Here is a 135,435-nt window from a genome sequence, read left to right as displayed (position 1 = left end):
AATGGTTAGGTTATCAATTTTTATGTATTATATAGTTATGAATTTTAAGAAGAAAAATTTGATTTTATTGGTTTTTTAATATATGTGATTATCAATTTTAATGTTTTATATTATTAAATGCAATAAAAAATAAAAAAATTGTGTGTTAGGGGTCATTTGTTTGTCATTGAAATTTTTTAATGTTTTGTTAAGATGGATAAAGATCTGCTATAGTCCACTACACGACATCACATTTGCTACGATAAATGTCTCGCACCCACGATAGTCGAACATATACCCTTTGACATTGTATTGTCTCAACTCTTTCTTCATCTGCACTAACTGCAAGCAATTCAACTAACAGCAATACAGAAAAGTCTTGAAGCTATGGAAGGCTCCTATGATGGGCAAATGAAGCAACGATGCCACATCATCGAGGGTGATAGTCACCTCCCCTATAGGATGATGGAAATTATTAGTTTCCTTATATCACCTCTCCGCAAAAGCTGATATAAGTCTCTGATCGCTAATGTCCAAGGAACATGCAATCAGAGGACTTAATCATGTGGCAATGACTAAGTCTTCAATCTCTGGAGCAAGTCTGTCAAATTTCTCAACCTTCCTTCCATGGGAGGATAACTTCAACTCAAGATGTTCTTGGAAAAAAAAATTAAATCATTTCAACGATAATAACAAATACTTCTTCTTCCAAACAATTGCAAGATGATGAACATAGTAAATCAAAACTAATGTGTCGTGGGACCCGCCTGAAAAATCCTCGACATCAGGAACTACATCATCAACAGTTACTTCTTCAGGTTATTCATGGACCTCGTCAGTTGCATGATCCACGTGCTGAACATCACTAGCAATAGGTGCAGCTTTCCGTTACCCACGTGCAAATGGTGTGGGTCTTTGTCGTTGAGAAGTTTCATCCGAATCAAAATTTACTTCTCTTTTCAGGGCTCTTCCAATAACTCTGTCTAAAGTCCAACTCAAACATCTAGTTCTAACCATAACCTGCACATTTAAACAATCATAACAACTAAAGTCATCATTCAAGCAATATTACAATCAATTACTATTTTGTAATCCTTAAATTAAAAAATATATTTTTAGAATTACTTTTTTATTACTTTTATAAATTCTAAATGTATATGGAATTTTTTTTTCAAATATATAAACTTCACAACAATAATGAAGTAAATTTAAATTAATGACCAAAATGTAAGTACAATTTTGGTTTTCATTTCTAACAAATGATTATTTCATTTTTTAACAAATTAATAACACAACAACTTTTAATTGGGGTGAGTTTTTATTTCACACCTGAATCTAGTTTAAGATAATACTTGTTTATAATGTAATGATTATTTCATTTTTTAACAAATTAATAATGAGTATCGTTTCTCAACGTCCTCTAGCACGAGGTTCTTTAAAGTCATTTACCTAGTCATCTGCTCCCATGAACATAAGGTTTGAGATCATCACAGTATTCAAACACAAATAACACAGGGAGTGAGTTATCACATTTTTAAAAAAAGTACAAATAAACAAAGACATGATCAAAATAAATTATAAAAGAATTTATAACTTAATACAATCTATGTCATTTCACCACTTTATCATTTAAAATTTATTTTTCAATCACCAATCACATTACACATGAATCACACACTCGGGTCAAGACATAATAATACTTATCAATTTCATAATAAACAATTTACAGACATTATGTAACAATTATACTAAGACTCAAACCTATATGCACTGTGATACCATGTTAGTGAAAAATCACACTGGAACGCTTAGGAGTACATAACAAGACATACCACACAATATGTATGTCAGGTCACTCTCACTAAATAAATCATAAGGTGAATCATATATGATCAATATAGACTTAAATAAGCACTCAAACCCCTTAAATAATTTCACATAATCATATAAGAATAATTTCAATACAATAAACAACCCAAAATAAATCACAATTTAATTCTCTAAGAATTTTTAGACGTATTCATTCTAACTGATTGCAATCACTCTTGATATCCCTTGTGGACTAGAGTGAAGTGCTAGTGCCATATTAATTAAGAAATATACTCAAGAAGTTAAATTATGTGAAATGACAATATGAAGTAGTTGGGATATTAACCGGAAATTTTTTAATGCTGAAGTCAGATTCATTATTAAAGTCTGATTGGTGAAGACTGAAATCAAAGCTGCTGAGCTCTGACACCCCAATCCATCAAATTTTTTATTGTGGACTCCACCAAGCATTCTGCATTATAGCATTTTTTATTTTTTAATATTTTCTTCTCTTATAGAAAAATTGTTGGGTGACATCTTATTTTATTCGATTGCAGCACAAGAACAATAAGGTTAATTTTGAGTTAGGGACTAAAGCTCAAGCATATGGAGATATTCAATTAATGCCTTTTGTAGATTATTATAGTTTGATTTCTTTGAAGACAACTGCAATTTGCATTATGGGGGTAAGTTGATTAAGATGTTATGCAAAGAATATATTATTGAGTTAACTGCTTACTGCCTTTAGATGGAATGGTATTATAAAGTTCTATTAGTCTTTTTCAGTAACCAATATTTTATAATATATCAGTACAAAGAAATAAAGAAAATGTAGTAGAACGTGGAAATAATATACAAGGGAGAAGATGCACTAATAGATGCGGTGGGTGAAGATAAAGGGAGTGTCGGAAGGAGAACATTAATGAAAATAAGCATGGAAATAATGTGGAGCTCTAAATTTTAGGGAACTTGGTAGCATACTAGTAATGGAGAATGGTACTGTGGTATTTCTCTTTTATACCATGTTAAAATTATAGGGTTTAAGTATAAAGGAGGAATAGGAATACTCAAAATAATAAACTTATATTCAAATTGTTGTGAAGGATGTGACACCAAAAAAACAAAACACTAATTCCTGTAACATACTCAATGTATTCTAATTTATAAAGACCCAATAACGATATTCTGAGCTATTCTCTAGTATTCTAACAACCTTTTTTTTCTGTGATAGTGTCATTTTTATCTGTTGATCAAATCACGAAGTTGGCTGTAACTATTTTCAAGGCCATAATGATACAACAATTTTTATTATCTATTCAAATATATCATTTAAAAATTGTGGTGGCACTGGGTTCTCTCCTTTTTGTCTTTACTTTCTATGAGTTACTTAATAAGCTCTTATTTATCAAAATTGCAGACAAAAATCATCCCTTCTAAATACATCATGAAAACAGATGATGATGCCTTTGTAATTAAAATAACACAATAATCACAACAACTTTTTAACAAATTAATAACACAATAACATCATGTAATTAAAATAAAAACTCACCCCAGACTTATGTCAAGTGGAACTTAAATAGGCATAATAAACAAGTATTATCTTAAACTAGATTCAGGTGTATTTGTAAAAGAACTTAATTTCTATCATTGCATTATTTCTATCATATGTTTAGCCTGTTATATATGTCCCTATTGAATAAAAAAAAGAATTGTTTTATTATTTTTTTTTCGATCTCTTTTAATGTAAGATCACCTTTATTTGATTTATTTTTTAATATTATTCTTAGCTCTTTAAATTAGAAGATGTTGCAATGGGCATATGGATCGAACAGTTCAAGAATGGTGGTAAAGATGTGCATTATGAAAATGATGAGAGGTTTTACAATGCTCGATGTGGATCAAATTATGTACTTGCCCATTATCAAAGTCCGAGGATGGTGCTATGCCTTTGGGAGAAATTGCAGAAAGAACACCAGCCAGTATGTTGTGAGTAAGACATTTATGTTTTTGAGTTGTAACTGTTGATTCTGAGGTTTGAGCATTTTTAAATGTTTAGGTTATATGTTAGTTACTACTAATCATCTTACACGTATTTTGTATCCTATTGTTCATTGATTTATTCATTCGTTAATATAATCATTTCAGTAGAAAGAATTAGCTAAACGCTTGAAAATACCTGAAATATATTTTCCGCTAACTAGTGGCATTCTAGTGCTGAACAACAGTAAGATGAAAACATTGTGTTGTACTAACTATTAGGCTAATTGATGCTTTTATCTCAAATTATTACGAATGTTTCATTTAGTCTCCCATTTTTAAAAAGCTGTAATTTAGTTTTTGTATTTTTTTTCATTTCCCATGCAGTCCCTTTGTCTGTTAGTTTTGTCCCACAAGTGTTGTTTTTGTTTACTTTATGGTCCCTCTACCACTACTTTTCCATTTGCCATTAAGTCCTTCTAAATGACACAAGTTTGTCAATTGGTACCGTATTTTTTTAGAGCTGCATAAGTACTTAACGTACAAAACAAATGGAAGCCTGGCCTAACACTATAGGGACTACTTTGGAAACAAAAAAAAAGGATTAAATAATTTCTAAAAATGGAGGACCAAATAAGAAAATCATAATATTTTAAGGAACCAAAAACATGATTTAGCCTAACTTTTATAGCCCAAAGCACCAATCTATCCTAGTCAGAATACCAGCAGCAACAAACTGTTCATTTGTATACTTAAACAATAGCCAAATGCTGAGCTGGAGTTTCTCAATTCCTACGAGATAATCTATTAGTATTTGATGTGCCATCCCAGTTATTCACAACTACACATATATTTATGCTTCTGCCATCTATGAGGATTTTTTTTCGGTTAGTTATTTGGTTAGTATACACAATTGTACTTGTAAGTTATAATATATACTACTGTGGCATGTATAAATACTACTATATTATGCACCAAAACCTTGAGGCAGTAATATTTAGTGTAAGTATACTAGAATACGCCACCCTTTACATTGTATCAGATTGAATTTTACAAGTGAGGCTTAGTTAGCAAGTTGAGCTGTGTAAGCAGACTAGACTTTATACGCAAGGTGGAAGTTCAATTATTGTTGTTGTACGTTTTACGTGTATCAAGCATTTAAAAAGTGTAGGTATTAAGTATTCACTGAGGTTCTTGTTTTCACTCTGGACCTGATTATCTTTTCCTTCACCTTAAATAATTTGTATTTTTTTTTATATATAAGAAAAATAGGGATCTCAAAAGAACACAAGAGGATGCTTAGAAAGTAACTCCACATTAACTGTTGCCTCTTATTAAAGAAAGTGTAAATGATTATAAAAATGAAAAGTTGGGACAGGTTTTGGCTTTTAACAGTTGGTAACTAGTGGGTACAGTCAGTAGCAAAATGGAACTACTCGTACGCAACCAGATTATGACTAAGCGTACCACTAACGGAAAGATATTTTATGAATAATATTCGAGTAGGATTGAAATTGAAGCTATACATAGATAATAGTAATCAAAGTCAAAAGAAGACTTAGTTTTTGAGCAACCATGCATTGAATTTGAACATAGTGTGGGAAAACGGGGAGCAATTCCTTGTTCTTGGTAGCCAATACGTTAATACCTTATTTCGTATATTTGGAAGACAAGCTATGATTGATAAGTCCAACATATTTGCCCTTTCCCCCCACCATTAATTTGTGGTATTACTCAATGAGTACTCATGGCTAATAATTGAATTTACCTTCACAAATGAGAAAACTATAATGGCTATTAAAAATTTTACATTGTCAATTAATTAGAAATTATTTTTAATATAACTTTAAAAATAATTATTATATAAACTAACAAATTTATTAAAAATATTGATTTATAATTGGATATAAAGTGTATGTATCATTATTTATTCAAATTATAAAACTTGAATTTACTATTGAAAGGTTTGGCAAGATCCAGCAACTCAATGATAAGCTATAAATATTTGTGTGTACATGTGATGAGCCTTTCTTTGCGTTAATTGCACAAAACTGTCAAATTTGACGTTTACAGTTCGGCTTTAAATTTTAAGGATCATAAATAGAATTTACATTTGGATAGGGGATAGATGATAAAGATATGATGAAAGATGTGTCGAAGATCTAACACCAGCTGCGATGCAAGTTTGATTCAATAAACTTTTATACAGAAATGTTTAACGTACCCCCTTAACACCTCTAAAAATTAAAATGTATTTTCCTCCAAAGATTATTAAAGCATGAAACTTGGTTCCTTCTTTTATTTCGAATGCATCTATACAAGTCACTCATCACTATTTTTATATTACTTTAGTCTTCACTAAATGATAAAATTATGGTATATATCAAACATTAGTACACATGCAAGTTGGAATTCCAACAATGCTCAACCATTATTACGTCACTTCGAATTCTATAGTTAGTTTATTTAGGCATGTATTGTTAATATAAAAGTTTTTACATTAGTAATTAATTAAAAATTATTATGATATAATTTTTAAGATATTTATTATAAAAATAAATCAATTAGTTATATATGATAATTTGTGATTGAATAATATTAACACATATATTATTTATTCTTCTAAGAAATCATAAGAACCATTCAAGTATAATGTACAAGAGATTGTTTTATTAAGTGACGATGCATTAATAATTTTCCTTTCACTTGTTCTGGCATGAATTTTAATTTAATTAATAAGTAATCAGGAAATAACTAATAATGGCATAAAAATTGAATGAATTTGACAAAGAAAAGCATTATATGAAAATATAATAAGTGTTAGTATATATTTTAAATACTTAATACATTTGTTATTATTAGATGAAGCTCATATTGAATAATGAAATGATGTAAATATACATCATGCATCTTATTCAATGGCTCTTATGTTCTATTTAAAGCACATCACATAAATTTTAGTATCATACAATAATAAGAACACGTTACAAAGATTATAATCACAACTTCTTTCGTGTTAATAATCATTGGAATATTTTACATGCATCCATAATAGCCACTACTTTTGGTTTTTGTTCTCTTGAGGTGGTTGTTAGTTATTCCCTACTCACTTATCAGTCAACGCAAAGGAACAATTACTTATACGCAACCTCGACCTTGAACAGTACATGGACTGGCACAAGCATAGCCGCAAAGTTAAAACTTAACAAATTGCATCAATTAATCAAAAATCACGAACCGGAACTACGTGGAAGAGGCGTGACGCTCTTTTTCTCGCGTCACAAATATACCCTTTCATTCGAAGTGTCGAAAGAGAGAAAATAAACACGATATGACACAGCCTTTAAGGGGCATTGTTGGGTTTTCAACCCACGCGCACCAACGTGCTTATAAGAGCGTCGGGATTTAGCACCCTTTAAGTATGTGCACAGAATTAACACAGAGAGAGAAATAAAAGAGAAACCCTAATTTTGTTACTGTTATTCTTCTTCAAAGAAAACCCCAAATTTGAACGCTTCAAATTCAATTCAGGAAACCCTAGTGACTAATCTCGTTGCGAAACGGCGATTGAAGATGATCGTGAGCCAGAAGGTGGTAGCGGAAGCGGAAATTATCTGTCAGCAGAACATTCCGATGTTGGACGTGAAGTATCATATTTGCGTGGCGCAAGAACACAACGTGAAGGTTGAGGTTTCTCCCAAATCATCTTCACCTTCTCTTCCGATCTTTGGCCAAGTATGTTTTTCCTCTTAACTAATCTTTACTGTAACGTCTCGCTTTGATTCCATGTGTTTTTGTTCTTTTTTTCCTTTTGGGTTTGCTTTCAATTGGGGTTATTAGTGGTTTGATTTGGTTGAAGGAATTAGTTTTTAATCCTTTTAGGTTAGTTTATTGTCAAATCTGAATCGGGTCTGTAAATTTGGTTTTGTTTCTTCGATTGATAAATGTGAGGAAGATCCAATACTCCTCTAGTGTTTGCTGAGTTTATGAATCTGAATTTCGGAAGTACAATTTGGAATTGAGTGTTTATTTATTTATTGCCTTTAACCTAGGTTGCTCATGTATTGTATATTATCACCTCTCCTGTACAAAGAGGAGGGTGGAATTTTGATGAAATTTATTCGCTAGATGAAATTAGTTAAAATAGCTTGCTATGATCTTTAGTAATTTCGTGCTGGTAGGCCTTATGAGTTTGATGATGATCAGGTTCATGTTTTTTCTGTTTGTTTTTTCTTTAACACTTTTGAGTTGATCAATTTATTTTTGATGTGCTGACTTTTGTGTTTCATGTGTGTTAGGCAGTGAGTTGCTCCGAGATCATTAAAGATTCCATTTTGGAGGCCCCTGCGATGAATCTTGTCCCAAATGTGCGTTCTGGTAGCTATGCTGAGATGGGACCGCGGGTTTCTATGGATGACGAACACATCTGTATTGATGACCTAGGTGCTCAACTTGGATTTGTGTTCAAGTGCCCGATACCGAGTGCATTTTATGCAGTTTTTGATGGTCATGGAGGGCCTGATGCAGCTGCTTTTGTTAAGAGGAATGCTATGCGATTGTTTTTTGAAGATGCAGACATGCTGCAGTCATATGATGCTGATGCGTTTTTTCTACAGAAGTTGGAGGATTCCCATCGGAGAGCTTTTCTACGGGCAGATCTTGCCTTGGCTGATGAACAAACTGTTAGTAGTTCTTGTGGGACTACTGCATTGACTGCCCTTGTGCTTGGAAGACATTTGCTTGTTGCTAATGCTGGTGACTGTCGAGCAGTTCTTTGCCGGAGAGGTGTGGCTGTTGAGATGTCTAACGATCACAGGCCAAGTTATCTACCTGAGCAGAGGAGGGTGGAAGAGTTAGGTGGGTTCATTGATGATGGATATCTCAATGGCTATCTTTCAGTAACTCGAGCCCTTGGGGATTGGGACTTGAAATTTCCACTTGGTGCTGCATCCCCTCTTACTGCGGAGCCGGATGTACGGCTGGTTACATTGACTGAGGATGACGAGTTCTTGATCATTGGATGTGATGGGATTTGGGATGTAATGTCTAGCCAAGTTGCAGTTAGTCTTGTTCGTCGAGGATTAAGAAGGCATGATGACCCACAGCAATGTGCCAGAGAGCTAGTCAAGGAAGCATTGCGCCTAAATACATCAGATAATCTCACTGTGATTGTCGTATACTTGTCGCCCATTGAAAGCATTGTTGAATCATGTCCACCCCAAAGGCGAAGATTCAAAACTTGCAGTCTGTCTGAAGAAGCCCGTAATAGGTTGAAGAGCTTAATTGAGGGAAATTGATTGTAAATGCAATTCTTGTGTTTGATAAATGTTCCTTTCATAAAAAAATTAATCTGTTTTTTGGCTGTTTCAGAGAGCTAAAAAGCAGCCAGCAGTTTTGTAGTGATAGAAAAGGGATATTTGGTGAGGGGGTAGAGGGTCTTTAGACCTATTTAATTGGGAGGTATTTTCTGGGTTACGTACTTACGTTGGTATATGTAGAGACAATTGTTAGCTAATTTTGGCGGATTAGATTCGGTCCCCACCACGGCCGTTCCCATTTTACATTGTTGATGCCTCTGTAAATAAGTTTGGGCTTCCTCACCCATTCTCCGGGGTGCATGCCACCAAAATTTAATTGTCATTTCCTATGTTTACTTCAATGAGGGGGTTGTCTGAGGCATACGATGGCCGAATGCATGGTTGAGTTTCTTGTTTGTTGTTCTCGGATCCTCCATGTTTTATGGATAGATATGCTTGGCCCATCTTATCACTGGTAGGGCCCATGTCATGGGACAACATCATCCTTTGGCATCATACAAGCTAAATCGCGTATCTTATGTGATGAATTTTTCCCCTTTGATAAAAAGGAGTGTGATTAGAAATATTATTTTTGGTTAGTGTCAGTTGTTTTGTCAGTTGCCCTTGGGCAACCAAATGCTCAGACTTTGGTAAGGTGTGTAAGGCCGTTATTTCGTTATCTAAATCTTTCAAACGTATGAATAGGGAAATTTGCTATTGTGGCATCCATGATCCCAGAAGTAAGAAGCTTCCAATCTACAACTCCATGGATCAAATGCCTTGTCTTTCAGATCCTAAATATATGGCAGAAATTTGTAACAATATGTAGATTTCCACTGTTGCTAAGCATTTTTCCCCCTCGCTGACTGTAACCATTAAACATCAATTACAAAACAGACTGTTAGTATTTCTTGAGTTCACTAAATAAAATAACTTGGTAAGCCTTGAGTTTAACGCGGTAGAATATTTACATTTCTATTGATATTGAATTTTACTTATAATTAAAGAAAGAGTCATGTAACTTATAACTGATTAATGAATATAGACTGAAGCAATGCTCCGCCAATAATGGTATTACTCTTACTATATCTATTTGATTAAGTATATGGTCCTCCAATGAGTTCGTCAACAAAACCTAAAGATACAACTACAAACAACTCCTTAAACACGTTTACAGTTTGATTCTTGATTTATGTATAGAGAAGATTTTGTCCGAGGAAAATAAAGTCTTTTCCACTCATTCCAATGTACTATTTGTTTAAATGGTAAACTCAAGTGATTGGTATTTAGTAAGATAATAGGTTTAATTGGTCAATCTCCAAATCCAACTTACCATGATATTTTTTTGTCTGAATTTTCCGTAATTTGAATTTTAATTGGAAAAGGAGAGGTGAACATACATCATTTACAATTTTGAAAATTAGTCTTGTCCAATAATTTTAAAATATAATTTTTTAAAGTATTTTTTTTATATTATGATAAAAATATTAAAAAATTCTAAATAATTACTATACAAAGTTTTAAATAATTTTTTAATTTAAAAAAACAAAAGAGTATTAATTAAAGTAAAGAAATACAAATTAATAGAATAATAATACCTCACTTGCTTTTCTCGTAACATTAAAAAATCTCCATGCCTAATTTGAGTCCAACTTGTTCATCCAAAAAGTAAAATTATTATGTCAATGACATCTAACTCAATAGGTTAAATATGTGTGTGAATTATTGTAAACTCTCTAATACATCTTGGATCTATTGAAAAAAAAATTCAAGGTTATCACAATCAAGATCAACGGTCCAAAGTAAAGGTTGAATTTGCATGTGAGAAACCAAAAACTAAAGAATAATTTGCCCCCCAAAAAAATAAAAATGGAGGGCTAGAATTGCATCAGCAATGATCTAAGGGCTGAGATGGAATGGAGATATAATAAGAGAAAACACTAATTATTAATTATTACCATGATGATATGACTGATGGTTATATAATAAAAAAAAAAACAGCATGCTGTGTGTTAGGTGGTGAGAAGAACGAATCGAAAAAAGAAAGATCATGGCGATGGCAAACTTGGCTCGACGGAAGGGTTACGCCGTCGTTTTGTCGTCGAGGTCGTCGCTTTGTCTGACAAGGTGGAGGGGGTTCGCGTCCGGATCTGACGAAAACGACGTCGTGGTCATCGGCGGCGGTCCCGGCGGCTACGTGGCGGCCATTAAAGCGGCGCAGCTGGGTCTGAAAACCACTTGCATCGAAAAACGTGGCACTCTCGGCGGTACCTGCCTCAACGTCGGATGCATCCCTTCCAAGGTTCATTTTCTTCAAACCGCTTTTCCTTTTCCCCTTTTTTTGTTTCTGCGTGTCTGGGATTCGAAATTCATTTTCTAGTTCGTTTAAATCTTGTGTTGTTTTATTTTTTTGGAGTTGTTTTGTTATGATAAGGCGGTGGTAGGAGAAAGTGATTGAGATATAGTTAAGTTGGTGAAGTATGAGCATGGCTTATCATTTGGATATTGTGTTTTATCAGCACTCTTGTATGTAGGAATTGAGTGCAAGTATTGGCTGATTTTATGTTTCTCCTGCACTATTTTTTTGGTGTGAATTAACAACATCAAAAATAAGGTCTCAAATGGAATATTATTGGCCGGAAGAGCGACATTATTGTTTAGCTTGCCTCTGCCTGTTAATATTTTGTACACTAAGGCACTGTTTGGATTAAATTCTCGGCGGGTACTTATAGGAAAAGAAAATAAAACGGTAAAATGAATTAAGTTTTTCCTTAAGTTAAAATACACTAAATTTTTACAGAAGCTCTCACATCTAACTTCTCCAAAAGCTGGGATGAATAAGTTGATTTTAACTTATAGAATAACTCAATTCATTTGAGTCTGTTTGCATAAGTAATTTGTTGAAGCTTTTTCATATTAGCTTCTCCAAAAGCTTATTTCTAGCTTATCGGGAAGCTTATTTAATTTTCTTTTCCTATAAGTGCTTATGGAGAAGTTTATCCAAACAGGGCATCAATTGCATTTCGTTCATTTTGTTTATTTAATTTTCCCTACTAAGTCTATTCATGTCTTGCTGCAAATTTTATTCCAATTTCTTGTCTTAAAATTTTCTGCATTAACTGCCATGATCTCCTTCATTTTGTATTTTAAAACAAATATGCTCTCATACGTAAAGTAAATGTTCTCTTCGAATAGTTTATGTTTGACTTAATTCAATGGCATTTGATCTATATGGCGTGGATCTCACGTAGTGGGAAAAGGTTATGGTTTTGTTGATGTTGTAATTCCATATATAATTTAAAAAAGAATAATGGATATAATATTCTAGAGACCCATGCACTCATTTACGGTACCTTCATATTTTGGTACAGGCACTTTTGCATTCTTCCCACATGTATCATGAGGCTAAACATGCATTTGCCAACCATGGGGTCAAGTTTTCATCTGTCGAGGTTGATTTGCCAGCCATGATGGCCCAAAAAGATAAAGCAGTTTCTAATCTTACCAAGGGTATTGAAGGTCTATTCAAGAAAAACAAGGTAAACTATGTCAAAGGTTATGGCAAATTAGTTTCACCATCTGAGGTCTCTGTGGACACCACTGAAGGTGGAAATACTGTTGTGAAAGGCAAGCATATTATAATTGCCACTGGCTCGGATGTGAAATCTCTGCCTGGGATCACTATTGATGAAAAGAAAGTTGTTTCATCAACGGGAGCTCTTGCTTTGACTGAAATCCCCAAGAGACTCATAGTCATTGGGGCAGGCTACATTGGGCTGGAAATGGGCTCAGTATGGGGCCGACTTGGCTCCGAGATAACAGTTGTTGAGTTTGCATCGGAGATTGTTCCAACCATGGATGCGGAGGTCCGGAAGCAGTTTCAGCGTTCTCTTGAGAAGCAAGGCATGAAATTCAAGCTGAAGACTAAGGTGGTTGGAGTTGATACTTCTGGGGATGGTGTGAAGCTAACTCTTGAACCAGCAGCTGGTGGTGATCAGACTACACTTGAAGCAGATGTTGTCCTGGTATCTGCTGGTAGGACCCCATTCACTGCCGAACTTGGGTTGGACAAGATAGGAGTTGAAACTGACAAGATTGGACGGATTTTGGTAAATGAAAGATTTGCCACAAATGTCTCTGGTGTTTATGCAATTGGAGATGTAATTCCAGGCCCAATGTTGGCACACAAGGCGGAAGAAGATGGTGTTGCTTGTGTTGAGTACATAGCTGGTAAGGTTGGTCATGTGGATTATGACAAAGTCCCTGGCGTTGTCTATACAATGCCCGAGGTTGCATCTGTTGGGAAGACAGAGGAGCAGGTGAAGGAACTTGGAGTTGAATACCGTGTTGGCAAGTTCCCATTCCTGGCTAATAGCAGAGCTAAGGCAATTGACAATGCTGAAGGACTGGTGAAGATATTGGCTGAAAAGGAGACAGACAAGATATTGGGAGTGCACATTATGGCGCCCAATGCAGGAGAGCTTATTCATGAAGCTGCAATAGCACTACAGTATGATGCATCAAGTGAGGACATTGCACGTGTGTGCCATGCACATCCAACAATGAGCGAGGCTGTGAAAGAAGCCGCAATGGCCACTTATGACAAGCCCATTCACATCTAAAGAGACGGTTGCTACTTTCTTCTTGTTATCATTTTTGTCCAAGAATTTTACAATGACTTGGAGATGATACCACCTCTGTTAAATTTAGATTCAGATTTTTAAATGCAAATTAGCCCCTTGTTTACTTGTTTGCATAATAAGAGGAATGGTTGTGTTGTTCTTATCCTTGTTGAATAATATATATATCTCCCCTTCTCTCTGGGACAATATTGTAATTCTGACAGGGTGAAGACAACTTAATGGAAGTGTGGGACGGTTTTGATTAAACACATTGTTGGGTATTTATAAATTATTTATCAATTAATTTCTTCTCATGAGCAGGAATTCTTGCATGAGCAGGACATTTACTGGCACAAACAAGATCGAGGACTCTTGGAGTAACTTTAAAAGAGTTCATTTTCATCATTCGTTTTTTCAAAATTTAATGGTTGTAAAGAGTTACCATTTCGATCAATAGATTTTAAAAAAATAAATGATGAGGATAAAGAGTTATTCTTGGATCATTAGATTTTAAAAAAGTAAATGATGAGGATAAAGAGTTATTCTTCTAGTTACTTTTGGAGTAATTTAATCACTAAGTAATAAAAAGGTGATGAAGCATGTTATCTTGAGTTCATGATTAGTTTTATGCATGAAGTATTTTACTCGTCTCCAAGTAATACACGGAAATTGAAATGTTTCACCGGAGTAAATTTCAATGCAACGAAAGCCATCATCATTGGATAAGATAAATAGAGTGATTGAATTGCTTTAAATAATCTGCAATAGCATTAGTAGAGGATTGGTATGTTATTACGATATCTTGTGGTTGAAACTAGATCAAAATTATGCTCCGGTATAACTTAAAGAGGAAAAATAAAATTCCGTGTAGATGCGCTACAAACCTCGTCCAGAGCCCAACTTAAATGCCCGTTAAATTTTAAAATAAGGACACGAGTACAAAAATTTGAATGCATTAAACTTGAGAAATTTCTTCTACACCTAACAATTAAAGTGAATTGGTCAAATTATGATCCTTTACTTAAAATTAAAATAAATCCATCCCTTCCCTTCCTTGTGTTTCAGCATTCGTTCTCCCTGTTGTGCTCCTGCAAGTCTCTCTCCCCCATTCATCCCTCCATTCATCTTTATCATTCTATGGATCATCTTTTGGTAGTGTTGTCTCTCATTGTTGTCGTCGTTGTGAGTATTCTTATTTCCCAACCGTGTTTATTTAATTTTTACTGCGTTAAACCCATGTAAATTGTCAATCCGTGTGATCCATCCAGATTGGTAATCCATACGGATTATACAGATTCTCAATTTGTATTTTTGTTTATTTTATATAAAAAAATATTAAAATAATTTTTCATAAAATAATTAAATATTTATTTATGAATTATTAAATAGTAATTTATAAAATATTTTAAACTAAATTGTAGTTTGATTTTGATGATATATTTTAGTTTGCTAGATTAATCATTTAATGTTAGTTTAATGTTTTTATTACCTTTGTTAAAATATACTATATACAGTAGGATTTTAGAAGATTTTTCAGTGAATTTGTTAGTTAGTTTTTGAGTAATAGAATGAAAAAAAAATTGTTATGAAATATGAAATTCAACTATTATTTGAATGATGACATTAATTGTTATTATTGTTTAAATTTGTAGATTATGATTAGAACCAAAGGATTGTGTTGGGCTTTAGACAGAGTTTTAGAAAAAGTCTTAGGTAAACAGGTTAGTGGTAATGAGGAAGAAGTCCCTCAACGTCGAAGGTCGACAACATCAACACGTAGAGAATGGACACTTGTAGCTGTTGCAGAGGATGTTGAGAATGTGGATGATGCTGCTGACGAGATTCACGATTCAGTTACGGATCATGTAGGTATTGATATAAAGGGTTTTTTAGGCGGGTCCTAAGATACATTAGTGTTGACGGATTTTGCTTATCATGTGGTAGTCAAAGTTTGGACAGGAGAGATAGTTATTTGTTTAATTATATCATATTTGAATAACTATTTATCATTTTAATTTACCTAATTAATTTTAATTATTTGCAGGAACATACTGAGTCGAAGTTGGCTTTTCATGGAAAGAAAGTAGAGAAATTTAGAAGACCTACACTTGAGATTGAAGGCATAATGGTTGTTACAGGATTAAGTTCTCTCATTACATGTTCGTTGGAGACAGGTGACAAAAGACTTTTATCTGCTTTTGCGAAGAGGTGACACAAGAAAATTTGTAGTTTCCCTTTACCGATAGGAGAGCTGACTATAACCCTCGATGATATAGCATCCTTATTACATCTGTCGATTACAGGTGCCTTCCCTACCTTTGATGCTATTGATGTAGAGGAAGTTGTTGACTTGTTAGTTGAGTTGCTTGAAGCCAGTACACAAGAAGCAAAAGATGAGACTGAGCAATGCAAAATGACATATGTTCGCCTAGCCTGGCTGGGAGACATTTATCATAACAAATTGTTTTGTAAGTACTATCTATGAGAAATACCAAATTACAAGCATGGGTTAATTTCACTGCATCTGGATGACTCCAAAATATATCACATACAACATCTTCATCTTTCAATCTATGCCAATAAATATAATGATCGCGTTCAAGAAGTTTCATTAGTTGTTGCATTTCACTATTAGTGTCTCTTGTAGAAGAACAATATGCATATATTGTATTGTATACTTACTTTATTGTTGTACAAGTGTTGCATTGTGCTCCTTCAAAGTGAGAAGAATATTCTTTGGTTTGACCATTAACTTTTTCATATCACCAATAATAATTTTCTCATCCTTAGTCAGCCGACCAACATATAGATGTCCAACAAATGACTTAGTCAATGCATTATTATGACTCTCATATATTAACTTCATCATCCACCCTTCACTTTCCAACACTGATTTCGCTCGCAACTTAAAAGGACACCCATATTTTCTATTGTCAGCCACTGTTCATATTAAATCTTTCTTGTATGTCCTATATTTCTCAATCCTCTCACAACCAATTAAAACATATGAGGTCCTTCCTCTATATTCCGTATCTGTGTCTGACCTCATTATCACCGTCACAACGAATGAGGAGATCATCCAAAATGGAGAATGATGTATGAAGAAAAAAAAAAAACGAACCAAAGAAGAAGAAATAAACACAAAAAATTTTCATGTATGTTGGGTGTAGGAAAATTTCTGTTGGATAAAGAAATTCTCCATGCGTGGGGGCTGATGACTGCCCAATGCCGAAAAGGTTAAGTTAGTAGGTGGCATCGTTCGACTGAATAATATTTGTAGTTTAGTAGTGTCCTTAGACATAGGTAGGTAGACCATTGTAATTTCTTAAACAAAAAAATATTAAGTGGAATTAATTATATCATGCTGCAGTTACCTGTTGTTTCAGAGCAAAGTGGTTAGTAGCTGCTGAGCAATGAAGCTTTAGGCGCGATAGTTATAAGTACTAATATGTGTTTTTCCTTGAAGCTTAAATCTCAAATAAACCAAATATATATATAAACATTTTTAAGCATATTGCAGAAGATACAAAACTTTTCTACATCGGTGATTGTCAAGGTACAGAATTAAAAAAATATCTTATATTTTTATTATGATTACAAAACCTATTAAACAAGCCGCACAAATATACAAAAGATCGAAGTTTAAGCTCTGCAGAAAATTTTAAAACATGACAATTTCTAAAGAATTATGTTCACAATCAGACCTTTGAAAATACCATCATCGAAGACAATAAAATAAAATAACTATTTAGCGACCGAGACTAAAAACATCACATAAAACTTAGATATTAATAATAACACCATACTATATTAGGTTTCGCATATGCACACGATTTGTTATGTCTTGAAACTAAGTTCGAATTGCTTTGCAAGATAATCGTGTCCCGATATTTACTTTAGAGGAGAATTCAATCAGCCAAATAATGGACAGACACAAAATGAGTTCTTTGCAACTACCTTCAGCGAGTAGTGAATGTCTTCTGAGGCTCTCAAGGAACGGGAATGAACTAATGTCAGTCTAAAATTTATACTTGTTTCTCTCTAGCACCCTATTTTTACCCCCCACATATAGTACCATGTCATTGAAAAGCATTTCAAATCTCAAACCTCAAAATCCATCAATACCCCATTTAATGTGATCAAAGGTCTTTTACCTCTTTTGAGAGACCAAGACCTTCCCAGGAACTATAACTCACTACAAAACCATACATAATTCTCCAAAGGTAGTAACTCCAGTCTTCAACTACCTTCAGTCATCCTCTTGCATATTATCTGGTCGCTTCCTGGATTGCAAAGCCAGTCGCGCATCTCTCTCACGCTCAAACTCACGGTAATCTGCTCGCTGTAAGAAAGAAACCTTGTCCAAATACTGGTTAGAACTCTTCTTATAAGCATCAAGCTCTTCTTCCAGTCTCTTTTCTTCCTTAAATTCACCCCAGTCCTTTTTGGTCTTATCCAGTACACTGAGCTTCTGTTTCTTCTTGATTTGTTCAAGGACAGTATCCACTGCAGAAGGTGGAGGAGCTTTGGCTCTTTCCATTGCCTCCTTTGAGTCAGAATCTACAAGCTTTTTAACTTCAATTTCTTGACCAGCAAAGTCCCGAACCTCAGTAATCTGATAAAGGAATGATTGGTTATCAACCAAGTTAAAATGCAAAGCAATTTAAATTTTCAAGTGGAAAATTTTGTGTATGTTATACTCAAATTGTGTTTGGCTTAACAATAGGCCCCCCTAGTACATTAAATTTTGAAACAGCGAGATACAAGCTAGAGCTAGTCTGGGTGTCTACATATTGAATTTGAAAATAATAAATAAAATAAAAATTCATAGCACAAATTCTTTATATATATATATATAATTTTTTCCTCTTTCATTTGGCTAATAGCTCAAAATTTTCCCATTTAAGCCAGATTAGCACACAACCCAAAAACAGGTGCAATGGATAGCAATATGCTTACCACAAGTTTCCCCCTGCTTGAGGCAGCCATGGCAGCATCATCTTTCACTGCTGCAAGAGCAGCAGCAGCAAGCTTCTTGGCTTCATCACTTGTACTGCTCTGCAGAATGCCAGGTCCATTCTTGGAAGCACCTTGCCCAAGGGATTCAGTTGCCTTCGGTGCCAAGGCCAAATAAGACATCCAGTTCTATGTTCATAGTTATCAGGTTGACAGAAATTAAACTCCATAACAGTTAAAAGAGTTTTTATTTTACTTTTTTTTACAAAATGGCTTGAAGAAGAGAGCAACAGCAAGATCTTACAGATGATGTCTTCTTTGCAGTTTTTTTTGGAGCAGAATTAGGCTTGCTTGTAAATCTGTTGAGGGTCTTATTAGATACTCCTTTATTCATTTGTTCCCACATGGCATCAACTTGAGATTTTATTTCTAGCAAGACATGGATCATGTGATGTGAGCAAGTTTATTCCCAACAAAAAAAATTAATCTCTACAACAGACACAATCATTACCAACGACAAACAAAAGTTTCAACATGCATATTGAAGCCAAAACCTCACCAGTATCATCCTGTTTTGCTTCCAGACTTGACCCTATGACAGGTTCTTTGACAGACTCAGCAGAACTCGCATTGACGGTATCTGAAACATAAAACCTGAATTGTGATTCAAAGCAGCAACTCCATTTTATATCCACAAAAGAAAGAATTGGACAGTATATAATGATAAAAAAAACCACTTCAAAAACATATGACCACTGGCAATATTTGCTGGACTCCATATCTAGGATTAAAAAATAAAATAAAGTGTACTCAACCATGAAGACCCATGACGAAAAAATGAAGCTTTATTTACCATTACCTTTCCTCCATGTGTAAGTGTAGCATGCAAACTAGCTTGGACCTAAATCCAGATTACCTTATACAAAATGAAAGGGGAGTCTCCAACAATAGGCAATGCAAAAAACTAAAAAGAAGAAGAAAAAACACAGAAAGAAGAAAAAAAAAAAGAGCAACTACCAGGATATCAAACGTTAAAATAAATCAAGAAAGGGGAAAATATAGTGAATTAGGGTTTGCACAGTAACCACGAGCATAAAAATCTAGTAAAAGAGTGAGAGTGTGTGGAAACAAGAATATAATTTTTTAAGACATGCATAATGAAGTGCGTAAATGAGATTTGAGGCAAATCGAATTATAGCTGGGCATTGAGATTGAAAGGTGAAAAAGAGAATGAAGAATGAAAGGAATCTAAAAGAAAACAAAAGATTTTACCGGCGGAACTCATCTCTAACGCTGGCGGAGGAACACAACACAACGAAATCCCCTTTGGCTTTGCCCTCCCTTCCCTCTATACTCTTTGTAATCCTTCCATCTTATTTTCCAGAATCGCCCTCTCAATTCCTCTATCCTTTTCGTCTTTTTAATTCTTATAAAAAAAATTATTCTTACTTTTTTTTTTCCAGCATGACAATGGTGCCAAAGTATCTTATCACTGATTTTTATCTCAAAAAATTTGATTGTTGATCTTTAAGAAAATATATATCAATTTTGTTTTAAGAAATTGAACTCAGTACCTCTCATATTGAATAATTGATTTTTACTTCTTTTCAAGTTTTTTATTTATTTAATATATTTTATGTGAATATATTTTGTATAATACTATTATTATTACATTTTTACAATTTAATGATTATGTATTAACATATTAAAATAATTTCACATTTCATTCGATCATAAATTGATATAATTTTTAAAATAAATATTATAGAATAAATAACTTATTATATTTGATGAATCAATGATTAAATAATATAAAATTATTTTACATTATTATAATATATAAGTTATTTTTTAATATTTGTATCTTATTTTTTATTTTATGACAATATTACACTTTTAAAATAAATTGTATTTAAATAGTCATAAAATCACGATTGTGTCTAAGACTAAATGTGATCATTTTTTTTAGAAAATAAATACAAGGGTGAAAACATCAATTTGAAAATACAAAAACTAAATCAACTATTGACAATATATATATATATACATGAACTAATAACATTTTTTTTTCTTTTTCTTGCCTGATGCATAATTTGAGAGTACAAAAACTAAATCAACTGTTGATAAAAAATATACATGACTTAATAACACTTTTTTTTCTTGTGTGATACATAATTGTGGTTAAATATATAATTTTTTATATCATAAGTGATCGTAATAAATTCTTATATCACTATATCAATCATCAAAATTAAAAACACCTCTCATAAATTGTTTTATAAAGATATTGAAATTTCTAATAATATTACTATATTAGTACATTATTTTTTTGATGATAATTAGTAGTACTTTTTTAGCCTGACGCTAATAATTTTTAAAGAATAGCATGGTTTTAAAAAAAACAGTTATCCTTTTTGCAAAGTGAAAGGGGTGAGTGGGATCATTGCCATTGCCATGGCATCTCTGCCTCTGCAATTTAGCGGGCTCAAATGCTCCCCACTCTCATCTTCTTCTCTTTTCTCCAAACCTTCCTTTTGGACCCAACAATCCCAAAAGCGCGTTTCAATTACCATAGTGAACTCAATAGCAATAGCCAATGCACAGAACAAAGAGAGAACGAGGCTTAAGAAACTCTTCCAAGAAGCCTACGAGAGATGCCGCACTGCTCCCATGGAAGGTGTTTCCTTCACCCTCGATGCTTCACTGCAGCTCTTGCCAAGTACGACTTCGATTCTGAAGTTGGCGGCAAGGTCATTCTTCCTTCTTTTGCAATCAATTCTTCATTCAACTAAGATACACTTCTCTTTAAACACTTATAACAGAACAAAATAAAAAAATATCAATAGAATTAAGCTTCTCTAGTACGGTGATCATGAGTGAAGTATAAAACAAATCTTGAGTAAGGTTTTTTATTTTAAATGAGAGAATTATATAGATTTTTTTTTACTAACATATAGCTATTTTATTTTATAAAATCTTATAGTAAATAATATTTTTGTTGGTAGCCAATGGTAGGTGATCTAAAGCTTGTAGCCTTATCCTTGAGCCAGTCCTAATTCTGACTGACTTTCCTATTTTTTATTATCAAAATTGAAAATTTATTCTAATAAGTAATAACAACAAGTGACTTTTAATGTTTAATTTACTCTTATTCGAATTTTAATTAAAAAATAATATTAAAATCACTTAAGTTAAGATACTAATACAAGTTCTGCTTATCATAGAAAAAAGTGTACTCAGTAGGAGTAGGAGTGACATAAAGTCATAAATTAGGGGGAAAATGAATTAAATTTAAAATTACTGTAGATGCGTCATGCTTAAAGACGTTGGTATAATTTATAGTACTCCTATGGGTAACTCGTCCTCTCTTTTGGTGGACATAGATGTGTTCAATTTTTTCTTTCTCTTGGTGGGGTTTTGAGTTGATGTTTCTACCTTAATAAAGTAACATGCATGCATGATCCGTGCCACCATTTCTGCGAATTTGTGGACTGCCTAATCACTACCGAGGACGACCAACATGAACAGTTACCATGAAAAATTCACCACCCCTATTCAGCCAAATGATTAAAATTCACATGCAAAACGCAACGTATTAAACTTTAACCTATTCTGAATTTTATACTCCTTAAAGTAATGGATTTGCTCCTTGGATCTTTGCATGATTACCTCTCATGAACTATTTCTTGACTGTGTGGTTAAGAAGATCACACATTCACACTCACTCCTTTATCAAGGGTCCCATCCAACAACAAAATATTTCATACGATATGTACACTTTTATTTTTAATTACAATTGCTGGTTAGTTGTTTCTGAGCATAATTCATATATTTACGCGTGTTTTAATAATAAGGGGGAATATTAATTTATTTTTGCTTATAAGTTTCTATGTTAACTATTATATTTTATTTTATTTTCCGAGGAAACATTAACATTTTTATGATTACAATAAACATATTAATTTGATCTACTCCCTCTAATTCTATTTATAAGACAAATTAAAAGTGATGCAAGTGATACTTAATATTTTTATAACATCATATATATCCATTATGTCCCTTGCATGAATTAATATGTTGCAACCGTCTATCTCCGGGATGAGAAGAGTATCATGCAGTCTAACATATGGAATTAACATGTTTTGCATGTGTAGGGTATTACTTGTATCCTACCAGAGCCTTATTGTTTTATATTATATTTGATAAAATTAATTGAAAAATTAAGTGAAAGTGAAAAAATTAGTTAAAAGTTAAAAAGTTAATGGTAAAGCTAAAAAATCATCTTATTAATTATAAGTATTTGGTAAAATTACCTATTAAAATAGTTAAAAAATATAAAATGACGCAAATAAACAAATTCATGGAATATTTTTATTTAAAATTTAATTTGATTTTCTTGGTAAAAATATATTTGTAGTATTTATAATTTTAGTATTAAATTAATTTTAAACACTTACACTTTTTTATTTAAAAAATATATAAAAAAAACTACATGCATAAACTTATTACTATATATTACTATCAATATCATATATAATAGAAAAGGTAAAAATGAGAAGCCCTATTATATGTAAAAAAGGTAATAATAATAAAATTTTACCTTAAATCTATAAAAGATTAAAAAGGAAATCAAATAAATATTCAAGGACAAAAAAAATATAAAAAGCTAAAAACTAGTAACTAGCATTTAAAAAAATATTACCTCAAGTAGTATTCATAAAATGTTAGAACTTACTAATAAAAGTTCATTTATCAAATAATTAAATAAGTTTTTTAACTAGTAAAAAAATTTAAAAACTAACTGAAATATCTTTACAAATATATGTTTATTATACATAAATTTTGTGTAAAAAAAACTAAAATACCCCTAATTAAAAGAGAAGTTATAATAATAAACAATTAGAAGGAGAAGACATAAATATTAATCATAATAACGTCAGTTTTAAAAGATTGTGTTTTAAAAATATCTATTGCTATAAATTAAATAAATTATTTTTTAATCTTAATAAATTAAATAATTGAATCTTATAAATATATAAATAAAACCAAGATTAACACTGCAAATGTTGATCAAAGTCAACGTACACTCAAATGTAAGATTCTTAAGATGTATATTGTGATTTTGTCCTAGAATAATGATACGTAAGGCAACAGCCAGCATACCTTGAGGGTGGGATAGGCACTATAGGAATTTTGTTAGAGTAATTCATGCACATGGGAGACAATCTAACAAACTTGATCTAGAATATTCCAAAGGGGTAGCAATTCTGTTAATTGAATTAGTATAAATAAGTGTAATACGATATACAAAGGCATGAATGAAAAACAACAAAGTTTCCTTCCCTTAGCTCTCTTCTTCTTCTTCTTCAGGAGGCTGCTTGGTCCTTGAACTCCAAGTCCCTAACATTGGTGCTTTCATTGAGAGCCCATGGCCGCCTTTCATGGCTTCCATACCCATCTCCACACACTTTCGTTGCCGCACACCCTTCATCCCTTTGTACATCTAGCTCAATCCCTTGGGATTGATTTTGAGAGTACCCGCAAACGTTTGTTGAGTTTGTTCGATCCTGAGAGAACCCTTCCTTCATTTCAGCAACCACCATACGAAGCTTCCATGGCTGCCGTCCATGGCTGTCACTCGCCATACGGAGCTCCCATGACCACCTTCCATGGCTGCCACTCACCATATGAAGCTTCCATGGCTGCCTACCACCACCCACACTACTCGTCGTTAGCCACCGAGGACCGCCTTGAGGCGGCCTTGGCCAAACTTGATGTCGTTACACGCTGCCTCGACGCCCAACTGGATGCCCTTCTCCTCCGACTGCCTCGACGACCCAGACCTCTGCCATGGACTCCGCTGCCACCTCCGCCATTTCCGACACCACAGCCGTTAACTCCATCGCCCCCTCCGCCACTCAAGCCAACTCTATCTCCAATGCTCACCGCATTCACGACCGTACCACCTCCGCCCGCCACGACACCTCCGCCGCCACCTCCACCAGCCATGACACCTCCGCCGCCACCTTCTGCACTCATACAGCTCCAGCCTATAACCTCGCCGCGACCCACAATTTTGTCGGCTCCTCACGCCAAGCAAGAAGAACATCGAGCCATCGCGTTGTTTGAGCTGGGACCTGGATTCTTTGGGTCTATCATGGTCTCACGCAAGTGCAGACCGACTGTCTTGGCACTACGGGCAGGTGCTGAGCTGAGTGAGTTTTGCCGTCACAGACCTTGGGACCCTGGTATTACCTTGATAGTCATGGTTGAGCGTATCACCTTGAGGGCAAGGTGAATTTCCAAGGGTCGTGGAATGATACGTAAGGCAACAGCCAGTATACCTTGAGGGTGGGATAGACACTAATGTTTGTTCATGAAAACTAAAGATCAGAAAAAATGCTCTGACATATAGTATTCAGACTCAAAATATATATGATACATATAATCAACACTCAAAGTATAATGAGGAAATATAATTTTGATATATAATAGTGATAATAACAACAACACTCAAAGACTTGGAACTTTTATCTGTTGTTGACAATGAGTTAATCAATCAACAAATGCAAAGAGTCACAAATAATATTGGAGATGAAGTCACAACTATCCAAGCAATTGAGGAATGGACAAGATTTCGTGATACTTTAGCAATGAATATGTTTGCCACCTATCAGATAAGAAGAAACTTTGATTAGGGATATGTTTTTAGTGGATTTGGATTTTGTTTCTTAAGTGTAATTGACTCTATACTCATGTATGTGTGATACTTTGGATTTTTGTATTTCATAATACTTTGAATTTTGTTTTCTTTTTATGTGTAATTAATTTTATAATTTCATAGAATGCTAATTTGACATGTCTAACCTTTATATATATGTAATTATATATGTGAGATTTTTTTTTTGTCTAGAGAAATGGAATCAAGCAATGTGAAGAACAAGTCAAGTGGAAAAAGAAAGATGTCTAGTGAGGACACAAGAAGTTACTTCACATGGAACTTGGAAATGGAGTGTGTGCTAGCTGATGTGCTTAGAGATCAAATAAATTTGGGCAATAAAGGTGATGGAAATTGGAAAGCAATAGCATACAGTACTGTAGCTCAAATTTTGTCCAAGCGTTTTGGAGTTCACCTCATGGCAGATAATGTTAAGAACCGTTTTAAGCTTTGGAGAACATGGTATGGAATTGTGAGTGACATTCTTAGTCAAAGTGAATTTGACTGGGATAGCACAAAGTACATGATTACCGTTGAAAATCAAATTGCATGGAATGAATATGTAAAGGTAGTCAATCATCTTTTAATTTTATTCAATTGTAGGTGTTGTTATTAACGTGTTTCTATTTTTATTTTCAAGTCACATGAAGAGGCCAAACGATTTCGATTCAAAGTCATTCCTAATTGGGATGATATTGTTGACCTATGTGCAAAGGATAGAGCTACTGGACTCGGAGTAGAAAATGCATTAGATGTAGATGATATCATGAGCAAAGAAACAAATGAAGAGGAAGCAATTCATAGTGTGAGTTTTGACTTAGAGGGATCAAGTTCTGCCATAAGAAAATACATTCGCCCAAGTAAGAGTGGAGAGAAAGAAGGGATGATTTCCTTAATGAAATAAGTAGCCAAGTCATTGAAAGAATTTGTTGAAGTGACTAAGAAGAAGATGGAGAACAAAAAAAGATGGAGATAAAATAAGCTCAAGAAGTGGTACATGAAGTGGTGAGTGAACTAGATAATATACCTAATTTTAGTGGTGCACTTTGACATAGAGCAATCGATTGGTTAACAGAAAATCCCCTTAAGTTTGCGATTATAAAAGCTCTTCCATTGGATGAGACAAATTACAGGTACATTTGATATCATGATAAATATGTTGATGTTGTATAATTATGTTTTGCATTTATATCTCTCATTTTACATAGCAAATTATGTTTTAACAAATATGATTTGTTCAGTAGCACTTAACATTATGTTTTATTATGTAGAAAAGATGTGAAGGAATTCCTGTGCTAAAGCAAATGCAATTAGAAAATTTAGAATTATTTTGGAAGTTGGACTTATTTTGTGACTAGATTTTGCTTCAGGCCAAGTTTTTTTTTGGGTGTTATTGCGTTATTGGCCAATGACTTCTACAGAAAATAAGTTTTATCTATAGACTTCTAAATAACATTCCAAGATGAAATGATATTAAATATTTTTTATGTTGTGAGTTTTGTAGTGGGCCGTAAATGGAATAATGATTTAAATAGTTAAATTAATATATTTTTAATTGAAATAGATTAAAATAGTACATATTTATTGGAATACCACACTTGACAAATAGTACATAAAATTTATTAATGAAAAAAATAATTCTTTTATTAAAAAATTGTTTTTATTCAAATATAAATTTTTTTTAAAAATGCATTTGATTATTTTATCAAAATAAGAAATTTTAAAAATGAAGAAATTTAAATTGAAGCATTTGAAATTCTCAGAATTTAAAATTCTTTAGAATTTTAAAATTTTCCATCCAAACATACTCTTATGGTATTTGCATAAGACTTGTTGGTATTGTACATTGGGTGAGAGAGGAAGGGAGACATAAGAAGAGGAAGATGGAGAGAAGAAGAGGTTCAGCGAGGGGAGAAGGATAAGATGGGGATATTAAAAAATTTTGGGTGCAGGACAAAAATAATGAGGTACAAGAAGCGATGATGTGAGGGAAGTTTATATATATATATATATATATATATAAGCTTGTTGTGTTGTTTTGTTTGTGACTCTAATACCTTGCTCATATGTTCTCAGGTCACTCTGCTGGATTTCTCTACCAAAATGAAGCATTGGCGTCTATTTTTAGTTGGGGGCATGTGCACTTAGCAGTTTTGCACCACATTTAAATCACTGTTCATTCTTTTTTAATTTCTTTCATTTTGTTATATTTTTGTTGATTCAAACTTTTGAAATACTAATGGATAGTTTATGTCCCCACTTTATTCACAGGGAATCATAGTTTCCACATGGTAAGGCTTTGTAATTATTCAAAGACATTAATCCTTGTATTATATCTAAAATGAATTGCATGGTTTTTTAATTGCAAATTTGAAGGGACTGATGAAAATAGGCATGTAAGATTATGGAGTGCAAGAAAAAAAAAATTGAGGAAAATCTTATAACCAGAATTGTTGTTATGTATCTCATTAAAATTGGTCAATTACTTGTGAGAAAGTCTGGCTGGCATAGTATGCTTTTGGTAAATTATTGTAAAAATTGGCATCCAATTCTTAACGAAATGAAGTGATAATAACATATTTGAATAAGTGAGAATTAGTCATAATTTCTCACAATAAAAAGAGTTCTCATTTGATATGCCTCCTTACATTTACACATGATTCATTGGACTGATGCAATATGTCGCTCACGTTTCAACAATACATTAGCCCCCGGAAGTCAAATATTTCTGAAATCTATGTTTTGTGCATATATATTGTCTTCAGCATGTAATGACTAATGTGATACATTCATTTGGCTGTCATAGAATCAATAGAACTAAAGGAGACCAAAGCTTCAATAATGTAATAAAGGATACACATGGCACTCAGCATATGGAAGCTTCAGGTCTGTTTCTATTGAATATTGTCTCATGTTTGTATATAGTTTACATGCCACAGCTCACAGATCCCTAGTATGTTTAGTACAATTAATGACCCCATGTCCATGGTTTGAAAATTGATATCAAGGCTTAAAGCAATTCATGTAATTCAGAACCATCTTTCTCCTCTGCAAGATCATAAACAACATTAAAGTTAGATTTCTGCACTCATTCTATACTCTGTCTCTCTCTTACTCACTTTCTCTCCTTTCTAAATCTGAGATCAGTAAAACATCATCACTTTAGTTTAAAAAATCAGCACGCTCATGAATTTGGTCCTAAATTATAAAAAAATTAAATTAGTTACTAATTTTGACAATTGATAGTCAATTTGGTATTTAAAATTGACATCATCATTCAATTTAGTTTCAAACATGCATTTTGAAAAATAAATTACTTAATTACATTTTTTATCTCGTATTTTCTTTTCTCAAATATTTCTCTATATATTTTTAGTGAATTTGGTTTTTATTATTTTAATTATGCAATTTTACTCCATCTATTAATTTTAATCAAATATTTAATGCTATTATTGGTGTGGCATTCTACTGTGCCACCACATCAACACTTGTTATGCTAAGCCAACATTTTTATTAAATATTATATATATCCAATTAACATATAGACTAAAATTATACAATTAAAATAATAAAAGATTCAAATTTATAAAAAATGAGCTAGCCCTTAAATAAGAAGACTAAAAGTACAATTGAGCCAAACAAATTTCATTAATTTGAAATTTGTCCGTCAATTTATTCATTGAAATTGACGTTATGATTCCTTAAGAAATAAAATAGTCTTATTTTGATTAGTAAACAGGTTAATACACAATAAGAGCAACTTCATTGTAATTTTGTATATTGGTTTTTAATATTAAGCAACATGAAAATATTATGGGAGTAAATTAGTTCCTATGTAAGTTGCTAATATAAGCTTCTAGAGCTAAGATTATTTAATTATTAAAAACCAAGTTTTTAAGTTAAATTGAGGGTTCTTGCGTGAGTAGAGGAACAAAATAAGACCATTAAAAATAAATTAAGGACTCAAGTTGAGTTCTAGTATTAGAGTGAAAAATTAATAAATGTTCTTACATCCTATATGAAAAAAATAAACTCTAAGAAAAATTAAGATACTAAATTGAATGTTCTAATCCATCAAATCAAATTGACTGATATCGATATACAATAATATGTAAGAGACTAAATTGATTAGTTCACACCAACTTATTAATGAATTGACTTACACTTCTTAATGCATTAAATACTTTATTTGTGTCCACGACCAGATTTTGGAGGCCCCAAAGCTGGAGGCTTGAGAGACCTTAGCAAAATCTAGCATTTGCTGTACCTAGAATGACAAAGAAGGGAGGATTACCCTTATTTATTGGATGTGATTGGGTCAAATGTCGAAAGTCCATCACCTTGTGGTGGAGAATGTCCTTAGGCCCAATGTTAATGTCCTAATTGTCTTATTATGGATATGTCTCTCACTATGCTCACTTGATTTAGTAAGATGATCCACAGTCTTTCAAGTGGTAAGCTTGAAAGGCATAAATATTTGTCATGCTCAATTAGCCTACCCGATCGAATAATTTAATTTGTAACAAAAGTAATCAAGTTAACAAATAGTGTCAACTTTAAGATCAAATCAACTTTTTATAATATCCACAATAAAACTAATTGATGGTATCCATTTTAAGAACCAATTTATATTTCACCCCCTACTAATTTATTAGAAATGTCAACCGTGAGTGTAGCCCAAAGCTAGCAACTGTTCACAAAAGATCTACATCCCACTTAGGAAAAAAATTCATCTGAAATAGGATAAAAAAAGACAGAAAAAATGAAAAGTTATCTTGCATTGTTGCCTTTGACAACACCGCATCTACTTTTGATCCACATGCATTGATTAAGGGGGTATGGATCAAAACTAGGTGTAGTAGTTACTCAAAGATTCTTGTTAATTAGAAAGTCAAATTCCCTAGACGAAAAAATTACAAAGTAATAATAAATTAAACATAAATAATTATGGAACTTTAGTAGTAACTAAGATTAAGGTCTCACCATAACGGGAGGATCTTCATGATCAAGCCCATGCCCATGTCCATGTCCATGTCCATGCCCATGCCCATGCCCATGCCCATGTCCTTGACCATGCCCACGACGATGATTGGGTTTTAGGGCATCCCTTTCATTCCCAAGACTTAGACGTTTGACTTCAGTCAAATCATTCATTTGAGTCTTCTTTTTTTCACGAGCTTGGTTGAACACCATAGAGTAGTCAGTAGGCACTCCCGCGGGCTTGTGTTCCCACCCTCCAAATTGAGGCACGGACATCTTAACAGGCTTTTTCTGCACAAATTGAAATAATGAAACATAGGATAATCTTAGTAACTTTGTTGCTCATTTTTTAAAATGCAAATATATAGAGAATAGATAGTGTTGAGGGAGAATTAAGTCGAGCCCCTTTAAATTGTATTGGTTAATACCCCCTTGCATCAACGCATATTAACCAATACAAAATCAAGGTTTCAATTAAGCTCCAACTTATACATAGACATGGGAATGTAAGAGTGTTCATCCAAATATCTTGGCATTGTATTGGTTAACACCCCCTTAATCAAGACACATCAACCAATACAAGCTCAAGGTAACAATACAAAAGGTATATGGAAAGAAGATATATAAAATCCTATTCTTAATTAATTAATGCAGGAAGTTTGTGTAATTTTGTTAAGTGAAAAAACACTACAATGGGATTCATTTGCCACTTTTAAAATTCATCACAAGTTTAAATGGGGAAGGTTCCATTATGCATCAATCGAATGTTTAGGTTAGTATATTGTCTATAACAATTGCAACACCATGATAAGATCAGATTGAAGAGGAACCCTGTTGCATCAAAACAATGTGTGGTTAGACATTCAATAAAAATAAAGGCTTAAAATATATTTTTATTTTCAATAAATATTCAATTTTATATTTATTTCTTAATAAACTTTTTTTTAACAATGAGTTTCTAATAAAATAATAATTTTAATTTTTTGTCATTGACACTTATTTTTAACCCCTAATAAATTAATAAATTTTGTATTTATTTCATGATAAATATTTTCCATTTGTTATTAATACAGACTAAAGTAAATTTTTTTAATTTATTAAGAAATAAATACAAATTTTTTTAATTTATCAAGGACTAAAACGAAATATCAAAGATAAAAAATAAAAATATTATTTTATCAGGAACTTAACACAAAATAAAAATTTATTATAAAATAAACACAAAAATTAAGTATTTATTAAGAATAAAAATATATTTAAGCCAAAAATAAATATCATTAATCTACAGTATTAGTAATATAATGCATTATATAATTAACAATTGATATAACAGTATATGTCAATTTTCTATATCAACAAAATTGTTTATTAGTATGATTTATCATGTTGTTAGTACAAATTCGCAATTTTATCTTGAAAAATTTGAATTTTAGTCAATCAATAATACCAACCTAGTTAAATCAATATCAAATCGTCAATATATTTTTGTCGTGAAATTAATACTACCACTTGAGTTATATTTACGAACTATATCACATGTTTTTCTTAATGGTTGTCCAAAGATAGGGCTGTGGCAAAATACAAATGCAGTCAAGTATGAAATGACCAGGAATTGGCGTATGAAAAATGTAGAAAAATTTTATCTGAATTTTATTCAGCATATCTTTATGTGATAAATATATGTTTCAGCAATTGAAGCAAGCACTTTATTTTCAATATAAAATCAAAATTTTAACAAGTCTAAAAGATAACAGCACGAAATATGCAATCCTAAAAGGGTCTTATCATTTCTTTGTTCTATGAACCACTTCTAACTTTTTTTTTTGAAACGACATCAATTAATTTCTTCCAAAAAATGAGTGTGCAAATTATTTTTAAATAAAAATTTCTAGCTTCCCCACCCGCTCACACAATGCATACATAAACTTACCCCCTTGCGTTCCATGACGATTCAACAATTGAGACTGACCCTAGCTAGGAATGGGAAGCTTCAACAAATTAAGATGTTTGCAAATTGCTAATAGCACACCTCTTCATGATGTATATGCCTTATTGAAGAGGGTGGGAATTTTCATGACATGGGGTGTATTTGAACTAGGGGAAACTAGGATAATACTTTTTTTTCCGACCAGTATTATGAATATCCCAGCTTGAAAGAGGGTTCAATGGAATTGAGTTATTTGAAGGTAGATGTGCATGTCTTGATTAACTCTAATAAGAGCAAAAGTAGGGCAAAAATTATGGTTGGCCACTTGACAGCTTTCCTTTTGTTAATTATTAGTAGTTCCAGTTTAAAGCATTACCCAAATTTAGGGTAGATAACCCTCTCAAATTTAGCTGGAAATATATAGCTACACATCATTTTTATCTTTTTATACCACGCTTTATTGTCAAAAGTTTACCATATGTAGCATATCTTACATGGAAATCACACATAAACACATCATTTTTTTTTTTCATAACACGCTTTATATCAAATTTCTAGGAGCAACTGTACAAAAAAAAAAAGTAATTATGAAACATAAATCACCCACACGCGTGCAGTTTCGTTGTCTAAATACTTTGTAACATTCACCATTTTTGTTGTTTTTTAACATTCTCAATTATATATACCCAAAAAATCCGCAATTGTAAAGAAAGTAAATTACATTCCACTATCTTGAAGTTTAGGAAATATAATGTCTAGTACTCCAAACTTATTTAAATATTACATTACACTATCTTTAACTTGATTTATCTATGACATTAAACTCGAAAAACTTTTAAAATTACGCTCCACTCCATTTGTATAAAGTTAATGTAAAGTTTTAAGTTAAAAGATAAAATGTATGCATATTGAGAATTAAATTTTTATTATTAAGGTTTAAGTGGCTTAAATATGCAAAGTAGAATATTACATTTTACTAGATAAAGTTTATTTGAATGGATGTATTGGAAGTTATTTTTGTTTCAACTTCCAAGAGAACTTATTTATTATAGTTGGTGACAATTTTCACTATAAATAGAACAGATAATTAGTGGAAAAACAACACATGAAAAGAGAGTGTGTGAGAAAAGAGATTGTGGAACAAAGTTACTTTGTTGAGAGAAAAGTGTCTTTGTATGAGAGTATTATAATTTCCTGTAACCATTGAGTGGGGTACTCGGGTTTATAGAGTGATAGGGTTACACTCTTGTAATCATTTTTTGTGATAGGAAAATATTTTGAGACGATTCTGTGAACGTAGACAAGAGGTGTCAAATTACGTTAAATTCATGTGTTTGTTATTTTTTCTACGGTGTAATCTTTGTTGTGTTCTCATGATACTTTGTGGGTGTGGGTAATTTTATTTAAGGGAGTGCTGACTACCCAACAGTGGTATTAAAGCCATGACTGAGAGCACACAAAGGTTTGAGATACCCATTTTTTTATGGAAAAATAAATTTTATGATTTGGCAGAGTACTATTCAAGACCTTTTGGTGCAACAAGGTCTTGATAAGGCGTTAGAAGATGAAGACCCGACTTCTATAAATGAAACCAAGTGGACTAAGATCCAAAGGAGCGTTGTGAGCATGATTTGGTTAGTCCTTACTCCCAAGATAAAACACAATGTGTTGAAGGAGACAACACCGAAGGCCTTGTGGGAGAAGCTCAAGAATATCTATGAGTCAAAGTTGGTAACCTATCCCCCTTGCATGAAGATGAAGTTGTATCAACTTAAAATGGAAATGAGAGGAGATCTCCATGACCACATAAACAAGTTTAATTAGCTAGTAAGTCAATTATTGAATGCAAATGATAAACTCTCTGATGAGGAGAAATCATTGTTGTTGTTGGCCTCACTACCAAGGTCCTTCAAAGCTTTGGTTCAAATGTTGCTTGTGGGTAGATGAACTTTGAATTTGGATGAGGTGACTGTCGCTCTTAGAGAAAATAAGAGAATGATGAGAACTAAAAATATTGATGATGAACACCATGCAATAGTTGTGGTGGAGTCTGAGCGAGCGAGGAATCATTCAAGGAGACATGATGGCCCAAGAGGAAGATCAAAATCGCAATCACGTCCACAACGAGATATAAGTAACATATAATGTTACTATTGTGGTGAGAATGGTCATGTACAAGTGAAGATCAAACAAATGAAGGAGAACTTGAAGAAATTAAGAGATATGAAGATGATGTGTTTTTGGAAACAAACGATGAGGTTGCTAAAACAAAATGGGTGATAAATTCTGCTGCCTCAAAGCATATTTGTAGAAATCAAGAGATATTTAAAACTTTGAAAACCGATGGAGAATTCAACTATTTCAAGTTAGAGAATGGTGGAAAAATGAAGGTTGAAGGCATAGGGAGCGTCAGGATGAAGCTCCATGATGGAGTTATTCGAACTTTCTCAAATGTGAAGTTTGTACCTTCTGTTGTTGTCAATATGATTTCTATGAGGGAGATGACATCACAAGGGTACAAGTATGTTGGTTCAAAGTGGGGATGCAAGGTGTACAAGATGAGAAATTTAGTATTGTGAGGACTGAAAAATAAAGGTAAGCTTTCAAGTGAAGAAGAAAGTGAAGTTTTCTAATGTTTTAGAAGTGTTGGGAGATACTTCTGTTGGAGGGAGAGTTTGTTTACTTTCAAATTGATCAAAGGATATTTCTTTTTTGGCTTGAGAGGGAGAATTGTAGAGTTTCAAGCCAAAAGATAATATCCATGCATATTAGGAATTGAATTTTTATCATTAAGGTTTAGGTGGCTTAAATGCAAAGTGAAAGATTGCATTTTACTAGATAAAGTTTATTTGAATGGATACATTGGAAGTTGTTTTTGTTTCAACTTCCAAGAAAACTTATTTATTGTAGTTGGTGACTATCTTCACTATAAATATAGAAGACAATTAATGGAGAAACAACACATGAAGAGAGAGTGTGTGAGAAGAGAGGTTGTGAAACAAAGTCACTTTGTTGAGAGAAAAGTGTCTTTGTGTGAGAGTGTTATCATTTCTTGTAATCATTCAGTGGGGTACTCGGGTTTGTAGAGTGATACACTATTTGGGGTGGGTTACACTCTTGTAGTCATTTATGTGATAGGGAAATATTTTGAGACGGTTCTGTGGACGTAGGCAAGAGGTGCTGAACCATGCTAAATTCTTGTGTTTCTTATTTTTCCTATGATGTAATCTTTGTTATGTTCTCATTATCCTCTATGGGTATGGATAATTTTATTTGAGGGAGTGTTGATTACACAACACTTAATAACAAAATTTCTAACATATATATGCTAACCAAATAATCTATATAACCAAGGTTATGAATAAATTAATTTGTATAAAAAGATGTCAAATATTGTACACCATTTTCTCGTTTTTACCTGATTAAAATTTTCCAACGAAATTAAGAGTGCTTCTAAATTTTTTGAACGAAGGTTATTGCATGTAGCATTGTGCAACAAATTCAATCTCTGGAAATTAAAAGCTTATGAGTCTCTATATCTTTTTCATCTTTCTGTCTCTTTTTTGTTTGACGATATTATGTGTTAGAGATTTGATTTACAGCTTTGGCTGGGATTCCAAAAGATACATCTTCATCATCCTCCAATCTCATTATAAGGGGAATAAACGGTGTTGAAAACTCATTTTGATTAAAACTCATTACTAAAAATTTGATGAAAATAAGAGTCACGATGTAAATGTCCATTGTTAGTTGTAGAAACTGTGTGGAAAATATTATTTGATTATAGGACGAAAGAGGAAAATAAGGTATTTTATTATTAATTCAGCATTTACTTTTTTACAACATACATGCACTTATTTATTTATTTGTGTAAGTTTGCAGAAAATGTGCAAAAGAAATATTGAAAATAGATCTATGCTCACAATGAATCATATTGATGGATATAAAAAAAATCAAAAGAAAAATGGCAAAAAGATCATAAGTAGTTACAAATATGTAAACTTTAGTGAATTTTTTTTTGTTAAATTGATAAGAAACATTTTTTATGTTTTTTTTTTATATTTTTCATTTCTTTCTAGTGTGGTAGCACTAGAAAGAGTAATCTTAATTGTTAATTAAGTAGCATATTTATGTTTGGTCTAAATCTTATTCCTTTGAGTTTGAAACCTCACCCCACGACATCTTTTGTTATGCATAATTGGGTTTTCTACCATTGTGAAAAACTATTCCAGACATAGAAATTTATATTGTGCTCCTCTCTTAAATCCAAAACTCTTTGCAACATTTTCTTGTTTCATGAAAACTCAAAAATCATCAAGAATGAGTGGATAGTCAAAGGATTTTTTGGATGGAAAAAGAAGCTTTGGTGGAAAAAAAAAAGTTGTAACTTTCCATCATGTCAAAGACATTAAGTTGTTTTATTAAGGGACTTATTTGTGTGGGATGCCAATCATGATTTTGTGGTTTGTGTTGAATTGTTTTTCTTTTTACAAAGAGGTATGCCTTGTAGCATCTCATTATTACAAACAGGTTTAATAACCATGGGCTAGAAGACTACCTTGATGTTGCTCACAATAGGCTAGAAGACTTGTTGTCTCAATGTTGAAATGTTACTAAATAAGTCCCTCAATAAACAACTTAATATTATTAACATTATTGAAAATTATAACTTATTATTAAACAGATCCTTTTTCGAAATACAAATAACTCCCATTTTAAAAACATCAAACAACATAAAAGAGTAAAACAATTAATATAATAATTAAGAGACAAGATTCAATGAAAAAAAAATATAAAGATAACTATAAAAAGTTTTTTATAACATTAAAAAAATATCAAAATAATTCATCTATATTTCTATAATAAATTAATCTTGTTAACTCCATATTTTGACAATCTTTTGAAATGACAAATTAATCATCACATATCACATTAATCCTAACTTTAGAGTTCACAAATGAACCTAACGATTTTATACTTTTAGGAAAAACAATATTTTCGTATTTTCAGGACTCAAATGTTACCCTTAATTATCAAATTGGATATTTACCGTATTGGAGTATTTTGTTCTATTTTATTCCACCTTTCATTTTAAGAATCCTACAGCACACCACCACCAACCTTGGTTTTACAAAACCAAACAGCTAACCGCGTTGCGTCACGCACACAACGTTTCCGTTTTATACTGCTTCTCTCTGTTTCGCTTTTCACCTTCGCACCAACGTGACTAATGTGACTCACACAGTCCCCTCCACTCCCGTTCTCTCTACTCTTTCTTTCTCTACACTTCCAATTCTCAAATTGCGTCACGCAACCATGACGTCACTCTGCCGGCGCATCCCCATCGCCGGAACCGGCCAACTCTGCCTCCGTTGCGCTCCGAGGACCGCTGCGATTGGCGCGGTCCGCTACGGCTACTTGCCTAAGTGGCCGACAATCGCGCTGCGACTGCCTCCGCCGGCTAAATGCGGCGGCGCGTGGGAGAGATCAGGCGAGAAGAAGGTGGTGGCGCCTCGCCCGCGCTCGGTGGGGAGATTCGCGGCGGAGAGTGGCCGGGAAAGCGGGAATCGGTTGGCGGAGGTGATGCTCGCCGCCGCTGTGACGGTGGTGATGGGCGCCGGAAACAGAGTACTGTACAAGCTCGCGTTGGTTCCGCTGAGGAACTATCCGTTCTTCCTTGCTCAGCTTGCGACTTTCGGGTACTTCATTTTTTTTTTTGTTCAAATGTTTTTGCCTCTTTTTTTGTTCTGGTTGAATTGATGAATCCGGTGCTTAACTCTTGTTTTAATTAGGCGTGCGGTGTTGAATATCTTTATTTTTTGACGAGTGTGTTGAATATTTATTTGGTGTGTGTGTTTTTTTTTCCTCCAAGAATATATTTGATGTCAATTTAATGTAACTCAAATTTATAATTGTGAAACAACTCATTCAATGTTTGTCTATTGAGTGACACTAGTACAATTTTATTATTAATTTAATGTTACTTTTAAATTTTAACTGTGAAACAAACAGCTTCAATCTTGTTTTTGTTTATTGAGTAAAACAATATTATTATTATTAGGTTAAATTGGTTTTTTATTATTCTAATTTATTTTTGGATTCAATTTGATATTTTAGTTTTTTTTATTTAATTCCTTAATTTTTTAAATTGATTTAATTTGATCCTTCCGTCTAAATGTGAAAAATTACAATTTGTGACGATTTAAAATTGTTATTAATTAATTTTAAATCGCTACAAAATATATATATATTTAAAAAATGAATTAATTTTAAAAATTAGAAAATCAAATTGAATAAAAAATAATTAAATGATCAAATTAAATTAATTTTAAAAATTATATGACTAAATTAAACAAAAATAAATTAGAAAACTAAATTAAACTTAAATAATAAATTAAAAAATTAATTTAACCTTATTATTATTGTTGGAGAATTATTATTATTGTTATTTCTAGTTTCTAGTGGAAAGATGAGTAAAACATTATTATTATTATTATTATTATTATTATTATTATTATTTTCTAGTGGAAAGACTTAGTTCATTTTTTTGGGGTAATATCACAAGTGAGAATTAAAAATTTAGGAAGAGAGAAATGTTGAGTGCATGTTTGATTTATTCAAAGGTATTATTCTAAAGTGAAAAAGAGCTAGCTCCAAGCTTTGGACGGAGTAGGACCTGCTTCTTAGGGCAGCTGGTGCTTACGCTCTTTAGACTAGAGATAGGGGGGCCAAAGGACACGGATGAGTATTTTATTTATTTTATTGATTAGTGTACTTGTTATATTTGTTTCTCCATAAGGTTGGTCAAATATAAAAATGTTGTATTTTTCAGTATGATAAAAAACGAAATGATCTCTCCCCAGAATTCTTTCATATGGTGGGGCACTTTAAAAAAAGAATGGATAAGTTGTTAAAAAAGAAAATTATAACACATTATAAGGAGGTTCAAACTTCTTTTATTGTAAAATTCTTATATTTTATACTGGTACATTGTAAAACTAAAAAAAAGAAATAAAATAATAAGAAAAATAAATAGAATAAAATCAAAAAATGAAATATAAAAATTTGAAATATTCATATTTCAAATTAAATATTAAATACTAAAAATCTGGTGAGTAAACAATTCTCTCTTTAGTGTCTCCACGCAGAGTCTTACCCGTAGATACTCTTATTCGAGATATGGAATTGGGATTCTGTTTCGAGACATCGTCACTGAGAGATGCTAACTCCATTATTTAGAGGATTATGGAGACGCTTGTTATTTTGAGTTCATATTTAATATTCAGAGTTTGTATAGATAAAAGTAATTTTGTGAAAGGTTTAGGACACTTACTTTACTTTTATTTCGTTGGATTTATAATGAAACACAAACATAATATTTCTAACTTCAATTTAAACATGGACACATGTACATACAAAAGATAAAATAGGAAAAAATTGTACAAACCAAAATGGGTAAATTTTTACAGATTGTAAATATAAATTATAAATTCTTATTATATAAAGGAGATATTAACTTTTAATGTACATATTTTTTTACCTATCTGCTACTGATTTTGGAGTAGTGTTAAACTAATTGTTCTCATTTTTCTATTTTATTAAGAAATAATAAAAATGTGAAAAGACACGACGTTACGTGTTTTTTCTATTACTACTACTTATTATTATTATTATTATTATTTTGTTTTTGGGGTTGTGGTTTATGCATTGTTTCGCAAATATCAATTTGATGGGTCCTCCCCAAATCTTTTCGTGTGGGTCCAACCATTATCTGACGATGTTTATGGTTCACCAGTCACCACCTCTGTCATTATTTTCTATTTTGGGTGAATCTTCTTAATTTTGAGGAGTCAGTTTTAGTTTCGAGTGCCGAATATTTGCTAGAATAGGGAATTTGATGGTGTAATCGGTCGGGTAAGAATTCGGAGTAATTCTGTAATTTCATTTGTTTGATAGTAGAAGTGTAACGAGCAACAACTTTGTGATAACATTCTTTTTGTGATATTGAAATTTGAAGTGTAGTAACCAAGATGAGTGTCCATGGAAAATCGACTTTTTGAGAATTTATTATAATTGATGGAAGGATTTTCCTGTAAGAAAGTGGCCACTTAATTTTCTTAAACTGCTTTTTTTATACATTTTAAAACTGCCTATGATACACATGCATATGGTGCCTTGCACGGATATTTAATTTATATTTTGCAATCTATAATTTTTTATTTTATTTTATTATGACTTATATTTATATATATAAATATTTAAAAATAGATAAAAGAATTTTAAATATAAATAGCATAATAATTTGTACCTTGTAAGTGTGATAAGGTCCTAATTAATAAATTTTATATATTTTATTATATTTCTAAATTATTTTTTTAATTTAAAAAAATATATATTAGTATATATATATATATATATATATATATATATATATAATATTTAAATATGTATATATGCATTCAAGTAAATATATATTCACACTGGCTTATATCTAGGGGTGAGTATGACCCACTTTAGTTCGCAATCTCGACCCATATGAAATTGATTTGGATGGTAGATCCCTTGTATTTTTTAAATAGGTTTGTGTTACATTTAAGGTTGTTCCGACCCAGTTTTTATCTAATATACTCTTAAAAAATATAATTTTTTTAAATAATTGTGCATTAATAATTTTTTGTTTAATATTTAATATTTTGTATATCATGATATTATATTCATAATAAAAATTTTTATTTTAATATATATATATATATATATATATATATATTATAAAATATACCTTAATTTAAGTTTTGTACTTTTTTATATAATGTTAAAACTAGTATTTGCATCTAAAAATTGGGTGGATCTGATGATGTCCCACATATTAAGTCTTAATATGAAATTTTGCAAAAAACATTCAATTTAATAATGAATTTAAAAAAAATATTATTCAGTTAAAAATTATGATAGTATAATTTGATTCCTCATCATATATAATGTATAACATATATAAGAATAGATTACTCTTTAGTAAGATGTGTAAATATTATTAATTTTATTTTTACTATAATTTATTTTGCTACAGAAATTTATTATAATTATTTTTATAAATTGTTAATTTTTTTTAATAATGATCCCGGTCACTACTAATGATGTGACATCTGGATCTACCCATGTCACATGTGACATGTCATGTTAGATACATGTACCTAGAGTTTGATTTTGTTCTGATTTGTGTTTTTTTCCATTTCCTCCACCTACAGACAAAAAAAAAGAGTTTGGACTTTGGAGATACCAGGATTAAAAATTATTTTATCCTAATATTTATATTTCTGCAACTTCTTTTTTTTATTTAATTTATTTTGCAATAACCTGAAACCAACCAATCCTATATGTTTGAGAAGAAGTTGCTTTCATTTTTTACTCTGATGAATGGCATAAAACGCAGTCTGTCTGCAAGAGTTTTGTCCTCTCCCATTTGGAGGTTGTAATGTTTAAAAGAGTTAATTCAACTAACTCTAGGGATATTTTCTTTCTTTCAGATACGTAATTGTATACTTCTCTATTCTGTATATACGGTATCGTGCGGGCATTGTCACTGATGAGATGTTATCAGTGCCAAAAACTCCATTTCTAGTTGTTGGTCTCTTGGAGGCTCTGGGTGCTGCCACAGGAATGGCTGCAGGAGGTAATGTTTGTCCTAAATTTATTTATTTTGTTTGTTTCATGTCAAATACTTCTGGCTTCTCCATATAATCAAAATGCCCCTATGCTACATTTTCTGGTTGTTTTGTAATCAATCTTCTGTCAATTACATCAAATTTCATATATAAAGTAGAAGAATTATTAAGACCAAGAAAAAGAAGAGAAAAGAAAAACAACTGTAGAAATATTGATAATTACCATTTATTTTATAGAGTGAATGAAAGTATACTACAACTCCAGTTAGTAGGATATATTAAATATTATGATCTTTAACAACAGAATTTTTCACAGTAATGACAATGCATAGCTTAAAATACATAAATATACCTCCACTAAATTTGTTTAAAATGCAAATGCTTTATGGGGTTTAGTTTTACCAATATTAATTAGCTTTTCTGGACGAATTGAGCATATTTGTTAATATTAGATGTGATATATTTTTATGATTCTTGTTTTCATTTTTATCCTCATTTTATGTTTTAACCTTCCATATCTTGGAAATATTGTTGGAGATAGGAAGATAATAATATCATTGGGTTGTACAATTTTGGTTGGTTTGTAAAAATGTTCATGTCTGAATTTCATTTAATTGTTTGTTCCCTCTGTTAATATCAGCAATGCTATCCGGAGCATCAATTCCAATTTTGTCTCAGGTAAAAACCATCAGCAGTCAATGCTCTTTGCCATTTGCTAAATTCTGTTACTTTAGCATTCACATTGTAGTGCTATAATGAAATATATAAATTTCAGAATTATTCAGACTTTCAATGTGATCGAAAAAGAATTGAAAAGGTAAATGTAAGTATTCCTTAGTAAATTTTTCTATATCATATGTTCATAGAAGTTGACCATCAAGTACTTGGCACCTAAAGAAGCATGACCCATTCCCTTGGATATGTCCTGCTTGATGGCTGTGTTGGAAATAATCCAAGTCTCACATCGACTAACAATACAATCATATTAGACTTTATAATATGAGAGGCCTAACTCAACTCCAAAAGCTAGCTCAAGGGGTGAGGGTTGTCCCTCACTTATAAAGTCTAATATGGTTGTATTGTTAGCCAATGTGGGACTTGGACCGGACATCAATTGCAGAACCAACCTACTGGCATGAGGAAGCAGTCAAAATGATGTCACCTACAAGACGGGATTTATGCCTCTCAAAAGAACCATCAGATTTTTCTTTATGAGCAAAAATCCATAATGATCGAATTACATTAGCATCAGGTGGACGGGGCACCAACTCCCACGTCTTATTTTTAATAAGAGCATCAAATTCATCATCCATAGCCTTTTTCCAATTCGAGGCTGGAGCGTGAAGAAGGGGTTGGACTAGGAGGAAGGGAAGCAGTCGCTGGACAATTCGTACAATTAACAATATTCTTCTTTGGCTCAATGGTTGGGCCGGTTGCAATATTAGGGGAGTTGGGCCCGAATGGAACTAGACCAGGAGTTTGAGCATTAGGAGTAGTGTATTGAGACACAAAATGGTGGACCACGTATGGGTTTGGGCCATCATCTAAGAAATCATAAGTCTGAATATGAGGAGTATGTAATTTAGCAAATGGAAATTGTGTCTCATCGAAAATGACATGACGACTTATAATTATTTTCCCAGAAGATAAGTCATAGCATTTATAACCATGGTGATTCGAAGGATATCCCAAAAAACCACATGGAGTAGAGCGGGGTTGAAGTTTATTTATGGTAGTGGAAGGAAATAGAGGATAACATAAACACCCAAAAACCCGAAGATGAGAATAAGTCGGATCCTTATGATAAAGAACCCTAAGAGGAGATTTATAGTTTAATAACTTATGAGGAAGAATATTGAGAAGGTAAGTTGTCATTTGCAAGGCATGATGCCAAAAGGAAGGAGGTAATGACGCATGGGCAAGTGAAGTACGAACAATATTGTTAATTGTACGAATTGTCCTTTCGGCTTTCCCATTTTGAGGAGAAGTATGAGGACAAGACAATCGGAAAAAAATACCATTCACTTTACAAAAATCCCAAAAAGGCTTATTATCAAACTCTTTACCATTATCACATTGTATATTCTTTACTTCCCGTTCGAATTGAGTTCGGATGAAAGTTCTAAAATTTATGAATGTGGAATAAGCATCTGATTTGTTTGACAAAGGAAAAGTCCACAAAAATTTAGAATAATCATCTAACAACAAGATATAATATCGGTGCCCTGAGGAACTCAAAACAGGTGATGTCCAAAGATCAATGTGAACAATATCAAATGGCATAAGAGTATGAGAATGTGACAAAACAAAAGGTAACTTAATATGTTTTCCAAGAGAACATGAATGACAAATACGAGAATCTCTAATTTGATTACATTCAATAAATTTATTCTTCCTAAGAGAATGCAAGATAGATACTCTCGGGTGTCCCAACCGCTCATGCCAAAGAGAAGGAGCTAAGGCAGTTCAGAACTAGCTCTGATACTATCTCAGAGTGTATAATATGAGAGGCCTAACTCAACCCTAAAAGCTAGCTCAAGGGGTGAGGGTTGTCCCTCACTTGTAAAGTCTAATATGGTTGTATTGTTAGCCGATGTGGGACTTGGATTATTTCCAACAGGCTGGTCAGATGTCCTGAGTGTAAAACAATTCCCTTGAAAACATGGTAACAGAATGTAACCATCCTGATCTGACCTGTCGAAATTGGTTAAAATTAAAAATTTGTTGTATGTACCTCATTTACTATACATCTATTAGCTCATCTATTTGCAACTTGCATTGTTTTATGGTAAAAAGCAAACTAAAGGTGGATAGTCAACTTAACCTAATTCTCTTGCAGGCTTTTCTGGTGTGGCAAATTCTCCTCTCATATTTTTTTCTTGGGAGGCGATATAAAGTCAACCAACTAGTTGGATGCTCTCTTGTGGCAATTGGTGTAATTCTTACTGTAGTAAGGTCAGCCTATGTTAATTTTTGTAGATGCTAGGTTATGTTGGCTCATATTTTGAGTGTTAACACGAACACTGCACTCTTGAACCATATACCTGTAGGCAAAATAACATGGTCTACAATGATATTGACCAGGAATCGACAAATAAATCTGAATGGTCATAAACATTTTGACACAATTATTAGTTGCTTATGTTTTTGTTTGGTGAAATTGATTCACATGTTTTCATCACTTATATGACTGTTCAGCATTACATGTTAATTCTTCCTCTCTCTCTGCCTTGATTTAACATGTGAGTTTAAGGGGATGCAGATTAGAAAAGTAAAAACCTACTTAATGATTTCAAATTTTATTGACAGATTTCTTGCTGAACATCAAAGTCAAACTTTTGGTATAAATGTTAAATCCTTAAGTGATTCCATAAGTTCATTCACTCATATAGTTTTTAAAACAAAGTCTGCAAAGAATTTTTTTTAGTATTGTAATTTATAGTTATAGAATATCCCGCTTATGCTTAGTGTAAAATTTTTTAATAAATTTTGTTCTTTTGAAATTAGAACATTGACATAACAGCTTATAACATCACAAGCATATGTTGCAATTTTGTAATGTAGGTATGGCATGTACAAACTATGTAAACTGTGTTTATGCTTGGGCTTTCTGATTTTACACCTTGTTTACTTAATGTAGTGGATCTGGTGCTGGGCATTCATTGAAGGAAGCTGGTATATTTTGGAGTCTTTTAATGATAGTTTCATTTTTATTCCAAGCAGCTGATACTGTTCTGAAGGTGGTTTATTTTAAAGATTGCTGCATATTCCGAGATTTTAAATTATTTCTCTATTGTGACTCATGGCCTTTTAATACTTTGTAGGAAGTAATCTTTTTGGACGCAACTCAAAAACTGAAGGTGTGTACAGTGATGAATTCTTTTAATTCATTTCATATATCATGTAAATTATGACTTTGGAAATGGAAGCTCATAGCATAGGGACATTTGAGACTAATGAAGTGACTGCACTTCTGGTGCTCTTGGTAACATAACACAATGTCACTAAATTGAAGTAGACTTTAGAACCTTCACAAAAATATTGCAAATTATTGGCTGCATTTTTTAAAGCTTCATACAAGTCAGAAGCCACCTTCTATACTCATGTATGATAGACTAATATTTATTGTCAAGTTAAATTAAATGTTTTTTATCATTCAAGGTTCTAAAGTGAAAAAACATCCTTTATTGTATGGTTGTTGCTAATTATTGTAGTTTTCACTTTCTTGTATGGCAATATACTAATCAATATTCAATGTTTTCTGAAACAGGGAGGTTCTTTGGATATGTTTGTTGTCAATTCCTTCGGATCTGCATTCCAGGTACACTGCAATTGTCATGAAATTTGCATCTTTTGAATTACAAGGTAAATAAAATGGATGCCTAATTGCATGACAGTATGCTTACTGCAGGCACTATTCATTTGCCTTCTCCTCCCCTTCTTATCAAAATTATGGGGCATCCCCTTTGGACAACTACCAAACTATCTTAAAGATGGTGCTGCCTGCTTTCTGAATGTTGGTACTCTGTCAAGAGGTAAGCAGCTGTATTTTCTTTCCCATATTGTCGTTTCTGACAGAAGGCGATATCTAAAAATTGTCTTTTGTTATCAAATGTGTTATAGCTTAGAGTTAAATTGATCAATGATATTTATGACCTAGATCTACCTCAAGGCAAGATTATTTTACATTTAAAATGGCTGAATGAGAACCATATCCTGTTTCATGAGCAAACCCCAAATAGGAAAATAAAATAAAAATAGAAATCTTACTGAGCCAAAAAGTTAGTTTTCATTCATATATTTTAGTATTTTGGTTTTCATCATTTTTGCAGCTGTTATTAAATGTGAAATTCTAAAGATGGAATACACTATACAAAATCTAGAGTTGTGGTAGCATGCATGCACTTTGCAGATGTTGTGGTCCTTGTGGGAGAATGGTGAGAGAGAATAAATGGTAAATTAGAGTGGTGGAGAGAATCTATGAACTTACATGGTTTCTATTTAAGTAGATGTAAGACAAAGTTCATGGAATGTAAGTTCAGCGTGCTGACATTGGGTTGGAGTTGTAAATGGAGAATTGGAGATTATACAATACCACAAGTTGCACAATTTAGGTATTCTGGATCCATCTTACAAAGTAACATGGAGGAGTGGTTCAAGTGTAATTTGTGATCAAAATGTGTTGCTCAATCTTCAAAGGAAAATTTTATTGCACAGTTGTAAGATCAACAATGCTTTATTGTACAAAAAGTTGGGCTGTAAAATGATAACAAGCAAAAGATGAGTGTTGCGAAAATGAGAATGTTGCAATGGATGAGTAGACAAACAAGAACAAGATCGGGAATGAATGTATTACACGAAAAGTAGGAGTAGCACATATTAAGGAAAGATGGTTGGATTGCACCTAAGATGGCATGGCCGTGTGAGAAGAAGGCATAGAAAAGCCCAAATAATTTAAAAGATTAAAAGAATTATATCTAAATGGATTTTCCAAAGATTGCTTTTGATAGAACATAATGGCATCATTTGATCCATGTAGCAAAATCCACCTGGAGGGAAAAAGGCTTCTGTTGTTCTTGGAAGATCTACATAAACACTATTTCAAATTCTTTTTTTCCCCTTTGCTTTTTGTTTCAATTTTTCTTTTTCCAAAAGTTCCACTACTTTTCAACCTAATTCATAGAAAGTCTGGCAGCTTTGGAATGTAATTTATGTGAACTGGTTGGGTTAATTCCAATTCTGACTACTAACACAAGAAAAGATTTGGCATGTATGACAGGGTTTCATCATTATCAAAACTTGAATGCTGACAGTGGTAGTTAATTAAATAAAATGTTAACTCTATTCATATAATTTATGGACATTGTAAACTGCTCTTGGGCAGGTTGGTTTTAAATTCAAATTTTCTTTTTTTGCAATTCTTGTTATAAATTGTTTGTTGCAGAAAGTAATTTTGCATTGGATTTGGTTTGCAGCATGTGATGGAGCTCCCCTGCTGCCCTTGTTGTTTGTTATTGTCAACATGGGCTTCAATATCTCATTGCTTCATCTTCTCAAGATCTCTTCGGCCGTTGTCTCATGTCTAGCCTCCACATTTTCAGGTATTTGATTTGCTTCTTTCAGAGTATAAAGTGAATAATAGTAATGTCTCAGCGGAGGAAAGTGAACAACTGCGATCCATTACAATTAGGAAATCATGGGGAAACATATTGTAATTTTGGAAAATGAACAACTGTAACCCATTGCAATTTTGCAAGAAGGAATGGTTAATAGTTACCCAAAGCCTAGCTCAATTAACCATTCCTGTACGTGTCAGTAAACAAGTTCTAAAACAGAAACTTTAGCCTCTTTAGGTGGCTTCTAAACTCAGTTCACTTTTGTGCATGCAAACTTAATATTGAAACTATTCTCATAGTTGCATTTTTCTTCATCCCTGATAGTAAGAATAGATCTAGTTAGTAAAAAATAATAATAGGTTGGTTCAGGGCTATCATTTTCCATCAGCTCTTTTGTCTACCATTTCACACAAGGTGTAGTCTGACTGGCCTAGTAAAACTAACCTAATTCATATCAGAAGTTAGAATATCTAATCTTTATTGCATCATCACTTATCAGTGTTATTTAAAATCCCGTGTTTAATTAATGGTATAATTTTAGGTCTTAGTTTATTAATTACACTATTCAGTGGTGTCATTACCAGAGTTAATCACAAGTTTTAGCTAGGATGCATTTGGCCAAACAACATAGTTTAGTGTCATTTCAGTAATTTTTTTCACATGAGGACTTAATGCTATAAATTTGACCTTAAAACTTACTGGAATACCGAGTAAGCTAAAAAGAGCTTATGGAAGTCAATTTTTTTCATAGCTCAAATAAGTTCCCCGTGATAGACTTATCAAAGACTTCACTATATTGGCTTGAGTGAGGCTGAAAGTTAAGCTAAACGGTCCGTGAGCTGATAGCCATTTTTCTTGTTTTTCTGTCTTACAGATTTTTTTTAAATGTTGCAGAAAATCTTGACGCCTCGCTATTGAATGAAAATTTGTGCTAAATATGAAAGTGTTTTTTTTTTCTTTCTTTCCATTTTTTGCAATTTTACAATCTATTATAAATTCTTGCTAATTGAAAATTCTGAGCTAAATCCAATTGATTCCATTCGGCTTGTGGCAGTCCCAATAGCAATCTATGTGTTCACGCTGCCATTGCCATACCTCGGTGTTGCCTCTTCTCTTCCAACAGGCTTTGTTGCAGGTGCCATCATTCTCATCATAGGATTACTCATATATGCATGGACCCCTTCAAATGGTTCCTCCACTGCATCCATCACCTAGAGAAGCTTGGAGCATTTGAATCTCAATATCTGCACCATTGTAAGTCCAAAAGGATAGGTTGCACCAACCCTCATTACAGCAAATGGTACAACCAATGAATAACTCAGGTCCACTCTTTCGTGATTGATGATGATCACAAGATGGAGAAATGAAAATGATATGTACTCTTTCTTTTAATAAAGTGCTAGTCCAATGAGAAAAAGAAACGGAAAGTGAAATTCTCCTAGGCTTGCTCGAGTAAATATGAAAGCATATAGGTCTTTTTTGATCGATCGTATATGGATAGGTCTAGTTCAAATTTTGTGTAAATAATAATAATAATAATAATAATAATAATAATAATAATAATAATAATAATGGTTAATTAAAATTTTGATTATATTTTGTTCAATATGTAATTTTGGTCCCTTCATTTTAAATTGAAAACATTTGATCTCTTATTTTAAAAAATTCGTAATTCGGTTCAATCCTCAATTTTGGAGTTTTTATTTTTTTTTATTTTGGTCCAATTGAACTTTAGATTTAACATAATCATTGAAGGTACTAACAAGAAATTATTTAATTAATTAAACGTAAGAAATAAAATAAAATAAATATAGGCAAAATTGAGTATTAGATCAAATGTATATTAAAAAAAAACAGAGAATCAAATGTTTGTTTTAAAATAGGAAAATAAAATTTTGGATTTTACTAAAGGTGGTTTGTTGGATTTCTTCGTGGAGATTAGTTATCAACAAAAATTAGTAGATATTTCGTATTAATGTCATGAATACTTAAAAAAATAGGAAAACAAAATACTCAGGACAATGCCTCTTGTTTTGGTTGTCACACTTTTTTATATCGATTGCATCTACAACCAAACTAAAAAAAATATTATTCTACATTCTTGTAAAAAAGTATTTTTTTTTTCTTACATCAATTGTATATATAACCAATGTAAAAAAGTACAACAACCAAAACAAGAAGTGTCGTCCTGAATGGTGCTTCCTACCCTAGGACAAAAATTAAGTACAAAGTGTTACTCAGGGTGGCACCTCTTACATTTTAGGTGACAAGAAATAATTCATGTCATGTAACTAGTTTTGAAATTACTCTATTTGCATAAATATTTTTTTTAAATACCACTTTTGTAAAAAGAAATCCTTGAGACAATGCTAGAAGTTATCTAGCATGTATGAGTATGAATGGTTTAACATCGAGATTTTTTATTTATTGTTAAGTTAAATGGAATGGAATGAAATTATTATTATTTAAATATTTTGATCGTAAAAGGAAAAAAAAAAAAGAAAACAAAAGAAACAACTAAGGTTGATCTAGTAGTGAAAAATAGTTTGTATGAGATATTAGTTTTAAACCTAATTATTAAAAAAATTATCATTGTATACAAATACTCAATGGAAATTGCTCTCTCTATTTCAAAATGGTTGTTGTTTAATTTTTTTCACACAGATTAAGAATAACAATAAATAAGTTGCTTGTTAAAACAATTTTATTGAAATATCTTTATTTTTCATAAATGCATTATTTTTTATTAATGGTATTGGTTGAAAAATTGATAGGCACAACAGTAAAAAATTGTTAATCGCAATCATCTTCATTTTGGTAACTAACCATGTGACACCATTTTGGTTAAGTAATATTTATGTTTTGGATATAGGAATTGTGATAGAAGGGGCTTTCTATTGGCCCCTACCAAATATGTGAAATTTCTCTTTTGCTCACTCACCAAATCCCTACACCTCCTTGACTTTCCATTACCCTTAAACTAAGTCCTCTCCAAGCCTCACGCCCCATTGACCACTCGCCCTCTTAGAGATCTGCGTCGTGCCACCCTTCACCATCCATATTCAAGCAGTGTTGCGCCACCACACATCATAGAGAACCAGTTGCATTGCATCTTGTCATGCCACACCTCCCTTGTCAAGATCTAAGCAACACTATGCACACCACCCCCATTGAGATCCAATCACTCCTTATGCCTAAATTACCACCACACCACCACGAGCCTCCCTTTTACTAGATTCACTCACCCATACCACTATTGTGTCACCACCAACCTCCCTTTCACCAGATCTACTCGCTCAAATCACCACCGTGCCACCACTAACCTCCCTTTCACAAGATTCGCTTGCCCAAACAACCACCACGCCACCACCTACCTCCCTTTCACCAAATCCACTCTTCTCTGTTGTTGTTCTTCGTCTGAGTTTCTTGGAAATAAAAATATGTAACAAAGATATGATTCCATTGTCTATTAAATAAAACATAATTGTCTTCGTTGCATTTTTTTGTGTAAAAAAAATTGTTCAATGGAAGTATGATTTTGTTGTACATTGTATAGCAGAATTGTAGTTTAGTTGCAATGTTGGGGGTGCAAAAAGAAATTATACTTTCATTGCAATGTATAGCGGAATCATACTTTCGTTGTACAATTTTTTTCTGCACCCCCAAAATTGCAATAAAGGTATGATTCTATTGTACATACTTCCATGGGAAAGTGTATTTTGGGAAAATCTAAAAAGGCCACCCACGTGGTAGGGGCCAATAACAAGCCCCGTGGTAGAAATGTGAACAACAATTTTAGCTCATACAAGCCCTTAAATCTTTTAGAGAGATTAGACCTTTCTCTAAAAAATGCCAATGACAAATAGTTATTGGGATTTTAACACCTTCAATGTAGTAGGAAGAAATTTTTTAATATACTTTTTGTTGAGAGAACACACTTAAGGTATTTCATTCATAACTAAAGCATGAATACAAGTGGGAATATCATCAAACACTTGGTTTCAAGCACAAAAACTTGAAGCTCTAGCTAGCTTATGAGTTTGTGATATTTTGAATCTTAGCTCTATAATTTGATAAAATGAAACTGAGAGAGACACTACTAAAAATAAAGCCTTTTATGACGCGCATTTTACATCGGTCGTAATAAACCCGCCGTAGTAGGGTGGCTGGTGGCATTGTCGTAAATATTTTACACTTTTAAGAGTCATGTGCACGAGCAACCCATTTAAGCTAGACAACACTGTGACAATGCAAATTGATTTCATTTGCAAGACAGGACTAGATTAAGAAAAATGAAGTTAGAGAGAGATGTCGTGCACATGACTCTTAAAAGTGTAAAATATTTACGACAATGCCACCGATCACCCTACTACAGCAGGTTTATTACGACTGATGTAAAATGCGCGTCGTAAAAGGATTTTTTTTAGTAGTGAGCCATTCCTTATGCCATATTTTCTCATCCCTCTGATTCTAAATGCACCATAAAATCATAACAATTCAAGCTTTTTGTTCAAGCTGAGGTTACTGCAATAATTCAAAGACAAGCTCATTGGTGCCATTCGTCAAGAGAGATTTTGCATAAATGAGCTCCCACAATCTTGCTAGCTGCCATATTTCTTGGGCTTTTGAATAGGTCACAAATAAGTACCAAGCATTCTCCATTTCCGATAAACAGTAAGCACAAGGTCAGAGCAATTTATACCTTTTTGAGATAAATGAGCTCGAGTTGGGATGCAATCTCTTTGAATTCTCCAGGTGAAGTGCTTTATTTTAGGTGAGATTTTGAGATTCCAAATTGAAGACCAATTCCCAACAACCTTTAAATGAGAAGTATCCAGAATTGACACCATGATGCCATGATAAGCACTTTGAATATTATATTTTCCATCTCGATTATAATTCCAAATCAGCTCATCATTTGATTGATAGCTCAAGAATGTTTGCTTTTGAATATTTATTGCATCCTCAACATTGAAGATTTGTTCAATTAGCTCTTTGTTATATTCTTGCGAATCATGGTTGATGAGGTTCCTTACCACTAAATTTTCGAGACTTGCAATTAGGGGAGATAATATATAGGGGCTATCAGAATATTTTAACCATGGTTGGGTCCACACATTTATAAAGCTTCTATTTCCAATCCTCTATCTCATGCCTTGTCTTACCACTACCAGCGAAGCATGGATACTACACCAAACAAAACTTGAATTATGTCCTAGAGGAGCATCCAGAAAACTCCCTGAAGGAAATCATTTAGCTTTGAACACCTTTGAAGCAATAGTATAATAGTCGGTTAACCATCTCCAACCTTATTTCCCTAGCATAGCAAGAATAAAAGCATGCAAATGTTTGAAACTTAAACCTCCAAATTTTTCCTTCATTGTAAGTTTCTCCCAGTTGAGACAATTAATTCCTTTTTAGGAGCTATTGTTAGTGTAACACCCAGATTCTAGATCTAAACATTGCTTGGAAAACTCTCGTTAATTCTTTTTATTATTGAAATACATGTCAATAAATTAATTACTTCTTCAAAACTTGAGTAATATATATATATATATATATATATAATAAAACATATATGGATAAACTTCATTTTAAAACATATAAAATCACATTAACATCATTTCTTGAAAGTTAGTACAATTAAAAAAATTTCGTAACAGGTTTACAATAATTGTGACTTTCTGAAAGATATGAACCTTGCAACAGAATCATTAAATACAAGGTTGAAATAACAAAGTCTTCATACATAATAATGAAAAGTAATATAGTACCATGTCCCAGGAAAATAAAATGTAATTACAACCCATAAATGTTTGGAAGTAAGTGTAACATGTAAATACCACACTTGACATCATTGATAATCACACTAGACATAGTTGACTGTCACACTTGACACATAACAGGGTCAAACAATGCCACCAAGCTCCCAACTCCAAAAAGTATAGTCTTAGAGCCTTTCAAGAGTAGTAAAGTGTGATGCTTGCGAGTTCCTTGCACTAAATGAGTGCACCAAATGTGGGATAGTCACCACTAGCTAATTCCCCTAGGTTCTTCAAACCTCTTCACCCACTATACCCCAATATACCCTATAAATAATTTATTTTTCAACATAAACCTTACCATCTCATAGATGGAACATAATCACATACCTCACCATCTCATAGATGGAACATAACCACATACATCACCGTCTCATAGATGGGCCATAATCATATACCTCACTATCTTATAGATGAATCTAACCATAACCACACCATCTCACATATGAATCCAAATAATAAAACACGCCATCTCACATATGGGATATAATTAATAATTCATTACTCTTCCTTCAATCTTCTTGTATTTTTCTGTTGCATTGCGTGCGTAGCCCTCATGTTGCATACAACACGTAAAACAAACATTCATACACACACACATAGAGATGAGGCTCAAGCCTATGTACTACTCTCAGGGAACCATTCTAGGCCCCTCAAGTGATAGAATCACTTTCCATCCAAATTTAACAAAAATTTGATAGCATAACAACTATATTTACAACATTCCAAATTTTATAACAAGCAATTTGTCGAGGGTCGGAAACCCCCAGACTCATACCAAAGATCATACAGGTGAATATCAATATATTGCTGAAATATAAATCACACGCCATAGATACTAGTATTGGAGTTCAAACTCTCTTGGTCTTAGGCAATCATAAGATAATAAAATTTTGTCGTTCATTCATATCTTAGCAATCACACTAGCATGTAATATATATACTTAAAGCGTAACAATAGTCATCGGACATGCATACAATCAATCTCAACATTGAACATGACATTCACCTTATATGTCAACAATCACATTAACGATATCCATAACATTTTGAGGCATAATAGTATCCATCAGAGAAAAAATGCAATTAATTTCAGCATTAATCATACAATCCACAAATATTACATACAACATCAACTTACAAATTAAAGAATTAATACAAGATGGTCCTCATGGATTTAGTGATTTTGTTTGTCTTAACTTACATGTTCACAATGGATCCTAGTGCGGTTCTTTGGGACCCCTGACACTTTTCCTAGGGTTTTCTCCATTCTAAATCCATTTCTAGTTGTAGAATTACCAAATTAAGTCATCTAGTGTCCAACATCAAGCGGCTACCTTGTTTCACAAAGTTTCACTCTTAAACTTGTCTTCAAATTTCTGTGTTTTGAAAATTGGTTTTTCATAAATTTTACATGATACCCTATCCTTTCATACCTAACAAACTCATTTTTGAAGTTAAATATTTAAGAAAAATAGTCCATACAGCCATAACCACCATTTTAATTTTGTGACTGATTTAATCCTACAAAATATCCTTAAACTGGTTTTGTTCATACTTTTGCTAGAAAACTCTAATTTAAGTGAAATTTAAGGCTAACCCTAAGTTTTAGCGCTCAAAGGACTCATTTTTAACCTTAAAACTTCCAGAAAAACAACGTATCATCTAGTTCCTGTCATGGCAGCAGATACAAAATTTAAACATCACACACACACACACAAACATATAATAAGCACAAAAATCAATAATTAAAAACACATAACCACTGCAATTAAATACACACATGCACAAAGACACAACACAAAGTTTTCTTTGTTAGCCTGAGTTGTAATTTTTTAGGGTGTTACAACTTTAACTTATTTTAATTATTTTACATCATATAATTAGACACTTTAATTAGTCACCAACTAATTAAACTAAAATTCTATTTTTAAATTAGTTGTATAGTCATTTATGAAAATGTGCTTCACTTTAAACTCTTATGACTTAATTACCCCTTTTATAATTCTATGAAATCTAAATCACCATTAATCAACCTTAATTATCCTCACTTAATTTCTAACCTTACATCAATTACTAGTTTTCTTCTTTCAAGCTTCTAATTTCTATTTCTAGACCAAAATCCAATTATTAACGTCTAGGCCATTAATGAGTTCACCAAACAATTTTAGAGAAAGAAATGAATGAGTGAAGACAAGCCTGAATTATGAGTTCGCATGTACTCGTTTTCCCCTAATTCCAATTATAACTAGGAACCCTAAATTAATAATTAACCGTCGATTGCCTCTTAAGATAATTGTTAGCCTATGGTCAATGTAACACCCTATTTTTCATAAAATAAATTAAAAATGATTTTATTTAAAAATAAATAGAATTTTAGAAAATAATGAGGTTTTTATAATTAAATAAATAAGGAGAAATAATTTTATTTATTAAAATAATAGTTTTAAGGTAAATAAAATAAATATATGTCCTTAAAAAAATGTTTTATTTATTCATTTGATATGGAGTAAAATAGAATTTCTTTTTATAAAATGATAAAATAAAGAAATATAGAGTAAATAATAAGCCCTAAGTATCCTAATTATAAATAGAGACATATTAGGTCAGGCAGTTTTTAGATTGACAAGAGGACAAGAGGACAAGTAACATATAATATGATCTTATAATATTAGTTTGATCTTGATAACAATATATAATAGCTTATTATTATTATTATTATCATCATCATCTTGATCTTCATATGATTTGATATTTATGTGCTTTATTGAACTTCCCCATACTTTCTCTCATGGTCATCCAACAACTTTTGTATTTAGCCGTAAAAATTAATAAGAGTTTCCATAATAACTTGATGATAATACCCAACAAAATAATTTATAGAAAAGAATGATTAAGTAATATTTATAATTTGATCATGACAATGATTTTAATTTTAGAGTATTGACTATGGATTGAACATACTTTGTTAGTTAGATTTTTTAATTATATTTATATTTTTTAATTTTTTAAATATATATCGGATCAATAAGTGACTTACCACTGATTCATTAATTTAGTGTCTTGATCGGGTAGATGACCAGGTCGGTTTCACAATACTGCTTGCCTATGTAATTTTTTATTAGTCATTTAAAAAAAATAATTAAGTAATAACTATTGGTATGTATTGATTGAGAATGTGGGGTTGATGTTAAATTCTTAATGATTTTTTTTATAAAAAAAAACAATATATATAGTCACTGATGGAAAAAATTATCCTTAAATTTTGAGTAGTGTAATTAAATATAACTAATGCTTAAACTATTTAATAGTACTATTTTTTAGGGTAAACTTCAAGTTTTTAATATATTATTATCTACAATTAATCGAATTTACTCTTTTCATTAGTCTTGATTAATTAATTATTTGTTTCTTATGTGAAAGACCAAAGATAATATATTATATGAGAGTCTAAATTTTTGAACACCTACAAATTGCAAACACCTCATTAATACCTCTCATTCTTCCTTATATCTTTCTTCTTGTCATATATCATCAAGAATAATGATACTTGGACACGAGTTTGGTTTAGACATCTAATTAATATTTCTCATTTTTTCTCTATGTCTTTCTTCCTATCAAATCATATCATCTATCATATACATATATTTCATCCATTCGAGATTATATAACATATTAAGATTTTGACACAACTATTTAAGAATGTAATTAATTTGTTAAATTTCAAATAAAAAATTATGTAACTTTCTAATATATCCTTTATTTATTTAATTAATGACTCAATTATTCCTCCTAGGCACTACTCCTATTAAGTATTAATTAAGGATAGTCTTGAAAAAAAAAAGTATTTAATGCACCATTAATTTTGTGAAATGACATATATTTTAAAACAATTTTTTTTCTCTCTTAAACGACATATAATTTAAAATAAAAGAAATATATATATTTTTTCTCCATCTAGGTATTAAATAGCATTTGAGGTGTTTACATATATTTTTCTTATCATCAACGACATCAATTATTTTTTTTCTTCCTAACTCTCTCTAGGTAGAGACACCAAGTATTATTTTTTCTATTACAATAGATAAATAGATAATAATTAAATACATTACTTTAATTAACTCCCTTATACGTAATGTCAATAGTTTCCTTTCCCTCCCTCAATTTTAGTGTCAGTTTTAGACTTATTAACAATAGTTTTAACTGTTTCTATAATTAAAAAAATATCTATGGAAAGAATTTAGCTGTTGTGTCGAGCCAATTGTGCAAGAAGGTGGATGAGTTAGTTAAAAATCACAGCCCCCAAAACAAGTTTTGAATACATGGTTTTGTGTTTTGATCTTTGCCTGAAAGCACCCCTGCATATAAGAAAAATCAGAACTCAATTTTGTTACTTTTGTAAGTTATAGTAACAATATCTCGTCTAACAGACAACGTTAATAGCTCACCAATTATTAATTAAACCTTTTTAACATATAAATGCATGCCCGTTTTATTTCCCCTCCGAAGAGTTCTCTGCACCCTTGTCTCAATAAACCCTACCCTTACACGTAATAGACACGCCAAAGACTCCTTCAAAATGCACCCTCCAACGTACCTTCCTACATTCTCTCATTATCAATACTTTCCTCTAATTTCATCAACTTTTCAATACCCATTTTGACACCCTTGAACTTTCCTTCTTCTTTTTTTTTTTTTCATTTTCACTCTCTTTTTTAATTTCCTTCCATGTAATTTTCTTTTAGTCATTCCTCTCTCTTAACAATCTATTTTTCAACCCCAAAAACACACTAATTAATCACCACCCTTCCCATTCCCCCCCACCCCCCGTTATATATCTCTCTCACACAAACTCTTTCTCTTTCCTTCATACCATTTTGAGGCTCTTTTGTGGTTTTCCTCCCTCCCTTCCTCAATGGGCAACTGTTGCTCTCAAGGCAACGGTGCCGATGGCCCGTCCGATGACGCTGCCGCCAATGACAAGGGAGAAACTAACCAACAAAGTAGTAATCATGCAAACAATAATGATAATTCTGCAAACCCTACCACCGCCCCGCCACCGACGTCAACGCCACCACCCACGGTCACGCCACCTACTTCAAAACCCTCAAAACCGGCCGCCATGGGCCCGGTCCTCGGCCGGCCGATGGAGGACGTGAGAGCCACATACACCATAGGGAAGGAGCTAGGGAGGGGCCAATTTGGTGTAACGCATTTGTGCACAAACAAAACCACGGGGCAACAATTTGCATGCAAAACCATTGCCAAGAGGAAGCTTGTGAACAAGGAAGACATAGAGGATGTGAGAAGAGAGGTGCAAATCATGAACCATCTCTCGGGTCAATCTAACATCGTGGAACTTAAGGGTGCCTATGAGGATAAACAATCGGTGCATTTGGTCATGGAACTTTGTGCGGGTGGTGAACTTTTTGATCGTATCATTGCTAAGGGACATTACACTGAACGCGCCGCGGCTTCATTGCTGAGAACCATAATGCAAATTATTCACACTTTCCATTCCATGGGTGTCATTCATAGAGATCTTAAGCCTGAGAATTTCCTCATGTTGAATAAGGATGAAAATTCACCCGTCAAGGTCACAGATTTTGGTCTATCCGTCTTTTTCAAAGAAGGTTTCCCTTAATTCTATTTCATATATTCTCTATTATTTTTTCTCTTTTCCACATCTTTTTTTTTTTCAATAATTTTTCCAACGAGTGAGCTCATTTTCCACCCAAGAGCAAACACTTTAATTAGTGGTGCAGTTAGTACCCGTTAATTTGTTTCAGTTTTTTAAAATGATTTTAAAACTACACAAAAACATAATTTATTTGAGACTTTTTCGTAAATTTCGTACTTATTATTGTTATATATAGCTCCATATAATTTTTTTGAATTCTAAATTTTATAGAATAATTTGTCAAAACATGTGTAAAAGTAATTTTTAGAGACAAAATAGATTTTTCTGTATTCTATTTCCTCTCTCTCTTTTTTTACCTTTTTTTAATCACTATTTTCAACATTAATTCTAATAAAAGAGTTCACTTTTGCAAAGTACCTTTTTATGTTGTGCTGCAAAATTATTTAGTACCCATTTGTTTTTTTAAAATTTTTTTTAATAAAAATGATTTTAAAATTACACAAAAATATAATTTTATTTGATATTTTTTTATAAATTGATCATTATTATAGCTCCTAAAAATAATTTAATATCTACTTTTTAATTTTAATTTGAAAAACAATTATTGAAACATGATAGCATATTTCAAAAGTACTTTAATTTATTTTAGAGAAAAATATATTTTTTTAGGAAAAAGGATTATTAACCAAAACGCACTCTTAATTAGCATGGGACTTGTTTTCAAATTTTCATTTAAAGAGATTTATCTTAAAACATTAGAATCTTGGTGATCAAAAAGTACCTACGTTTAACCTTTTGTGATGGAAAAAAATATTAATATATATGCTTGCAAAAGGAAAATGTTAGGAATTAATGTAAAGAATCTTGATTCTTCATATGCAACATGAAGCGGGTTTTAATAACATATTTATGCTTTAACAGGGGAGACATTCAAAGACATTGTTGGAAGTGCATATTACATTGCTCCTGAGGTCTTGAAGAGGAAATATGGGCCAGAAGTTGACATATGGAGTGTTGGTGTCATGCTATACATTCTTCTAAGTGGTGTCCCTCCGTTTTGGGCAGGTCTATATATATATATATATTTTATATTCTCATTTTATCAAAGAAAATAACCACTTTGTGCTGAAATTTGTTTTATAACGAACAACGGAACAAGGAAATATTATTATTGTTTTAAATTGCTGTTGCAATCAAGTCAAGTCACAATTGTTATTGAATTATAAATTGAAAATTTGTGAAAATTACCTATCACCGTCGATGTGATTGCAGGAAACATAAAAATTGCAATCTTGAAGCAACAATCGTAATTGCAAACCGCAATTTGAAACCATAATAGATCTTAACATAAAGAGTTATAAAGACCCAAATTGATCTCTAAAAAAAATAAAAAATTAGACATATCCGACCTTAACAGTATAAAATTTTCAATTAGTCCTTGAAAGTCACGAATAGGTTCATTCCATTTGTGGACTAATATGACCTGTATTTGTGATTTTTAGGTACCAATGTGAGCTTTTAAAATTATTTGGGACTAATGTGTCCCATGCTAATTTTTCAGGGACTGATTTGAATTAACTCTAATATAAATAACACTTCTAAAATTTATGGTGTGCTTGAAAGTTGAAACTGAAAAAAGTGAATTGGTTTTGTCAGAATCCGAACATGGTATATTCAATGCCATCTTAAGAGGTCACATTGATTTTACAAGCGATCCATGGCCTTCAATATCCAATGCAGCAAAGGATCTTGTAAGGAAAATGTTGACTACAGACCCCAAACAAAGACTGACATCACAAGAAGTTCTAAGTAAGCATATATCCTCCACTGTTTTTGTTTCACCTTCAATCAATTATTTTTTTTACAAACCGCTTGAATTCACTTACAATTTCATGATTTACTAACGAAATTGATTATAATAATCGGCGAACGTGTTATGTTAAAAACAGATCATCCATGGATCAAGGAGGATGGCGAAGCACCAGATAAACCACTTGACAATGCTGTACTGAATAGGCTGAAACAATTCAGAGCAATGAACCAATTCAAGAAAGTAGCTCTAAGGGTACTAGTGATTATTTGTTTTATTCTTATGAAGAAGTTCTCTTGGAATTTGGCTTGTCTAAAGTACACAAAGTTAAGGCAAGTAATTTCAGTCATTTGATGAGAAAATCAACTGCTGATATTTTAACACATGCAAGATTTATTGTGCACGTGTATGCAATATCAACAATTGATTTTTTTTCATTAGCGGTTGAGATTACCTACTTTACTCTTTATAGTGAATTGCTCACTTCAGAGGATTCGGATCCTTCTTTTTGTACCTTTAGATGAAATTGTTTTTACAATTCTAGCTTGAAATAGCATAATGATTCACACTAAAAAAAATTGTTAGTCAGAACATTTCTCTTGCTCCACCTTACAAGTTTGAAAGTGTATGATCAAAGCAACATAACATTAAAACATTACAAATGAATAGGTCATTGCTGGATGTCTATCAGAAGAAGAAATCATGGGATTGAAGGAAATGTTCAAGGGGATGGACACTGACAACAGTGGAACCATTACAATTGAGGAGCTCAAGCAAGGGCTTGCAAAGCAGGGAACAAAGCTTACAGAGCAAGAAGTTAAGCAATTATTGGAAGCTGTAAGTTATTCTTCACCAAAAAACCATAGCACCAATTTCAGTAGTACTTCTAGATCACTGTTATTTACAGACATGGATTTTCTCATTCTTCTACAAATTACAGGCTGATGCTGATGGCAATGGAACCATTGATTACGACGAGTTCATCACCGCAACAATGCAAATGAACAGAATGAACAGAGAAGAACATCTTTATACTGCCTTCCAATACTTTGATAAAGATAACAGTGGGTAAGAGATTCTACTAGATTGAATATATATGCTTGCCAACCCTTTGTAAACTACTTGGTCTGTCATAGAATCAAGGTTCTAATATTATTTTTATGCCACAAAAATCAGGTTTATTACCACTGAAGAACTAGAACAAGCCCTCCGTGAGTATAACATGCATGATGGCAGGGACATCAAGGAAATCCTTCAAGAAGTTGATGGAGATAATGTAAGTGATGCACATAAATAATTCTTCTATACAATACCTCCTGTCCAAAACTATTGATGTTAGGTTAATGCGTATGGCAAAACTATTATGTATAGTCCAAAATACTCTAATTTAATACTAGTTGTACGGTAGGACATTAATGAGACTTGAAATTTATAAAACATCAATAGGTTTGGAACAAAAAAGAAAAGCTAAAACCTCAATAGTTTTAGATAGTAGTAGTTTCCTGTTATGTACATGACATGTTATGTATAAAATCTGTCTAATGTTTATTATGAGAGAGGTAGACACAAAATTTAAACATGACCTTGTTATGTTAAAATTTAACACGAGAGGATTCATTTCCTTTATCATTGCATTTTAACATGGTTAGTAATTACGAGTAAATTGTCATGCTGTATAGGATGGACGCATTAACTATGATGAGTTTGCGGCAATGATGAGAAAAGGAAATCCAGAAGTTATGACAAAAAAAAGGCGTGATTCATTGCCATTGCCATAGAGGGGGGACTCTAAAGGAAGGAACAAAAGGGCTCATCAGTTATAGTGGTTTTCTTCGGTGGAGAAGCTGATGGGTGAATGAAAGAATGATCATGGATTGCACTGCATCGTAGCTTTGCTGGTTGGGAGGGGATACAGATGAGGAATGGGACAAGGGTGGAATCAAAAACCAAGAAAAGAGGGAAAGTGGGAGGGGGGAAGGAAGAACATAAACAAATCTTTGAGAAATGTTAAGATACACTAGGTGGTTTGGTTGATTAACATTTTTTTTCTTTTGCTTTTTTCTTACCTGTGAAAACCTTGTAACATGTCATGTATTGATATTGTGGCTCACATAACTAGGAATTAAACAAGGGTGTTTGTTTATGTATCATTTCCCTTACAATACTAGGTATATACATAGTTTGTGCTAGGTTTCATATATTTTACTGACTTATATATATATGATGACCATGGTCACTAGAAACTTAACATTGATTTCTTTGACTTTTGTTTGGTCTTCGTTGAGTACTAAGATATTATAATGGATTCTTAACCAATTCTGAATTCAGCATCTAACCATAACTTAATGGCAGCTCTTCACCCGAGTCAATTTCTTTGACTAGATGACATATAAAGGAATTTAAACTGGTTAGCACCACAATATTATTTAGCAAAATTTTGCAAAATGCTTTGTTCTTTCAATACTATTCTGAGTCATTAAATTTTTTCTTTTACTGCAAAAGAAAAAAAATAGAAAAATGCGGTTCTAAAGCCAGAAGAAAATATTTTATGCATATTCATCTCATACAAAACCAAATGCATCTATATACCAAAGGTATGTGGCAGATTCAGCTATTCCTAATATCTATTAAGAAACTTCATTATCTTTTAAAGGGTTATACCTGCATCATAATAGTATTCAACATATGATATATGTTATTGCTCTGGAACCACTAACTAGAAGCCTTAAACTTTTATCTACCAGTGAATGTCCCCAGCGCCTTCAAAAACACAGTTGACATTTCAAATTTGCTATGGTAATACAGCTGCAAAGAAACAGTTACATTGCATAATAATGTCAGCAAATTGCTCAAAGTCTTATGCAATGTAAGAGTTAATAATGTCACATATATTAACAATGAAACTAATCAATATTCAATGGTTATCTACATTGGTGAAGAAATCATAATAAATATAACTTCTCAAAACATTAATGATAATTGACAAATTATTCAATCTAAATATTCAAGGATTTTGATTTTATTACAAAGGAATAAAGACTAAATGATTACCTTCATCCCTGTGACCTAGTCTAGGTATTGGAATTGGACAAGATTCTTCATTTTCCAATAGTCAAACATAGGTCCAGAGAACCATTCTGCATCCTCATAAATCAGGAGTCTCCTCCTCGCCCAAGTTATGACAACATACTGTTGCTCATGTTCAGAGCACAAAACATTGTGTTTGGAATCTCGATCCAAACATCGCCAAAAGTTAGCATGGGTTCTTGATTCCACCATATGTTGTTCCTTCATATAATCATATTTTACCACCCATCTCATTTGCAGAGGTGAAGAGGCAAAAAACTTATACAGCAATACATCCTAAAATTACCAAAAAGAAACCATAGAAAAATTATTTTTACAATAAAAAAAGAGTAACATTAATCAAGCCCTTGTGACAACAACCTGAAATTCAAGACCCATGAACTCTAAAATGGTTAAAACAAGAACTTGTTTTCCTGCAACAGAGCAAGTAGCCAAATTATCTCTTACCAAAACTACTTGCTCTGTTCCAAATCTCCCTAAATTCTCATCGTTGTTTCTACTTTTTCCAAAAGCTGTTAGAATTGAATTTGCATCATTTCTAGATCTAATCACAACTGGGGCTTCCCCATCTATCAAACTAGTCTCTACTTTCAACATGTCAGTAGAATGAGGAAAGAAATGATAAAGAAGTTCAATGATACTTTGTGACAACTTCAGAACCTCAGCATTAGTGCAAAAATTCTGTCCCAATACAAAATATCAGAGATGTGTCCTTTCTCCTTTCTTTTGTCATGATTACAACTCTTAGATTCTAACACAAACTTCTTGTCGAAGATGGATCTTACATCTTAGAATCTGAAATCAATACTGTTGGGATTCAATCAATCAACTTAATTTGATTTTGACAGACAATCATGAATCCTAACCACATGTTTTTAACCATATAGAGAGAAATTACTGCATAAAGATGAATAGAACCCCGTTGTGTTCTCATACTCAAAATTATGATAAAAAACTAAATGGGAAAGCTTACTTGTATTAGTGATAAAAGTTTGATGAGAAGATTGGTTGTATGATCTTCCAAATGTAGAGAGCCTTAATTTTCTTCTCTATACAAATGGAGATCATAACCTTTTTATACTAGTGACCGCCACAGTCCCATCAAATTTGATAATTATACTTTGACCCCTCATTAAATTATAATATCACTAATGGTATCTCCATAATTTTATTTTGATTAGACCACTTTAATATTTTGGCTAATAATATAATGGGCATAACTCATTCAATAGTACCTACAAAACATGAAGATTCAAGTGAAGTGTACATTGCAGAAAGGATGAGACCATGAGTTGAGTAGAAACTCACCATTGCGAGTACACCTTTCGCCACAACAAGAGTGGATCAGAAGCATGAAGATTCAAGTGTTTACTACATAAAGGATGAAGATTCATTGTAGCAAGAAGTGTCCACACTACAACCAAAGCCTTACATGGCAAAACAAAATATATTTCAGCTTTCATTAAAAGAGCTTGTTTATTTAGGATTAAGCACCCAAGGAATTAACATTAATCAATTGAGTTGAATCTTTGTTTTACTAAATGGAGAAAATATTAGAAATGGAGTTACATATGTTGAGGTCTATGGATTTTATGTCAATAATGTTTTCTCTTTTTGATTTTCATTTTTGCTCCAAAATTTTGTTCAAAAATCATAAACAATTGTTTTCTCACTATAGCTCGAATCTTGCTACAACAAATTTCTCTTTTTGAAAACTAAAACATTGATCCATTCACAACAACAAATTCACAACTTGCTGCAACAAATGTTTATATTTCTTTCATTATTTTAGATAACATTCTTTGTTTAATTCCTAAATATTACACTAAGTGTTTATGGATATAATACTCTTACTTATCATTTCTTTATTACTAGATTAGGTACACTTGCCTAGATCATGAGTCAAATAGACACCATTATAAAAAAAACACATTCTATTTTCTATTATGAAATGAGCAATTTCATATTTATATCCTATATTATAAAAGAGAAGCATAGGAAAATTACTATTGTGCCCGTACTCTAGCTGATGACACCTGTTCATTTTATTGGTTTTTTGGTCATTTTATACCCCTCCAGCTTTGCCTTGGTTTTGTGCCACGTTTTATGCCACGTTGAGTGTTTAGCTTTGGCTATTCTGTTGGTGAGTGGCTTCTTCTCCAGCGTTTCCGATCATTTCCCTACCAACTTCAAACCTACTTCCTTCATTTGTGTCATTTCCCCACCAATTTGCTTCCTCTGTTTCCATTCTTTCTTCTTCATTTTGGTGTCTTCTTCAGTTCTACTTTTTTCTTTTGTTTTTGGTTGAGTTTTAGAGCTGTTGAGGGCTTCCATCTTCATTCTATTTTTTGCGATTTTGGTTTGGGTTCTTTTTCTTTGATTGGTTTGATTTTTTATGGTTTTATTTTTGGAACAGGCTACAATAACAACGGCGACTTTGACAAAGAAGTTGTCGGAGAAGTTAAGAAGAAGATAGAGGTTCTTCTATTTTGATTTTATTAAAACTGTGTTTATGTTTTTTTTGTCTGATTTTTTGTGGTTTTTTTGGATGCTTCGTTGTTATTTTTTCCTTAAAAGCCTGTTGCAGATTATTTTGGTATCACACGGAATGATCCCAAAGTAATAATTTCTCCTCTCTTTTTATTTTATTTTTGTGGTTGAGTCACGAGATATTTTCTTGATTGTATTCTCGAAATTTCTTAGATTTGGTTCTATCTAATTACCCTAGACCCCATTGATTGCAGAAAAAGATTCATAGGGGGTTTAGCGAGAGAAACAATGATTGGTGAGTGTTTTCTATTTATATTGCGTCTTTTTATTTTATTTTTGTGGTTGAGTCACGAGATATTTTCTTGATTGTATTCTCGAAATTTCTTAGATTTAGTTCTATCTAATTACCTGGACCCATTGATTGCAGAAAAATATTCATGGGGGGTTTAGCGAGAGAAACAATGATTGGTGAGTGTTTTCTATTTATATTGCGTTGGTTTGTTTTTTTTTCCGGGTTTATCAATAAGCATTCGTGTAATTAACTATTTTTTTAAAATAACTTTGTGTAGCACAATTCATCAAGCACTTTGATAGATACAGTGATTGACACGCGTTTGAATTTTGAATCTTTTTTAGTATTGATTGTTAAAGACTTAATGGATGGAATAGAATGAAAGGGAAATGAAAGTTGATGCATTGAATGGTTTTGTTTGTAGGTGGAGATTAAGCCGGCGATACCGAGGGGGGCTGCTGCTGGAACTCAATTGTTTTTGCGTTTTACTTTTTTTAATTTTACGCTTCATTATTTTTTCTCCTAAACCCTAAAGTTCCAGATGCAAAGATGTTGTGCGTCTTTCTTAACTTAATTGTTTTTGTTGTCACAATATGCCACAACATATATAAAAAATATGTTCCACGTCAATTCTCTGTATTTGATTATAAATACTTTGTTGTGCAGTGATTGGTTTTGAAGTTTGAGAGGTCTGAGTGTATATGCTTTCTTCTCTACATCACGGGTCTCCTCTTTTTGTTTGTTTTATAAATACTTCTATGGAATATTGTGAACAGCAAGGAACACTCCAATTATGTATAGTAGGATGGTGGCATAATAGCAAATGAATTAGTTAAATATATTATATATTATTTCTTACATTGCATGGTGATAGCCTGGATATATATATGACACCACAAATCAAGGTTGCAACATTTTACGGAATCTGTAGATAGATTAATGAAGTTTATTTTCATGATTTTTTTACAAAACAAAATTAGGTTGGCAAATTCTTGTGTTATGGCTGAAATTTTAGTTATTGCCTTTTGTTCTCTATTGCACAGACTGAAAGGATATGATTTGAACTATTCCAAGTGATGGTTTCTCTCATTTTTAACCTCAATCATTTTTTTTATCTGCCAGGTCAATTATGGGAACCTCATGTATGGGCTGATGAAGGAGTATATCCAACATAACTGAAAGGTCCTGTTTGAGTGAGTTATCCATGCATGAACACTATAGCTTTAAGTCTTTGACAGATATATCATGAAATGCATTTCCAGGAAACAAAAATGTGGTGATTCCTCCTACTTTAGCAAACTTTAGTGGTAGTTTATGTTAGAATCGTTAATCTATCTTTTAGGATTTCGAGTGTACTACACTGTATTACAATCAATTTTGTAAGCTTGCAATTCACAAACTCATTGTGTACTTTTTAACTGCATGATTTTCCTCCTTCATTACCATTTCAATTACTCTGGTGTCAGAATTATGGTACAATCCAATAAACCTTGATTCCAAGTACTGGTCGATTTTATGGATCATTTGCTGCGATTAGCCTCTGTAATATATGATTTGATATGATTGAATGTAAATAGGGAAATTAGGTATATTATTAATCTTCTTTATAAAGAAAATCTTGAATAATTCATTATTTATATTATTACAATAATTAATATTTTTTATATTCTTTGGTTTATCAAAGGAGTAGTGGATACGGTTTAGGATCATTGTTATAATAGGTAAAATTGATGGTGATTGTACATAGTGGCTAGGAAGGGATATAATGGCTACTGCTGCAGTTATTGGACTCAGGGGAGGAAAGAGACTCTTGAATTCATCATACCATTACTTTGATATTATAGAAAAGCTTTCTTATGGCAGTGATTTTGGATCCATACACTACCAAATTGTTCCTACAAAATTTTTAATACTTGCCAAGAAGTCATCCAACTATACTCCAACTTTTCCAGCATTGAACCAGCAGAATCAGACCATTAAGGCTCTTAAGGAGCATGTTGATGATGCCCCTACCATTGCGGATCCATGGTTTCAGAATTACAACTCTAATGACTTAGAGGTGGAAAGCTCTGAAATGGGTTATTCTGTGGAGGCTCTTCTTTTGCTGCAGAAGTCAATGCTGGAAAAGCAATGGAACCTTTCCTTTGAAAGGGAAGTGCTTACCGAAAAGCTTAGTGCAGGTGTAAACTATGAAGGAGTAAACTACTACAACAACCTCATCAATGAGCTCATGGCTAATGGTCATAATTCATTAATATTTATTTCTATAACTCTTTACATTGGATTAGTATCTTATCCATATGGTTATTAATCATATATAAGCAATGGAATCTTTTTTTTGTTTCTTCGGTGAAAATTAGAATTACTATTACATTAAGGGATTAATGATGTGCATGTGAAAGAACTAATAAAATGGAGGAACACAAATTAGGATGTATCTAGACTTGAAATATGTCCATGTGCATTTGTCACTTTCTTTCCCAGAGATTATAAGGGGCTGTTTGGATTGTGAAAATGTTTTCTGTTGTATTTTTTTTTTACCAAAAATAACTTAAGTGTCACCTGGCCATGTTTGGATAAAATTTCTCAATAAGCACTTATAGGAGAAGAAAACAAGGAGGTAAAATGAATTAAGTTTTCATATAATGCAGAAGTTAAAGTCATCTTTTTTTAGAAGCTAAATGAGATAGTTTCTATAAATTAGCTTAGGCATAAGTTAATTTTAACTTTTGAGAGAAGCTTGATTTATTTTACTTTTGTATTTTCTTCTCTTATAAGTGTTTATTGAGAAACCAATGAGTGTGATTGTAGTAGAAGAGATTCGGTGATTTCTCATGTTTCGGGAGTAGGGTTGACTTTTTGCGTATTTTGTTGTTTCAATTCCATGATGTAGGTATTAGGCAATGCCAAAAGAGTCTTTAGCCTGGCATTATAGAGAGCTAATTATGCATGTACTTTGTATTTAAGAAAACAAATTATGATTTTTGTTGATTTATTTGAGCTTTAAACTCAGATTAGTACCTATGATTAGTTAGTGTGACTCTTTGAATTGTCTTTTTAGGCCCTTTTTGCCAAAGGGTGCTGCTGACACTGGAGGAAAAACATCTACCTTATGACCCCAAGTTGGTGGATTTGACCAACAAGTCAGAATGGTGACCTTCTGCTCCATTTTTTTCCTTTTTCCCCCTTTTAGAGCTGCTATCTTCGTAAAATTGAATCAGCTACAGACCACAAGCCCGATCCTCATACTACTTTATTTGTTTTCTTCCTTATATTTTGTTTTGTTGGTCTAGGTTCCTTAAAGTCAACCCTGATGTTAACATCTGTGCATTATGTATTTGATTTGTAGTTGGCAATGACAAAGTAGCTTTGGAGTTCTCGATTTCTCTGTTTAGCTGTTTAGAATTTTTATCTGTTATTTGAATTTAGGACTAAGAATGATCTATTTTGTCTATGGAATCACATGCAATTGCAAATACTAGGTGATGGAAGTAGCTTCCTGGACTATGGCTTGAGTGAAGCTGATCCTGAGGTTCGTGCAATTATTGACAAGGAAAAGGACCGGCAATTTAAAAGTCTTGAGCTTATTGCTTCTGAGAATTTTACATCTAGAGCAGTGATGGAAGCAGTTGGTTCTTGCCTCACAAAAACAAGTACTCAAAAGGATTGTCGGGTAAAAGGTAAAGGTCTCTTTGATTTAAGAAAATGTTTTTCATTTTCATTTTTACAAGATTTTGAAAACATGTTTTTTTTTTTTATCCAGTTTTTGTTCTTGGAAAATGAGAATATTAAAAATGTTTTTGATTTATTCATTTTCAAAGAATTAAAATTTCATAAAATTGCATTGTACATGTAAGGTACTATGGTGGCAATGAGTACATTGATGAGCTTGAAACCCTATGTCAACAAAGGGCTTTGGCTAAATTTCATGTAGATGGAAATAAGTGGGGTGTTAACATTCAAACTTTATCTGGTTCCCCAGCTAATTTTGCAGTATTCACTGCAGTTCTTAAACCACATGACTGAATAATGGTAAATTATTTTCCCCGCACTGGATTTTGACTATTCCAATTGGCAGCCCATTATTGTAACTGTTCTAATGTACAATGGCATGTTACCAGGATTTGGACTTGCCTCACGGAGGACATTTGTTTCATGGATTCATGACACCTAAAAAACGTGTATCGGCCACATCAATTTATTTTGAATCTATGCCTTATTGACTTGATGAATCAAAACAGGTGTTTTTTGTTTTCTTTTTAAAATTATTACAAATATATTGGCTCCTTTGTGAGAAAAGTATGTTTTGTACTTATGCATTTTCTGGAATTATAAATTGCTTATGATGGATATGGCTCAGATATATATTGTTATTATTCCAAGAATCAAGCAGGTTATTAGATATGAAGGATGCACCAAAACACATTACGTCAGATTATCAAGAGGTTTTAAAGAATACCTGGATCCATAAAGTTTGATTAACACGCAGCGGAATCTGACAGTGGTCACGAACAATTGGTTTAATGACCTTCCTCAACCAAATCGCCTTCTTCCTTATGGGACTTTCGTTTTCTCTTCAGATAGAGAGAAGAGAAACGGTTTGTTGATTTGGTGTATTGTAGACCATAACCATGTCTTATGTTTTAAACCTATTAGGGTTCTCATTATTCCCTAATGGGCCAAACTGGTTTTCGCTCATTAAGCCCATATCAATTTTCTGGCAGTCTGATGGGCTCACTTAAATAGATCACTTTATATTGAACTCATTTAAATGTAAATAACTAACATAAATGTTATAATATAATATGTAACCCATATTAATTAATTAGGAATTATAAAATTCCTAACAAACTCAACTTTAAGAAAACTTATAAGGTGAAGTTTACAAAACTAAACATATGTTAGTTGTTTGATAAAGGTCTAATAACAAGTGTGAAAATAAATCCAACAAGATTAATTAGGATAGATTTTGATATCATCATAAAATTTTATTTGAAACTATCTTAACCTCAAAATTATCATAATGGGTATCTTCTTTTAAAATAAGAAAATAGGTAAATCATACTTTCATTTACAATAAAATTATATATCAAAACACGATTTCACTTTTTATTTTATTAAAATATATTTTTTAAAAATTTAAAATCATATTTTAACCTATGATTTAATTTTTTATTATTAAATGTTGAAATGGTATATCAATATACGATTTCAATTTTTTTAAAATAACTAAAAAAATGTTGAAATCATATGTGGGTATATGATTTCAAATTTAAAAAATTGAAATTATGTCTTAATATACAATTTTAATGTAAAAAATATTCAGTAACATCGTGCTTTAAAGTATGATTTTTTAAAGTTCTTATAGTATATGATTTTTTAATGTCATTCTTATAAATATTATGAATATATATCTATTTAATCTTCAACCTTACTTAAATTTAAATGCATGTTAAATATTAAAATTGCACTAATCAAACGACCCGTGCGTACGCACGGATTGCAGACTAGTTGTTAGTAAAGGAAAACAATTGTAGCTCAAACCAAAAAAGAAATTCAACAACTCAAGACAATATTGAACACTCCTTAAGACACCAAAGAAGATAAGGAATTACAAAATATTACTTAAAAAAGAACAATCTATCTAAAACCAAAAAAGATAGTCCACAACTCAAGATTAAACCAAATACTACTTAAGACACCAATATAAAAACACAATTGTATTTTCTTTCATGAAATAATCAATTATCGCTAAAACCAAATACACCATCTTCTAAGATAAGCAAATTCATACAATCGGTCAAGGAATACAATTATAGCTCAAATAATTTTTTGATAAGACATAGCTAAAGAGATCATAAAAAATTGATCAAGAACACAAATTTAATCTAAAGACAAATTGAAAACTAAAAAAGGCATCAGTATAAAAAATAGAGGAAATGTAAGGGATTTTACAAAACCAAACTTGATATAGCTTATTCCATGTTTAAAAAATATTGGAAAAAAGGAGGATAGTTACATGTACCAGAGTAATGTGAGTTCTAAAACAAAGCGAAATAGAACATCCAAATGAAGATGGGTTCGAGGGTGGAAAACTTACTCAAGTTTCCAAGGTGGGAAAGTCACTCTCCATTAGATGAAATCAATTTTAAATAAAAATTATTATTTTTTCTTTTCTTTCTTTTTCTCTTTCCCATTTACCCCTTTATTCTCTTTCTTTGGTGGCCCCTTTTTCTCATCTTCCCCATCATGTTTCTCTTCTTTTTCCCATGGCGATGATCACTGGTTTTGATGCTCATGGAAATGGTTGTGTTCGTTGTCATTGCACAATCTCCAATGTTGTCTCCTAATGCCGTTGTTGCTCCCCCAAAAATTTCCTCTTCAAAAAGCTTTGTCACCTTCGTCGACATTGCCACCCACAGTTGCTCTATCATCTTCCTCTGTGATGAGCTCTCTACCGTCTCCTCCTACTTCAGTTCCGACGTCTTCTTTGTCGCTTACCATTTTGTGCATACATCCCTCTTTTAAAAAAAGTATTCATATATGCAAAAAAAAAAAAAAAAAAACTGCAGACCCTAGCCATGACAACTTGGTTAAACTTATGAATGGAGTGGGGTTGCAGGTAGTAAGTGGGCAGCAACATGAAGAGAGGCCTAAGAGGAAAACGAAAGCTCCAACGTACATGGAAGATTACGTGCGAATCGGGTAGAGCTATGCATGGAGTGGGAAGCATATAACTACTTCTGTTAGAGATTGTAGAATATTCTAGAATTAGTTAGAATATGCTTGTACACAACTGATTCTGTTATATCTCAATCTCAGGAGATATAAAAGCTTGTAAAGAATCATACATGGAATAATAAGCAAATACAATTTCCTCTCTTTTTCTCTCCTTCTTCTCTCTCTTACAGAGGCTTTTTGGTCCTCGAAGTCCAAGTCACAACATTGGTGCTTTCATTGAGCATCAATGGCGGAGGCAACACGTTCTAGGGTTTCCGCAAATCGATTGGAAGATGCAATTGCAAAGCTCTCGGCGTCTCAGCTAGCAATGAACACGAAGATAGATGATCTCTTGCAAAGGATGACACAGCTTGAAGCAAACCGATAACCATTGCAGACACCACCGTCTTCTTCGGCAGGACAAACGCCAATGGCGACCAGTTCAGCACACCGTCTGAAACTAGACGTCATGGCTCGGATCCTACGGGTTGGACCTTCAAAATAACCTAGTTTTTTTAGTATCACTCCACGCTTGATCATGAGAGATTGACGATTGCATCATTCTACATGGAAGGGCCTGTGTTGGCGTGGTTCCAGTGGATGCATCGTAACGCTTAGTTATCATCGTGGTCAACATTCTTACACGCGTTACACTCTCATTTTGCTTCATCCACCTACGAGGATCCTACAGGATTATTATGCAAACTTCAGCAGCGATCATCGGTGAATGCTTATTTGACGGAGTTCGAGTCATTAGCAAACCGTATAGTTGGAATACCAGCTCAATTCGTGTTAAGCTGCTTTATCTCAGGATTAACGCCGGCCATCCGCCGAGAGGTACAGGTTCTGCAACCAATCTCTTTGGTTCAAGCAGTCGCGTATGCAAGATTACAAGAAGAAAAACTACTAGACGCACGCAGATCATCAACGCAGCGTTTCCAAGCATCCACGATAGCAACACGTTCACCATCAACCAATTCCACACCGACATTATTACCTACACCACAGAGAACGTCAAGTCCTTCTATTCCGTTCAAACGTCTTTCCCTGGAGGAGCTAGCACGACGCCGCGAGAAGGGACTATGTTTCCACTGCGATGAGAAATTCTTGCGTGGTCACAAATGTTCCCCATCCCTATTTCTATTTATAGCAGACGATGAAGAACTTGTACCAGACACAGGGAATAGCCTGGAGTTGCCCCCAGAACCACCAGAGTTGCTCTCAGAATCTCCTCCGACGCAGCTGAGCTTACATGCCTTGTCAGGACACTCAGCTCCCGAGACACTACGCATGAAGGGAACCATTAATGACCTCTATGTTAGCATCTTGATTGATGGAGGAAGTACGCATAATTTCCTCCATCATCGGGTAGTAACGGCATTAAAGCTCCCCATGCAAGAGATAGTACCACTATGAGTCACGGTGGGTAACGGTGAAGAAATTAGATGCCAACAACGTTGTAGTAGTGTCACGGTGCAGATTCAACGACACTCATTCACGATAGATTTCCATATTCTACCACTGTGTGGTGCTGATGTGGTATTAGGAGTACAATGGCTGAAGACCCTAGGCCCAGTACTCACTGATTACACTTCATTAAACATGAAGTTCATCATGGGAGGCAAGTTAATCGAACTGAAGGGGGATCGCGAGAAGGACCTAGAACAGGTAACACCTTCCCAACTTTGTCGTTTACTTCACACGAACCCAGCAAGCACGTTCTTTCACATTCGTGTGGAAAATCACACTCCATCTTAACCTATAACACACATGCTCCCAGAAATTGCATCATTGGTCACCAAGTACTCCTCATTATTACAACCTCCAGCAACCCTACCACCGTCGTGACCCACGGACCATTCTATAACTCTACTACCAAATACAACCCCTGTGAATGTAAAACCCTACAGATACCCCTATTATCAGAAGCATGAGATAGAGGACCATGTGAACGCCATGTTTGAAAAAGGGTTCATTCAACCAAGCTCCAGTCCGTTTTCGTCACCAGTTCTACTGGTAAAGAAAAAGGATGGAGGGTGGCGATTCTGTGTAGATTATAGAGCCCTTAACGCAGTTACTGTAAGAGACCGCTTTCCAATCCCCACGGTGGATGAGCTTTTAGACAAACTCGAAGGAGCTCGGTGGTTCTCTAAGCTTGATTTGATGCAAGGATATCATCAAATCCTAATGCGAGAGGTTGATATTAGCAAAACGGCATTTCAAACGCATCAAGGGCATTACGAGTTTCGAGTAATGCCCTTTGGCCTTTGTAATGCGCCTTCTTCTTTCCAATCCACAATGAATCAACTGTTCTAGCCATGTCTGCGAAAATATATCATCGTTTTTTTCGATGATATCTTAATCTATAGCAAAACTATAACAGATCACCTCTTTCACTTGGAGAACACCTTTCAGATTCTAGTAGCAGGTTAGTTTTCATTGAAACTCTCCAAAAGCATGTTTGCTCAAAAACAATTGGAGTATCTGGGTCACGTGGTGGTGGGTGACGGAGTACGACCAGTACCGGAGAAGGTTCAGGCCATTCAGGGATGGCCAACACCGCGGTCGCCAAGAGCATTGTGGGGGTTCTTGGGTCTCGCCGGGTTCTATAGGCGATTTATAAAGGGGTATGCAACTCTTGCAGCACCCCTTACTAAGCTTCTATGCCACGCGTAGTTCCAATGGTCCACGGCAGCCAGTGAGGCCTTTCAGAAACTTAAGGAGGCGATCATGGCAGCTCTTGTTTTGGCCTTACCCAACTTCAAGATTCCATTTGTTGTCGAAACGGACGCATCGATGTCAGGCATGGGAGCAGTCCTTACACAAGAATGTCACCCCATCTCCTTCTTCAGTAAGCAATTCTGCCCGAAACTGATGAATGCGTCAACATATGTCTGTGAGCTTGCAGTTATAACCTCCGCAGTCAAGAAGTGGAGGCAGTACCTGCTAGGTCACCGGATCATTATCGTAACCGACCATTGGAGTCTGAGGGAACTCATGAACCAAACGGTTTAGACGCTTGAGAAGCACTGTTACTTAGCACGGTTGTTAGGTTACGACTTCACGATTCAATATCGCGCGGGACAAGCCAACGTAGTGGCGAATGCTTTGTCACGAATCAAGGAAGAGTCACCTGCATAATTATCCTTACTCTCCATGCCTCAATTTGATTTCTTAGAGGACCTTCGCAAGGAGATGGCGTCCCACCCAGCTTTTATGGAGCTGTATAACAAGATTAAAACGGAGCCTGAAGCACACCCATAATATACACTAACCTCTGGTCTGATTCTACATAGAGGCCGTATTTGGATTCCCTCGGATTCCTCCTTCACCAAACTATTGCTCGAAGAATTCCATCAATCACCTACAGGTGGTCATATGGGAATTCAAAAAACGCTGCATCATTTATAAGAAAGCTTTACATGGGATTCTATTCGAGCAGATACCCGTGCCTTCATCATAAGTTTCTTAACTTGCCAATGTACCAAATACGACAATAGAAAGCCAGTAGGGCTGTTGTGTCCTCTCCCGGTACCGGTGCAACCATGGGAAGATTTATCCATGGACTTTATCGTGGGGTTACCCACCTACAAGGGAAATACTTGCATTTTCGTAATCGTAGATAGATTCTTGAAGGGGTTGCGCCTGGGTATGCTACCCACTCATCATAATGCACGCACCGTGGCCAGCTTATTCATGGATATAGAGGGACATCTGCATGGTATGCCGAGAAGCATTGTCTCAGACCGCGATCCATTATTCGTGAGTAACTTCTGGAGGGAACTCTTCTCTCTCAGTGGGACGAAGCTTCGCCTCAGTTCAGCATACCACCCACAATCAGATGGGCAAACTGAGGTTGCGAACCGCATCATAGAACAGTACCTGAGAGCATTCGTTCACCGAAAACCATCGTTGTGGGGTCGTTATTTGTTGTGGGCCGAATGGTCCTATAATACTTCGTGCCACTCAACTACCAGCGTCAGTCCGTTTGAAGTAACTTTCGACAAAAAACCTCCTAATTTTCCTCACTACATCACAGGGACCACCAAGGTTGATGCGGTTGACGATATGCTCAGTCAAAGAGAAGCAATGTTCGCGTTGCTACGTCAGAAGCTAACCAAAGCTCAAACGCGAATGAAGGAAATGGAAGATAAGCATCGCCGGGAGCAGGAATTCGAAATAGGGGACTGGGTCTTAGTTAAACGGAGACCACAACAACAAACTTCAGTCGCGGATACCTCCTACTCTAAGATGACCAAGAGGTACTACGGGCCTTTTCGAATCACAGCACGGATGGGGAAGGTAGCTTACCAGTTGCAACTACCAGATCAATCACGCATCCACAATGTTTTTCATATATCTCTCCTCAAACCCTACGTGGCTACTGACCAACCACAGGACTCTGCTGATCTTCCTCCGATAGTTATGGATAATGAACCAGTCGTCACTCCCTTAGCCATCATCGCGTCCAAGCTGATTCCTTCAGAGATGGGACCTAAGCGCATGGTGTTAGTTCAATGGAATGACCTACCACTCGAAGAAGCTTCGTGGGAAGAATGGTCCGGCTTTAAAAAGCTTCATCACCTTGAGGACAATGTGTTATTTGAAGGGCAGGGGAGTGTTACAAGTAATGGAGAGGGGTTGCAGGTAGTAAGTGGGCAGCAATGTGAAGAGAGGCCCAAGAGGAAAACGAAAGCTCCAACGTACATGGAAGATTACGTGCGAATCGGGTAGAGCTATGCATGGAGTGGGAAGCAGATAACTACTTTTGTTAGAGATTGTAGAATATTCTAGAATCAGTTAGAATATGCTTGTACACAACTGATTCCGTTAGATCTCAATCTCAGGAGATATAAAAGCTTGTAAAGGATCATACATGGAATAATAAGCAAATACAATTTCCTCTCTTCTTCTCTCCTTCTTCTCTCTCTTACGGAGGCTTCTTGGTCCTCGAAGTCCAAGTCACAACAGAAACCCTGGTGAATCAGTGCTTGATATAACATCACTTGAGTTCATCTTCCCCTAACACCTTGTCGCACCTAGACCCTTCACCGCTACACCCATAAGCCCCCAACGCCACGATAATGAGAGCACTGTTTTAGGAAACCTTGCTCGTGGTCATGAGTGGCGACGTCGGCTCATCAACGACTGTGACGTGATCATCTGTAGCAACAAAGGTTTGATTGGTAAAGAAAGGGTAAATGTGGAAATAAAAGGTACAAAAAAGTAAAAACAAAAATAAGAAAAAAGAATTTTTTTAGCCATTGATCTAAAATTAAAAAGATCCAATAGTGGGAAGTTACTTTCCCGGGGTGGGAAACTTGAGTAGCTTTCCTATCCTAAAATCCATCCAAAATGAAAGGAAAACCACAAGCACAATAATATTCATGACGTTGAGATGAAAACTCTCCATACCTCCAGCTTTGAGCACCAAACTTCCAAGTAAGTCAAGAAATAGACACTTTTGTGCTGTCTAAAAAGTTTCCTAGTACTCTTTGAACAAACCCTCAGGAACAAGGTTTAGCTAGTGGGAAGAAACAATTTTTTTCTCCGCCCTCTCACTCGATCATGAACTCAAGTAGATTGAAGCAGTGTTTTAAAAATCAGACCGAATCGAACGATTGGACCAAGACCCGAAGACCTAGCTAGTTTGAGCCAACTATTGGATTGGATATGTAATCAACCCGGTGAAACACAATGCAAACCATGCAACTTAGTCATGAACTGGTCAAAACTGCCCAATTGACTCGTTCGGTTATGCATTTGAATTTATCCTCGCATTGCGCATACATTTTGTCATCTGCTATTGCTTTTGTTCCAATGTGTCATGTTAGTTTTGATTCCAACACTTCACGAGATCCAAGCTTCCTGAGTTGCAAACAGCTATGCTATGCACGCGATGAAATTGAATATTAAAATTTCAAAAAATAATGTGATTGTTCATCTGCTGGACTTGACCCCAAGTTCCCTCAAGCCCAAATTGTTAAAAAGTGTCATTCCACTAAACCAATGCGTCTCATTAGTAATACATTGAAAATTTTTGTTTCTATCGAAATATGAATAAATAAATAATTTATAGCAACAAAAGGTATTTTGTATGTACCAAATACTAGGGGTGGGAAGCGAGCTGGCCCGCTCTGTGTAAGGCCCGCCCGCATAAGCCCGCATTGGCAGTGGACCGGGCCAGTCCGCCCCGCTTCTTACACGGACCAAATAAATTGGTTCGCCCCCGTCCCGCGGACCCCACGGGTCAAACAGGCTAGTCCGCGGACCTAGCTTTAAAAGAGTTTCAATTTTAATAAAAATACAATACAATCAAATTAAGTTCAATGCATATGTAAATAAAATCTTAATAATTATTCAATTACATCAATAAAATAAATAATGTCTTAATAAAAGAAAATCCAAGCAATAAATCTAAAATATGAAATTTAAACATCTCCAACAATAAATGATTTCATATTTGAAGTAGCTTGAGTCTTCTCCATCTTCACATTTAAGAGTACAACAACAATGAATCAGCCCCAACAAAAATAGGATAAAAATAAATTCTAGAGAAAGAAGAGATGTACTTTGCGTGATGGCATGATGGTGGGCCGAGGCTGTGCCACTATGGTGTGTCGCGTAACTGCGTGAGTGTAAGTCGCGTTTTATTTTCCTTGTAAGGGAAAGAGTTGTATGATAACTGTGAGGAGTAAAAGTGTTCTTAGCCTGCTACAATGATAATTGTTGAATATGTAGTGAACTATCTTTTATAATAAAAATATATTAAAATATCTTTAAAAATATTTATTTAACAATTATTTTTAGCTTAAATGATAAGAATTTATATTTTTATTATTTATGGCTTAAAGATATGAAAAGTATAGATTAAAAGAAGAAAAGATTAAGAAAATATCAAAAATGAAGATTTTTAACATGTTATCACTTATCTTTTTTATCTTAATCTTTTATTTCTGTTATCTTTTATTTTTCTTATCTTATCCTTTTTTATCTTTATCATCTTTTAATTTAAATCTTTTATTTTTATCTTTAAATCTTTATCTTATCGAATATATTTCTTTATCTGATATTTTAAAAGAAAAGTTTAAAGTGAAAAAGAGAAAATCAAACCTAATATAATTGGGTCAGTGTCCCACAAATTAAACCTAATGTGGGCTGCGGGTAACCCACAGACCCCGCGGGCTAAACCCGCATAGTCCGCGGGTTAAGTGGGGCAGACCCAAAAATATAACATAACCATGGACCGTTTAAAATAATTGGTCTATAACCCACACGGACCGTGGATCTCATGGGCCAGTCCATGGACCTGGGTCCGTTTACCCACCCCTACCAAATACCAAGTGTCCAACAACTCTTGCATAAAAAAAAATATATTATTTTAATTGTCTCTTAAATTAATAAGAATATAGGACATATAAAATCATCAGTTTGACATTAAATATATAATAGAGATTAGTGGACAAAACTAGCATTTTGGGAGTAATTCTATTAAATATTTAAAATTTAATATATCATAATAAACATACTTATAACATAAAAAACTATATATATATATATATATATATATATATATATATATAATTAAATTAGATAAATATAAATAATAAATAAAATAATATTAATAAGAATAAGCTTCTGGAATTATATTAATTTTTAATGTGATTTTTAAGGTAGGGTATAAATTTTTTTAATACATACTAAGTCATGCAAGTTAATTAATGATTTACTGGTTCGATAATTGACCAAATATGATTTGAGTGAATTCATCACTGGTTTGATTTTTAAAATTATGAATTGAAACATTAAAGTTAAATTAAATTTTGGACAAGTTGGCTTTGTTCAGAGGGCCAAGTATGGGCCTTTTTATGCTAGATTGACATTTGAAAATAATGCCTATAATTGGCTAAAGTAAGCTTAAGCATACATGAAAAATTTTCTTTTAGCAAATGAAGTAAATGTACAGCGTCTAATCTTGTACAATGTATAAACCATGTTCTAATGAAAATCAAATTTCTACTTAACTTATCACATAAAATGGCATGTCTATAATTGATATTTTAACTAATTACTTGAAATAAATTTTCATTGTAATTAATTTCAACTTAAATTATATTTTCACAAATCACATCAACACAAAAATTTATAGAATCTAAGTTGTAAATTTAAGAGTGTTACACTTATACAACTGAGCTCTCAACAACAATCTAAGGCACATTATTAAATTTTTTAAAAAATTTCTAAAAAATCAGAGAAAATTATCATAGACATATTTAATTATGTAGAACATGATTCTAAGTTAAAATAATTTCAGTTCAATATTCTAAGACTTTTCCTCATATATGACACAATTGTAGACAATTTAAATGCAATCATTATTTTAACAATTACTTGATCGAAACTAGGACTTCGACTGAAAATAATTATTAAAAATCACTATTAAGTAACTCTCAATTCTAATCTCAATGAGATATATGAGAATTTTGAAATTTCCTCTATATTTTCCACAATATATTCTAGAATGTTGGGGCATTATGATTGTAACATGTTGACATGGATGGGAACATGTTGATATATAAGTAAATTACAATAATAAAAAAAAATGTGACAGGTTTATTGCAGGTTTATCCAAGTTTGATAAAATCTACCTAAGATAAGGATATGTATTTAAAAAATATAAATTCATCTTTTTTAAACTTTAATCTATTCTTTCTTGTTAAGGGGTTGGGACGTAGATAGTCAAACAAGTCTTCAGTATGTCCCATTATCATGTGTATCTTATATATAAATATTTATGTTATGTAAATTTTTAGAAATAACTTGAAATAATAAATATTAGCATAAGAGTAAATTTGATAAAAAAATATAATATGTTTTTTTTGAGATTTATTAAAGTTATTTTCATTAATTTAATATAATAAAATATATGATATAATTTTTAATGATATTATGTGTTTTTTTATAATATATATTTACATTTTTAAATACTTAAATATAAAAGTGGCTTATTTATTGTTTGCATCGGGTCTGACTTGGTGAGTTTTGGTTTTGAACTAGAGTCCCGGCGAGTCATGGGGCCCCGGATGGGTCAAGCATTGTTTGTTTGTTTGGGGTGTTGTTAGGTGCACCCAGCATCGTTAACAAATGCCAAAACTACCCCTGCGTTATTTGCCTTTGCGGATCAACTTGATCCTTAAAAGACTGTATTTTTTCAAAATTTAAGCTTTATTTAAACAAATTTTCATTAAATTAATTAATTAGTAATAAACAATGTAGATATGTTTTATTTTTTAAATGAAATTTCTAATTTACTAAGGCAATAATAATATAACATTTCTAATTTAGTTAATTCCGTTCATAATATTTCGATGAATTTCGAATGAATTTTGAATCAAGTAATTTAAACATAAATAACATGTAAACGTTAACACTAATATTATAAACTAATATTATTAACCAAAATAACTTAAAATATACAAAATGTTCAGTCAAATACATCGTCCAAAACTAATAATATCAAAGGTGTGAATAAACTATGGTTGATCTGTGTGCCGCCTACGATGAGACCTCAAATACACATTGACGTCTTTTGTGACACCCCTGACAATCCTGAAGCATTTTTGGATGACCTCATGTGTCGATGTGTCTGGCATGACTTCATTTAGGCTGAGATGATGCTTCAATGTCTCCGCGATGACATGGCAAGTCTCCTGTTAAATTGAAAACAAACGAATTATACAAATTAGTATTAAAATAATTCAAGTAAATGACATACATGTAACCAAATAGTAACACTTACCACTACATGTCTGGGCTCGTCCGCATCAGAATGCACATGTGTTGATGCTGGTGTTGGCTCCTAAGGGAAACGTGACTCTGGCACTTGAATGGATGCGATATCACGAAGAACCAGTCAATGTAGTCGGGCGCACATTGACCTGGCACAACACATATGTCACCTACTGGCGCTAGATGGTCTGAGTAGTGCGCCACCTATCATCTACGTCATCCAATGATACCCATGAATCGACAGGGTGTGCAAGAATGCACTGGATGTATCCGAACTGGCGCATAACCCTCTCTGGTTTGTATCTGACAACAGCAGGCCCCCAACGGAGTTGTCCTAAGAAACATGAAATCAGATGAAAGTCTTGGACCAGTCGGTGCTCCCCATATGGCATCCAGTAGACATCTGGAATCCTGAGACGATCCAGGCATTGCCTGTACGTCGCTGTAGATATCTTCTTGACAGTCTTCTTTGTGGCAATCCACCGACATGCACGTGGTGACACCTCGTTGTACTCCAGATCAACATTGCACTCCACAACTGACGGAAAGTGCTCATATATCCAACACTACAAAGGTTACATGAAAATCATACAAATTTCAAATGAACGTCTGAAATAAAATACCCTCATTAAAACAATTTTGTAATTAAATTATGAAAAACATGTTAATTACCTGTAACAACGTGATGTAACCAACAACTTGTCGGCTGGTGTTGATACTTGCATCATTAAGCTAATCGTACACATGGACGAGGCCAGCAGCTCCCCATGCATACCTCCTAGTCTGAGTGAGGTCACGCAGGACGTCTAAGAACACAACATGAACATGGGTTGCACTCTTATTATAAAAAAGAGTGCAACCTAGAAGATGCAGAAGATAAGCACGAGCTGCAGCTGTCCAGTGCTGGGTTTGACATTTGAGCTGATAAATGTCTCATAGCCAAGACAGGCGTATGTATGGTGCAGTACAATGTCCTGTCTCGGCCATGGCTACCTCTGGTGAAACCATCAGTAACTCAACCAACATCAGCACCGCCTCGTCAATCTGCAGAGGTTGGAAGGCGTGGAAGTCATCAACGATCGATAGATGAAGAAGAGACGCGACATCGTCCAGCGTGATGGATACCTCCCCCATTGGAAGATGGAAAGTACTTGTCTCCCGGTGCCACCTCTCGACAAACGAGGATATAAGTCCCTGATCACCGGTGTCTACTGAACACGTGATCAGAGGACTTAATCCTGTCCCAGCAACCATCTCCTCAATTGCAGGAACAGGCCTGCCTAATTTATACACCTTCCTTCCATGGGAAGATAACTTCAACTCAGGGCGTTCCTGAATTGAAGTATAAAGGAACAGATAATTTATTAAAATAATATTTTAAAGTAACCAAAAACTCAATAAAAAATAATACTTAACAGACAACTTAAATTGAATATTATAAATATCTCCCTGGACCATATGCTGGCTACAACATGCTCAGCATACTCCGTAAGCACAGATGGGTCCCTGGGTCCACCAGGAAATCCCTCAACCTCATCTGCAACATCCTCTGCACCGGTATCCTGTACGCCAGTCTCTGCATCGGTATCCTGTGCGTCAGCATCTACCATGGGCTTATCGCTAGCTACATCAGGCTCAGCCTCTGGTACCGCAGGCGAGTCCACAGGTACCATAGGGAGTCCGCAGGTACCGCAGGCACATCATCGGCAACAGTGACAGGTACCCGTCGCCTGCGTGCCGATGCGGTCGGCCTTCGGTGCTGGGGAGCGCTGTCAGAATCATCACCATCCCCTCTCCCCAAACCTCTGCCAACAACCCTACCTAAGGCACGACCTAATCCTCTAGTCTTAACCATGATCTGCAAATGTTGTGCTATTAGATGCAAGCAAATTTGTGTTCTTATCTCAGTAGCCAAAGCAATCTTTCTTTATCTCATTTTCTTAAAGAGATCACATAATCTTCCAGTGTAGGTTATGATTTTGAATGTGTCTAAAAGTTATGTTAATAAGCATTAACTGTTGAATGCACTATTCTTGTTTTAGGATAAACTATAAAGTGCACTTACAATTAGTGATTAGAAAATTAATAATTGAGAATTGTGATAAAATCAAATACATGCATAACAATATCTGTAATTAACTACAATCTCAATCATTGATTTTCTATTCAACAGTTGTTACTTAGAGTGCTTTATTTTTAGAAGTACAAACCCTTCACATTAGAGGACCCAAATCCTTCATTATATTGAACCCATGTAATTGCACTAACACATGTCTCATCCATTCAAAATAAGGAGTTGAGCAAGGCTAGTCAAGAGTTTAAATTCGTAGCATTTGATGTATGGGATGCAGTTTCTTATGCCATGCTTTTTTGTGTATCACATTATAGTGGTCTCCAGTCTGCATCTTGAAGCTGTATGGTCATGGACAATTCAAAACTCATGCAATGACTTATGAATTTGATAGCTGGTTGATTGGTTATGGTGTTAAAAGTGTTCTGCAATTATTTTTCCTTCCTAAAATCATTTTTAGATATTTAGGAGAAGAAAATAAGAAGAAATTTTCTTGTGCACAAGTTAAAAATAGGAAAAAGTCAAAAGAAAAAATAAAATAAGGTCTCCTCTCCATAAGTTAAAATTAACTTATGCATATGTTAAAAATCAATTTTTAGAGAAGCTAATATGAGAGAGCTTCTACAAAAATAGTTCATCTTTGTACAAATAGTTGAATTGGGACATTTAGTAGATGTGATTTCAGTTGCTCAATGACAAATAATAGTGGATTTGGTGTTTTTTAGTGACTGGTGATTTGTTGTTGGTTTACTTCTAGTTTTTAATCTAATAACTTAACTTTTCCTGTAGGCACTTGAGAAATCCAAGTTTGAGCAATCGCTCGAGTCAATGAGGGAGAAAGAATTAGAGCTACATTGCAGACACATTGCACTCTATGGCCCACGTTGACACAATGATACTTATAAAGAAACTTTTAGTTTGTAGTAGGGACTAATGAAAGTTTAGATCTATTAATCATGATATCTAATCTTTAGAATGGAGAGAAAAACAACACCTTTTTTTCAAAGGCAAGATTCTTGTCCTTATTAATAAATCTAGTGATATGACCACAAACACAGAAGAAAGTAATGAATGGACAACTTGACAAAACGCTAAACAAAATCAGCAAAGCAATTTTGTTGCAACTAGTACATATTGAACATTGTTACCAATACTTTTTATATTTGCTTTGGTGTTTATTTATTAGCTTTGGTTTACCATTATATTAGTTTAGGTGTTCATATAATTTAACAACCATTTTGCATAATTTATTGCCTAATTTAAGCTTTAAAAATTTAAATTTATACGTGCAGATCAAGTTGATCCGCAAGTTTCATGCGGATCAGGTTGATTCGTAAGCTTCATGCGAATCAGGTTGATCCACAAGCTTCATGTGGATCAACTTGATCTGCATGAAGCTTGCGGATCAACCTTTTCTGCTTGTGGATCAACCTGATCCGCAAGTTCAACATAGCCTAAATACACAGCCTACAGATCATCTATCCTATTGCGGATCAACTAGGTCCTAACTTGTCTCTACTGTGGATGACCTAAATACTTAAGCAATCACCAATGGAAGCAATAAGGATGATTGAAAGCAATAACAAACAAGAAAAGGGACAATAGGCCTTACCCCGATGAAGCACGGAAGAGCAGCACCTCGTGGAAGAATGGAAGAAGAAGAGGCACTAGAAGGAGGGAGAAGCATCAACTCGCACGAAAGAAGAACAACCACCTCGCAAGGGAGATGCAGTAGCTCGCGCGGAAGAAGAATCACCAAGAAGAAGAAATGGCTCGTGGAAAAAGAAGGAAGAAGAAAAGCCTCGCGGAAGAAGGAGAAGAAGAAAAGCCTCGTGGAAAGAAGAAGAAATGGCTTGCTGGGTGCACTGGTTTTTTTTTTTTTTTAAATAACAAAGGGACATTTGTGACTTTTCGCATTAAGTGCTGGGTGCATCTGTAATAACGCTGGGTGCACCTAGCAACAGCCGTTTGTTTGTTTTAATATATTGCATCGACGTCGTTTAATTATTTTGGGAAAAAAATCACTAAACTAAAAGAACTCTCGTTCATCTTCTTCGTCTGACCCTCACCACTTCATTTGAAAGGAAACCCCTACTCCCTCACTCACTCCGCGGCAGCCGCCCTCACCGCCGGCGCAACCATCTGAAACCGGGGGCCCTGTGTCGCAGTGGTAGCACTGTCACAGTCGTTGAGAACGGTAATCGTTCTTCTCTGTTTATGTGGTTCTTTACCCGTCAGTTCACAGTGGCTGGAATATTAGTGCCTTACATTCCTATTCTGCGTTGGATTTTGGTATTTTTGCTGCTCTGGAATGTGCTTCCTTTTAGTATTGTTAGTATCTTCCCAAGCAATGCCTTTGTTTGTCACTATACACAGTTACACACTGATTTTGCCTCTGAAATGTGTATGCTAAACTTCAGAGCACCTCTTTAAATCTTGTAATTTATAAATATGCATCAAAGCTCAATGCGATTGCTTAATTTCTGAAATGTGTATGCTGAATTTACTGTAATTTTGCCTCTGAAATGTGTATGATAAATTTCAGAGCACCTCCTTAAATCTTGTAATTTCTAAATATGCAGCAAAGCTCAATGTGCATGCTTAATTTCTGAAATTTGTATGCTGAATTTATTGTGATTGTACTGTGATTTCAATCAGCAAGCTTTTTGAGATTTTTTAAGGTATGGTTTATTTTTTTTATGATTTTTTTAAGTACAAAAATTTTATAGGTTATGATATTTTTAGAATTTTTTAATGTAGACTGGGTCATGTGGGTCAACTATTGACTCACTGGGTCAACCCCTGACCCAGTACCCTATCCGGGTCTATGACCAGTCCGAGTCTAATAACATTGGGTCAGATACCCGGATCCAGTATTTAATTGCCATCCTACAAAATTTTCATCTTTTGCAGGGTCATTGTGAAAGGCCTCCTCCACCTGAGCCCTGAGCTCTTCGTTATAGCCATTTTGCAAAGCAAACATTCTTGTCCAATATTTCTCAGGTATTTTCCTTTCTCTCTCTATAAGGTTACACTTATGTCTCTTCCTCCCCTTTTATTTTGTTTTAATTTTTTTTGTTTGAGATTGTTTTTGGTACAATTATTTTATGTAGGTGTGGTTGTAGCTTACTTACTGGGAATCGGAGAAGCTATTTTTGTCCGTTAAAGTTTATTTTTTCTTTTTTCCATCTTGAGTGTGTGTGTGTGTGTTTGTTTGGTATCTGGTTTGCTATTTTGGAGTGAGTATTGCAGGTATTGTGTTGATTTGGCTTGTGGGATTGATTAATTTCTCCCCTTTTTGTAGTTTCCCATAGTATTTGGAAAAGCCTATCCTTTTGGCAACTGAGCATCTTTGAATTTTTCAGAATGTGAAGGGAGTGTCTTGAAATGTATCGGGCTTCAAAGGGTAATTAGGATTTAGGAGTATAGAAAGTTACACGACTGTTCAACTTTTGATTTTGTATTCATCAACAATATTGTTTTAAGTAGTGTGAACTAGGCTTTTTCTTTAATATAGAAGACTTATGAGCTAGGATTTAGGACTTTGCCTTTCCACCCCTGTTTTGCAAAGCTTAGTTGTTCCCAACTTCTTTCTCTTTCATATAACACTGTTTTATAAGTGATAAAATTCACTATCTTTCCCTTATGCTCCTTGATTGGCATACACTATCTTTATTGTTATTGACAATGTCTTGCATTGAAAATGTTTGTGTTTGACCAGAGTTATTAACAGTGACAAATAGCACTACTATGCCCGTCACATTTTGTGACAGTGCATGTCACATCCCATTCCTCTATAATCTATATCTTCCTTTCTTTTTCCTCATGCTACTTGTTATTATTATGCTGTTGTTTAGCTTAGCATTCCTCTTAAGTTAACTATGCTGTAGATTGATGGTGATTGTGTGTCTGCTGTCTAGACTCTAGACCATCAGACTATGATTTTTTATTTTTATTTTTATTTTTATGCTTACTATGATTTTTGATTTAAAGATGATTAGATGAATATGTCTTTATCTTTGGGTAACTTTGTATTTTTGAGCATTCATAAGTGTAGTATAAATCTTTTATCTTGCATCCTTCATCTTTGATATAGTAGCCTTCTCAATATCACCATACCATGATAGCATTTTTGATGTTGGCCACTCTGCTGTTGTCTGTGCTTGGTAACTATAGTCTTTGATAATTGATAGTAAGTAAAATAACATACTATAGATTTTTTAGTTAAATACTTCCTGTATTCATAAGTGTAGTATATGAATTGAATGTTAATTTTTATCTGATTTTGGTACCTTATATTATTAAAAGATTTAGATCTGCAAGTGTGTTTGTGTGTGATTGAAGAAGTTCCTTTACCACTTCCTCTGATGCTTCATGATTGCAATTTGAATTTAAAAGACCTCCATTTGAATTCTTCCTCTGATCTTTGCTTTCCTTGAGAAAACATACAAATAATGAAAGTTATGGCAATGTTTTCCTTCAACTGTCTTTCCTTTGTAACTTGGGTTTTGTAGCTTCTGCAGTTTAGAATATTGTCACTATGACAGGCAATGTCTTTCAACTGTGGTTGCAGTTTCTTTGGAGATTGGACCTCATCATAATAATGCTAATTGCAAAATCAATTGATAATGGCTTTTAAACAGGAAAATTTCATTTAGTGTTCATCTACAATGGCCAGATGGGATGCAATCCTATCTCTTCCAGTACAAAATCCTCCCACATTGGAAATTTCTTCTGCTGAGCTAGTGTGGTCAAAAGTGGAAGGTTGGCATGATAAATTAGATAGAGTAGCTCTAATCCCATATGCTAGAGTTGATGATTTTGTGAGGGGTGAATCAAATAACAAAGAATGTCCTACAAGATTTCATGTTGAAGCAAGGCGTCGACGGTCTCCATCAACACCTTTCAAGCAAAAGGTTGATGGCATACTAGAGTATATTTTGTAAGTCGTAACTGTATTTATTCAGTATCACTTATTCATTGTTCTTGTTTGTGGCAATCCATGTAGATTTTAATACCATCTAATGTAGGTATTGGTGTTCCTTTGGTCCTGATGACCATAGAAAAGGTGGCATTGTCCGACCAAGTCGTACCACATATGTTCCAAAGAAGAAAAATGCAGGTAGACCAAATACTAAGAGAGGTTGTATTTGTCACTTTATTGTGAAACGCCTCATTGCTGAACCTTCAGTTGCCCTGATCATATATAATGATGATAAGCATGTGGATAAAAAGGGTTTGCCATGCCATGGTCCACAGGACAAAAAGGCTGCTGGAACACGTGCTATGTTTGCCCCATATATCTCAGAAGATCTCCGTCTACGGGTTTTGTCTCTTCTATATGTTGGAGTCTCTGTGGAAACTATTATGCAGAGACACAATGAATCAGTTGAGAGACAAGGTGGTCCATGTAACCGTGATGACCTTTTGACTCATCGTTATGTTCGACGACAAGAGAGGGCAATTCGCCGTTCTACATATGAGCTAGATGATGATGATGCTGTTAGTATCAGCATGTGGGTAGAAAGCCACCAAAATCTGGTTTTCTTCTATGAAGATTTCTCTGATTCCAATCCATTTACTCTGGGCATTCAAACTGAGTGGCAATTGCAACAAATGATTAGATTTGGAAACTCTGGTATGCTTGCCTCAGATTCAAGATTTGGTACAAATAAATTACAGGTCTTTTCCTTTCTTTTTCCCTCAAATTGAAGTAACCAAAAACATATTTGTTATGATTCAATTTCAAAGAAACTAAAAGCAAGCACATTGGTAATTTTATCCAGTACCCCATTCATAGTCTTCTAGTGTTCAACTTGGACAAGAAGGCCATTCCAGTGGCTTGGATAATAGCACCAAAGTTTTCAAGTTTGGATGCACATCGATGGATGAGGGCTCTTTACAATAGAGTTCACACCAAAGATCCTACATGGAAGTTGGCTGGCTTCATAGTAGATGATCCATCATATGATGTTCTCGCAATCAGGTTGGTTAAGTCTATCAGTTACTGTTTAAGTTAGTATTCTTTTAATGCTGAATAAAATATAGAAATGCTTGCAAACTTTTACTTTTCTTTCAGGATTGCAATGTGAAAAATCAGATAATGTTATTAATAATTTGTGCCTGCTCATGAAATATGAAACATTTTGAATTTAATTGCCTATACTCTATTTTATAATAGAAAGACTAATCAGTTATTTTTTCTTTCATCGTCCCAAACATGCCAATATTAGCACTGACAGTACGTAAATGTAACTCGTTGTTCAAGCAACTCTTTAGAGTTCCTAGAGCTCCCTGTAAGGCTTGTTGTAAAACCCGTTGTCGGACTTGATTAATCACTCTTTGCCTGGAAAGTTGGATGCAATGAGGTGAATATTTTAAAATAGATGTTTCTTGTTTTAGACTTCAGATGATCTAGTGATATCTTCATGTGTTCTTTTTGTCCAACCCAAAATTAATCTTTTCAATTTTATTTTTATTTTTTTGGTTCTGTGGCTTATTATTGTAAAAAATTAACTAGGGTGTTTGTTTGGGGACCAATTAAATTTTGGGAAATGATTGATCTCTTAGAAAGAGTCTTCGATCCTGGTCATGAGCTTATTGGGTGCTTGCCTGGTTTGTGTCTGTGATGATGCTATTGCTGATGACTTGTTTGAATGTTAATATAGAAATTTATTTGCATTTTGAAATCTGAAGCATGCAACCTTGTTGTTCTTTATTGTATTAGTTCTACGAATTTATTTTATCACAACTTCTTGACTAACAAGTATGCATATTCTATATAATTACTAGGGACGTGTTTCAGTGTACAGTGATGATAAGTTTCTGGCGGATTCGCCATTTATGGCATAAAAACATAGTAAAGTGTTTGGAAACTGATATGCAAATAAAGATATCCAGACGGCTTGGATGGATAGTGGATAATATTTGTCGCCATCAAGGGAGCATGTCACTCTTTGAAGAATTCATGGAAGACTTTATTGATGAATCCAAATTTATGGACTATTTCAAGGCCACATGGCATCCAAGAATAGGTTAGTAATATCTAGATGGTGGAATGTGATTTATTTTCTTATGAAATTGAGAAATAATAGTATGCCCACAAACTTACTGCTTGTTCTTATTACTCTTTTGCCTAGAAAGGAAGAGAAGATCAGCATTTACTTTGATACTTTGTGCTCCAAGTAAATGCAAATTTTTTTATTTCAAAATTATGTATACACAAATTATATTTTAACTGTAAATAAAAATTTAGTATTGCTTTTCATGAACTTAAATTGATATGATCATTTCTAAGGTTATGATAAAGCTATTAATGATTAATAATGTTAATAATAATATATTATTCTTTAAAAATATTAATTTTGAGAGTTTAGTAACCTGCCAATATAATATAGCATATTAAATGAAGTGATTAAATTTATTAGCTTTTGGAGTTATAAAATTTTAGTTCTAAAAAGACACTCACAGAGAGGCAAATTATTATTTTAATGAAGATGGTAATCACTTTTCAAAACTATCTAGATTCATTTATATTATGGTAAATATTTTGTTGCCATAACAACACAGTTGGTCAACTTGATTGCTGCCAATATATTGTCTCAATGAATAGTTTTGATCATCACTTATAATTTATAATAGTTTTGGCTGGTCTTAGAAGTTAGTTTAACCATATTCTGAAAAACTATGTAATTTTACTGGTAGAAGACATATGTGTGATAATGTGGTGTTCAAGGTTTCTGATCTGAATATTTGCAAGGTCTTTCAAAGGTGTTGCTCTTATTGGATGGGCAAAACCACTGCATATTATGTGCTTATTATTGAATGTGTATGACTGTTGCTGTTAGTTTTGTTCAACTTATAATATTTGCTGAATATTTGTCTGTTAATTTAATGTCTATCAGGTTAAGGATAAGATTACATTATTGGATTTAGGGGATATGTTTATATTTATAATATGAAATTGTTATTGCAAGTTATAGACATTAAAATTATTTTGTCCCTTTGACGCAGGAACATGGATCAATGCACTTCAAACTCTTCCTCTTGCTAGCCAAGAGTCTTGTGCAGCAATGGAATTTTACCACAACCAACTGAAGATCAGGTTGTTGAATGAGAAAGACATCTGTGTTTATCAGCGCGCCGATTGGTTGGTTGACAAGTTGGGTACAAAAGTCCATTCTTATTTCTGGCTTGATGAGTACTCAGAAAAAGATGATTTTGCGCGATACTGGAAAAATGAATGGATGAGTGGTTTGACGTCATGGCGCAAAGCACTGAAGATTCCAGATACTGATGTCATAATGGAAGATGGATGTGCTAAGGTCACTGATCAAGATAAAGCTTTTGTTGTCTGGAATACTGGTTCAATGTTGAGCATTTGTAATTGTAGTTGGGCACAAGATGGCAACCTTTGTGAGCATATTCTGAAAGTTCTTAGTATCTGCCGAAAGAGGGGGTCCATTTTACCATCTGTCACTTTATTTCAGTATCACCAGGCACTAAATAACATGCTGCATTGCCCTCCTTTTGATTCCTTTATTCGTGATCACGCTGTGTCATTGGCAGTTTCAGTTCAGAAGCAGTTAAATACTCTACTCGATAAAGAAAGTGACCAGACTGTCATGGATCCTAATGAGAAACGGATCATTATTGATATTCCACAGGAATGGTTCAAGGTAGTCTCAACTAACCGGGATCAGGACTTGGTTAGTAAGAAGCGTGTCATCAATGATATTTTATCTGAGGATGATAATGGCTGTGAGGATAGAAATAATTCAAATGATGCCCCTGGATGTGCAAGTGCAATGAATGATATCGCTGATCAGGAGGTTGTGGATCACGGCATTGCAAGAAATGGCAAACTGTTTGAGAGTGCTGGAGAGGACAGTTTGCCTGCTGACATGGATGTTGATCCATCATCAACTTGTGTTAACCCTCCTGGGTTGGACCCTGTTGATGATACCGTTTCAGGTGATGCATTCCAAGAAAACAAAGAGAGGGGCTTGGCTACTATAGGAAACGAGATCTCCGCTTCTGAAAATGGTGCTTTGCCTAATGATAAGATTGAAGAAAATATTTCAGATAAAGGTGGCAGAGATTGTGCTATGGATGTGGATACCCCTTCATCAACAACAGAGGATGTGAAGCATTGTGAAATACATCAAAATGGTGTCAATGAGGTTCCCAGAGTCATTTCTTGCACTAAAGATGCTGATAGCCACTTGAGCCCCCCGTCAACAGTTACACCTGCCGAGCCACTTGCAGTTGATACGGGTGAAAATTCAGGTACCATCAAGGAGGATGTCTATTTGGGATCAAATACCTGAAATTAAATCGTGAATCAGTACACAGGACAATTAGAGACCAATGCCATTAAAGATAGAGTTTAATTTTGATAAACTCTTTGTAAAGATTTTTCATTGTTAATTCATTTGAAAATCATTAATTATTACAAAAGTCAATAATTTTCAATTATATAACAATCCATAACTGAATGATCGTGTAAAAAACTTACTCTAATATTGTATTTCAATTAAATTCACAAAGATATCAATTTGAGGAAATAATGCATTAAAATCTCCAACCGCAATTATCAGATGTCGATATAATGCTAAATAAAGTTTTGCTATAGTGAGGTGCATGAAGCTGTCAATTGATGTAGCTCACTAACTTACCACGGAAATTGCTGAATTTACGCTCTCTTCTTCCTTGTCTACGAAGCTCTCTAGTCGCTAGTATTAACTCAATAGGGCTCGTCATTATTGCCTTAGAAGAGTTTTATTTGTAAGGTTTTACAATTAAAAAGTTCTCATAAATTAGAAGTTAAATCAAAGTGGACATGAAATTCGAATTCCCATCCCTTATAACTCCCCCACATGAAGGCGATACTATACCATCAACAGACGAAAAAGACGCATCTGTATTAACCTTAACAGAGAGAATTAGGAGGATACCATCTTAATCAACCTCTCCTGCCTCAGCCATGTCAAAGAATTGTTTAAGGGAATTAAAAGTTAGTCCAACCTGCTGAAAGCTAGCTCTAATTTCAGCAACTAAGGCCTTCTCATGCATCATACATTGACTGAACAGTGAACACCATATCCTTCCGCGTTTTGAAAATAGCATCAAGAGCAATGAAAAAAACACATGCCCAATTATTTATTTTAAATTGTACCTCGCATCCCTCTTTTTTTTTACACTTTACATAACATTTCATAATTGTTTAATTCACCTTACACTCATATTTTCTCCCTCTTAAACATCATTTAATAATTTAACAGAAAGTAGACACTATACTAAATATGATTTTTAATGAAAATTTATGTATAAAATACTCTTATCTTCTTCCTCTTAACTCCATAAAAGACATGTTATCATTTTCAACCTAAAAATATTTTAACACTTTTCTTTCTTTTTCTTTTTTCTCTAATTGTATGTAAATCTACCTTGTTGGTACGCACATGTTAACACCCTTTCTTTTTCTTCTTCTTCTTCTTCTTCTTCTTTCTAGTTCAATTTTTTTCATGCGTGTTGGTTCGTTTGGTTGCTGCGTTTTTGTTAGGCGTGTTCTTAACAACACTTATTGATTGAATATGATCTTTTGTTTTTAAATTTTAGTGTTTTATTCCTGCATTTGTGCTTTTAACTCTTTCTTTGAAATATTTATTTTTTTATTGTTAGGTGTTCAATATAATGTTTCAATTAAAAGCTATATCTTCTTCAAGTACTAGGACAATTTGGTCTGCTCACATATTTCAATTAACGTTAGTTAAAGACGTTAACAAAAGGAGGTAAAAGTAATGTAAAAAAATGGAGGGGTATAGATGTACTTTGAGAAAAAACAATGCGAGTGTAATTTACTCTAATATTTTTGTTACTAATATTAACAAATAATATTAACTTAAAATTTATCAAATAATAATAAAATTTTTTAAAATATTTTTTGGTTAATTTTTACCTTTATCATTAACTAAATTAATAATTTCATATATTATTATTAATTAATTTTATTTGATAAAATTACTTTAGTATTAACAACAAAAAATAATTTAATAAAAAGTCACCAATAAATCAAGTGCAACAAAATAAAGACCACAACACTTATCCTCGAGAACTCGTTATGGGACATCACTGTATTATTAATATTTTTCTCAAACAAATATGTATAGTACATTTTATTTTTTTTGTTATTTAAATTTAAGTCTTTTTTAAAATTATTTTTCTAATTTAAAAAATAAATAATAATCCTTAACACTGGTAGTAAAAAATATTCAATAAAATAATAAAAAAATATAGAAAATATATTAAATAAAACAATACATAAAAATATATAAAATATTAAATAAAATAATATAAAAATATTAAATAAAACTATAAATTAAAATTAATTTAATGTTAAAAAATTACAACTTTGAAGTTGTAGTTTAAAAAAAAAAAAGACTTTAAAGTCATAAACCAATTTACGATTTCACATAAAAATCAAAGAAAAATTGGAAAAAAAACTAGAAGTCATTGATTTTTTCACGACTTAATTAAAAAAAAAAAAAGCAAAGTAGTAAAGAAATTTACATTTCATTATAACATATTGCACGATTTATCCCTATTTAGATATTAATTTGAAATTTGCTCGTATTTGGTAAATTAAAAAAAATATTTTTCTAGGGTAATATTAGCTTATATATAAATGTAAATAACTGATTGAAATTGCCTAATAATGGTGCTTAATCACCATTGCTATTTGTATACTACAATTATTTTTCTACATATGCTGCCTTAAATACTCAAAGAAACATTTTGTTGCTTATAGTAGTTATATTTGACTTTAACGTAATTGTCTTCATCAATAAAAAATACATGTTATCTTGAAAAAAAAATATATATCATGATTCACAACTCTAACGTGTTACTATTTATTGAAAAGAGAGAATAACATTGCAACGATTTTGAAAATTAAAAGATTAAATCTAACTTTTTAATAACGATCATTATAACTAAACACAAATTAACTTCTATTAATAAAAAAATCTCTTAAAATAAATTATTGTTTTTAAATCACTTTTTTAGAACACAAATAAACGGACCAATGCCATACATTTACCCCTGTCATACATTACAATTGTGATTTATAATTAGGTTTTATAATCTGAATATTATTATTTTGTAAAATTTATCATTCAATTTTTATTTTTTTGTCTAATTTACCACCCAAGTTTGTTTTTTTCAAAATTTATTATCCAAGTTTTTATTTACTCATTTTAGCTGTTAATAACAAAATGATATCATTTTTCAAAATAATTATAACTTTTGTTAGGGACACATCAACATTGAAAAAATACACAAAAATAAAAAATTAAGTAATAAAATTTATAATATTAAAATTTAAATAGTAAAATTCACATAATATTAAAAATCATGTGATAAAATATAAAATTAAATTAAGCCTTATATCAAATATGCGACACGTTGTTTTTGTACAACTAACGAGCTGCACGTCTAAAACAATATGCTACACGTCTACAAATATTGAGAAAATACGTTACTATAAAATTCACGATTCCTTAATAAATTGTTTTAGGAATTATTCCCCTGGATTCCATAAGTGAACCAATATAAAATAATTATTTTGATTGCAACTCCTTTTAATTTGGTGGCCCCACTCTGCTAATGAAGAAATGCTGTCCAACTAGTGGCTGTTCTGTGGTTATCATATTCCCACCCAAGTCCTATTCGCAACCCACACATCTCTCTCTCTTCAGAACATGGCTTAGCAGATGAAGTACAAGTAAGTTGATCATATTCTTAACCCAAATATGAATTATCCTTCAATTTTCAAAGCTTTCTCTTTTTGAAATCCAAACGGTTGTGTGTGTTTATGATACAAGAATATAGAAGAAACCGAATTCCCCCTTTTCTGTAATTTTTCATTTTAAAGCCGAGGAATGTATGCTGTAGTAGCATGTCTAGTTGTCTTTAAATGGGTATGTGGAAGTTTGAGTGATCTTTGTGAGTATTTTTTTTCAGTTTCTGAATTTTCATAAACTGTCGCAGACAGCGTCCGATGCTCGATCAAATAGTGTATTTTTCAAATTCAGTGACTTTGTTCGGATTTGTTCAATTTAGCCCTAGTTCTGATGCAAAACGCGGTTTCAGAATTCAATATACACCTTTCTTTTTTTGGAAAAATAAAATAAAATTGTTTAATTTGTAAAGATTTTATACTCCTAATTAATACGAAATAATCTTAGATATGGTTTTTAAAATGATTTTTACGAAAATTAACAACTTTACTATACATGTTTGTATGATTAGATGTCTGAGTAAAAAAACTTTATACTGGCGATGCATTATAATTAAATTTAAATAAAATTGTTTATCTGATTTGGGATAGCTCCTTTGTTTTTACTATGGGCTAGAAAAATATTTAGCTGTTTTTCTGTTGGCAGGTTATCAGAATTGTTGGTTCTGTGGTAGTTATCTGTGTACTTTGGTGACACTAGTTTTGTCCACAATGGACTTTCTTGGCAAAATCCCTTGGTTTAATGCTCAAGTGAACACAGATTTGGCGACTAATTCAATTCCTATCGAAACATTCACTGAACAACCTAAACAAGAACTTGGGAATGATCCCAAATTGCCCTTCCTTTCATTGTTTCCTTGGGGAAATCGTGCTGGAGAGAAATTTCAAAGACCATCTACTATCAATAAAGAGTTAAAGAGGCAAGCACGTTGTGGGAATGGTGTAGGAAAGGATGGTGAGGCTACCCCTTCGCGCTTCCGGCCGTATGTGTGTCAGGTTCCATGGCATACAGGGGTTAGAGCATTTCTTTCTCAGCTGTTCCCTAGATATGGACATTACTGTGGACCAAACTGGTCAAGTGGGAAAGACGGAGGATCTCTTGTTTGGGACAGGCGACCAATTGATTGGTTAGATTTCTGCTGTTACTGCCATGATATAGGGTATGATACTCATGATCAAGCTAAGCTGCTGAAAGCTGACTTAGCCTTTCTGGAGTGTTTGGAGAAGCAGCATGGGAGTACTAAAGGAGACCCTCATGTTGCTCATCTTTATAAGACAATGTGTGTTAATGGTATGCTTCTCACTAAATACTGTTAGGATAATACTTCAAGCCGGTTCTGTAAGTGCTTTTGGTGTCATTCTGTAATCAAAATTGGAGTTTCACTTCGGTAACACATAGAATAAATGTTGCCATTTAAGGTCAGCATTGGTTACTGAGATGAAGCTCTAATTTTGAATACCAAAATCACTTAAAGAACTGTTACCTAAGTTTTATTCATACTGTTAATCCTTTATGGGTTAATAATGTTATGCTTTGCTCTGTTATAATGAGAGTAGTAGCTTTTGAATATGTATGCTGACTTTTTTTCCTCTTTGAATGACAGGTCTGAGGAATTTTCTGATACCGTACAGAAGGAATATTGTGAATCTACAACAGTTTGGGCAACCTATGATTCAGTTTGGATGGCTTAGCAATTTGAGATGGGGAGGTTGGAACTTTCAGAAAACTCATAGATTGAGCTCACTGGGGGGAAGTACTGTGTCATAAATTGTGAATTTCATCGAATTTTGAAAGTATGTGATCCTGACCCCCCAGTCTTCAAAGTTCCTTTAGTTTTAACCTTCTGTTTGCTAGAGCATGCTTCTTATTGTTATGACTTCCACATTTTGTATAGACTATAGTAGTGTACATAGCTTGTTTTGTAAATTGCAACGTTTGGTGCTGCGTGACATCTTGGTGCCATAAGCAAACTTGTTATAATGAAAATCATTAGGTTGTGAATTCTGACTTGTTACTCTGTTCACTTATATTTGCAGCATCTGATTACGCCACGGATGGTTTGGTGTTGATATTTAAAAATAGTTAGTTTTGTAAATGAAAATGTTATTTATTGTGTGGAAAACCAATAATTTTTCAGATAAAATAGATGGTTATAAACTTAAGCTGTGGACAGTATTGTGCTTGTGTAAGTACATGTTGATGGGACTTGGGGTAATACGAGGAGGCTAACACGCCAAGGAGACTTTTATCTAGGGGGTATATAAGTGAATTTCAAAATTTAACATGACGTCTAATTCAAAACCTTAACCATTAGATGCACGAGTCTTCCTTTATGCTATTCAATTTGGCTCAACTCTATCTAATGTGAGAGCTTTTCATTCAACACATGTATACTCGAAGGGACTTGCTATTGGTCTCACTCCTATTGTTATTTGCTCCTACCATTGACCCCTTTTTTATTCCCAAAGTGTCCTTCCCATAGAATCATAATTTTATTGTATATCATGCATAACAGAACCATGATTTTATTTAGAGCCCTTTCACCCTCCCTCTCAATATAACGAAACCACAATTCCGTTATATCTTTTTTTGTCACTTCATACATAACAACGAAATCACGATTCCGTTATTTTTTTTGGCACCTCCCTTGACACAATGGAATTATAATTCCATTATTATTTTTTCAATAATACATTATTGTGTTGCACTACTTCAGGTAAAAAAAAAAAGACTTAATAACAAATCATGATACTGTTGTATAATTTTTTTTTAAAAAAAAGTTGAAAATAAAAATTAAATATATATTTGGTGTTTTTTTTTATTGGCTGAACACTACAATAATTGACTGAGTGCACTGCGTTTTATGATATGTATTGATTGAACACTACTTTTTTCTGATATGCATACCAATCATATTAAATATAGACATAATTTGAACCATTTATGGCTCACGAGAGAACAATAGATCTTCTAATATAAACAGTAGCAGGAGTTTGATGCAATACCACCTTTGCTTGGTATTCACTAAATTGCTGAAAACATTAAGAGATGTTGTGTGTTGTAATGGTGACATGATTTCATCCTCTGAAGGGATATTGTTTGAATGTCATAGTGGTCCTAAAGTCATCACAATAAGTGAAGACATGTTGTTTGATGGTTTAAGGAAAACAATTATGGATGCCATCAAAGGTAGCAGAATTTTACTTGACCTTTTTTACCGTTAATGTGTTTACGTAAGTGATGGTTGTGTTGAATACGAGTGTATTGAGCTTAAATGCAACGATGATTTAGCAGCAATTGTCTAATTGAGTTGAATGCAACATTTGACCATTCTCTAGATGAAATCTTTGTCCTGCTACTCAAACTAAGGAAACCAAGATTTGCTACATTGCTCTGATGCATGATAAATTTATGTAATCATGTTTTTCTTTTATAAAAATCGTACGCTAGTTCATTTTTTAAAGAAAAGTTTATATTATTGTACACTAGTTGTTGATATTTGTTTTATGAATCAACTTGAGAAACTATTATTGTTACATTACTAGCGCGTGTTGTTTAAATAGTTGATGAACACAAAAAGTAATTCAACCACAACATAAACTAAAAAATATATATATTTCAAAACAACATAAAAAATTGTACATACTACATCAAATCATAATAATAATAATAATAACATATGTCCAATACAATAATCAATTGCCTCTGTCATCCTTCTTGTCACCCTTGCCACCATCCTTGTTAGCCCTCTTCTTGGGTCTCTGTGTTTGAGTTGCACCCAACTAGGGATGACAACAGGCACGAGTAGTGCCTAACTGCTATCTGCCCCGCGTGTTAAAATACTCGCTCGTGCCCACCTTGTGAACCTGGGGTACCCGTGTGTGCAACTATCCATAGATATTTGTAAACCCGTGGATACCCATATCAATATCCATAAGTCCAATAAGAGAAGAAGTTCATCTTCAATTCCTCAAGTCTAAATAATACTAATAATAATAATAATAATAACAACTTCAACTTCAATTTCCATTCTTCAATTGATATTTTACTCTTCAACAACCTCACTTTGGTCACTTGTTCCTTGAAACAAAAAGCATCCAAATTAAAACCACTAACAATTGATATTGTTAAAATTGGAATGAAATATATATAACAAATATACTAACATCATCAACTTCTATTTCCTCTGACACTTCTTGGAGTAGCATTTTGTCCACTTTCAATTTAGTTGAGCCTAAAAAAGAAAACAAGTTCATTCAAATATATAAGTAATATGAATATCTAATTAAAAGTGTTAGTGTAATTTACTTTTCATGTCAGTCCAAAGCCAACCTTGGAGACACATCAATGCCTCCAAAGTATCTATATGTAATCTGCTATGATATGGAGCAAGAATACGACCAAATGTACTAAATGAAGACTCAGAAGGAATAGTTGAGATAGGAATTGCTAGAAAATATCTTGCAATCATTTGCAGGGTTGCATGTTTTAATCCATTAGCCTTCCACCAAACTAAGATGTCAAATTGTTCATTTAAATATGGCAATATTGCCTCCTCCAAATAGAAATCAAGTTATGTCTTACCATTTGAGGGATTAGTTTGCTTTGCACTCCAATGTTTTGAGAGACCTGACTTTCAAGCGTCTGTCTTTTTTTTTTTTCACAAATATCCCCATGTGTACTATGTACTACATTTGGATTTGAACATTGAGCTGAAAAACCAAACTCCTTACACTTCAATTTCATGTGATAGTCTCTTACCAACTTTTGACAAAGATTTCTTATCCTTTCAATTTCATAATCAACTTTGTCTCCATAAATTATTTTGGGGGTAGGGGGGGGGAGGGGGGATAATCTAGCAAGTCAACTTTATAATAGGGGTCTAACACAGTACCTACAGCCATCACACCCCAATATTTCTCAAATTTGGCAATCATAGATTCAGTCATTACATGAATAACATCCATAGGAGATTTAATCCACCCAATCAAAGCCAACTTAATTTCACATATCTTTGGGGGAAAAAACATTTGCAGTTGGATATGAAGAACCAAAAAATAAGAGTGTCGCATCATAAAATATTTCCAACCTTTCACAAATTTCCTTTGCCATTAGCCAATCATACTCACTAGGCAAAACTTTGTATTCACTATCCCTTTGTGCCAATCGATCAAAATACATCTTGGTAAGGTATGATCACTTGAAGCATTAAAAATGTAGAATTCTAACTAGTTTAGCAATTAAGAATCAACTTTGTACCAATTGAAATATTCATTTGACCACATGTCTCTATAAATCTATTTTTTCTTTTGGGTGTTGTCCAATAACTAACACTTTTTCTAACATGTTCAATGCAATAAGAGATTATGGACACACCATCTTTGACAATTAAATCTATTATACGAGCACAACAACACATTTGAAATAGTTGCCCACCCAAAATAAGAGACCTAGGTAGAATTTTTTGTATAATGCGGTGAATCGGTCAATTATAGCATCATTTGTTCAACAATTATCAACAGTCAAAGTAGAAAACTTTCTATCAAGATTCCAATTCATCAAACATTGAACCAAGACTTCAGCAAGAGTTGTGCAAGTATGAGGAGCAAGCACATAAATGTGCCTAAATTTAAAATAAAAATTTCAATTGCCTAATTAAGACACCCTTTATCCCAACATATATATATATATATATATATATATATATATATATATATATATATATATATATATATATATATAGACACACACACAAAAATAAAATAATTCGATAAATGAATTATTCTCAAATAACATAAACTAAATCATGTGGGTAAAAGGTCTACATTCGTTTCATATTACCAAATCAAATCTTAAATACAAATAAATTAAAAATGTCTCCAACTCAAAACAAGGTCATCCAAGTTTATTAATGATGACGACAATGAAGTTGTATTGTTGTGTCAGTATGGTGCAGATTGCGGTGACACATGGAGAGGTGCGTGATAGGTGAGGGAGGTAGGGTAGGGAGCATGTCGCCGAGGGAAAGAGGGAGTTAGGGTGGCTAAGGCTATGTTTGTGACTGAGGGAAAGCGTCGCATGAGTGTGTGTTACCGTGTGAAAGAAAGGAGCAAAGTGCACAATAGATAAATTAGGGTTCTTTTTAACTTGTTTTATATATATATATATATATATATTAACCATAACTAGTTATAATTTGATATAACTAGTTATCATTTTTAAAATATGGGTATATAATCGGTTGTGAATAAACTAGTTATATAAAAGTTATATCTAAAACTAATTACATAACCGATTATGAATGAATAAAAATAAGTTATTTGAAATAACCATTTCTATAAAACTAGTTATAGTTTTATGACTATAACTATTTTTTAAATAAATACAAGTTATTTGAAATAACCATAACTATAAAACTGGTTATAGTTTTATAACTAGTTATATAAAATTAGTTAGAGTTATAGTTATTTTTTTAAAACTAGTTTTTTAGCAACCATAGGTATAAGTCTGAGGTCCAACAATCTCTGCATAGTTTCTGATGCCTTCTAGAATCGATCATGCAATAACAATAAAAATTAGTAACTATATTTCCAGTGACAATTAAGGGGAAAAAATCAACAAAATCCAATTTGCATTACCTGACAAAAATAGTCTCCATGTGGTACACAGTTTGTTAGTGGTTGCCCAGGTTATGGATGTCATGGAGTGGATGGTAAATGTACAAGACCACATGGTGGTTGTTCCTCCTCCAGTGGAATAACATAAGGGTTGGATACCTTGTAAAACCAAGGCAGATAGTCAGAGGTACAAGCCCAGGGACCCCTAGGTGGCATAGCATCCCCCAAAGGAATGATATGTTGTTGCCACTCTGCCCACGCTTGATAACAAAGTTGATATGAAGGATGAGGAAGTGGCTAGCGTGGAATCATCTGTACATGGTCAAACTTGTTGGATCGAGTGGCCTTAGAATAATTAAGAAGGGGGGTTGAATTAATTATTCTTAAACCTTTACTAATTAAAAATTTACTCTTCTAAGGCTTTTACTTATGTTGTTAAGAGAATAAGGAGTAGAAGAGAAACTTAACCAAAAGTAAAAGCGGAAATTAAAATGCACAGCGGAAAGTAAAAGAGTAGGGAAGAAGGAGACAAACACACAAGAGTTTTTATACTAGTTCGGCAACAACCCGTGCCTACATCCAGCTCCCAAGCGACCTGCGGTCCTTGAGATTTCTTTCAACCTTGTAAAAATCCTTTTACAAGCAAAGATTCACAAGGGATGTACCCTCCCTTGTTCTCTTTGAACCTAGTGGATGTACCCTCCACTAGAACTGATCCACAAGAGATGTATTCTCTCTTGTTCTCAGTCAACAACCCAAGTAGATGTACCCTCTACTTGTACCACAAAGGATGTACCCTCCAATGTGTTAAGACAAAGATCTCAGGCAGTTAAACCTTTGATACTTTGTGAATGGGGATACAAAAGAATTCTCAGGCGGTTAGTCCTTTGAACACTTTTGTATAAAGGAATGGGAAGAATCAAAAGAATTCTCAGACTGTGTCGTTTTGAATTCTTTGACAAGAGAGAAGGGAGACACAAAAGAATTAAGGCGGTTAGTCCTTTGTTCTTTTGAAAAACGGAGAAGAGAGACACAAAAAGAATTCAGGCGGTTAGTCCTTGACGAATTCTTTTTGGCAGAGGGAGAAGAGAATGAAAAGATGAATAGCACAAGTTTTCAAGGTTTAGAAAACCAGAAAACTTTGGAAAGCTTTTGGCACAAAGAAGAAGAAGAAGTTCAAAGAGATTCAAGGCTTGTAAAAGATTGATTGAATAAGTGTATTAAAAAGCAAATCAAAAGCCTTGCTTTTATAAACTCTTCATGTTTGGCCAAGAAGACCATTTAGAAGAGTTATAACTTTTAGAAATACTTAAAACCAATTTGAAAAAGTCAAAAACCATTTGAAGAGTTACATCTTTTGATTTATTCAGAAACATTAACTGGTAATCGATTACCAAATCAGTGTAATCAATTACACAAGGCTTTTATGTGAAAGGATGTGACTCTTCACTTTTGAATTTGAATTTCAACGTTCAAAGGCACTGGTAATCGATTACCAAAACATTGTAATCGATTACAGCTTTTTGAAATTAATTGGAACGTTGTAAATTCAATTTGAAAACTTTTTCAAAAACATTTTGCTACTGGTAATCGATTACAGCAATCTGGTAATCGATTACCAGAGAGTAAAAACTCTTTGGTAAACATGTTTTGTGAAAAATCCATGTGCTACTCAGTTTTTGAAAAATCTTTTTCATACTTATCTTGATTAAGTCTTCTCTTGATTCTTGAATCTTGATCTTGATTCTTGAATTCAACTTTCCTCTTGAATTTGTTCTTGATTTCATCTTGAATATTTTGAACTCATTCTTTGATTGACCTTTGAGCTTTTTGTCATCACCTTTGTCATCATCTTTTGTTATCATCATTGTTATCATCAAAACATCTTTGAATCATTCTTGATTCACCATGAAGCTTTGCTTCTACAAAACTGTCTTAATACCCTCTCTAGACGATAAGGTCTTATGTTAGTCTTGCATATGATGAAGCCAGAGAAAAAGGTATGTTGTGCAAAAGGTCTCACACCCTTGTGCTCCACATATGGACACTAGACGACAACATCCATCCATAGGTCATCTAGTTTCTTCCTGATCGGAAGGGCAAGCTTGAAACCTCTCAATGGGTTTCATCTAGTGGCTAGTGGGTCATCCAAATCGTAAGTCTCCACCTCGCTATAGCCAACACTAGACAAATGCACAAGCACCTATGACTGTAAAAAAATGTTAATAAAAAATTAATTACAGTAATACAAAAGTATTAAATACTAAAATAATTTCATTATCATCAGTAATGTCATATTACCTCCACACTGCTTGTTGTTATATTAGCTCACATACTAAAGATGGTTGTAGAGGTATGTTAGTGTAGCTACTCCCCTTAGGTACTCATGACAAGCATCCCGATTATTGAGGTAGTGGAGGTAGGTGAGGTGGACACAAGTCGAGCTCTTGTTGGCAAATATCATATTGTCGATCAAGTGCAAGAGATAAGTTGTGGTGGCCTAAACATAGGACTCTAACTCAACATATCTCTAACACGGGTTTGCCAACCACGTCAACCTTACCTTGGCATCTGTGTTTGTTGCCACTACAGTCTCTATTGAAATTCTAAGATGAGTCATTAGCAAAACTTTTGTCGCGTTTCTATCAAAGGTCAACGAAACATGATCAATGGGCTTGCCTGTCATAGGCAAGTGCAACAAACAAAATACATCATCCAAAGTGATAGTCATCTCTTCGACAGATAGGTGGAAGAAAGACGTCTCCTGGTGTCACCTCTTTAAAAAGGCATTCACCAATGCCACACACAAAAGGAAAATAATGGTTTGGTTTCAATTTGCATTCATTTTGCATACATCAGATCGACAACTCAAAATGTACCCCATAAGTGCGAATGAGTAATTACGGTTTCTGAATTATCAAAAGGGTCAATTGCGAAGAATATAGATGGCACCAGACTTTATAGGGAGATATTTCTATTTAAAAAAAAAAAAAAAACATTCCACAGCCAATCCCAACTCTCACTAGAAGAATATATTTCAAATAAAGAAATAAAAATGTCAAGCACCATATTGTTGCACTAACACCATTTGATATCACTTAAAATCATTATATTCCTCTGACGAATTGTAAACAAATGTCACCATAACACCCTACGTACAGAAACCTTTCCAATGATGTCGTCTGAATTGGACAGTAATGTAGAAGAAGTTGAAGAACTGAAAACTCCAAAGATCAATTGATTGATTTTCCATGAGGCATGAGAATCAAAAAGGGGCCTAAAAAGGAGTTGTAAAATGAATACAAAAACTTTTTCCTTTCCATTTTCCTTTGAATAAAATGATTATGACAATTTTATACCATCAGAATTCAGAGTTAGGTCTCCATACGAGAGTGTTTTCTTTACACTGACTTACATATGCGCTTCCTAGCAGCTACATAATGTTCTAAAATTCCACGAGTTACACAGGCACTCGTCTGCCTCTGTAGCGGTCCAATAACTGAAAAGGAAGAGTTTGATAATTTCAGCATATTAAATGAATGCATAATGAATTTCAACATCTAGCAGAGATGAAGAGCTTCTACATCACATTTGACAGGTAGATCATATATGGAACCAAAACCCAGCAACTCATAAATTCAACAGTCTCTTGACAGATAAATATAACCAACTATTCTAAGACATTTATCAATGAAAACTAAGAAGTCCCAAAGCTAATAACATTTGTTTAAGATCTCCATGAGCATCCTCTATAGATATGGTAACACACAGGTAGGAGTGTAAAATAATAAAATAAATAGCTATAATAAATGGTGTGTAAATGCTTAAGCTGATAGGAACAAGACATTTAAGCACAACTGCTTACCGATCGAACATATGGCTGTTGAAACAACCAACCGAGAACAGGGATCTTCTGCAAGAAAACAGCCAGTGTAGGCCAGAAACCACTGCAAAATTCCATCATTAGCCTTAAGCACAAAACATACTTAATAGAACAGATTTTATTTCAGTTTCCTACTATACCTGAAGAGTATGATGAACCCATAAGACTCCACAATCATGCCCAGAATAGGCCACCCCAAGATAAGAATAAAGAACCCAATACCAAATGAAATTGTTCCCTACATAAACAGAAAATAGGTAGACGATAAAGGTCGAAAATTAACCATGGTCCATGAAGAGCACATGGAATGCCAAATGAAAGAGATGACAAATACATAACTAGTTTACCTTGAAATTACTACGTTTCATGAAGAATTGCATAGTGGATTTCAGTCCAATGGTCAGGGATACTCCAGAAACAAAGAGTATCTGATTTGAGTGATAAAAAGCATGTTGTAATAGATCTTATCAAGTATAATCACAGCAAGCAGAAAGATAAAAAATCATAAACATGAAATTTGTCATAACACTTACATTTCCCATTGCTAGCAATCCCTTGTCAAAGAAGAAGATAAGGCCAAGGAATGAGAAAAATATACCAAATCCCGTTAAGCCTAATCCAATCTCTGTTTAATGTGCCAATGATAACATTAAATTCAGAAGATATTGGAATAGTTAAATTAAAAATTATACATAGGACCAGTATATGCCAGCAATATAATGTTTACATTTAATCTTATCTTCTTTTGCTACCCAATATTACAGAACAGATATGCAAAAGCAAAGGCACTAATAAATGTTTTAAAAAAACTGTCTGATATCAAGAAATATTTCTTGCTCCAAGAAAATAAGTGCAGGGCACTGGAATAGCTGCTATAGCATTGTGTATGACATATACTTATACTATTCTACATAATAAATTTCAAGTATTTCGGTATACTATTTATATAAGTACTGATTATTTTAACTACATGATTAGATTATCAATATCCTATCAATAGAGTTTTCAAAATGGCCAGCATGTCAAATATGTCTAATTTCTTGCTTAGGATGGAGACAATAGGTCGCAGAAATTAAGCTCTTTTCCTTTTCCACTTATTTCTCCTTTTGCTTCTATGTGGGCTAAAGCCCACAATGTGCCCTGAACCATGCATAAACACAATACACATGGCACACACACTAAGGCTTTCCTTAAAGGAGCTTCGAAAAAAATAAGGCAATGAAGATGGAAGCATTAAGTGCATGCAAATTTGGGCCAGCTAAAAGAACTTCACCAACTCGGAGAAAAAAAAATGCATGACAAATACTCTAAAGTTGGTCTTTCAAAAACCACGTAATTTAAATCCTCTAATCAACCATTAATAAAACCATGAAAATCAGAAATGCACAAGGCAGAAGAAAAGAAGAAACCAAGCAAATTAGCACAATCCTATATAAATCAGAATCATTTCAACTAGATAGCATTTCCTCAAAATAAATGAATTCGATAAATAATTTATTTATGGAAACAGTCTCTTTACATATCAAGGGTAAGGCTGCGTACAATGACCCTCCCCCATACCTTTGCCTAGCAAAGAACCTTCTAGCACCAGAGTAAGTTTAAAAAATGGAACTATTGCAAACTCTAAAAACCTACTACTCTTATTCCATAGGCTTGAGTACTAACGACACAAGAGACAATATTGCCAGTAATAAAGAAAAAAAGAAATTCCACTTACTCTTCCGATCATTCATTTCAAACGAAACCATTTTATACCAATGATTCAGATGTCCAAGTGTCTTGCCTTCACTGAAACAAATGACAGAAGAAAATAAGTCAGTTAATAAAAATCAATGAAATGCATACAAATATTCTCCTGAACCAGTTTGTCTCAAGAAGAAGATACAGCAACATCATAGCCACTATAAATCTCAACTCAACACGGAAAAATTCTAGAAAAACCAACTGTTAATATGAAAATTCATAAAATATAGATGAAAGTGCAATTTTGCTCCTCAGAAAATAGGGTTGACGTCAGATTGGTCCAACGGAAATTGACATCAATTTTTCATGTGAATGCCTTCTTCATCTCCCAAATCACTTTCTCTCTCTTCCTCCTTGAATCAAAGGTTATCTAATGGCAGACACCCATAGAGAAGCCAGAAGCACACCCATTCTCGAATCAGCACTTTCCACAAGCATACAGAAACATGTACTCCCTTTTTTTCAATCCTTAGTCACTTTGAAGCACCCATACAGCAGGAATAACACACACATGCATGAGTCTGAGAGAAAATTAAGAAAGCAAGCAGCAAGTAATTCACTCTTTACAAGTTTCAACAGTTAGAGGTTGACAAAAACACAACCTAGAAAATCCCCCCACAGAGACCATCAAGCATTCCTCCATAATTCATAACAATGGTCAGAAAATCAGAACTCCTGGAACCGGAACCTAAACAAAAATCACTTGACTACCCCAGTACAACAAATCATCATTCATACCAAAAATCCACTGTGTAAAATCCAAAATAACTCCACCAACTACACCTCAGGCCATCATCATTCAGTCACGAACTTAACCCAGAAATAGTTTAATACATAGTAGCAACTACCAAATATAATTCCCAAATCAGAAAGAGCAATTGTTCCCTCATCAAAATCTACAAGAACACCAAATTCCTCATTCCAATTATTCATAAAAAACATGAACACCCACTCAAACTTAGCATACTTCTACCATCATGCAATCACCACATCACTCCTTCCAAACTAAAAAATAACTGCACACAGGTACAGCAACCCACAAAGGACAAGCCAAAAACAGCAATCAGTCAATTCATGGAACCAATGTTGAAACAGAAGAACCAATGTGATGCCCACTTTCTAGTGTCTATGTTTCAAGGATTAATAAAAGAAAAATAGCAAAGTCCTCATAGTCTTAACCCTTACAAAGATACATGTTCAACTTGAATTAATAAAGCCAAAATAAAGTAGTCAACTCAAATAAATCACACCACTATGGTTACTTAGTAGTTAATAGCATGGTATAGTAGCTCTATAGCAGGAGTGGCCCTAGGCTGCTATCGCCTATCAGATTCAAATAGAGGAACAGTTTTCAATAGTGGGTTTCTGCACACTATATCTGCCATATCATGATATAGGCATCAAAAACCCATTTTTACCTATGAAACAATGATGTCTAGTTTTTTTTTTTGGTAAAATTGTGATTTCCCCCACGTTTTCTAATGCATTTTTTGCTTCTGAAACATAACAGGATTTGAAACCCTTCTTCCTTGACCAATCACACATAAAGTAACCTCTGTTTTAACTTCTGTTCCTTCACAGTTTCCAGGACTTCATTTTTCCATGTCCCATTCTTTCTTCTTCCTTTAGAATCCCCCCTGGCCCCTTCACATTCTGCTAATTTTTATCTAATGTATTATGTTCTTTTCCTATTTTCTATTAATTTCACCATCATTTTCATTTTTTGACTTCATTACTATGTTCTTATAATGAATTTCTTTAGTTTTGCGTTTTTTTGGTTTTTGAGAATTTATAAGTATAATCTAAGTAATTTAGTTTGTATTATAATATCTAAAATAGCTGTCATCCTACTTCCTACTCTCCTGCTATAACATTTTCTGAGCTAGCATCGTATATCCCTATTAAGTTCTAATAACTTAAAATTAGCATTATCAGTACCATTACATAAATTAAACTGCATCAATCAGCATCTATTTAAAGTCAATACAAATACAATAGATTAAAAGGCAAAGAAATTGAAAAAGAAAAAAGAAAAGAAAACAACAAAACTTAAGAACCAGAGACCACAACAGTCCAATCCTAATAACAAATAATCGCATTAGCCTTGAAACTTCAATAATCAAAATCCAAAGCAGCCTCAACTTACTGTAACAAACACCAGATCCATGAAACTTTCTAATTACAGCATATGAAACACACTATTCTCCAAGAACAGAAACAAATACAAAACAAACTATAGAAACCTAATGCTTCCGAGTAAATATTTACTATACAGTCCCATTCTAATTAACCAAATTCCACTAAAAATAATGGTTGAGAACACATACAACAAGCAACCACACGCCACAGTTTCGCGATTCGCAACACGAACTCCAAAATAGAAGGCGAAGAAATTGATCCGAACAATTAAGGGAAAAGACTATTGACGAGTTGGATCTCGAAAAGCATCGTCGTTTCGGCGAAAGAAAGAAAGGGATCCAACAACAGGAACAGCAAAATCGTAAGATTCACACAAAAAGCAAGCGCGCGTGTGTTAGAGAGAGAGAGAGAGAGAGAGATTACCGGTTGTCGTAGGGCGGTGATCGGTGCCGGTGACGGTGGTGAAAGTTGTGATTCGGCGAAGATGGAAGTTATGGAGAGGTACGTGAGGTATTGTGTTATGGTTTTCACTGTTTTTCAGTTTCTTTTGTTGATTTTGCTTTGTTCGTTGATTCGTTTTTTATTACTACTATATTGCAAAATCAGAATTGTAATGATGATGTTTTTCGGCCAATAGAATGAGAGATTTTTGGTATTCTCATTTAAGAAATGAAGCTTATTTGATTTATGTCGTAAGTTAGGGGGTGTTTAGTTAACGAAAAGTTTTTACTTTTTCCGAATTAAAGTGATAAATTATTATTATTATTATTATTATTATTATTATTATTATTATTAAAAAATTATCAGAAAATTATAATTTTTGAGAATTAATTTTAGTTCATTTTCCTAAAAAAATATTTTTAAAGAAGGAAACAAAAATCTAACATTTTTGTGTGGAGGAAAAGTTTTAGTTATGTATTTTACATGAATATTTAATTATCATGAAACATATTAAGATTAGTCAAATGTATTTTATACATTTCTAAAAATCATATGGACCTTATCAAAAATCATGTTTCCTATGTATGAAAAAACACATCCCATATTAAATGTCCCATTATAGGAAAGGAGATAAAAAAAAAGTGGGTCATAGATCAAATATGTTTGGTTTTTCTTATTTGGGATTTAAGTTTTGTGTAAGAAAAATTGTATTAAAAGAGGTCATTTTAGTGTATTATATATAGATAGAGAGAAATTCACAATTCAAATAAAAATTTATTTTAGATAGGCCTAGGATCACAACTCATAAGGTAGATAAAATTGAACTGTAGACCTTGATTAGAGTTATTTTTGGTAGACTTCGAGCTCGATCGTTTTCTGCTAACGTTGACCAAGATTGTTTTTGGCCAACCTCAACCCTTATTATTTTTGCCTAACCAAGGCCAAGGTAATTTTTGAACAACCTTAGCCAAGGTTGTCCTCGACCTCAATATTAAAAATAGTTCAAAATATTAAAACTTAAGGTCAATTGAGGTTAATTGAAAATAGTCTAGGTTGACGTTAGTAAAAATATTTGTCGATTGAGGTTAGGTGAAAATAGTGTGGATTGAGGCCGACCAGAAACAACCTTGGTTGGCATCAGTCGAATACAGTCGAGTCGAGGTTGACCGAAAACAGTTCTTATTGAGGTTGATTGAAAATAACCTGAACCAAAAACAACTTTAGTCGATTTCAACCAAAAATAGCTTAACTCAAGGTTTGTTGGAAAAAGCCCTGACCGAGGTCGGTCAAAGACAGTCCGGGTCAAGGTTGGTCAAAAATAGGCTCAATTGACGTCGTCCTAAAACTACTCTTGTCAAGGTCAACCAAAATTCACTAGCCCAAATCCTTTGAAAATAGTCTTGCTTGAGGTCAGTAAAAAATAGCATGATTAAGCCAAAAATATATTCTTTGGACAATTGAAAAAAATATTTTTAAAATAGCATGACTCAGGGGCTAGCCTTGGCCTTGACCCCATATTAAGTGGGGTTGTGTTCTACGTTATAAAAATTGGCTCAAGGCCCACCGCCAATCCAAACATAAACCATATAAACACATACCACATTCCTACACCCAACTCGCACCTAAACCATAATCTTAGCCAAACACTATCCTCCAACCTTGGCCATAGTCCAACCTTAGCCATTGACCTTCAGAAACCCAAAACCAATTTGCACCTACCAACAAGGTCCACTTTTTTTTATCGATGGGCCTTGACAAAAAGGTCTGTCAAGGAAAATGAGTATCATTAGTTGGAATTGCAGGGGCCTGGACAACCTGAGTGTAATTTCTATCCTCTTTGACATAATCCAAACTTTCCATTTGGATATCATCTTTCTCTGTGAAACCTTAATGAACTCCCTCCACATTGAAGAAATTACAAACCTCATTGGCTTTGATTCATGTCTTGTTGTTGACATGTTTCCTTGCTTCAAACTTTGAAACTCTATTAATTATAAATCTTACCATTCACCCATCCACCTTCTTCTTGATACAACTTGCAAGAAACCTTTTAAGAAACAATTTCATTTCGAGAATTCATAGCTCTTGGAGCCAACTCTTATCGCCATTGTTGGAGAGGGTTGGATAAATGGTGAAAATGGTGACTTGATCTGAAAACTCAAAAGTTGTTCTTCCTACATGTCCTCTTAGGGTCATCAAGTCAAAATTGTTTTCAAATCCCAAATTGATCTTTGTAGTAGAAAAATGGAATACCTTTGTGAATCAATTGATGAGGACTCTGTCAACTACTACTCCAATGCACAACAAAAGTTGAATAATTTGATTTCTTAAGAAGAGACTTATTAGAGACAAAGGGCTAAAGTTTATAGGCCAAGAGATGGTGATATAAATTACCACTTCCTTCATTCCTATGCCACTACTAGGAAAAGTGTGAATAATAGTCTCTCTTTCACGTGATGATGGTATGATAGTCATAGACCACAATGAAATTTATAATGTAGCTAATTCTTATTTTGAGTAGTTGTATTATGGTGTTGATGTTGACATTGATGAAATAATAAATCATGTTCCTCTTTACTTGTCGTCTGATGATGGCATCCCTTTCCTTGGGATGAGAAGCTAGAGCTTAGCTACACACACCCCCTATAATAGCTAAGCTCACCCCCATGCCAAAATACATGAAAATACAAAAAAGTCCCTACTACAGAGACTACTCAAAATGCCATGAAATACAAGGCTAAAACCCTATACTATTAGAATGGCCAAAATACAAGGCCAAAAAGAAGGAAAAACCTATTCTAATATTTACAAAGAAGAGTGGACCCAACCTTGGCCCATGGGCTCATAAATCTACCTTGAGGTTCATGAAAACCCTAAGGCTTTCTTTAACAACTCTAGCACAATCCTCTTCGAGTCTTCTATCCAATACCCTTGGGGGGGGGGGGTAGGATTGCATCATCCCCTCCCCTTTCAAAAGGATTTGACCTCAAATCCCGAGGTTCTTGATACTCTGGGGTCCTTCCCTCGACACCTGTTAAAGGAATAAAAACATATATATTAGTGGTATTGAATATGTTAGAGTAGGATAAGGTCTGAAAACCCTTTTCTTGGGAATTTTCCCATGAGGGAACATGGTTCCTCACCAACTCAATGAGTGGTGCTACAATACAAGTATAGAAAAATATGGGACAAACATTTTGTGAAAGTTTGTTAAGTCATGGTAGCCCCAGATTTCCTTTATACTTGGTGGAGTGGGTCAATCAAGAATGACCTTTATTCTCTTAGGGTCTGTGGGAACCCTTTGATCACTATTTTAAAAATTAAGGAAAGTAATGCAATAAAACGTACTTTTTTTTTCTGAATTTTCATGTTGATTATTCCTACAAAAAAGTACGATAAACCTAAGGTGTCCCATATGAGCACCTAGATTTGTATTAAAACCAAAAATAAGAACAAACCTACCTAATGAGTCCTTATGTACATGAATCATGAAGATGTTGGGTGCATGAGTGATTTTACAAAATAGGTCAACACATTCATCATATCACTTATTTTAGGGATTTGGTGCCTAATAATACCTATTTTGGGCACTAATAAAGCACAAGGATTTAAGCTCTTATGAACCAAACCCTCATCCAACAACTTCTTTACATGAGGAACAACCTCAAGCCCAAGAGGTGTGGCAGTGCTAACAAGTGTCTTTTTACAAAGAAGAAGATGTGGAGGTTGTCTAAGAGGGGAAGCTTCTTTAATTTTTGTCTTTATTGCAAAATGACTTTCCTTCTTAGCTAACCTCTTGCAAGAGACACTTACCTCCTTACACTCTTCCTTAACCATTAAAGGTTGTCCTTCTTCTTGGGGCTAGATTTCTTCTCTAGATTCTTCCCCTTTTGCTTCTTCACTTTCACTAGATGAAAGTGAAGTAGTAGCCTCATCTTGGCTACTATAAATGTCTTGGCTCCTCATAATCATGATTTTCTTGGTGGAGCATTGAGAAGTAATGTGTCCTCTTCCAAGACATTTAAAGCACTTTATAGAGCTAGTCTTCTCTTTCATACTAGCCTTAGGGGGTTGATTTTCTATTGTCTTCCCCTTATCATCTTTGGGCTTAGAAGGTGTCGCCCCTAAGATGCCTCGACCTTCGTCTTTCTCTGGATATGAGTGAGAGCCATAACATTTTGAAGTAGACTTCCTTTTAAGTTGTTGCTCTACCCTTATTTCCCAATCTAAGTAAGCCTCTAGGGATTTTCTCTTCTGAGACTTCATAAAGATCTTCACCAGACAATGACAAGAGAATCAATGAGACGACTTTTTCTTCTTGCAAGTCAAGGACTAACTTATCAACCTTCGATGGTTGACCAGAGAGAGGTGCCCAAATTCCTTATTCTTTCAATAAGGCATGCATATTCATGCATAAAAGGTTGAAGCTATTCGTCCTTGTGAATTTTTCAATCTTGATTGTGTGAACCATCTTCTTGATCTAATCTTGAAGACACAATACAAACAAAATAAATAAAATGGTTGATCTCTAATGACCTAAACCTACCACGAACTAACTGTGAAATTGATTTAAACTAAAGCTCTGATGCCAATTTATTGGGTTTAAGATTGAGAAATATGCAAACAAATAGGGAAAATAGATTATAGAAGGAGAAGAGAGATCACACAACAATGAAGATTTTATTGCGTATAACAAAAATAATAAATACAATGAAGTTGGGTTCAAAATATCTCTCTAACTCGTTTGCTTGAACCCTACTAACTAACTCCTTTTATAGGAGTGTCCATGCATAACAAAATAATTGAAAATGATTATAACTGCAAAAACAATTACAAAATAGAACACTATTAATGAACCACTAACTAATATAGATTGGATGCACCATTGGATAGAAGATAGATTCCAACATAGAAGGCTAAATTGGATGATACATACATCCATTCCTTGTCGTCCAACAAAGATTGTGGTCATTGGAGTATTTAATGCTTGCATTAAATGCATGTACTTCTTTATGTTGGAAAACCACTCTTGTTTGCTTTTGTGTAGAACACTTCAACAGGAAATCACTTCCTTGGTGTTAGAGCAAGTTTATCACAATAGAGCACGTCTTTTGATGTTGTTTAGAAAATTTCAGAACTTGAACTTCATTTATGCTTCATAGAATTCAAAAGATTATAGGAGAATATCTTGTGAAACAGTTCCTGCAAAATGAATCTCGGACATAGAGTATTAATGAAGTCTTTAATGTTATCTTCAATGTTGTATCAGATCATGGCATATCTCTATTATTGTCTAAAAATACAGACCCAGATGTATGAGCCAAGGTTTGATGTCGCATAAGATGTAGTAGCTTGTAACCATTGTATTTATTTGCATCTAATCAACATAATTAAGGGTATTGATTCGTCTGATGACTCAAATGTATTTTGACATAACAGATAAGGTTTTTCATGAAAGGTAAATGTTGAAAGGTTGTAAAAGTGATAAAAGGCAAAAACTATAAATAAAAGTGATAAAATAGATGCAAGATAAAATAGGCTTATGTTTTGGATTGAATTTGTTCTTATATTTGAAGTACAAGGCCTATTTATTGGCTACAAACTCATATCTACCACAAAATCACATTTTTTTCCACTTAATAACTACCTAGATCATGGTCAGGGCATCACTTAGCTGATTCTGGAAGCTGAAAATCAGCTAACAACTGATAATCAACTATTAGTTACTGCTAATTTGTTGGCAATTACTGAATTGACTGGAAATTATAGATTGAACTTATCCACCTTTTGGTAATTGCTCCTATTTTCTAGGCATGTTTTCCTCTTCCAAAAATAACTTATTTGCATTTTAAATTTTAAACTAACTAGAAATCGCTTCCTATTTTTAAAGGAGCATTATCATGAGCCATCTAAATATTAAAAAATTATGGAGAATACTATCTTATATTTATTAAATTAAATATGAATTAATTCAGCTAATTTTTTTATTTTCCTTATCAATCGATTTTCGTTAAATTGGCAGACCATGTAAGCAATTGATTGCCAATTTATATCATTTCAGCAGACATTGTAAGTAGTCGATTTGACCTTATCCTTACTCAGTTAACCTTCTTGTTCAACTAATATTGAAAAATAGTCAGACTCGCATCCAACATGGTTGGCTTTATCCTCATTCAACTAACATTAAAATCAGTCAATTTCCCATTAATTGACACTAATTCTATTGATTGGAAGTTGATTTTAGCTAATTATGGAAAAATTTAGCATGAATCAAAGCCAAGCCTACCAAATGATCAATCTTCACTTAGCACATGAGATAGGTTACCAAAATTGCAAAATTTGATTACCAACATTCTTCTACTCTGATTTTGTACTTCTAAAGTTGGACAAGTTTCAAATTTTAGGGAACCAAAGTCATAGGCTAATGTTTCACACCTTTTCTTGATGCTTTTTGATAAGTCTTATTTCTTTGGAAGGACTTCAAGGAAAATCGTTAGTATCATAAGTCTAGATAACATAAAACTTGCTTCTTAAAAGTTTGTTATCCTTAAAACGTTTAGTTCAGAAAGAAATATGCTTCAACATCCATTTCACGAAAATTCCAATTGATGAAATTCATCTAAACAATAAGAGAAGTTGGGTGCCCTTGAAAAGCAATTATGAACTTCAATATAGTGTGCTTCCCTTTAGGCATCAACCATATCACTATCTGGTGTACTACTTGTCGATAAACCTACTCTATGCGCAATATTGCATTAAGGTGGGTTATTCGAGTGCTTACACACTCATCTTGATATTTCTTTATGATAGAGCTTGAAAAATCCTTATACCACATCTTCTCTCCTTTTTCCTTGCCCATAGTCGACATCATGCAGAGCATTTCATCATCTTGCTTTTTTTTTTGCTTCATCATCTTTTCATCATTATTTGCCATGAATTGTTTTGTTATTTTAGGTACAATGGAACTTTGTTTTGACTTTGTCCCTATTTCTTTGCCCTCACTAAGATTTTTAATAGCTAATTTCCCCATAATAACATGATTATTTGCATGTGGTTTGAATTAGCATCCACGGCTCGTATATCCTGCATATGTTACAATATTTTTCTTAATATTTTGTCCTATTATTCCCTAAGTCAACAAACATAGATTCGACCAGTGGGACCCCTTCCTTCTTAGGCTTCTCATATGGTGGCTTTACCCTTATTGCATCACTATTATCTTAGTCTCGTACTATAATGTTTTCACTGTCCTAGAAGGTGAATGTGACCTATTTTTGAGACATGTTTCTCATCGATGGCAATATTTACTACACCTAAAGTAGACAAGATGTGGCCATAATAATATGATTATTTGCATGTAGTTTGAATGATTTGCCATGCATAGCCATCACTTTCTCCTTAACTTGATGCACATTACTCAAATTGACAATAATTGCCTCGGGGCCCATTGACTCCTCATTAATATCATACTCTTTTTGTTCCCATCATCATTTTCCATTACAATCTCCACATTGATTCCACCTTCCAAAACCTCCCCGTGATCTCCATAAATCAAGGCAAAATAACTCAATACCATATTTTCCTTATTTATAGGAACTATATTCAAATGATACTTATCATTAATTACTTTATTTGCTCTCAAAATAACAACTTGATTCTTCTTATAATTTAATTTTTAAAACTAGCATCTAAGGCTCCTATATCTCACACATGTTACAAATTTTCTTCTCAACTTTTTGTCCTATTATTCCTTGAGTCAATAAACACAAATTAGTTACTAGGACCCTTTCCTTCATTGACTCCTCATGGGGCGGCTCTACATGTAAAATCTTGTGCGAATAATATCAGAATAAGAGGGATTCAGAGATTGTACAGGTATGATGAGACTATACAATTGAAGATTAAAGGAATTAGCTTGTACTACCTATACCAATAAGATGCATATCCTTTTCGGCAACTTATCACTTAAGAACTCCATAATTAAGTGTGTTTTGGGTTGGAGCAATTATGAAATGGGTTACCTTTTGGGAATTTCCTAGAAAGCATGTGAGTGAGGATAAATCACATCGAAAAGTTTTGTGTTGGTTTGTGGGAACAATTATTCATCCTGGAAGCAGTCAAAGTTGATTGTTAAGTCTAAGAAAAAGCTACCTACGGAGGTTTCTAACCAACAAGGATGTTGAGTGAAGTGTCACGTGTGAAGTATCGTAGTGTATGAGTTGCCGAGAAGTCGACAATTAGGGATGTTATAAATGGTATCAAAACATACCTCTCTCCCAGTATGGTATGGTTCAAGGACAAACTAGAAGAAATCTGGTGGGCATATAACACCCTGTGCGAATCGCACCGGAATAAGATGGATCTAGAGACTATGCAAGTATGAGACTATATAATTAAGAACGACTTAAAGGAATTAATTGATATTACCTATACCAACAAGATGCATCTACTTTTTGGTAGCTCATCACTTAAGAATTCTATAGTTAGCGTGTTTGGCTTGAGCAATTATATTATGAGTAACCTTTTGGAAACTTTCCCAAAAATCGTGCAAGTAAGGACAAAGCATGTTGAAACATGTTGGTTTGTGGGGTCATTCATTGATCTTGGAAGCAATCAAAACTGATTGTCGAGGTCTCGAAAAGGGTTACCAACTAAAGGTTCTGACCGATAGAGGGTTCTGACCAACAAGGATGTTGATTGAAGTGTTACCATGTAAAATGCCAAAGTGTATATGTTGAACCGTTGAGAAGTCAATAATCAACATGTTACATTACCCTAACTGCCTCTTGTTATCTTTGTCTCCTGCCACTATGTTGGCATTGCCGAAAGGTGAATATGGCATGTTTTCATAATACATTTCTTGTCAATGGTCATATTTACAACATCTATAGAAGACAAGATATGGCCCTTCATATTTGAGAGGCATAGAAATCCCACAAACCTTAATAGATGGCATAAACGTTTTTGTCAAATCCATCTCCACACAAAATCTCTCATTATGACCTCTAGAATGGATTGAAGTCAATATGTCATTTTTTAGTACGATACCCAACTCTTTGCAAAAATGTATCATTATAGAGTTCTAGTGGAAGTCTAAGGATACAAACCTAAATGGCAATCTTTCATTCGCTTCATAACATTTGCAAAAAAAAAAAAAAAAACGACACCATCTAAAACCAGAAGGTAGTGATCTACAATCATCCATGATCCATCATACAATGCATGTTTGTTGTCTTTAGGCTTTGTGAATTGCACCATATAAAAATTATGAGGCAAATCAATAATGTGTATTTTATCATCATTCTCCCAATGTTTATGTAACTTTGCTTCTAGTGTTTTGAAGTACACTTTCTTTCACAAAATGTTCACAATGAGTGCATACTTCCACAAGGAACTCTAGTTGCCAAGCTCTTCATTTGACACACTTATTTTTGGGCAAGGACGTATCATTCCCTTGATTAACACCTTGCTTTGACATTTCCTTATACCACTTGTTCTCAAGTAAATCTTCCTTGCCAAAAACTTTCGTTTGGTTTCCCATTCTAATGTTGTATTCCTCGAATGTATAAGTAAAGAATCTTTGTATGACGGACTACTAACAACTCCATCCCAACCACCATCTCATTCTCAAAAGATTATTGACCTTATATGAACTTCAACTTTTTGGAACTATGGTCCCCTGCATGATTGCATCATCATTAAAAACCCTAGCACCAACGTCTTTAACCTTTATCCTTACCCCCAAACAATTGCACAAAACAATTTATGTTGAGATATAAGGTTATTGTAGCTGTAAAAATTTTATTTTAAAAAATATTAATATTCAATTTAGATATAAAAACAAAAAATGATACATTTTTTTTATCTTTATTTGCAAACTTGATTAACCACTTATCACTTTGAATCTATTATTTTTATATTTATTTTTAAATTGAAATTCAATATTTCTTAAAATAAATGATCAATAATTTTAAGTAACCTTACATCATAATATAAGTTTTTTTTTTATTGAAAAACTAAAATATAATTTATATGTTTAAATATATCAATGGTAGTCACGCATTATGAGCGAAATTAGTCTTTAACCGAATGGGTTGGAAGACATTCGTAGTCTCTAATCCAAAACAGAAATAAAATTATTTATTATAAAAATTAAATATCAAAAACATTTATTTATTATAAATTTTGGTTATATATAATAAAAACATTTATTTAATAGTTATGTATAAAACACATACATAATACTAAAAGGATAAGATTGAGGATATTGAAAATGTGAGAAAGTGAGTTTAATATATAGAAGTAAATTATACACTGATACACACCTAGTAATAAAAATAAAAAGAATTATACAAAATATTTATTACATTAAAAGCACAAATTTTGTTTTACATTTTATTTAAACAATAGTAGAATTTATTTAATATCATGTATCATATTAAATAAATATGAAAATTGAAAACTCATATTTTCTTATCATCATATCAATATAAAGTACTTATTGTGGATCGAATGTAATGACTAATGTTTGTTGGGATTTAAACATAGACAAGATGGGCATTTCACATTTAACATAATGGATTTCATATTTAAAGTTAGGATTTGAATAATGAACAACTTGATTAAAAGACACAAACTTATACTTATTCTAACCATTGTTAGTAAATTGAAAACTCTTTAAAATGCATTAAAATAAAACATATATTAAAGCTATTTATATATTTTTTTACATGAGAAAGATATTTACTTACTTGTTAAATATGTACACAACCTATCCATATAATCACACGATAAGAATTGAAAATTCTTTCCTGTGAAAAAAAGAAGAATTGAAAACTCTTTCAATACATGAAAAACAAAAAAAATAAAAAATAGGGTAAATAACCTCTTTTGTCTCTCAATGTGTAATTCGCTGAAAAATGCGTTCCTAAAAGACAAATACAAAATTTAGTCCTTGAGAGTGTAAAAAGTGCGATAAATATGTCCTGTCATTAACTTTCATCCATCATCGTTAATAAAATAACATGTGGGACAGAGGGACAATTTTTTTACTGAAATGATTGCCAACATGGATTGTCAACATAAAGACATATTTGTCATAATATTTTTTTTTTTACTTTTCATCTTCCCACTTCGCTGACTAGGGGTGGGAATAGGCCAGACCGACCTACAGGGGCCTACATAAAGCCTGACCTGAACTGACCTATTTAATTAAAAAGTTAGGCTCAGACTTTTTTAAAAGCCTATTAAATTAAATAGACCAGACTTAGGCTTATTAAATATATATATATATATATATATATATATATATATATATATATATATATATATATACTTATATACTTATATTATTTTTGGGTACCAATATATAATATTATTTTTTGGATACAATTAATGTTTTTTTTAAACTATCACACTTTGATTACACATTACTGCTCCATAACTTCTATTCCTATAATCAAGTAAGACTTTAATTACAATTTAGGTGTGAGTAATGTGCCCTTTTATATTCCTCATTATTTTTATTGACTTTCCTTTTCCTTTAAAAAGGCTATCAGGCCAGACCAGACTTTTAAATAGGTCAGCCCGAGCCAAAATAAAAGTCTTTGATAGGCTATAGGCTAGACTCAGGCCTCAAAGATTCATTGTAGGCTAAGCTCAGGCCTTTCAAAGCTTGGCCTAACCTACTTTCACCCCTACCGCTGACAAATGCGTCTCTGAAAGATAAAATGCAAAATTTAGTCTCCGAAAGTATAAGAAGTGCGACAAATATATCCGGATGTTAATAGTGAATTGTATAGGAGAGAAGCTATGGAAAAGGAGATTAAAAATAATAAAATACAGTTTAAGATTTGAACTCTTATATTTTGATTATCTATCTATTTATCCATCTATCAAATTGTTAATTAGTTTTTTAATTAATCAATATAACTACTTATTTTCCAAAATAAAATAAAATTCTTTAGTTTTATGATATAAAAAAATCGAGTTACCATTTAAAAAAAATGAAATTATTTTATTTCTTGATTTTTTTGTTTTTTAATTAATTATTAATCTTTATTACGTACTCTAACACAATATGTCAAATGGAATGCAGAGTCACTATAGCCCCTAAATCAGCGAGAGATACAACTCTACGTCCTAAAGACAAAGAATAAACCTCTGTATTAATTTTTTTTAAGTTAATCTCTGTATTAGTTTGAACATTATTGTATTTTTTATTTAAATTTATTTGGGTTCTTTATTTGTCAGTAACTGTTTTCATTTCATTTATATTATGTATAATAAGTGTTGTCTCAAATGGAAGCACATAAGATTTATCCAAAGGATTCTTTTATATTTAAGGTCTCTCTCTCTCTCTCTCTCTCTCTCTATATATATATATATATATATATATATTATTAATTAAGGAAAAAAACTTATAATTCCACTTTAGCTTTATCTAGTTTAAATTTTGTGAGATTTTTTTTTAAAAATAGTTGATTAAATTCTTTTTTTTAAATAAATAAATAAATTTAGTCCAGCGGCCGATTGTATTTTTCTACTCAAAACTCTCGACATATTATTTTCAATCTAAATATGAGGTCACTTAAGTTGGAATTGTGATATGGAATAATTTTAAATATTAAAAGTGAGAAATTTAGTAAAAAATTGATAAAATTATAAGATATAAGATAAAATTTTTTTAACAGCGAAAATTAAGATATATTTGTCGTACTTTTTATATTTTCAAGCCCTAAATTTTGCATTTTTATCTTTTAGGAATGTATTTCTCGACGCGATGGGAAGACGAAGAGTAAAAAATAATCCACATTGACAATCATTTTGGTGACAAATTTGTCTCTTTGTGTCACGTAGACTATTTTATCAATGATAACGAACGTAAGTAAGGATAGGACATATTTATTGCACTTTTATTTTATAGAAAGGTGATCGATTGGAAGTAGTAGAATAGGAAAGGATTCCTTTCTATAGAAAATAAAAAATATTTTCATCAAATTAAAAGTATACTTTTTTTACATTTATATTTAAACATTTTAAAGCATCAATAAAATTTATTTAATACATTCAGAACATATCCTTATAAACACAATGAAAAGTGGATTTTTTTTTGGTACATGAATTGAAAACTTTTTAAATACACACAAACAAGAAAGAAAAAAAAAAAGGAAAATAGAAGGAAGGTCAATTGAAGGTAGTGCAGTAGAAGAATAGGAAAGGGGTTCCTTTCCTTTAAACGCCGTCGTTGGCATCGCCGCCCGCAATGAGAAAAAACAACACACCGCAACAACGAGATAGATAGAGAAAGAAACTAAGAAAAGAAATAAACAAACACGTTTGAATTGAATTTTCTATTCTCATCTCTTTTTCGACCCCAACAACACAATCCTACCCCCCTGTCTCTCTCTCTTCTTTCTATCTCTAACGAAACCCTAACGAAGACCTCTTTTCTTCATTCTCTCCCCGATTTCAATCCCATGCTCCGATCTCTTCCAGCATCGGTGAGTTTTATTATTTTTCTATTTATTTTTATTTGACTTATTTTTATTCTATTTAATAAAAGAATTGTCTTCGCGAAGCTTCAATTCCTGTTCTTCTTTTTCTGTTTTTCTATAAAATCTTTGACCGGATTCGTTCTAATATGTTGTATCATTGATGGATTTTGCAGATCTGGTATTGCCTTCGTTCTTTTGCATTTTTTTTTTCGTTTTTTTGTTTCTCTATTTTATTAAATTACTCCGCGAGTGGGAGGTTTTGACATTCGAATTTGTACAAAACTTATTATTAGAGTTTGTGAAACTATTAGAGTTTATGAAATTTAGGTCTATGATTTGTTTCTTTGGGTATGAATGTTATTGAGGGGTTTCCGATCATCGTTATTGTTGTTGATATTGTTTCTGGTTTTGTTTATTTTCTTTCTAATAATCTTTTTGTTACTTTTTTTCATTCTATGATCGTGGATTGTGCTGATTCATATGAATATTTACGATTTGTGCTCTGTATCAGTTTGTTTGTGTGGCTTCAGTTTTTGATGCCTTAGATTTTTCATCTGAGACAGTTTTCTTCGTTAATAAGTCGAATTAGTCTGTGTGTTTTACTGGAATTTTGTTTTGAGTTTGAGTTTGACTTTCATAGGGTTCTGTTATGGTCATGTTTGTATCTATGTTTTGTGCTGTATCTTATTTAATATGGCTTTGTTTGTTTTGATCAAGTCAATCTTCGTTTTTAGAGTTGAATGGTCCCGTCTGTTTCGGTGGAATTCAGTTTTCAGTTTTACATTCAAGGGGTATGGATATAATGATATCATTGAAGTGAGCAATTTGTAATCGTATAATTTATTTTTGCAGGTTTCATGCGATTTGAGTTTGGTTAGTCAGGAAATAATTGATGCATGATGATAGTAGAAATGGATAAAATGTCTGCTTGCTAACTATTTAATGAATCATTGAAGTGAGCAATTAGTAATCTTATAATTTTTAATTTATTTTTGTAGGTTTCATGTGATTTGAGTTTGGTTACTCAAGAAATAATTGATGGATGATGATAGTAGAAATGGATAAAATGTCTGCTCCTTCATCAAGGGAGCGTGCACAACGCCTCTATGAAAAGGTATCCCCCCTCCCGCCTCTCTTTTATGGCCATTCACTGTGCTGGAAACCTTAAAAAATTGATGAACAAGCAACATTTTTTTGGTGTAATTTCTTATATAATCCTTCAAGCTAAATGTAACATGAATCTGGTTAATTTTAGTTGATTAAAATGCTCTGTTGGTATTGTGGTCTATCTAAATTTTCAATTCGAGCCTTTATTTCCTATAATGTTGACTGCTATTCTTTCTCTGATATTTTTTAATGATTTTTAAATTTGTAGATTTTTTGAAGTTACTTACTGAATCAGTAAATCTCTTTTTCACAAAAATTACTCTAGATAAAAGTGACCATGACCATGTGAAAGACACCATAATAAATTGGCACTAAGTAAGAAAATGACAATACATTGGCACCAATCAGTGAATTGAACTGCTACACTGGAGATTTTTTATTCCAAAGCTCAAGTACTTCATTTTTAAACTCAAACGAATAAATATATTTATTGAGAATTCTTAATGTTCTTGGATTGTCACTTACTAAACACAAAAAAGAATGACTATACGTTCAAATGAAAAATTTAGCAGAACTTTTAATTTGCTGTTGTTTTCCATGGTTTTCTTGTTTTTAAATTTTAATATTGATTTGCATGAGGTCTTTTTGGTGATATGAATACTAGAGGTCTGTTTGGTAACATTAAAATTGTTTGTTACTTAGAACCTGGAGTTGGAGAGTAAGCGTCGGAGGTCGGCTCAGGTGCGTGTCCCATCAGATCCTAATGCTTGGCAACAGATGCGTGAGAATTATGAAGCAATAATTCTTGAGGATCAAGCTTTCTCTGAGCAGCACAATATTGAATATGCTCTTTGGCAGTTGCATTATAAGCAGATTGAGGAGTTTAGGGCATACTTCAGTGCTGCTCTTTCTTCTACAAATGCAAACTCATCTCAGGGAGTGAAAGGCCCTGCGCGACCTGATCGCATAAGTAAAATAAGGCTACAATTTAAGACTTTCCTTTCAGAAGCAACTGGATTTTACCATGATCTTATTACGAAAATCAGAGCTAAGTATGGTCTTCCTCTTGGTTACTTTGACGATTCAGAGAACCGGATTGTGATGGAGAAAGATGGAAAGAAATCTGCTGCGATGAAGAAAGGCTTAGTAGCTTGTCATCGTTGTCTTATATACTTGGGTGATCTTGCTCGTTATAAAGGAATGTATGGTGAAGGTGACTCAATAAACCGGGAGTTCACTGCAGCTTCTAGTTATTACTTGCAAGCTGCATCTCTTTGGCCTTCTAGTGGGAACCCCCATCATCAGGTTTTTGGCAGTCCTGCATCCATTTTTATTTTTTATGGTTGATTTATATTTTTTTTACTTATGTTTCATAGTTTTTATATTTCATTTTAATGAGTCTGTTTTTTCAGCTTGCTTTGTTGGCTTCATATTCTGGGGATGAGCTGGTGGCTATCTATCGATATTTTCGTAGTCTGGCTGTAGATAGTCCATTTACAACTGCAAGAGAAAACTTGATAGTTGCATTTGAGAAGGTAATGTGACCATGTCCCCATGGGTTTGCTCTTGTTATTGTTTAAGTAATTTGTGTTTTATTCTTTGTTTTGACTTGTTATCCAGCCCTTATCTTTATATCTTGATTGATGCTTTGCATACTTAAAGTATTATTATGAGGATGAGATTCAGTCATTCTTACTCTTAGTGTTTGATGCTTAAAATTAAGTGCATTAAAAAAATGAGAGGTTATAAATTTAAGATCAGTTGCAAGTTAGTAAAGCCATGTTATCTGTACACATCTTAGGTGGAGTTCATGCACGTATTTTGAGTACTTAATAATATTAATTTGGTGGGTTAAAAAGCTTTAAAGAAACATGCTGTGAAAGCTAGTCTGTCTATTTGACCTTGGACCACTTTGGGCTTAAAGAATATGTCATTGAACTCAATTCTATGATTATTTTCATATTGTGGTCTGTGGTGTGTTAAATTTTTCCGCCTGTTTTCACCCTTCTGTTATTTATTGTCTGTGATCCTTTTGAGGCTTTACATTATAATTATTCTAACTAGCTATTGTTTTAATCCATGATAGAATCGTCAAAGTTTCTCTCAGCTTTCTGGTGATGCTAAAACTCTTGCAGTCAAGGAATCTTCTGGGCGATCAACTGGCAAAGGAAGAGGAAAAGGGGAAGCAAAACTTGCAACAAGGGGTATTGGCGTTGATGCCAGTCCTAGAACAGGAGCATCCAGTATACAGGAAACATATAAATACTTCTGCACCCGCTTTGTCCGTCTAAATGGAATCTTGTTTACACGCACAAGGTGTATTTCTTAACATTTCTTTGTACTTGCGCTGATGATTCATGTGTTTTTCTGACCCTTTTCCCCTTTGTTTCTCAAATAACTTGATAGCCTTGAGACTTTTGCTGAAGTTCTTGCTGTTGTAAGCTCTGGGCTGCGTGAGCTTCTGTCTTCCGGTCAAGATGAAGAGCTGAATTTTGGTACAGATACTCCTGAGAATGCACTTGTCATTGTCAGAATTGTCTGCATTCTAGTATTCACAGTTTACAATGTGAACAAGGAATCTGAAGGTCAAACTTATGCAGAAATTGTACAGCGTGCTGTTCTGCTTCAGAATGCATTTACAGCAGCTTTTGAATTGATGGGCTACATAATAGAGAGATGTGCACAGCTGTGTGATCCTTCTTCTAGTTATCTTTTACCAGGCATTTTGGTTTTTGTTGAGTGGTTGGCTTTTTATCCAGATCATGCTGCAGGCAACGATGTGGATGAAAATCAGGCAAATTTGAGATCAGAATTTTGGAATCGTTGTGTATCCTTCTTGAATAAGCTGCTTTCAGTTGGGCCTATGTCTATTGATGATGATGAAGAGGAGACTTGCTTTAATAACATGAGCAGGTACGAGGAAGGGGAAACTGAAAACCGACATGCTTTGTGGGAGGACTCTGAGTTAAGGGGATTTATTCCACTTCTTCCTGCACAAACCATCTTGGATTTTTCAAGGAAGCATTCCATTGGAAGTGATGGTGATAAGGAAAGAAAAGCTCGGGTCAAAAGGATTTTAGCTGCTGGGAAGGCTTTAGTAAATGTGGTTAAGGTTGATAAACAAATGATATATTTTGATTCAAAGGCGAAGAAATTTGTAATTGGTATTGAGCCTCAAACCACAGATGATTTTGGTCTAACCACTGATTCAGGCATGCCTAATGCAAAACAGTTAGGGCAAGAAAATCCTGCAGACCAATCAAAGATGGAAATTATTCAGTCAAACCAACACCAGCATATGGAAGGAGATGACGACGACGAGGTTATTGTTTTCAAGCCTATAGTGCCTGAGACACGAGGTGATGTGATTGCCTCATCATGGGCACCCCATGTGGGTTTGGAACCTGTTTCGAAAGCATCTGGAGGGGATTTAAAATTTCATGTTAATTCTACTTCTAATCCTCTAAGTAACCTAAGTCATCAAACTTCATCTGTTTCTGGTAGTGGTATGGTGCCTCAACACCTGCAACCCGTTCAGCCGCATACATCAAGTTGGTTAGAGGAGGAAATTTCTCTTGCTTACAATTTAAAAGGTCTTGGGTTATTTGAGAATGGACATGTGATGAAACCTGGTCTACAAGAAGCTGCTGGCTTCTCCAACCATGTTTCACTTCCTTTTCCTATCCAACAATCTATAGGTGCTGATACTAATGCCATGTTTTATGGTTTCTCGAAAGCTTTGGAGTCTGTAGTACCGTCCAAAGTTGATGTTATTGCATCTTCTGGAGTAGTTACTGATAATTTAGCTGTAAACACACCAACTTTGCCAGTTGGTTCAAGAAAAGCCCCAGTCAGTCGACCTACTAGGCACCTTGGACCTCCGCCTGGTTTCAGTCATGTTCCTCCCAAACAAGGTATTGAATCCACTGTTTCAGATGCTATTAGTGGGAATCCAATTATGGATGATTACAGTTGGTTGGATGGATATCATTTGCATGCATCAACAAAAGGATTAGGCTCCAATGGCCCTCTTAACTACTCTCAGTCAAATGCTCAGCAAGTCAGTAACAATGGCTTGAATCCTACTGTTAGTTTTCCCTTTCCTGGAAAACAAGTTCCTTCTGTGCCTCTTCAAGTGGAGAAACAGAATGGTTGGCAAGACTATCAAACTTATGATCTTTTAAAATCACATCATGATCAGCAGCTTCAGCCACAACAGCTCACAACTGGAAATCAGCAGTTTTCTCCTCTGCCCGAGCAATTTCAAGGACAGTCAATGTGGACAGGTCGTTACTTTGTGTGATGTCAGTATGAGAGTATAGATGGTATGCTTCTGGGACAGATTTTATTTATTGCTGCTTGTTTATTGTTTGTTTTTTATGTTCATTTTTCAGATTGCTAATATAATTATGTATTTGAGGTCCTTGTAGGCATATTGCGAATGTGCTGCATCCTTTTGCTACTCAAACAAACTCCAACATTGCTGTCTCGTCATTGAATGTTGTTGGAGTTTCTTTGGCCTTGGCTTGTTGCAGGCACTTGCTACTACAAAAGGTGAGTACCATATTCTTCAATTTGTTGATATTTACAACTTTATACAACTCAAAACAAGGATGTAAGTCGCACCTATACTTTCACTAAAGGTCTTTGTGTATATTTCTTAATATTGCTGTTTTGGTCTGGACTACTAGCTTTCAAAAAATGTTGTAAACTGTTGAGGAACTATGGTTGCTTCCACTTATTTCCGAGTTGTCTTAATTTTTTTTTTTTTGACAAATCATTACAGATTATGATGAGCTCTAGCCCAGACGAAGGAAGATAAACATGCATCTTTACCGTTCAAAATTCGTATGAAGTAAATGGCCTTGTCTGGTTGGTTGGGGTGGATAGGTGGTGATAAATAAAAGACTATTCAGTTGTCTTGGAGCTTATATCTTCTGGGATTGGTGGCGTCGCAATGGTTTGTTCGCTTCTCTAGTGGAAATGTCATAATGATGCACCTGTAAAAATCGTTGTTACTATCATTTGGTTGCAAGTGATACGTAGTGCTAGCCCTTTTTTCTACCGCAATGCTTCAGACTTATATATAGTTGGGAAGGTTGGTAGATAAGAAGTGGATGTCAAAGTTGGATAATGGGGTATGATATATTATTGACATTATGGGGCTCACTTGTTGAGCACGTGTTTTGTTAAGGTTCTTATTATGTGTTGTGTATGACGAGTGGTATATGTGGTTCATTTCTCTTTTCCCTAAGACGAGGGGTTGACTCGAACTTCAAAATAAATTTTGGTGGATTGTTGAATGCATATCCATCTTGGTCTGTATGAGTACAATGATTTATCTACCCATAGTCGGATTTAGCATATTTTTTTGGTTGTCATGCTAAGAGTCTTAATGTTGTTAAGTCGTGTTTAGAGGATAGTCAATTGTGAATGATTTTCATATTCTTTTGGGGATGCGGATTCTACTTTAAGCAAGCGTTGCCCGTGTTTGCTAGTTTGTCAAAATGAAGTAATTGCTGATTATATATAAATTTTCACGCAAAGTTCCCTTCAAAGAATGTGAAGGGAGAAGAGGAAAGGAAAGAAAGAGAAAATGTTTCTTTTTCTGTTGGTTTGATTCGCAGGTTGTTTTGGGTGAATTCTTTATTTATTTATTTATTTTTTCATAAATTTATTATTTATTAAGCAGTCTTTTATTATTATGATTTTGACTATTACAAGATTTTGTTTATCCTTTATTCTATACTAATTGTTTTATATAGGAAAATTTGTGTCCTCTAAAGCTTCAGTTAGTCTTTTTTTTATTATTTTAATTAAACTTGTTCTTTTTTTTTTGTATTGATTGTTTTTTTAAGTCTTTTTTTATTTTTTTTTATTAAACTTGTTCTTTTTTTTTTGTGTTGATTGATTTTTTAACTTTATCTTTTAATTTTGTGTTTTTTCGTGTTAACTTGTTTTCTTCAACTACAATGTCTATTGACGAAATTTACACAAGATATTTGACGTGGTTAAATATGAAATTTGCGTATGATCTTTCCAATGCCATTGGCATTCCCTTCTATTGATAGCTTTTTTTTTTATCTCTTTTTTAACATGACCCTCATACATGACCAAGCTATAATGTGGGAAGGAAAGCTAATATGACTCGGTATGTGATGCTTTGCATGATGGGAGGGGAATGTGATGTTGGAGATTGGGATGGTGACGAGCATGCTTTGGTTTTGATCAATTATTGCCATTAAAAATAGTGGGGAGCTGCAATTGGTCCTTTCCTTCTTTGTTAATGGACCCCAACCTTTCCATGAAAAGTCCATTTTGTCCCTCCCTCTTCCTCCTTCCTCTTCCCACATCTTCTCACCCCTGCCCCCACCTTCTCACCCAATCCTCAGGTCCAGAATCGTGGCTCCTTCCTCCCCTCGCCATAGTTGCACAACCCTATCTCATCTCCTCCTCGCATGTGACCTTCACCTTTGAGGCTTCGCACGTGTAACTCCTCTCCACCATTATTGTTGTCACGCACAACATTCCTAGCTCGAGCGACCTTCACCTTCGAGGCTCCACATGCACAACTCCTTTCCACCATTGTGCTATCGTGCACATTTACCACGGCACACTCCTCTACCATAACAAAATTGCATTTCTGCATGGATATTTGGTCACAAAGAATTGTGTTTTCGTTGTACTAAGTGTGGATAAAAAAAATATACAACAGAAACACGATTCCATTGACAAACACACAACGACATTATGTTTCTATTATTTTATTTATTTTGCACTCCTTCACACAATGGAATTATACTTATGTAATTTTGTCTTTCCACCCACTAATACAATGTAAGTACAATTCCATGATACAATGTGTGGAAGGGTATTTTTGGAAATTGAAAATTGGTGGGGCGAATAGCAATGAGATCAGGATCAATAGTAATTCTCAAAATAGTGGTGAGGGTCCTATAGGACCCATACTATTGTTGATTTAAGGGTATCAGCTTTTGCTGATTCAAAGGGTGGTTTGGGATTCATGATGAAGATGATTAACGAAGATATGGAAATAGGCCAATTAAGGTGGATTTTACAATGACTTTAAGTGGAGAATAAAAGACCAGGTGGCTAAATAAGGACAATCTATAGGTGGTTTACAAAGGTTTTTGTTGTGGTTTCAGAGTTTTGATGGTAGTGTGAGATTGAAATGGATGGAAGAAAAAACTTAGTCCGCAACACTTATTACGTTTTGGAATCAATTAAAAACCTTCAAATTTCATGTTGTAAAGTTTCATGAGAAACACAGTAAAGTTAGAGGAAAATGTTAATATGAAATGGTAAAATTAGAAAATTAAATAAAATAAGTTAGAGAAAAACATTAGTCCAAAAGAAAAAGTTATAGAATTAAATTGAATAAAGAATTAGAAGACTAAACTTAAAATTAAATTGAACTAGAG

The 135,435-nt window shown here is 33.4% G+C and overlaps 11 protein-coding genes and 3 long non-coding RNA genes across 24 annotated transcripts; 8 read left to right on the top strand and 6 right to left on the bottom strand.

Moving 5' to 3' along the window:
• Positions 1–7,118: 7,118 nt before the first annotated feature.
• On the top strand, positions 7,119–9,415 carry LOC100781949 (probable protein phosphatase 2C 13). The gene is made up of 2 exons (XM_003529438.5): positions 7,119–7,503; positions 8,067–9,415. Exons 1-2 carry the CDS (start codon positions 7,342–7,344, stop codon positions 9,063–9,065), a joined length of 1,161 nt encoding a protein of 386 aa, XP_003529486.1. The 5' UTR covers positions 7,119–7,341; the 3' UTR covers positions 9,066–9,415.
• A 1,692-nt stretch (positions 9,416–11,107) lies between these two features.
• LOC547523 (ferric leghemoglobin reductase-2 precursor) lies at positions 11,108–13,955 on the top strand. The gene is made up of 2 exons (NM_001250835.1): positions 11,108–11,367; positions 12,437–13,955. Exons 1-2 carry the CDS (start codon positions 11,116–11,118, stop codon positions 13,685–13,687), a joined length of 1,503 nt encoding a protein of 500 aa, NP_001237764.1. The 5' UTR covers positions 11,108–11,115; the 3' UTR covers positions 13,688–13,955.
• Positions 13,956–17,552: 3,597 nt separating this feature from the next.
• On the bottom strand, positions 17,553–20,150 carry LOC100781050 (craniofacial development protein 1). Its single transcript, XM_003529437.5, has 5 exons — positions 19,916–20,150; positions 19,203–19,283; positions 18,948–19,072; positions 18,647–18,832; positions 17,553–18,302 (listed from the first exon to the last, which is right to left on the bottom strand). The coding sequence occupies exons 1-5, from the start codon at positions 19,926–19,928 to the stop codon at positions 17,937–17,939; spliced, it is 771 nt and encodes a 256-aa protein (XP_003529485.1). The 5' UTR covers positions 19,929–20,150; the 3' UTR covers positions 17,553–17,936.
• A 7,816-nt stretch (positions 20,151–27,966) lies between these two features.
• Positions 27,967–32,482, bottom strand: LOC102660037 (probable zinc transporter protein DDB_G0269332). The gene is made up of 3 exons (XM_006583909.3): positions 32,272–32,482; positions 30,345–30,632; positions 27,967–28,409 (listed from the first exon to the last, which is right to left on the bottom strand). Exons 1-3 carry the CDS (start codon positions 32,284–32,286, stop codon positions 28,365–28,367), a joined length of 348 nt encoding a protein of 115 aa, XP_006583972.1. The 5' UTR covers positions 32,287–32,482; the 3' UTR covers positions 27,967–28,364.
• Positions 32,483–37,362: 4,880 nt separating this feature from the next.
• LOC100776428 (protein CLT1, chloroplastic) lies at positions 37,363–49,479 on the top strand. The gene is made up of 10 exons (XM_003528545.4): positions 37,363–37,967; positions 41,793–41,938; positions 42,571–42,608; positions 44,770–44,885; positions 45,571–45,670; positions 45,755–45,790; positions 46,201–46,251; positions 46,342–46,465; positions 47,906–48,031; positions 49,101–49,479. Exons 1-10 carry the CDS (start codon positions 37,585–37,587, stop codon positions 49,259–49,261), a joined length of 1,281 nt encoding a protein of 426 aa, XP_003528593.1. The 5' UTR covers positions 37,363–37,584; the 3' UTR covers positions 49,262–49,479.
• An 8,965-nt stretch (positions 49,480–58,444) lies between these two features.
• On the top strand, positions 58,445–63,566 carry LOC100775885 (calcium-dependent protein kinase 2). Its single transcript, XM_003528544.5, has 8 exons — positions 58,445–59,500; positions 60,430–60,573; positions 61,165–61,317; positions 61,458–61,573; positions 61,988–62,155; positions 62,259–62,386; positions 62,495–62,594; positions 62,998–63,566. The coding sequence occupies exons 1-8, from the start codon at positions 58,783–58,785 to the stop codon at positions 63,094–63,096; spliced, it is 1,626 nt and encodes a 541-aa protein (XP_003528592.1). The 5' UTR covers positions 58,445–58,782; the 3' UTR covers positions 63,097–63,566.
• A 94-nt stretch (positions 63,567–63,660) lies between these two features.
• Positions 63,661–65,437, bottom strand: LOC102659676 (uncharacterized). The gene is made up of 3 exons (XR_415293.4): positions 65,379–65,437; positions 64,370–64,681; positions 63,661–64,123 (listed from the first exon to the last, which is right to left on the bottom strand). It is a non-coding gene; the product is annotated as an uncharacterized lncRNA (long non-coding RNA).
• A 988-nt stretch (positions 65,438–66,425) lies between these two features.
• LOC100775342 (uncharacterized) lies at positions 66,426–71,983 on the top strand. Of its 6 annotated transcripts, none has more exons than XR_001389268.3 (8): positions 66,426–66,883; positions 67,150–67,190; positions 67,323–67,363; positions 67,612–68,380; positions 70,249–70,339; positions 70,670–70,867; positions 71,045–71,219; positions 71,309–71,983. It is a non-coding gene; the product is annotated as an uncharacterized lncRNA (long non-coding RNA). The 6 variants fall into 6 exon arrangements; XR_001389267.3 differs by having other exon boundaries at positions 66,426–67,024; XR_005892398.1 differs by having other exon boundaries at positions 66,426–67,190; positions 67,612–67,911; positions 68,310–68,380.
• Positions 71,984–83,875: 11,892 nt separating this feature from the next.
• On the bottom strand, positions 83,876–85,369 carry LOC102668261 (uncharacterized). The gene is made up of 3 exons (XM_006584372.1): positions 85,169–85,369; positions 84,690–85,028; positions 83,876–84,262 (listed from the first exon to the last, which is right to left on the bottom strand). The coding sequence occupies exons 1-3, from the start codon at positions 85,367–85,369 to the stop codon at positions 83,876–83,878; spliced, it is 927 nt and encodes a 308-aa protein (XP_006584435.1).
• A 2,393-nt stretch (positions 85,370–87,762) lies between these two features.
• LOC100819719 (uncharacterized) lies at positions 87,763–95,218 on the top strand. Of its 3 annotated transcripts, none has more exons than XM_003528543.5 (7): positions 87,763–87,964; positions 88,681–88,770; positions 90,411–90,709; positions 90,798–91,449; positions 91,554–91,753; positions 92,560–92,801; positions 93,781–95,218. In XM_003528543.5, exons 3-7 carry the CDS (start codon positions 90,438–90,440, stop codon positions 95,094–95,096), a joined length of 2,682 nt encoding a protein of 893 aa, XP_003528591.1. In that variant the 5' UTR covers positions 87,763–87,964; positions 88,681–88,770; positions 90,411–90,437; the 3' UTR covers positions 95,097–95,218. The 3 variants fall into 3 exon arrangements, with proteins under 3 accessions (XP_003528591.1, XP_006583971.1, XP_014633681.1); XM_006583908.4 differs by having other exon boundaries at positions 90,341–90,709; XM_014778195.3 differs by lacking the exons at positions 87,763–87,964; positions 88,681–88,770 and having other exon boundaries at positions 90,663–90,709; positions 90,798–90,889; positions 91,027–91,449.
• A 3,183-nt stretch (positions 95,219–98,401) lies between these two features.
• Positions 98,402–100,574, top strand: LOC100527124 (phospholipase A2 family protein). Its single transcript, NM_001248334.2, has 3 exons — positions 98,402–98,551; positions 99,213–99,857; positions 100,171–100,574. The coding sequence occupies exons 2-3, from the start codon at positions 99,278–99,280 to the stop codon at positions 100,332–100,334; spliced, it is 744 nt and encodes a 247-aa protein (NP_001235263.2). The 5' UTR covers positions 98,402–98,551; positions 99,213–99,277; the 3' UTR covers positions 100,335–100,574.
• Positions 100,575–102,181: 1,607 nt separating this feature from the next.
• Positions 102,182–103,305, bottom strand: LOC121175180 (uncharacterized). The gene is made up of 2 exons (XR_005892396.1): positions 102,734–103,305; positions 102,182–102,647 (listed from the first exon to the last, which is right to left on the bottom strand). It is a non-coding gene; the product is annotated as an uncharacterized lncRNA (long non-coding RNA).
• Positions 103,306–108,203: 4,898 nt separating this feature from the next.
• Positions 108,204–113,583, bottom strand: LOC100500053 (putative Golgi transport protein 1). 3 transcript variants are annotated; one of them, XM_026129056.2, is made up of 8 exons: positions 113,373–113,583; positions 113,138–113,246; positions 110,785–110,855; positions 109,601–109,692; positions 109,415–109,495; positions 109,208–109,305; positions 109,050–109,131; positions 108,204–108,683 (listed from the first exon to the last, which is right to left on the bottom strand). In XM_026129056.2, exons 3-8 carry the CDS (start codon positions 110,813–110,815, stop codon positions 108,645–108,647), a joined length of 423 nt encoding a protein of 140 aa, XP_025984841.1. In that variant the 5' UTR covers positions 110,816–110,855; positions 113,138–113,246; positions 113,373–113,583; the 3' UTR covers positions 108,204–108,644. The 3 variants fall into 3 exon arrangements, with proteins under 3 accessions (XP_025984841.1, XP_025984842.1, NP_001336717.1); XM_026129057.2 differs by lacking the exon at positions 113,138–113,246 and having other exon boundaries at positions 110,785–110,850; NM_001349788.1 differs by lacking the exon at positions 113,138–113,246 and having other exon boundaries at positions 108,518–108,683; positions 113,373–113,512.
• Positions 113,584–126,561: 12,978 nt separating this feature from the next.
• LOC100779982 (protein SMG7) lies at positions 126,562–133,359 on the top strand. Of its 2 annotated transcripts, XM_003529435.5 has the most exons (8): positions 126,562–126,892; positions 127,885–128,000; positions 128,696–129,298; positions 129,406–129,528; positions 130,080–130,309; positions 130,400–132,318; positions 132,424–132,547; positions 132,780–133,359. In XM_003529435.5, the coding sequence occupies exons 2-6, from the start codon at positions 127,929–127,931 to the stop codon at positions 132,294–132,296; spliced, it is 2,925 nt and encodes a 974-aa protein (XP_003529483.1). In that variant the 5' UTR covers positions 126,562–126,892; positions 127,885–127,928; the 3' UTR covers positions 132,297–132,318; positions 132,424–132,547; positions 132,780–133,359. The 2 variants fall into 2 exon arrangements, with proteins under 2 accessions (XP_003529483.1, XP_040873344.1); XM_041017410.1 differs by having other exon boundaries at positions 126,579–126,892; positions 130,400–132,547.
• Positions 133,360–135,435: the final 2,076 nt, after the last annotated feature.

This window comes from Glycine max, chromosome 7, assembly GCF_000004515.6.
Source record: "Glycine max cultivar Williams 82 chromosome 7, Glycine_max_v4.0, whole genome shotgun sequence".
Classification (NCBI taxonomy): Eukaryota; Viridiplantae; Streptophyta; class Magnoliopsida; order Fabales; family Fabaceae; genus Glycine; species Glycine max.
This window is presented reverse-complemented; position numbering and strand designations above follow the sequence as displayed.

Coding starts and splice junctions, on each gene's coding strand:
- LOC100781949 (XM_003529438.5), top strand. CDS start 7,342: ATGATCGTGAGCCAGAAGGTGGTAGCGGAAGCGGAAATTATCTGTCAG. Junction 7,504..8,066: donor CTCTTCCGATCTTTGGCCAA/GTATGTTTTTCC, acceptor CATGTGTGTTAG/GCAGTGAGTTGCTCCGAGAT.
- LOC547523 (NM_001250835.1), top strand. CDS start 11,116: ATGGCGATGGCAAACTTGGCTCGACGGAAGGGTTACGCCGTCGTTTTG. Junction 11,368..12,436: donor TCGGATGCATCCCTTCCAAG/GTTCATTTTCTT, acceptor ATTTTGGTACAG/GCACTTTTGCATTCTTCCCA.
- LOC100781050 (XM_003529437.5), bottom strand. Junction 19,073..19,202: donor AGCAAAACAGGATGATACTG/GTGAGGTTTTGG, acceptor ATGTCTTGCTAG/AAATAAAATCTCAAGTTGAT. Junction 18,303..18,646: donor CAAGCAGGGGGAAACTTGTG/GTAAGCATATTG, acceptor TTCCTTTATCAG/ATTACTGAGGTTCGGGACTT.
- LOC102660037 (XM_006583909.3), bottom strand. Junction 28,410..30,344: donor ATGAAGATCCTCCCGTTATG/GTGAGACCTTAA, acceptor ATGATCTTGCAG/AGGAGAAAGATGGTTCTGAA.
- LOC100776428 (XM_003528545.4), top strand. CDS start 37,585: ATGACGTCACTCTGCCGGCGCATCCCCATCGCCGGAACCGGCCAACTC. Junction 41,939..42,570: donor CACAGGAATGGCTGCAGGAG/GTAATGTTTGTC, acceptor TGTTAATATCAG/CAATGCTATCCGGAGCATCA. Junction 46,252..46,341: donor CCTTCGGATCTGCATTCCAG/GTACACTGCAAT, acceptor TGCTTACTGCAG/GCACTATTCATTTGCCTTCT.
- LOC100775885 (XM_003528544.5), top strand. CDS start 58,783: ATGGGCAACTGTTGCTCTCAAGGCAACGGTGCCGATGGCCCGTCCGAT. Junction 60,574..61,164: donor TGTCCCTCCGTTTTGGGCAG/GTCTATATATAT, acceptor TGGTTTTGTCAG/AATCCGAACATGGTATATTC. Junction 61,318..61,457: donor GACATCACAAGAAGTTCTAA/GTAAGCATATAT, acceptor TGTTAAAAACAG/ATCATCCATGGATCAAGGAG.
- LOC102668261 (XM_006584372.1), bottom strand. CDS start 85,369: ATGGTACCTGTGGACTCGCCTGCGGTACCAGAGGCTGAGCCTGATGTA. Junction 85,029..85,168: donor TTACGGAGTATGCTGAGCAT/GTTGTAGCCAGC, acceptor ACTTCAATTCAG/GAACGCCCTGAGTTGAAGTT. Junction 84,263..84,689: donor TACTGATGGTTTCACCAGAG/GTAGCCATGGCC, acceptor TAACCTTTGTAG/TGTTGGATATATGAGCACTT.
- LOC100819719 (XM_003528543.5), top strand. CDS start 90,438: ATGGCCAGATGGGATGCAATCCTATCTCTTCCAGTACAAAATCCTCCC. Junction 91,450..91,553: donor TTGGTACAAATAAATTACAG/GTCTTTTCCTTT, acceptor AATTTTATCCAG/TACCCCATTCATAGTCTTCT. Junction 92,802..93,780: donor CACATGGCATCCAAGAATAG/GTTAGTAATATC, acceptor CCTTTGACGCAG/GAACATGGATCAATGCACTT.
- LOC100527124 (NM_001248334.2), top strand. CDS start 99,278: ATGGACTTTCTTGGCAAAATCCCTTGGTTTAATGCTCAAGTGAACACA. Junction 99,858..100,170: donor TAAGACAATGTGTGTTAATG/GTATGCTTCTCA, acceptor TTTGAATGACAG/GTCTGAGGAATTTTCTGATA.
- LOC100500053 (XM_026129056.2), bottom strand. CDS start 110,815: ATGGTTTCGTTTGAAATGAATGATCGGAAGA. Junction 109,496..109,600: donor GATTGCTAGCAATGGGAAAT/GTAAGTGTTATG, acceptor CACTCAAATCAG/ATACTCTTTGTTTCTGGAGT. Junction 109,132..109,207: donor GGGTTCATCATACTCTTCAG/GTATAGTAGGAA, acceptor GGAATTTTGCAG/TGGTTTCTGGCCTACACTGG.
- LOC100779982 (XM_003529435.5), top strand. CDS start 127,929: ATGATGATAGTAGAAATGGATAAAATGTCTGCTCCTTCATCAAGGGAG. Junction 129,529..130,079: donor TGATAGTTGCATTTGAGAAG/GTAATGTGACCA, acceptor AATCCATGATAG/AATCGTCAAAGTTTCTCTCA. Junction 130,310..130,399: donor ATCTTGTTTACACGCACAAG/GTGTATTTCTTA, acceptor ATAACTTGATAG/CCTTGAGACTTTTGCTGAAG.